Source organism: Salvelinus alpinus, chromosome 28, assembly GCF_045679555.1.
Source record: "Salvelinus alpinus chromosome 28, SLU_Salpinus.1, whole genome shotgun sequence".
NCBI classification, from domain to species: domain Eukaryota; kingdom Metazoa; phylum Chordata; class Actinopteri; order Salmoniformes; family Salmonidae; genus Salvelinus; species Salvelinus alpinus.
Window position 1 is genome coordinate 16,467,760 of NC_092113.1, and position 101,489 is coordinate 16,569,248.

The window sequence follows — 101,489 nt, forward strand, 5'->3', positions numbered from 1 at the left end:
TTTTGCCCGCTTTGAGGACAATACAGTGCCACTGACACGGCCCCCTACCAAAACCTGCGGGCTCTCCTTCACTGCAGCCGAGGTGAGTAAAACATTTAAACGTGTTAACCCTCGCAAGGCTGCAGGCCCAGACGGCATTCCCAGCCGCGTCCTCAGAGCATGCGCAGACCAGCTGGCTGGTGTGTTTACGGACATATTCAATCAATCCTTATCCCAGTCTGCTGTTCCCACATGCTTCAAGAGGGCCACCATTGTTCCTGTTCCCAAGAAAGCTAAGGTAACTGAGCTAAACGACTACCGCCCCGTAGCACTCACTTCCGTCATCATGAAGTGCTTTGAGAGACTAGTCAAGGACCATATCACCTCCACCCTACCGGACACCCTAGACCCACTCCAATTTGCTTACCGACCCAATAGGTCCACAGACGACGCAATCGCAACCACACTGCACACTGCCCTAACCCATCTGGACAAGAGGAATACCCATGTGAGAATGCTGTTCATCGATTACAGCTCAGCATTTAACACCATAGTACCCTCCAAACTCGTCATCAAGCTCGAGACCCTGGGTCTCGACCCCGCCCTGTGCAACTGGGTCCTGGACTTCCTGACGGGCCGCCCCCAGGTGGTGAGGGTAGGTAACAACATCTCCACCCCGCCGATCCTCAACACTGGGGCCCCACAAGGGTGCGTTCTGAGCCCTCTCCTGTACTCCCTGTTCACCCACGACTGCGTGGCCATGCACGCCTCCAACTCAATCATCAAGTTTGCGGATGACACTACAGTGGTAGGCTTGATCACCAACAACGACGAGACGGCCTACAGGGAGGAGGTGAGGGCCCTCGGAGTGTGGTGTCAGGAAAATAACCTCATACTCAACGTCAACAAAACAAAGGAGATGATTGTGGACTTCAGGAAACAGCAGAGGGAGCACCCCCCTATCCACATCGACGGGTCAGTAGTGGAGAAGGTGGAAAGTTTTAAGTTCCTCGGTGTACACATCACGGACAAACTGAATTGGTCCACCCACACAGACAGCGTTGTGAAGAAGGCGCAGCAGCGCCTCTTCAACCTCAGGAGGCTGAAGAAATTTGGCTTGTCACCAAAAGCACTCACAAACTTCTACAGATGCACAATCGAGAGCATCCTGTCGGGCTGTATCACCGCCTGGTACGGCAACTGCTCCGCCCACAACCGTAAGGCTCTCCAGAGGGTAGTGAGGTCTGCAGAACGCATCACCAGGGGCAAACTACCTGCCCTCCAGGACACCTACACCACCCGATGTCACAGGAAGGCCATAAAGATCATCAAGGACAACAACCACCCAAGCCACTGCCTGTTCACCCCGCTATCATCCAGAAGGCGAGGTCAGTACAGGTGCATCAAAGCAGGGACCGAGAGACTGAAAAACAGCTTCTATCTCAAGGCCATCAGACTGTTAAACAGCCACCACTAACATTTAGCGGCCGCTGCCAACATACTGACTCAACTCCAGCCACTTTAAAAATGGGAATTGATGGAAATTATGTAAAAATGTACCACTAGCCACTTTAAGCAATGCCACTTAATACAATGTTTACATACCCTACATTACCCATCTCTTATGTATATATACTGTACTCTATATCATCTACTGCATCTTGCCATCTTTATGCAATACATGTACCACTAGCCACTTTAAACTATGCCACTTTATGTTTACATACCCTACAGTACTCATCTCATACGTATATACCGTACTCTATACCATCTACTGCATCTGCCATGCCGTTCTGTACCACCACTCATTCATATATCTTTATGTACATATTCTTTATCCCTTTACACTTGTGTGTGTGTGTAAGGTAGTAGTGTGGAATTGTTAGGTTAGATTACTGTTGGTTATTACTGCATTGTCGGAACTAGAAGCACAAGCATTTCGCTACACTCGCATTAACATCTGCTAACCATGTGTATGTGACTAATAAAATTTGATTTGATTTGATTTGATTTGTGATAATGTTTTGGGCCTAAAGCCTACTGCACAAACCTCATTGCAACAGAACTGTTTTTAATTGGTTAATTTTGCATAGGCTTACGTTTTTTAAGTCATGTTTTCAAAAGATCTGAGCGGTAGAGCTTGGTTTGCATTTTGACTCAGTGACCTTGACTCAGAAAAGGTTGGTGACCAGAGCCGCCAGATCCCTCACTTAGTCAAGTGTTTCCTTTATTTTGGCAGTTACCTATACATGCACAGTGTAAAACACAAATTACTCAAATTATAACTACTGAATTTCAATTAAAGAGGACATAAAAAACATTATAGTTCATGTGTAGGACTATGGTAAACATTCTTTTTCTTAAAGTCTTGATAGGTTCATCATGCCATCTACCAAAGCCTGTACAGTAGTACAGTGGGATATTTTAGCACAAAGGGGAATTAAAATGGAATAGAATAGAAAAGTAAACTAAACAAATGTATGGATCATCATCACTGTGTAGCCTATATTTTCTTTCTCTCTCTTCTCTGAGACAAAAATAATGAGAGCAAGCAATGTGAACACCCCCTAAAAAAAAAATATTCTCTAACAAAAAGTTACATTTCATAATAGAAAGAAATCGAACATTCTAGATCCACTTCTTGTTCTTGAGCTAGGAGGCAGACAGAGGGGAATAGCAGTTGCGCACGCGCAACGGTTCACCACTTAGTATCGGAGGCAGCGCTTTCGGAGTGTGGACGAGAAACAAACTGCGTTGGCCGAGAAGCACGTTGTTCCAAGGAAGGACTTGTAAGTGAAGTAGGCTTCATCCACGAGAAGTAACAACAAGGAGCTCGAGGTAAGCGTCTAGTTACTTTGTAATGTAAATATGTCTTACACAATGTATCATTTAAATGTTAAACTACAATGACATGTGTTTGGGTGGCAGGCATGATTCTTCTGTGGATATTAAACTTGTCCGCACGCGTGCGGAATGTTGTTTCATGATGGAGTATTGTTAGCTAATGTAACGTTTGCTAGTTACAGCAAGATCATTTGTTTAGGTTAAAGTTGATCAACTCAAGTGAAGCATCGAGTTGCATTGATTATTTTTGTTTGCGGCATGTTGCAACTCTTCTTCAGATATGGAGTTTTCTGTGTGTGTGTTCTCGAGCCGTGGTTAATTGCTTACTCTGCAACTAGACAGTACAGCAGAAGCAGGTCTACAAGGCCCGGCAAAGTAAATAGCTAATTGACAGCGGCTGCGTCCTATGAAATGTCTATCTTCGGATCTGTCATCAGTTTCTACCCAATGAGCTTATTCGACATCGGGGCAGCTGCATTAGCAAAACGCGGACACTAGCTTTTTGTTTTTACATAATTATATGGTTTTCACTGTTTAACATCATATTTACGTTATGAGGTTAACGTTTGTGAAGAAAGCGTTATTTGTAAAGGAAATAATTGTGCGGCAGTTCTGTCGACGTTGCACGCACGTTTCATCCGCGAGCTTGTTGAGTCAGATAATTATATAATCTGATCTGTCGCTGTTTTTGATAGCATGTTTTAATAAATCTGAGTGTTATTTAACGTCATCTTAAATGCGCTGTATAATTGCAATTTTTTTTAATTCTCATCAAATCAGTTTTGTTAGAGCTTCTGAGAATGTAAACAACATTGGAACTCATTGTGCGCCATTTGCGTTACTTTTGTCAGGCTTATTCTGTCTATCACTCAATGCTGCGCATGTCATAAAAATCTACAGAGGCCTATCATGGCCAGTTTTGGAGGGATTTGCTGCTTTATAAATACTAGCAGAATGTTGTTACTTTCTATTCTTCAAAATTGATTTTATTCCAGTCATGTCAATGCTTAAAATGGCTAAGCATCATTCATGCACACATACAAATCAGTGTCAGAATTAGCTATACAGTATTGGTCTCCAACTGAAGGTGTCAGTTACACTGAAAAGAGGAATTACAACAGTCAGTCAGTAGACCCACTGGGTATTATGAAAGTATTGTTTATGCTAAAATTAAACCAAGTAGCTTATCATTATAGATGTTACATTGGATTGTTTAAACTATTTCCCTGCTGACATGAGAGAGGATGATTTAAAAAAAAAAAACATTGTTGATGAAGCGGATCAACTGGCATTCTCCACAATTTATGGCATCTTCCTCTTGCTGAAATAAGGTCTAGTTGGCATCTTTGGGAAAATATATTTGATTTGATGACTTCGAAATGAAAATGATTTTGATTTGGTGCAGCAGTTGAATGGGGTTTTCAGAGTCTGAAATGCAGAGTATGAAGAGTAACAGATAAGTGCTGTTTTAGTTCTCTGCTGACAGTATCATCTGAGCCCAGACAGACATTCCCAGACTCAATTGAGTCAATAAGGCAGCATTTATACAGGCAGCCCAATTTTGACCTTTTTTTCTCCCCCAATAATTTGACTTTTGACCAATAGCATCAGATCTTTTCACATCTGATCGTTTTCAGAGCTGATCTGATTGGTCCAAAGACCAATTAGTGAAAAAATATCAGAATTGGGCTGCCTGACATACGCACCAAATGCATGCTTTAGTTCTACTTATAACCCCAGTAACACCTCGATCACACCGACAGCGTCATTGTGTTTTGATACACCAGAAGTACATTCAGTTCCAATGGAACGCTGCGTTTGTTTTGCAGCATTGCATTGCAGAGGCAGTTGCAGTGCATTCTGTGTGGTGGATACGTTGGATTTATCGAACATATGCGTAGACGGCTTAACAGAAATGGTAGTAAGAGGGGATTGTTGAACTTTTGTTGCACACACATCCAGATGATGCTGTGATGCTGTGTGCCATTTTACGCAATGACACTGTAGGTGTGATCAAGGCATAAGCAGTGTCAAATTACACTTTAGCTAATAGCATGGGAGTACTGTGTTATTTTGGAGGAATAGCTGTGATCAGCACTTTTACCCTATGTGTTGTGCTGTTAAAAATTGGAGAAGAAAGTTGCTGTTGCAGTAGTAGTTAGGAATGTGCATCTTTCCCTTTCAAGATGCGTATCTAGAGACATGGGCTCCGATACAATAATGATACGTTTTAGTTTGAAATGATTCAGTTCGATAAGATTCGATGCACTAGGGCTGGGCAGTATACTGTATCTACAGGTATTGATGCACGGACCGGTTTGGGTTTTTACTTCACCTTCTATAACAGTATTTGAGTGTTTGGTTTGTTAAATGTGATACGGAGTGTGTAACGTTTACTTTGCTACTTTGAATCATTTCTCCCTGCTCGCTTTCCACGCAGACCTAGCCCCGCCCCCTGTCACTCAAGGAGTGCATTTGTTCCTCGACCACGAAACACTTGCGTTCAGTCTGTATGGTCAATGCAGCACATGCAACAATGTTATTATGCTATTTTCCCATAGCTTCTTAATATACATCCACTAGTGTTTTAGAATTATACTATTAGTTTGTTACTTACATTTGCAACAAAATAGTTGGTATTTTTTTACCAAGTTGGGCTTAAATCGTGTTAGCTGCTAATCGCTAGTTAGTTAGCTGGCTGGCTGGCTAGCTAGCTAATAAATGTACTGAGTCAGAGCAAAGGTAACTAGCTAAACAACCGGATAATACCAGTGATGGTGTAAACCTAAATCAGCATGTTTGTGCAACCGCATCTTCTAAATCAAAGAGGAACGTGCAAAGCATGAGTACGTTAGCTTCATGAAGTAGCTAAGGGAACATTCAATGTAGCCAAAGATTATAGGAAACACTTATCAACACTTTGGTTCATACCCTGCCACAATAACTCCTCCCTGGCATTTTCATTTGTTGTCATGTCAAACACAGTGCCCATTATTATACACTGTGCCCACATATTCTAACTATAGAATTAGAATAATCATTCTATTTCCATGATTCCAACAGTTCACCAAGGTGTTTTGCTCTAAATCTCAAGTCAAATCAAAATGGCAACATTTGGTTAAAAACTAGGCCTAGATTGTTTGCCCATATCGTGCAGCCCTACGTGGCAGTGTAAACAATCTCAAATGAGTACAGGAAATGGAGAAATTGAAAATACATAATTATTTTTAGTTTAATTGAACAGTAGCAGTAGCCTGTTTTTTTGTCTCCCCACTTTGGTTCTGAAATCACCATCACCCACTAATGAACTGGTCAATTTGTCAGATTAAGTGTTTTAGCTAGTAATGTATCAATGTTTATTGTTTACAAATTAGCTATGACATGGGCAGTGAATATATATATATATAGCACAATTTTGGATTTCATCCCCATCTCATAATCGAATGTTTGTGACGGGTTGAACGTTTTTACGGAGAGCTTCTCTTCTCCTCTCACTGCGGCCATGTAGTGCGCCTCGCAAAAGTGATTGTTCTTTATGGAATTATCAACTTTACACTATGTATAAAAAAAAAACGTATTTAACTTTAAAGAAAAACTATTGCTGATGGTGAACCTGAACAATCAAAATAACATCTATTTTAATCCCTGTTCAGCAGATGGCCTATATCCAAATCAGAATTGTCTCCAGTAGCATATTTTTATTCCAGTAAAACACAATTTTCAACAGCGCATAGATAACAACCTAGCAAATTACATAGGCTTTATTAGAGTCGCAACCTAAAGTCACCCAAGCCATTTTAGCATTTGAATGCTGAAGGTGCAGCATAGATGTGCAAGATCAGGAACAGGACGCCTACCTTACTTTGGTCAGCATGAGAAAACTGGGCACTGTTTGACTAGGCTACTGATATTGCCTGTGGTTGTTTGGCAAGCATGCAACATCACTTGTAGATCAATGACTGTCAATGCAGTTACATCAGGCCATGCTCCAGGATGACATGCCTGAGGGGGCATTTTAAATCCATGGGGGTGGCGCAACTAGTATTGCTTTAGAGCCTTAACAACATAAGGTATATTGTCCTACTGCTGTTCAAATGTACAAAAACGTACAGTGCATTTGGAAAGTATTCAGATCCCTTCACCTTTTCCACATTTTGTTACGTTACAGCCTTATTCTAAAATAGACAAAAATACATGTTTTTCTCATCAATCTACACACAGAACCCCATAATGTCAAAGCAAAAACAGGTTTTATACATTTTAGCAAATGTATTAAAAAAAATAGTATTCAGGCCCTTTGCTATGAGACTCAAAATTGAGCTCCGGTGCATCCTGTTTCCTTTTATCCATCCTTGAGAAGTCTCTACAACTGGATTGGTGTCCACCTGTGGTAAATTCAATTGAGTGGACATGATTTGGAAAGGCACACACCTGTCTATATAAGGTCAGAGCAAAAACCAAGCCATGAGGTCGACGGAATTGTCCATAGAGCTCCGAGACAGGATTGTGTCGTGGCACAGATCTGGGGAAGGGTACCAAAAAATTTCTGCAGCATTGAAGGTCCCAAAGAACACAGTGGCCTCCATTCTTAAATGGAAGAAGTTTGGAACCACCTAGACTTTTCCTAGAGCTGGCCACCTGGACAAACTGAGCAATTGGGGGAGAAGGACCTTGGTCAGGGATGTGACCAAGAACTCGATGGTCACTGACAGAGCTCCAGAGTTCTTCTGTGGAGATGGGAGAACCTTCCAGAAGGACAACCGTCTCTGCAGCACTCCACCAATCAGGCCTTTATGGTAGAGTGGCCAGACAGAAGATACTCCTCATTAAAAGGCACATGACAGCCTGCTTGGAGTTTGCCAAAAGGCACCTGAAGGACTCTGACCATGAGAAACAAGATTCTCTGATTTGATGATGCAAGATTGACCTCTTTGGCCTGAATGCCAAGCGTCATGTCTGGAGGAAACCTGGCACCATCCCTACGGTGAAGCATGGTGGTGGCAGCATTATGCTGTGGGGATGTTTTTCAGTGGCAGGGACTTCAGAATCGGGTGGAAAGATGAGCGGCGCAAAGTAGAGATCCTTGATGATAAACCTAATCCAGAGCGCTCCGGACCTGAGACTGGAGCGAAGGTTCACCTTACAACAGGACAATGACCCTAAGCACACAACCAAGACAACGCAAGTTTCTGAATGTCATTGAGTTGCCTAGCCAGAGCCCGGACTTGAACCCGTCAAACATCTCTGGAGGGACTTGAAATAGCTGTGTAGCAACGCTTCCCATCCAACCTGACAGAACTTGAGAGGATCTGTGGAGAAGAATGGGAGAAACTCCCCAAATACAGGTGTGCCAAGCGTATAGTTTCATACCCAAGAAGACTGGCAGCGATAACAGCCTACGGTGCTAAAACAAAGTACTGAGTAAAGGGTCTGAATACTTATGTAAATGTAATATTTCAGTTAAAAAAAAAATGTAATCTGCAAAAAGTTCTAAACCAGTTTTTGCATTGTTATTGTGTGTAGATTAATGAGTGGGAGAAAAACATCAATTTCAGAATAAGGCTGTAATGTGAAAAAGTGAAGGTGTCTGAATACTTTCCGAATGCACTGTACACAACTGTAATTTTGCACACGAAAGCACGTGATGGGAAGGTCACGTGACCTACAAGCGCAATGGTCAGAAGACTCTGAAGCTCCTGCTGACAATTCCTCATTCTATATTTTATTCAGGTTATCTAATTCAACTATATATACTTTCTAGTTTAAAATTCGGTGGAAATGTCTGGGGTCAAGAAACAAATGGGTTCGCCTACCAAAGTGGCAACCTCAACGCTACAAGTTACTACTGATGCTAGTATTAGCAACACCATTTCGATGGCTTTAGCTGAACAACAAGACCGGATGGAGGCGGTGGTTCAACGTGCTGATGGTGCAGCAATTCAAGGAGTGAGTGACCAAGTTGCTACCTTGCAAGATAAGTTGGACACCCACATGGGAGTAGTTCGAGCGCTAATAGAAAAGGGGGATCGCATTTAGACTGAGGCAAGGGGTCTAAAAAGGGATGTGAACCTCTGCACTTTGGAACGAGAAGATGCGGTTCAAAATGGCGTCGGTTGAGGATCAACACAGACACAACGTGAGGGTCTCTGTGATTGCTACAAACCGGGAGGGAGGTGATGCAATTGCTTTCCTGCAAGAAATCCTTCCCAAATGGATTCCGTCATTTGGTACTACTCCGATTCAAATGGAACGGGTCCACAGGGTCTACAAACAAAATGCAAAGGACAACCCCCAGACCATGGTCTTCAATGTTTTCAGATACCAAGACCGCAACAATGTTCTGCAAGGAGCCTGTCAAGCAATAAAGAATGCGCCCATCCAAGATGCCTGGAGAACCATACCTTGTTATGCGGACTACAGCATTTGCAGATGTCCAGAGGGAATTGTACTCGTAGGGCATACCCTCTTTTCTGATCTATCCTGCCACCCTGCAACTTAAATTGGTGAGCAGCTCTCCTTCACCTCGGCAAAAGAGGCAGTAGAATTTCGGAGAAGTCTTCCAGGCGACAGGTCTACAGGCTGCCCCACAAAGAGTGCTTTCCTTTACGGAAGTCGAGGAAGGGCCTGGACAGCAGTATGCAGCTGGGCGCTAAAGATGCAGCTAACCGGCTAGCTAACGTTTAGTTGACTACTCAACTCTTATCCATCGTTGTTTTGGACAGGAACTTCTCCTAGTACCGGGACTGAATAAAATCTATTCCAATCAGGTTATCCAAACAAAACAACTAAAAAGTAGAAAAATGAAAAGCGATATAGTCGAGAGAAATTACACTTGAAGCTGTGAAGCCAAACTGGGGGAGAAAAACAGTGGTTTAGGGAAATAGGTACCCATTAAGTGATTAACGTTAATCACCCCAAATGCTAGCAACATCAATCTTTACTAATCACTAATAACTTCAATCTACTAATAACTTCAACATGCCTCCATTTAAATATCGTTGAAACGTTAGGTAGTCCGAAGATTGCTGCAAATCCATGGTTTCAAACAGTGAAAACATTACCATATTTTTTATAATATGGTACTAAATAATAAATTACATCAAATAATGCGTCCAAAATAAAGTCAACATGTTGAACCAGCCTCCAGCTCCGCTAGCCAGCTAATTTTAATCCTGGAGCTAAGGATTAATTGATGCACTCCCATCTTAAACGTTTGAATCGGGGACTGATGCATATTTGCGAATTGTTCGATCACTATTAGTAGTTCTATGTAATTACGAGACACCAGTCAGCAGGTTTACTGAGACTGGAGGACCAGGGAGATGGATGCTCTGCTAGATTGGGGTGCTGGATGGCAGTACATGCAGAACTGATTTCAACCATTAGTCAGACACCTGTTGATTTCTGAATTGGCCCTAGTGACTTGGATGATCAAAAGACGTATTGTACGTTTTCAGTTGATTGATGTCAGCAAATGGTGCTTCAAAGATGGGATGTCTTCATAACTCCAGACTGTTTTTTCCCCCTGTTGAAATTATACAATGTGATGTGTGCTGGTGTGGCAATGAGCTTCCTGTAGTTGTCATGGCCAGTTCATGTGGAGATTTGACATAATGCTAGTCTCGTTTTAATGTTCTTCTGCTGTTCTACAGGTAGGCCTTGAATGTGCCCATGATGACCAAGACTCCTCCCGACAGAAGAGGGATCACCTTTGAGGTGGGAGCACAGCTGGAGGCTCGCGACAACCTGAAGAACTGGTCAGTGTCATTTCCATCTGATTACTGTCTGGTCAGGTTTCTAATGTTCATGCCCTATTGTTCTTGTCTAGCATTATCAGTCTTATTGAACATCCTAACTCTCTACTGCTCAGGTACCAGGCCAGCATAGAGAAGATAGACTATGAGGACGAGAAGGTTCTGATCCACTACCGTCAGTGGAGCCACCGCTATGATGAGTGGTTTGACTGGACCAGCCCCTACCTGAGGCCCCTGGACAGGATCCAGTTGAGGAGAGAGGGTCTGCAGGACAAACGGCCCAGCCCGGTGAGGGAGACTAGTACTCTGACATAATGTTGTTACCCTAGACCAGTGGTTCCCAAATCTTTTTTTTTATAGTCCTGTACCCCTTCAAACATTCAACCTCCAGCTGCGTACCCCTTCTAGCACCGGGGTCAGCGCACTCTCAAATGTTGTTTTTTGCCATCATTGTAAACCTGCCACACACACACTATACAATACATTTATTAAACATAAGAATGAGTGAGTGTGTCACAACCCGGCTCGTGGGAAGTGACAGAGCTCTTATAGGACCAGGACACAAATAATAATAATCAGTTATTTTGCTTTTTTATTTAGCCATCTTACATATAAAACCTTATTTGTTCATCAAAAATTGTGAATAACTCACCACAGGTTAATGAGAAGGGTGTGCTTGAAAGAATGCACATTACTCTGCAATGTTGGGTTGTATTGGAGAGTCTCCGTCTTAAATCATTTTCCACACATATTAGTTTTCATGCTAGTGAGGGCCGAGAATCCACTCTCACATAGGTATGTGGTTGCAAAGGGCATCAGTGTCTTAACAGCGCGATTTGCCAAGGCAGGATACTCTGAGCGCAGCCCTATCCAGAAATCTGGCAGTGGCTTCAGATTTAAATTCAAATTCACAGAATCGCTTGTTGCAATTTCGATGAGGCTCTCTTGTTCAGATATTGGTAAGTGGACTGGAGGTAGGGCATGAAAGGGATAACGAATCCAGTTTGTCGTCCATTTCGGGAAAGCACCTGCGTAATTGCGCACCCAGCTCACTCAGGTGCTTCGCTATATCACATTTGACATAGTCCGTAAGCTTGTTAATTTGCACACACAAAATCATACAATGATGGAAAGACCTATCTGTTGTCCTTGTTAACCCTTTCATGCGTGAGTTCCAAATATCTGTAACGGTCGCCCCAGCGTGAGTTGTTTTATGCACGTGATGTTAGAACGTTCTCTCCAATTCCAGAATGTGATTGTTATGTAACAGTACATTTAATCTGCGCTGCCCTCAAACCAAAGCACGCCGCCTGTTTTATTTGTCAATTTTAAATTATTTTCTAAACAGTTTTTTATTTTATAATAACAGTTTGAAATGAGGTGTGTTCCGCCTCATTCATTCACATAAAAGTAGTCATTTTTACTTTTGCGGACCAATTAATTTTTTTTACATTTCTGACCCGGACAAAATTCCCCAAACACTTCTCAATTGTTTGTGCAGTTCAAGTCTGCAGACATTTACTCATCTGCCGTCCTGCATACACGTGTTCATATTTTCCACCTGTCGCCTGCATCGCAATCAAAGTTGTTTTCGTTACCAATAATAACTTTGGAAATGTGTGCGTTTCTATCAAAGTGCCTTATTACGTTATAATAGTTTCTGCATGTCGTGTTATGTCATTTCTACTGTAGCATCATGTTTTTGTGTATATTCATTATAACCGCGGACACGCGATGTAACGTTACTCATTTCATAACATGTATGGTGATATACCCAATGCTTAGGTATCTAGCTACAGTCTTATTAGCTCTGGAAAACAATGCTAATTGCGTCACGGATGTATTAGCATGTGTTGTATGTTGAAGCTACCCTGGCCTTTTGACTCCCAAGTGGCACAGCGTCTCAGTGCTAGAGGCGTCACTACAGACACCCATCTTCAAATCCAGACTGCGTTTCTATCAAAGTAAGTGCCTAATTACGTTATAATAGTTTCTGTGTCGTGTTATACCGTTTCTACTGTAGCTCACTGTGTATGGAGCATAATATATTTGTGTATATTCCTTATAACCGCGGACACGCTAGGTAACGTTACTCATGTTACTCACCTTTTATGGTGTTATATTCAATCGTGCTTATGTAGCTAGTTACATTATTCTATTAGCTCTGTAAAACAATGCTAAATGCGTCAGAAGTATTGGCATGTTGTATTTTGACGCTACCCTGGAAAAATATCTTATACCACTTGGTCGTTTTCTGAGTTCATTCCACAAAGCTGTTTATCATGTCGGCCTTATCCACTGCCCCCATTTTGAGGTAATAGTCAAGCACGCAGTCTGGTTTGATGTTTCTCTGTCTGGTTTGTTTCTCTCTCCCGTCAGGTGGTTCACCTTCCCTGTGGCCGACATGGTTGCTGTATGGACAGTGGAGAGGACATGGACGTCTCGTTTGTCATGGCACTTTACTGCCAGCTGTTGACATCTCTTGTTTTGTATAACGGGTCATTTAGGATGGCAGTAGCGTTGATGATGAAATGCAGTCATAGCAGCAGAACTAGAAAGCAGTCTTGGGAAAAGAGGGTGGCAAAGAAGGGAGTTGCAAACATAGCATCTCTGCTCCAGTATTCTCTTAGGGAGTTCTTCTTTACTGTCACCAGGAATGTATACATTTCACTAATTGTGGTTGTCCCCCCACTCCTGGTGTAACAGTATAACTTTACGTCCGTCCCCTCGCCCATACCCGGGCGCGAACCAGGGACCCTCTGCACACATCAACACCACGAAGCATCGTTACCCATCGCTCCACAAAAGCCGCGGCCCTTGCTGTGCAAGGGGAACCACTACTTCAAGGTTTCAGAGCAAGTGACGTAACTGATTGAAACGCTATTAGCGCGTACCCGCTAACTAGCTAGCCATTTCACATCCGTTACACTGGCTCTCTCTTATCCTGTAGCTCCAAGGCATAGCGATTGGTCTCTACTATGTCTCCCACTAGCTCCTCTGTCAGAAACAACTTGAAGCACTCTGCCTCAGATGGAAATGGCAAGGGGCGTTGCACTCCAGACTGGGACTCAACACAATCAGCAGGGCCAGGAGGGGTGAAATGGCTGGCAGCCTTCCAGCTACCACAGAACTCCTGTACTTCATCCACTGTCAGTCTGCCACCATCACCACCAGCATCTTCTAATGGAACTGGGACTTTGTCAGTGGACAAGGGGTCCTCAGATTCAGGGTTCTCAATGGCTACAAGGTTGGGGGGCAGCTCCTCACTGTCAGAATCTGATTCCTGACTTTCAGACTCAAAATCTCCAGAATTTCCACATTTGTGAGTTGTCTCCTTTTGAAAGTTATTGCTAATGCTACAGCTTAGCTCACTATCTACATACATAAACAACAACACTGAATGGTTTAGAGTGAGAGGGTACGTGGTTGACTGCCGGCACGCGCCACTTGTCTCAATAAATCACTATCAGAAAATGTTTTGTGTGGCAATTATTTGTGTATTTACTGATTTATTCACATGTTTTCAATTCTATGTGACAAATCATGCATTCCGATTCTTGCACAGATTGTAATGGGCACATATTATGTGTGTAAAATACTTTTTTGAAGGTTGTACTGATTATGATGAGCTAAGCTAATTCCAGCTGTGTAGCCATGTTTGTTGACATACAATGCATTCTGGGTTTCACGTAATCGTCTGTTTGACCAAAGATGTTATAACAAAATGAGGTGAGTAAGAGTTCACTCATTTTTTGAGGACTTCCGGAAATGAAGGGTGGGATGTGAACGACAGTGATTGACACACCCCTTCAACATGCATACTATAAACAGACCAAACTCATCTTGTCTTCTCTTATTATCTTCGGTTTCTGTGAGGAACAAATGCATGGCTGCGCGCTGAAACTAATCGTCGGATTACTTTCGATTTCTATAAAGTGTTTTACCTAATTATTTCGATCAATGGTGAGCTCACCCGTGATGTGATTAATTATACATAATAATTGCTATTAGCTAATTCATATTGTAGTTTGTCAGCCGAGAGTTAGAAAATATTACTGCTTGTGTTGGGTCAATCTTTCCTCAGTTAGCGCTTGGACAAATGTAGCCTACATTTTTCCGGTTAGGATGATTGTGTTATGCTATATATACTTCTGTGAATATCTGAACATTGCATTCCAAAATAAACTGCTCACATTCTGGACAACTTTGTAAGGACTGTGTTTGTGTAAATAGTTTCTGAAAAAAGTGTGGCCAGCTCAAATGCTGATTGTTGCGTCATTCGAAACTGGCCGTTCTAAACGAGCGTTCTAAATGAGTGTTCTAATCACACGGGTGTGATTGTACGCTTCAGGGACCACTGTAGAACGATCACACCCGTGTGATGGTACGTGTGAAAGGGTTAATGCAGACAGAAAACTGCTCCAACTTAATCATAGCCTCAATTTTGTCCCGCACATTGAATATAGTTGCGGAGAGTCCCTGCAATCCTAGATTCAGATCATTCAGGCGAGGAAAAACATCACCCAGATAAGCCAGTTGTCTGAGAAACTCGTCATCATGCAAGCTGTCAGACAAGTGAAAATTATGGTCAGTAAAGAGAACTTTAAGCTCGTTTCTCAATTCAAAATACTTTGCCCCTTGATAACCAGCGTATGTTGTAAAAGTGTTACATGGTAGCTGCCCATATCATTGCATAATGCAGAAAATACACAAGAGTTCAGGGGCCTTGCTTTAACAAAGTTAACCATTTTCACTGTAGTGTCCAAAATGTCTTTCAAACAGTCAGGCATTCCCTTGGCAGCAAGAACCTCTTGGTGGATGCTGCAGTGTACCCAAGTGGCGTCGGGAGTAACTGCTTGCACACGCATTACAACTCAGTACAGATACCAACACATCTTGACCACAAGTCCATTTGACATCACAAAGCTGTCCAGTACTTTAAAAATATCCATTCATGTTGTCCTGGTTTGCAGAAGAGGATGTCTTCCATAATTGACCCCCCCCCCCCATAACGTAACAGACATATACCAGGAGCTGTGTCAGGCCCGCCACATCTGACTAATCCAGCTGTAACGCATATCATTTACTGCCTTGTATGCGAAGCAGTAATTGTTTCAAAACATCTCCCGCCATGTCACTGATGCATTGTGAAACAGTGTTGTTTGAGGAAGGCATTGTCTGTATAGTTTTTTGGGCCTCTTCCTGGTAGCAGGAAGTCCTCCACAATAGTATGGGGCTTGCCTGTCCTAGCCACTCTGTAGCTCACAATATAAGACGCTTCTAGCCCCTTCATATTAATGGTATATGTTGCTTTTATATAAGTCTTACTACTCGAGAGTCGTCTTAAAATCTCGCTCAAACTTCCGTGGCTTATTTTTCAAATTGTCATGTTTTGTTTCTAAGTCTGGTTGAACTTCATGACTTTGAATATCAGATTAGTGTTTAACTTTTCTTTCCCTTCCAGGTGTTTCGGGTGAATGAGAAAGTCTTGGCCTGTTGGGTAGACTGCCGCTACTATCCTGCTAAGGTTCTGGAAGTCAAAAGAGATGGTAGGTCCTACACTTCCACTGGAAAGAATCAATTGTTCAATCAGAAATGCATTGCATTCTAGTTACATTGGGTAAACATTCTTACCATGTTTGTCTTCTCTTCAGCTTCCTACACTGTGAAGTTTTTCGATGGAGTAGTCAAGACTCTTAAGCCAACCAAAGTAAAGCCATATAAGAAAGAGGTGAGAGCTCCATGTGATTGTTAGTTCATGGTGTGAGAGGATGGTTGATGGGGTTACCTTACAGTTTTATGTCTCAATGTGAATAGAATTGGAAGGCCAGGGAGAGGGACATAACTCAAAGTGAGCAGAGCAGTGGGAAAGAGGAGAACGGGAAATCCCTGAGCGATGAATCCAAAAGTGGCTCTTCAGCCCTGGATGGAGAGAGCAACGGAGAGGAAAAGGAGAGAAGAGAAGACGGAGAGGAAAAAACGCTGAATGGCAACTTTGAGACCTGTGGACAGAAAGGGAACCTAAACGGAGAAGAGGGGGAAAAGGTGGCAGGAGGAGGGAAGAGAGAAGAGCCACAAGCCAAAGAAAATGGGCAGGTTGTCCAAACGAAAAAGGAAGATGTGAATGTAGAAGGGGAGCGAGTGATGCGCAGTACCAAACAGCAGGGGGAGAAGAAAGAAGAGTGTGCATCGGGACAGAGTCCCCAGCTGCCCAGGGGGAACCGGTACCGACCCTCTGAAGGTATGTAAGTTACTGTAAGGCTTTGACAGTGAAACAATGGAAAACTCCTTAAACATTTCAGAATCATTAGATTGAAATTGAAAGTGTCGCATGGTTGTGCTCAAGTCCTAATGGGAAAGGAAAGATGATTGCTTGGCTTATAGCTTCGCTTTTGTGAAGAACCAGAAAGTTAAATTGAATCGTTGCTTAGAGCGTATTAGGACAGGTTCAGTATCTTGTTGCTTGATGGTTAAGTGGATGAAGTCAACAATGAGGGGAGAATAATGTCCGTCTCACTGACCTTTCGGTTCTCGTTGTTTACAGAAAGTCAACGTGAACTGAGGAAGAGGAGGGTGTCTCTTGTACAGATGCCACCACCAAAGAGGAGAAGGCCAGACACAAGTAAGGGTCTGCATCTAATCTATGACTTGTTGCGTGTTACTGACATTCAAAGCCCTGTGTGTCCTTTGTTTATAACTCCTGTCCTTTCTGCCCTTCCCTCTCCAGACAGAAACAGCCAGTCTCAGCAAGCAGGATCAGATTCCGTCCCAGCGTCCTCAGCACTAACTCCAGACCAGACAAACACCCAGACATCCACAGACGCTGGTATCGAAGCCCCATCAGATATAGGTAAATAAGATGGAGATGAATATGCTCATAGATAAGACAATCGGCAGGTGTTTAGGAGACTTCTTGAGCTGTCCTAACAACTTCTGACTATTTGAATACGGGTAGGATTGCTGTTCTAGGATATATTTAGCTTTTTAGATAATAATGAGTAACATAACATGGACAGGGGGGACCTGATCCTAGATCAGCACTCAGACTGAGGCGCTTTATGAATACAGGCCCAGCTCTTACATTGAGATGTGAGATGAAACTTATTTCGGGATCTGTCAACTCCGTGCCAAAAAAAGCTACAGTTGATCTATTGTATGTCTCTTTACAGAATCAATACTGAAACGCCAAGTCCATCTGCCTACCACCCACAAGTACAGCAGAGAGCCATGTGAGTACAGCCTCATTAACACGCACATGCACAACTTCCATTAAATTACATGTTGTTCCTTGTATCTCTACCTTAGTGTATCGAGTCATCAAAAACCAGCCGCCCCCAATCCTCTCCATTGAACTGGACCACAACCCCTTCAAGTGCAAGGCCCCTGGCTGTCTGAAGTCCTTCCGGAAGGCCTCTCTCCTGCACTACCACGTCAAGTACTACCATGCAGACAGTGAGCACGCCTCTGAGTGCAGCATGCAAACCCGGGCCTCAGAGAAGCAGGTTGGCTCTCAGGAGACACCCAGGAGGAGACGCACCATGTCAGGGTCTATACGTGAGTAGTAGCACTCCGCCCCAGGGATCAACAAACCTGAGCTCAATCATACTACAGTTACAGTTGAAGTCGGAAGTTTACATACACTTAGGTTGGGGTCCTTGACTCGTTTTTCAACCGCTCCACAAGTCGGTTAGGACATCTACTTTGTGTATGACACAAGTAATTTTTCCAATAATTGTTTACAGACAGATTATTTCACTTATAATTCACTGTATCACAATTCCAGTGGGCCTGAAGTTTACATACACTAAGTTGACTGTGCCTTTTTAAACAGCTTGGGAAATTCCAGAAAATGATGTCATGGCTTTAGAAGCTTCTGATTCTTATTGAATCATTTGAGTCAATTGGAAGTGTAGCTGTGGATGTATTTCAAGGCCTACCTTCAAACTCAGTGCCTCTTTGCTTGACATCATGGAAAAATCAAAATAAATCAGCCAAGACCTCAGAAAAAAAATTGTGGACCTCCACAAGTCTGGTTTATCCTTGGGAGCAATTTCCAAGCGCCTGAAGGTACCATGTTCATTTGTACAAACAATAGTACGCAAGTATAAACACCATGGGACCATGCAGCCGTCATACCGCTCAAGAGGGAAATGCGTTCTGTCTCCTAGAGATGAATGTACTTTGGTGCGAAAAATTCTAATCAATCCCAGAACAACAGCAAAGGACCTTGTAAAGATGCTGGAGGAAACGGGTACAAAGTATCTATATCCACAGTAAAACGAGTCCTATATCGACATCACCTGAAAGGCTGCTCAGCAAGGAAGAAGCCACTGCTCCAAAACCGCCATAAAAAAAGCCAGACTACAGTTTGCAACTGCATATGAGGACAAAGATCGTACTTTTTGGAGAAACTGGTCTGATGAAACAAAAATAGAACTGTTTGGCCATAATGACCATCGTTATGTTTGGAGAAAAAAGGGGGATGCTTGCAAGCCGAAGAACACCATCCCAACCGTGAAGCATGGGGGTGGCAGCATCATGTTGTGGGGGTGCTTTGCTGCAGAAGGGACTGGTGCACTTCACAAAATAGATGGCATCATGATGTGGAAAATTATGTGGATATATTGAAACAACATCTCAAGACATCAGTCAGGAAATGAAAGCTTGGTCGCAAATGGGTCTTCCAAATGGACAATGACCCCAAGCATACTTCCAAAGTTGTGGCTAAATGGCTTAAGGACAACAAAGTCAAGGTATTGGAGTGGCCATCACAAAGCCCTGACCCCAATCCTAGACAATTTGTGGGCAGAACTGAAAAGGCTTGTGCGAGCAAGGAGGCCTACAAACCTGACTCCAGTTACACCAGCTCTGTCAGGAGGAATGGGCCAAAACTCACCCAACTTTATTGTGGGAAGCTTGTGGAAGGCTACCCAAAATGTTTGACCCAAGTTCAACAATTTAAAGGCAACGCTACCAAATACTAATTGAGTGTGTGTAAACTTCTGCCCACTGGGAATGTGATGAAAGAAATGAAAGCTGAAATAAAGCATTCTCTCTGCTATTATTCTGACATTTCACATTCTTATAATAAAGTGGTGATCCTAACTGACTTACGACAGGGAATTTGTACTAGGATTAAATGTCAGGAATTGTGAAACTGAGTTTAAATGTATTTGGCTAAGGTGTATGTAAACTACCGACTTCAACTGTACATTATTAACTGACCCAGTTGCTTGTGTGCTGTATATCCATGCATTAACAATAGATGCCTCACATTTGATCTCCTCTGTGCATTGCTCCACTGTACCACAGACTCTCCCCTTGGTGACAGACAGGCTGCTAATGGGATAAACCGTCATCGTCGGAGATCACTGAGTGAGAAAAGGAAGGAGAACCAGCAAACCAACAGCAGACCCCATGAAGATAAAGAATGGAGCGCCAGTGAAACGGGTGAGGAACATTTTATCTCCAATTTTACCATCGTTCTTGACTGAGAATATCAACTTGGGTGTTGAACTACTTTTTATATCCCTGCTTTGCTTACTCAGTTATTTTGTTTACTTCAGGGGAAAAGATTAGAGAGAAGACGGAAAGAGACTTCCTCCTCAATAAACAGAAGAAAAGGAAGAAGACGGGGAGGTCCAAGTCAGGTAAAATGTTGTTGACAGAATGAGTGTGTCTGGAGTTTGCCTTTATCAGTTGACAGTACTTCTTTAGTGAAATCTGATTTGCCTAAATCTATCTGCCTTTAGAAAGCTGGCCACATTCTAACAAAAAATATATTTGGTATGTAATGCTCAGTTAATGTTCCAGATTATTCAGTATTCCACATGAGCTTTGAATGTACTGACCCAGTCTCAAACCTGCATATGCTTTCCCCCTGACAGAGAATACGAATGGTGAGGAGAACATAGGCATCTCCTTATTTAACTCTACTCAGTCCAATCCGAATCTGGTATCCAAATTCTCCCTCTTGCACAAACACAAGTTATCTTACGACTCAAGCCCAGAACACATCACAGATCAGGTGCAAGAGGACGGTGGGTACCAAGACCTTACATCTTCTTTATACTCCTCACTCTGTCCTTTTTGCTTTATTCAGGTTAGCTATTATTCACTATCCTCCTTCCTCTCCATTCAGGCTTGAAGTGGTATCATCATGTTTTAGGGCACTGGTGTTGTCCTATAATAATCAGCTAATTTAAAATATTTTAAAATGAGTGTCAAACTACAAATGCTTGGCATATTTGTTTTGGGTCCACTCAAAATCAGACAATTGTGTCAACTAAACATGGTTTTGCTTTCGACCCTCTGAATAGATGAAAGTGATTGGTCCACAGTCAGCGCTGAGTGGAGTGATGAGTACATGGAGGCGGAGCTGGATGTGACCACTCCCATGTCGGAACAGAATGTATCCATGGTGACCAAGGGCTCTGACATAGTGCACTGTGTCTGTGAGGTGGTGGAGGAGAATGATTTCATGATTCAGGTGAAGCTCACCGAGACTCACGTTAGTCACAGAAGAACCGTTAACACAACACTGTTTTGTTGCTTTTTGTTTTTCACGTGTTTTTGCCATTGCATAATCATATGTGAAGTGACAATGTCCTGTCCCTTTCCTAGTGTGATGAATGTCTGTGCTGGCAGCATGGCACCTGCATGGGCCTCTTTGAGCACAATGTGCCTGACACTTATAACTGCTACATTTGCAGAGACCCACCAGGTAATCACACTGTAAACATCTCAATGTAGTATTAGATCTCCAATGGGTTTCCGTTCTTTGACAGTGTACATGAACGTGTATCTTGCCTGTTCTCTCAGCCCAGAGACCGAGCCAGCGTTACTGGTACGACAGGGATTGGCTGAGCAGTGGTCACATGTATGGCCTGTCTTTCCTGGATGAGAACTACTCCCACCAGAACAGGAAGAAGTTAACGGCCACTCACCAGCTCCTGGGTGACGTTCACCATGTCTTTGAGGTGCTCAACGGCCTGCAGCTTAAGATGAGCATCCTCCAGTGAGTACTATGGAAGTTACTGCAAATACTTCCCAAATATGTCATGTTTCACCATTTTGGGTGTGATTGGTTCTTGGATGATCCATCTTCAGTGGCTGTGAATTAGCCCTCACCTCGCTCTATCGTCCTCTACAGGACTCAGACACACTCTGACCTGAAGCTGTGGCGCCAGCCCTGGAAACAGGAGGAGAAGCTTGGTATGAGCTGCAGTATGGCGACCAGCAGGGCCCCTTCACCTGCAGCCAACGACAGAGAGGGCGGCGAAGCGCTAAAGGCAACGTCAGTCTCCGCCCCCTCTGAGAAGGCCAAAAGGGTTCAGATGAGCCCAACATCCTTCCAGGACTCGAACGCTTCCTACATCAGCAGTGAGCACTGCTACCAGAAACCGCGAGCGTACTACCCAGCGGTGGAGCAGAGGCTGGTGGTGGAGACACGGGGAGGCTCTGAGCTGGAGGACAGCCTGAGGAGCACAGAGAACCTGCTCGAACTGGAGCAACGCTATGGTGGCCCACTGGACCCAGACAGAGCCAAACTGTACCCCAGCTCCCTGCTGCAGGACCGGGCCAAGATTCACCCCATTACCCTACAACCAGACAAGGTCTGTACTCTTTCTCTAAAATGATTGTATGTCAGTAGTGAGATACTTATGGTGAAACAAGTGGTGAAGAGATGCTAGCTGTAAGCTAAAGTAACTGGATTTATGACAAACCAGTTTCCATGTGACTTAGATGGCATGTTTTGTTCTTTTTCCAGGGTCTTGATCTGTATAAGAAGCTGTATGTGGGTAGGGAGAGTGAAGTAGAGGTGAAGACTGAAGAGGCTGAGCCCAGCCCAGACATAAAGCCAGAACCAGAAAAAGACAATGTGCTGCATCAGCAGTGGCAGATCAACCTTTTGGATCACATAGAGGCCATGCAGAACCAAGTCACACACAGGATGGACCTCATTGAGAAAGAGCTGGATGGTGAGACTTACGCCACACAGATTCTTCATTATAAAGATACAAAAAAAAAAATCCTGTCGAAGAAAGATACTTTTCTCATGGATGTAAGGTTTATAGAACTCTTATTTCTCGCTCTTTCGGTCTCTCCCCTTTTTCTTTTCTTCTACCTCCTGCTCCTTCTGACGATTTATCTGCAGTGTTGGAGAGTTGGCTTGACTACACAGGGGAACTGGAGCCTCCTGACCCGTTGACCCGGCTGCCTCAGCTCAAACACCGTATCAGGCAGATGCTCACAGATCTGGGCACTGTGCAGCAGATCTCCCTCTGCTCCTCCAAAACATGAGGGCGCCACTGAGCTCAGCACTTCACCACAGACAGCAGGGCGTAAGCAAGCAATGCTACGGTACAAACGGTTGTTAAGTAGGTTGCAGGGACAGAACCTGCTACTACTGAACATTCTAGAATCCACTATCATAAATGCATGGCATCTTGCAACAATGATACAGTATAGATTGGACTACTTTTCTGAAATGCAAGACAAATAAGAACATAACCATGTTCAGCGCTTTTGATTGTAAGTTAACCCTTCCTAATAATGTAGTTCTTGTAAAAGATTATTAATACTTGCTTTGTTTTGCTAAAATAATCTATCTGCTTTTTGATTAAAGTCAATGAATGACTTGGCTAAAAGGTTGAAATGTAGGCCACTATAGGCTTCATTCTACTGTAATTCTATTAAGATTTGTATTACCTTACCAATGTTTGTTCAATGTAAGCAAATAGGATTTGATGTAGATATTTTCAAGTTTCAAATGCATATTTTGGATCAGGGTTGCAATTAAATGCATATTTTTTTTAAATAGCTTAATAATGATGTGTTTTAAGATCATAAAAAAAATAGTATTGAAAAAGAGTGAAAGTTCCTTTTGAAAGGGAGGGAAACTATTTTCAAATAAATATTGTCCTGTCTTTTGAACTAGTCCAGAATGTTCTTGAAGTTAATAAATGTTCCCTTCCTCATAAATATTGATGTAGTACAGTACGAGTTATTCTTTAGAGTACATTGTTTGCAAAAGCCTCAATATTGGCAAACTAGATTTTGTCAATTGTAATATTTCTCTGATTTTTAGATATTTAGTTGTGATGTTTGACTTCTCTAACATACAAAAAAACAATCTTACTGGTTAAGTATCCAGAACTTATTTCATGTTTTTCCATGTGGGCACTGTGCTCTTGTCTTTATATTTATTGTGGTTCAGAATTTAATTCATGATTTTGCATTTTTTATTCTTTGTCACACAGTAAGTAATGTGTATGGCACAAGGTGCATAGAGTATAGGACTGTCACAGTATATTTAGTACTGCAATACGCAGTACATGGCCTGTACACTAGTGACTGATGGGTCAGCTTTTTGTTCACCCGCAATTTCTAAGGACTCAATGCTAATAACCCACCTGTAACCACCCGACTGTGGTAAAGAGAACATCTGAGACCCGCACCCGACCCTAACCTGTATATATAGAAAAATGTGTAGGTCCCTTTTTCTTTTGAACAATTACATTTTTCTTAAATATTTCTTGATTTATTTATTGAACATTTAGAACGACAACTCCATTGTGTCCTCCTCCCAGAGTGCTAAGAACCTTGGCGTGATCCTGGACAACACCCTGTCGTTCTCAACTAACATCAAGGCGGTGACCCGTTCCTGTAGGTTCATGCTCTACAACATTCGCAGAGTACGACCCTGCCTCACGCAGGAAGCGGCGCAGGTCCTAATCCAGGCACTTGTCATCTCCCGTCTGGATTACTGCAACTCGCTGTTGGCTGGGCTCCCTGCCTGTGCCATTAAACCCCTACAACTCATCCAGAACGCCGCAGCCCGTCTGGTGTTCAACTTTCCCAAGTTCTCTCACGTCACCCCGCTCCTCCGCTCTCTCCACTGGCTTCCAGTTGAAGCTCGCATCCGTTACAAGACCATGGTGCTTGCCTACGGAGCTGTGAGGGGAACGGCACCTCCGTACCTTCAGGCTCTGATCAGGCCCTACACCCAAACAAGGGCACTGCGCTCATCCACCTCTGGCCTGCTCGCCTCCCTACCTCTGAGGAAGTACAGTTCCCGCTCAGCCCAGTCAAAACTGTTCGCTGCTCTGGCACCCCAATGGTGGAACAAACTCCCTCACGACGCCAGGTCAGCGGAGTCAATCACCACCTTCCGGAGACACCTGAAACCCCACCTCTTTAAGGAATACCTAGGATAGGATAAAGTAATCCTTCTAACCCCCCCCCCCTTAAAAGAGTTAGATGCACTATTGTAAAGTGGTTGTTCCACTGGATATCATAAGGTGAATGCACCAATTTGTAAGTCGCTCTGGATAAGAGCGTCTGCTAAATGACTTAAATGTAATGTAAATGTAACTATTGAATAGTAGCCTAATGTTTTGTAGATTTTTATTACTTTTTCTCCCCCAAACAGTAGCCTAAATTGGCACCTTGCGCAAACTTACGCACTATTGCTCGATAAAAATAAAATAACCTCTACGTAGCCTATAGATATGAATTATACATTTATGAATTCTTTATCTTTGCATGTGAAATGAGTATTGGACATCTGACTTTATTTTGACCCATTTCAGAATTATTTGTTGTCCCTTACTGTTTTGAATGGTTAATAGTATTTTATTTCAGCTGTACGTTGGCATAGTGTCAGACTTATCAATGTATGTGTTTTTTTTTCTTACTTAGATTGTTTTTCAAGAGTACTGAGATTTAGCTTTACCCAGAGTCCAACACTAGAATTGTGCTATTTTCCCTTGCAAAAAAGATTGCAGTTTTAAACTAAAAGTGCAGTAACTACAGTCAGCTGTGGTATTTTGGACGCAGCATACAGCAGTTGTACTGCACTGGAACTGCAATCTTTTTTTCATAAGGGTTTGTTTAAGAAATAATTATTTCAGATTTCCATGCAAGAAAATAAACCAGCTTTATCTAAATTACCTGTAATCTGTATGTTGTTACTCTTGAAATATGGTGGTGAATGAATCAGACTAATACACTATATACAAAAGTATGAGGACACCCTCCTTCAAATTCGTGGATTTGGCAATTTCAGCCACACCCGTTGGTGTATTAAATCGAACACACAGCCATGCAATCTCCGTAGATAAACATTGGCAGTAGAATGGCCTTGCTGAAGAGCTCAGTGACTTTCAACGTGACACTGTCATAGGATGCCACCTTTCCAACAAGTGAGTATGTCAAATTTCTGCCCTGCTAGAGCTCTTTGGTTCAATTGTAGCCGCACACAAGCCTAAGATCACCATGTGCAATGCCAAGCATCAGCTGAAGTGGTGTAAAGCTCACCGCCATTGGACTCTGGACCAGTGAAAACGGTGTTCTCTGTAATGATGAATCACGTTTCACCATCTGGCTTTGGCGGATGCCAGGAGAACGCTACCTGCCCCAATGCATAGTGCCAACTGTAAAGTTTGGAGGAGGAATAATAGTCTGGGGCTGTTTTTCATGGTTCGGGCCCCTAAGTTTCAGTGAAGGGAAATCTTAATGCTACAGCATACTATGACATTCTAGATGATTCTGTGCTTCCAACTTTGGCAACAGTTTGGCTAAGGCTTTTTCCTGGTTCAGCATGACAATGCCTCTGTGTACGAAGCGAGGTTTATACAGAAATGGTTTGTCGAGTGGAACAACTTGACTGGCCTGCACAGGGCCCTGACCTCAAACCCATCGAACACCTTTTGGGATGAATTGGAATGGCGACTGTGAGCCAGGTCTAATTGCCCAACATCACGAATGCTCTTGTGGCTGAATGGAAGCAAGTCCCCGCAGCAATGTTCCAACATGTAGTGGAAAGCCTTCCCAGAATAGTGGAGGCTGTTATAGCAGCAAAAGGGGATCAACGCCATATTAATGCCCATGATTTTGGAATGAGCTGTTTGACAAGCAGGTGTCTACATACTTTTGGTCATGTATTTTATGCAAATGATCTTACAATGCCCAGAATCAGACTAGGGAAATTAACTAAGTCATAATACAGGTATTCAATTTAAAAACATTGTACAGGACAGATTTAGACTGCTGAGAGAAGTCATAATATAGCTCCTACCACTCGTTCTGGTCATGCTCCAGGGGTGGTGAATGGAAAATCATGGGAGCTGCTGCCCCCCCCCCCCCTTTCCCGCATTGAAAAGGTCCGCCTTGAATGTATGTCAGAGTAGTGTTTTCAGTTGGCACATTGGAATCGAGTGATTCAGAGCACTACGAGACAGCCAGGCAGACCCTGCTATTTCCACGGTTTTATCAAAAGTCAACGGGTGAGTAACATGGCGCAAAAGGTCAATTATTGGATATAAAGAGCGTGTAGCCCCCTAAAAAGTGTTTCCTAATGTTACATTTGTGTGGCAGTAGCTATAACGTTAGCTAGCTGATTTTGTTAGCCAAAGGTTTGGTGAAGTGCGTTCTCAAGCCAGTTAGCTAGCAGCTACAGTATGTGTTAACTAGCTGGTTGTTGCACTGGTTGTTGGTGGCTGGCTAACTATCTAGTTATGAAACCTAACGTTTTTGTCGATCTCATTAATTTACTGTAATTTTCACACATGGTGTTTTAGTTGTCTTGCTACTAACGTTCAGTCGTTAACGGACTATAAATAGCTAGCTAGCGGTAGACCAGCACAGCAGAGGCTGGTTGGAAGAGCATGTTTTTGGAGCTTTTCTAGCTAGCTATTGGACTTGAGATGCTAACTAGGCGACAGTACAACCCTGACATTAGCCATTTCCCTATAACTAGGCCTATCTTGGTTGTGTATTTATCTATAGGGTTATAGGTTAACACTATTTCCTTTCATGACATTCAGAACACCGAGCAAGTCATATGGGGAGGTGGACTGTCACTGTCTGGTTAGTTAGAGCAAGCCCTTTGCAGAAGAACAATGATGCCCTTTAATAAGTAACGTTAACTGCCAAAATAAAGGAAATGCTTGAGTAAATGAGGGATACATAGTATATTGAAAGCAGATGCTTTCACACAGGTGTGGTTGCTGAGGTAATTAAGCAATCAAGATCCCATCATGCTTATGGTCATGTACATAACATTTTATGAAAATGTTTGCACTCACTACTGCAAGTTGCTCTGGATAAGTGTCTGCTAAATGATTTAAATGTATAAATATGCCCGGCTACCATGGCTAGAAGAGATCTTAGTGACTTTGAAAGAAGGGTCTCAAATGACCATAGTGGGTTTATAGTGTGTGTGTCATTAACACATGATGGTTTTTCTCGTGGAAGAATGTTGTCGCATCTCTCCAATAGAGTTCCAAGACACTTGTAAAGTCTATGCCAAGGTGTATTGAAGCTGTTCTGGTGGCCCAATGCCCTATTAAGACACTATGTTTGTGTTTCCTTTATTTTGGTATTTACATGTAGCAATGGCATTTGATCCCCCAGTTAATGTGTCCCTTGGATTGTGTATTCGTGCTGCTAACCAAGAGAAATGGAGATCAAAAAACACAAATGCCAGCAAAGTCAATGCGATTAGTGACAGCTGTTTAGAAGTCCAGATGGCCTCTGCTACTTACCCTACAGTAACTCTACAAACAATTGCCCTTGAGGTGTACAGACACACAGGGACTGTTTCTTGTTTTGTTGTAGTTTTAAAATATACCCTTGTTTGCTTGGGTAATGCTATAGTCTTTGGAACTGTTAATGCTCGCTCGCGCATCTCGCACTGAATGTGGATATAGCGTTCATCTGCCAATCGCTCAGCGCGCTGTTTTAGGGACCACCAGCTGGAGACGTCTGACTGACACATTGTTTTGTGATTCTACATGTACAATCGGCACTCAGTTCGCAAATTACGTTGAGGTGCTAAATGCTATCGGCCAGCAAACGCTATTGGTGTGTCTGGGCCCTTACTTACGCTCTACCCAGAACAGGTGGGAGTTATGTTGGCAATGGCAAGCGATGATGCCCCCTCCCTCCTCAGTGCTACAGAAACGAGCAAAACCTTCTACTGTACTTGCTCTGAATTTTCCAGGTTTCTGATTTTGTGTGTTAGTCGTTGAGGTTCTCTGGTGTAGGAAATCTGAGTGGGGATTTGGACTGGGTCCAAATCCCAGTCCAAATCTCTGCTGCTGCTACCACATATGTCCACTAATCCTTCAGTATGTGTAATGTTTGTTTATTTTATAAACCCGGCCTCTCTTTACTCTGCCCATCCTTTCACCTGCACCCTGGCCATGCAGAAGCTGTTGCATGGTCTCTTTCCATTCCATTGGCTGCCCTTCTTACCACCTCCATCCTTGATTCTATTTATGTTGCTGTCCTTGGGGAGGTCTTTGCCAAGCTCTGCTCCGAGCTGGTGGGGTGGGGGAAGAAGGCAGGACTACTGTATGTAAACAATAGTGAAAATGTTATCCTCTGGTCTAGATTACATAATGTTGTTCATGTGGTTTATTTTTTATATATCTTTTTCTGTTAACTGCTGGGGCTGGTTGATAGCTGTAATTGTAAGAATTGTGATTAAAGGCTGATCTTGTACCCTTCAGAAATGGACCCTACAGAGCACAGCACAGTGTTGCGATGTAGCTTTTCGTCACAAAAACTTTCTTCTTTTTTTTAACCTGGAATATGAGAGCTGACTTATTATTCCTTGAGAAGACTGGGCAAGGGAAAGACCTAGTCAGTTGGACAACTGAATGCCTTCAACTGAAATGTCTCTTCCACATTTTAATCTGGATCAGAGAGGTGCAGGTGGCTGCCTTAATCTACATCCACGTCTTTGGTGCCCGGGGAACAGTGCCTTGCTCAGGGGCAGAACTACAGATTTTTTACTTGTCAGCTAGGGGATTCGATCCATCAACCTTCCGGTTATTGGCCCAACGCTCTAACCACTGGGATACCTTCCGGGGCAGTATTGAGTGAGTTTTGCAACAAAGTCCCGCCCCTGTGTCTACATCACATCTGTTTCAATATCCCTTCTGGTATGAAAACGCAATCAATGTAGGTCGTGCTACTCCTTACTATTCTACTTGCAAGCTTCCTTTTTGTGTGATTTTAGTTTGAGATTTGCTACGAGCAATTATGTCTGTCCAGTTTCAAGGAGCGTCTGTGCAAGCTGATGAGACAATCCGAGCTCCAATACCACCCTTTGATGCGGTTGTATTCAGACAAGCACGCAAAAGACAACCGCTGGATGGAGATATCACAATTTGAACACTGATACTGATATCAAAGAAACATGGAGAAAGATTTGGGACCAGTCTGTTCGCAATCTGAAAAGGGTGAAGGAGACGTGGAGTAGGGCTGCCGCCGGTGTGAGTCCTGCCCATTGTCCGACAACTGGATTGGCTTCGTGTATCTTTGAAACCTCGTCAGACACCCATATGCCAGATACGATATGTACTCTTGTCATGCAGCCGAGTACTTTTGTACTGTGTTTGTGATCTTAAGTTTAGAAGACCTAGTTAGTACATGTTGGCTCTTTTCTGTGTGGGAGAAATTGTGAGTGGGAAATATTTAGTGCCTGTGTTATCAACATGATTAGCAGGGCTAGTTCAAACATCTGAAAACAGACAATGGGGTGTGTGCATGTATTAATTAGTTTGAGATGTTTATGGACTCCGTTCCTTTGATTAATCATTTTAACTCTAAGGGACCCATGGAGATGTATAAGAGTTATTGCGACGTATTCTAATATATTCACCATCTGCTTTGAGGTGGGTGGTGCTTTTTGCAGCTCATCTAAAGGTGGTTAATCGCCCCTTGGTTCATCATCTCCCCGGCCTGGTTCATGTCAATCAACCTCTGACCCAGCTCCAGTGGCTGGAAGAGGAAGACAGCTGAGGATCCTTTGGACACGGACGTTATGCAGAGGGTGGAAGAGTTACAGCAGCAGGAGTTGCAGAACAGCAGCAGTGTCCAGCAAAGGCAGTCTATGACATCATGGTACCATGGCTGGTGTCTATTCCTCCTGATCAATGTCTCACATTTGTCAGGGACAGTGTGTTTTCCTTTTTTGGGATTTCTTCTTGTGAGACATTTGCAGACCTTTTAGATAGTTATTTACAATCTGGTTATTTGTACTAAAACTACTACTGTTCTGAATCAGTCACTCTGTAAATGTGTACTGCTTTCTACATGAGCTAGATGAGGCCAATGTCTTGGGTTTCTGTCCTTATTGTCTGAAGCTGGACACTCATTCTCACCCACAGGAAGGTCTCCATTGAAAGGCCACTACACATGAAAATGTACCACCTTGTGTTATGGAGAAGGGCCTTGGTCAGGGAGGTGACCAAGACCCCAATGGTCACTGACATGGCTCAAGAGTTCCTCTGGAGATGGGAGAACCTTGCAGAAGGACAACCATCTCTGCAGCACTCCACCAATCGGGCCTTGATGGTAGATTGGACAGGCAGAAGCTACTCCTCATTAAAAGGCACATGTTAGCACGCTTGGAGTTTGCCAAAATGCACCTAAAGGACTCAGACCATGAGAAACAAGATTCTCTGGTCTGATTAAACCAAGTTTTAACTCTTTGGCCCGAATGCCACGCGTCACGTCTGGAGGAAACCTGGCACCATCCCTACGGTGAAGCGTTGTGGTTGCGGCATCATGCTGTGGGGATGTCTTTCAGCGGCAGGGACTGGAGCGAAGGTTCACCTTCCAACAGGACAACGACCCTAAGAACAGAGCCAAGATAACTCATTAGTGGCTTTGGGACAAGTCTCTGAATGTCCTTGAGTGGCCCAGCCAGAGCCTGGACTTGAACCAGATCGAACATCTCTGGAGAGACCTGAAAATAGCTGTGCAGCAACACTCCCCATCCAGCCTGACAGAGCTTGAGAGGTTCTGCAGAGAAGAATGGGAGAAACTCCCCAAATACAGGTGTGCCAAGCTTGTAGCATCATACAGAAGAAGATTCTGCTGTAATCGCTGCCGAAGGTGCTTCAACAAAGTACTGAGTCAAAGGTCTGAATACTTATGTAATTTTTCAGTTTATTTGTAATAACATTTCTAAACCTGTTTATTTTGGTCATTTATAGGGTATTGTGTGTAGATTGAGAGGGGGGGACTGTTTAATCCATTTTAGAATAAGGTTGTAAGTCAAGGCGTCTGAATACTTTCCAAAGACGCTGTATATGTCATAAATTGTAAAGCTGTTGACACAAGATGGAAGTCAGAAAATGTATGGAGGACTGTTAGTGTGCTATTGGCCTGCAAACTATATGAAAACCTTGCCCCTCACACAGTAAAATCAAGCTGGTGTGAATGAGGGGGGAGCCCAGTGCTGGTGTTTAACGGAGATATGTTTCCTCCATCTCCTCTTGAAGTGTTCAGTGGACGAACCTTCCATTTTCTCTGTCGAGTAGTAAGAACAGTTCAAGCTCTTGCTGTTGCAATTCATATAGACATGTTTCCTAGGCTAAAAAAGTAGTGTTGAAGCATAGAACACCAGACTAGAGAGACATCTAGCTAGCTAGCATTTGTAAACAAAAAGGCATAACCACCGGATCTGGAAGTTTGAATGTCGTCACTAGCTGCAGAGTGCCTTCTTGCTTGGTAAGCTAGTCTGGTTCCCCAAGCACCCTAATGGATATACACTAGACAAGGCGGACTTCCTCTGGGTGGAACGCAACGACGATGTGGACAAAAGTGCCCATGTGAGTCGTTCAACTGAGGAAAGCTTGTAGCAAACTTAAGCCTACAGTAATGGCAGCATCAACCTCAATATTACACTTTGACCTGGTGGAATTGTTTGACACACAGTGGAGGTTGACAATCGGTGTGTCATTCCCCTGTGTTGTCCTGAGCTCCAGCTGTTGGGCCTTGGGAAAGGACGCTGCTTGTGGGGAGGTAGCCCAGCCTGTCACATCAGTAGCCTGATATTCCCGCTCTATTGGGCCGACTGAGAATCTCCTCTTCCCCTTTAGGCTAACTCCCCAGTGTCAGAGATTGTCATACAATCAGACGTATCAAATTGCCCCCCAGCAGCCTGCTAAGGATCTAAAGCCACAGGAAGCGGATCTACCAGTAAAGGCACTGCAGACAGGTGCCAGGTATGGAGCTGTGCTGTGGCACTTACCAATTAGACTACCCAAACAAGACTGTTTTGCTCAGTGTTTGTCTTGCAGAATAAAGGAAACACTGGCTGCTTCCTGACAGTAACTGAAAAGCTCAAAATAAATTCACATGTAATCTACACTGAGCACAGTAATTTGATTTCTATAGTTAGATTTTTTTCCCTCGCCAAATGGCAAACTTGTCAGAGTTTTGCACTGGAGAAAAAGGTCCTTGGGCTGTGTATCAATCAGTAAGCCCAGTTAATCAGAGAGAGGGGTGGGGAATACAAAGCAACGCAAAGGAAGGAGCTAACATTTACACATTACCCAGCGGCTCATAATGAATATTCTGTTTTGCTTGGCGTTTTACATAGCCTTGTACATCCCCTGTGGCCTGTCCTGGCTGCTTGGTGTCAGTGCCCTAGCTAGTCTACCTCTCCTTACCTTAATGCCAGGAATTAACTATTATCCTAACAAATCCAGTGTCTCTATTTTGCCAACCTTTTCACTCTTTTGAAGTAGATATCCAAGTTTCTTCAAAATCCACTAACACTTTCCACAGCTCATAGTGTGGAGGGTTTGATTGAACAGACATAACTGGAACCCTGATCCGCACCTTTGTGTCTTGAATACCAACCTTAGATATTAATGGAGATGAGTCGCTTTGCAGTGCTCAGCCTGCCACCCGTATGCTACTTGCATCCTGGCTGGCCTGGCACTCATACAGATACTACTTGTAGAGATGCCTCCTCTCATTCTTAAAATTTGTATTTTTTATTTAACTAAGCAAGTCAGTTAAGAACAAATTCTTATTTACAATGATGGCCAAACCTGGACGACGCTGGGCCAATTGTGCGCCGCCCTATGGGACTCCCAATCACGGCCGGTTGAGATACAGCCTGGATTCGAACCAGGGTGTCTGTAGTGACGCCGCTAGCACCGAGATGCATTGCCTTAGACCACTGCGCCACTCGGGAGCTGACTATTATTTTCCCCGGTGGCAGTAGCACACACAGGTGCCTGGCAGCTCTCCACAGGTGGATCCTCTCCTGTGCCCTGCTCTGAGAACATGACCCGGGCTGTCACCAGGGAGCCGGAGGCAAAGTGAAACCTGAGCTCGACCTTGAGCTTCACTCTCGTGGCTGCTGCTTGGCCAGCACATCTGACCCAGGTGAAGGGGAGAGGGGCACCAGTTGAAGGGGCTGCACTGGAATAAAGAAGCCCTGCTGTTGAGTGTGACTTGTGTGTTAAAGGGATGGAGCTGGTGAGCTTGCTGGAGTGAAGCCATACTCTGACCTGCACTTCTGCAGAGGGGCTGTTAAATATTGTATGGAATACTGATAGTGTGGCTTCAAGTTATAAAAAAAAAATTAAAAAAAGACTATCCAAAATCCAGCCCTTCTACTGAATTTTATTTTGATCTTGCTGTATCTGTGGAATGACAGCTATTCTTTTGAAATGAACTCCATGACAAAGTGGTTGAATGTTAGTCTCTTCCCCTTGTGCGATGCTAATGGTAACCACCCACACACACAGCTGAGACTTGTTTAAGTTAGCCTGGAGAGCCTCTGTCTTCGTCATCTCCCCCCTGGCCTCCATACATCTTTAATAAAGTAACGTGGCAGTGGCCATCAGCCCATACACTGGGTCCATTTACTTAAGCAGCCATGGTTGACAGACGGAACACCTCAACACTAACGGCAGTCGCCGAGCTATTTCACACACTGGTTTGTTTGTAGTCTGTGTATATGCCCAATGTTTCTCTTCAAGCCAAGAAGGACCTGTCACATGTATTTTCGGACAAAATCAGATGTCTGTGAAATCAGTTTTGACAGTCTGTAAGGTCTCATTATTATCTAGGCTAAAATGTGGCCAAAGCAGGTTTTGACATGAAGTGAGAAGCATTCGACTGTTAAACATGGTGTGAATGAATGACTCAGTGGTGTCATAATTCTCATGGAGGTATATAGTCACTTTAGTCAGTGAAATACAGGGCACGGGTAAAAGAGTAGGCAGGTCAGACTAATAAGCTTTTCAAAAGTGACACAATTAAAAAATATATATTCATTTTGAAACACTTATGTTCCCTTGAGTGTTACCTATGCACTTTTGGGGTTTGTTGCAATACATTTTTGTAAAGTGTAAAATATATATTTACCTCCTAAAATAACATTCATGGTTGTGCCTAATGACTTTTTCGGAGCATTATTTAAAGAAAATAATAGTAAAAAAAAAAGTGTAATGAAAACAAACACACGAGTATGTGGACACCCCTTCAAATTAGTGGATTTGGCTGTTTCAGTCACTGAAGAGCTCAGTGACTTTCAATGTAGCACTGTCATAGGATGCCACCTTTCCAACAAGTCAGTTCATCAAATTCCTGCCCTGCTGGAGCTGCCTGGGTCAACTAAGTGCTGGTATTGTGAAGTGGAAACATCAAGGTGCAACAATGGCTCACCCGTGAAGTGGTAGGCCACACAAGCTCACAGAACATTGAGTGCTGAAGCGCATAAGTGTCTGTCCTCGGTTGCAACACTCGCTACCGAGTTCCAAACTGCCTCTGGAAGCAACGTCGGCACAAGAACTGTTTTGTCGGGAGCTTCCGTGGCCGAGCAGACGCACAAGCCTAAGATCACCATTCGCAATGCTAAGTGTTGGCTGGAGTGGTGTAAAGCGCGTCGCCATTGGACTCTGGAGCAGAGGAAACGCTTTCTGTTGAGTGATGAATCACACTTCACCATCTGGCAGTCCAACGAACAATCTGGGTTTAACTGCCCCAATGCAAAATGTCAACTGCGAAGTTTGGTGGAGGAGGAATAATGGTATGGGACTGTTTATCATGGTTCGTGCAAGGCCCCTTAGTTCCAGTGAAGGGAAATCTTAATGCTACAGGATATGTTGACATTCTAGACAATTCTGTGCTTCCAACTTTGTGGCAACAGTTTGGGGAAGGCCTTTTCCTGTTTCAGCATGACCATGCCCCTGTGCACAAAGTGAGGTCCATACAGAAATGATTTATCGAGATCTGTGTGGAAGAACTTGACCTCACCAATGATCTTGTGCCTGAATGAAAGCAAGTCCCCACAGCAATATTCCAACATCTAGTGGAAAGCCTTACCAGAATAGTGTAGGCTGTTATAGCAGCAAAGGCGGGACCAACTCCATATTAATGCCTGTGATTTTGGATGGGATGTTCAACGAGCAGGTGTCCACATACTTTTAGTAGTGTATGTACAATGAGTGTACAAAACATTAAGAACATCTTCCTAATATTGAGTTCCACCCCCCCCCCCTTTTGCCCTCAGATGCTGGCACATGTTGATGCCAATGATTCCCACACTTGCCAAGTTGGCTGGATGTCTTTTAGGTGGTGGACCATTTATTGATGCACACAGGAAACTGTTGTGAAAAACCCAGTAGTGTTGCAGTTCTTGACACAAACCGGTGCGCCTGCCACTAACTACCATACCCCTTTCAAAGGCAGTTAAATCTTTTGTCTTGCGCATTCACCCTCTGAAGGGCGCACCGCACACACACAATCCATGTCTCAAGGCTTAAAAATCATTGTTTAACCTGTCTCCTCCCCTTCATCTACACTGGTTTTAGCAAGTGACATAAGGGATCATAGCTTTCACCTGGTCAGTCTGTCATGGAAAGAGCAGGTGTTCATAATGTTTTGTACACTGTGTACATGGTCTCAAATTTCCAGGTCCAGTATAATTTAAAAAATACTTTTTCACTGGACGACCCCTTGTCAACTAAAACCTCTGTTACGGAAATAAAAATCATTAAATACATTTTGTAAAATTACATTTCTCTTAGTCTGAGTTTCTCTCTTCATTTGAGGCAATACAATAATGCCATTTTTAAAAACACTGGTTGTACTGAATGATCATGGCTGGTTGCGACTAATGCCTATTCTGTTACATGGGTAAGATGGTGTAATTTCTTTAGGGACACCCCCTCGCTCTTCTTTCATACTCAAACACACACTGTATAGAGGGGTAGGGTGGTGATGTTTAACAATGATCCCTTAATACCTAATAAAATAAGGAAAAGTACAGTACTGTAGAGCACACTATAGTAGAGTACTCTGCTGTATTGTACTGCACTATTTTCTACTTTTCTGTACTGTGCTCTCCAAACATGTAAAACAAACAGAAGTCTACGATTGGTTCAGATTTCGTCCGGATCAATAATTTTGGTCTTGTTTGCGGGGCAAATTACAATAATTGCCAGGGGTAGAATAATACCCCAAAATTCAAAGGAAGATGCTGCATTTTTCTTCCTTTTATGTACCTATTCAGGATACATCAGCATGAAGAGGATGACATTCATAATTATGCATTTATGTGTGTTACAGATTAGGGACCCATGCCATCATCTCGTTACCTGGTGTTAATCCACTTCATTTACTGTTGGTCTGTCAAAGGTTAAATAAAATACTGTAGTTCAATTTTCAAAATAGATGTCTTCAAACTCAAGGTATCATAGCTGACACCCCATTCTTTCTGCAGACATCTTTTGAATTTTGATTCAGAGTAAATATTTAAGCGTTTTCAGAACTTGATCACATAAACTGATGGAGAATTTACCATCATTTTACCAACCTTTTGCATCTGCACTGTTCTTCGAGTAAATTATGTCTTGTCTAATTTTCAGTGTAAATGTTTTTGCATATAGTTGTATGGCTTTAACTTTGCAATCAATGGTGTTTGTTTGGCATACATTTGAAAGTGTTTCAGGGAGTCCGACATCGTGGCGTATAAGGATGATTTCCCTCTGGTGACGTGATGCCTGTTGCACCAGATGATAATAACGAGTCATTTTTCCGGACAAAAGTAGTTGAAGTATTTAAAACCTTTCTGCATAAAATGTCTTACCCATATAACAGTATAGTGGAATAGACTCTGACAATATCATGCCAGAATGTTTTATTATTTAAGATTTTTTATTAACATTTAGACCAGTGGTCACAACTTTTCTGAATCAAGATCACTTTCGAGTCAAAATGCAAGCTGAGATCTACCACTCCGATGTTTTAATTTTTTAAACATGACTTAAACGTAAGCCTATGCAACATTAACCAATTAAAAACAGATCTGTAGCAATGAGGTTTGTGCAGTAGGCTTTTGGTCCAATACATTATCGCTGCATATTGGCTATGCTTGAATTGCCCTATCAATGTTGTTCTTCAGAGCATCTTTAGTAATTGTAGGTATATGATCACACTGGTAATAGATAATTTGTGAGGTGCAGCTGAGTGAGCATAATAATTTGTCAGTCATTCTGACTGATGGTCAGTATGAGGGAGGGAGCAGCAGTCAGGCTGCTTCTCAAACGACTCACTCCGAATGACTTTCTCTAACTTTAGAGCACCAAAGTGACAGGGTTTTTTCACATTTCACCATGAACGTTTTTAGGACTCAAAAGAGAAAGGGTAGTGACACAACATTTTGTATTTATTTGTTGTTGATTTTGGGAAAATATTTTTGGGGGACACATTGACACGTCACGTTATTGACTCAGGCCTGTCTGTTTGTTCTCTTAATAGACAAGTTGAGTCTCTTGCCCTTAGTCTTTCTGAACTGTCTAATGATTGCTTGAACCGAACCAGACACGAGAGCACAGCTAAGTCTCCACACTGATGCCAGCCAGCAGCCCCATCATCAATCACTGACAAGATTTCCTCTGCATGAGGCTAGTAACACATGGGTTAGTAAAGTGTTATCTGACCTATACAATCAGCAACAGGGGCATCATACATATGAGGTGACATTATGTGAAAGATTCCCTATGCATTTGTAATTTCTTAGCAAACTGCCATCAGCGATGCCCCATTTCCCTATTGTCTTACGCCAGACAGTGCAACGTTTCCGCCACCTGACATAAGGCAATGCCATTTCCCTCTTCAGCTGTTGAATGAGAGTGAATTCCAGTTGGTTTGAATTGAAGCAATTCAATTAACTCAGGAGGTGCCCAAGCTTAGAACAGGGAATATGTACATATTATCTCCAAAAGGAGGTAAGGATTTGGAGGTGGTGCTTTCATGTGTCGGCAGTCACACAGTGAAGGCTAGATGGACTGCCAGCTAGACTAGCTATAGGCAGCACGTCTTTATTCCCTTCTGTTGGCAAAATGTGCCAATGGCTATCCCAAAAGCGCAATGGAACAGTCGGACTGGTCTGACAAATGCCCAGCCTGCTGGAAATGTATTCTGAACTGTCTCACTGTGCCACCCTACACTGCCGTTGTCGTGGATTAGTGACTCTCTTAATTTTTTATCGACGCATGTCCTATTTAATTGATAGGCTATACAATGTTCAGAACTGTGTGTGGTGTTTTTTTAGTGAGTGTGTGGGCAGCAGGGGCTGGTTGCACCAGTTAGTCATCCAACCTTTTATTAGGTCATGAATAGTCAAAATCATGTTTTCGGTGAAATATGTTGATTATTTGGATGAAACCAGATCAATGTATGATGACGGAAGTATGAAAAATGACTAGCTTCTACATTTGATAAAGTTTGATCATAAAGTTGCATGTCCCGTCCCCATGTCAAACACTCATTATTAAAGGGATAGGGTGATGTCACCTTTAATAATTTGAATACACCAATGATAACATGGTATTCTCTTACCTAATTTAAATAAGTAACTCCTGTTACTCCTGTGTTTGCAGAGGGGTGTGGTTTACATAGCTAGTTTGCTACTCTACTGGTGCCAACATTTGGATGTAGGGTGTCAGCAAGTATAATTAAAAGTTTACACTTCATCTATTCAAAGATACTTATGTTTCCCTTTTTGTTTTGTGTCTGGTGTTATCTAAACTCAGCAAAAAAAGAAACGTGTAAATATTTGTATGAACATAACAAGATTAAACAACTGAGACATAAACTGAACAAGTTCCACAGACATGTGACAAACAGAAATGTAATAATGTGTCCCTGAACAAAGAGGGTGGGTCAAAATCAAAAGTAACAGTCAGTATCTGGTGTGGCCACCAGCTGCATTAACTACTGCAGTGCATCTCCTCATGGACTGCACCAGATTTGCCAGTTCTTGCAGTGAGATGTTACCCCCACTATTCCACTAAGCCACCTGCAAGTTCCCGGACATTTCTGGGGGGAATGGACCTAGCCCTCACCCTCCGATCCAACAGGTCCCAGGCGTGTTCAATGGAATTGAGATCCGGGCTCTTCGCTGGCCATGGCAGAACGCTGACATTCCTGTCTTATAGGAAATCACGCACAAAACGAGCAGTATGGCTGGTGGTATTGTCATGCTGGAGGGTCATGTCAGGATGAGCTTGCAGGAAGGGTACCACATGAGGGAGGAGGATGTCTTCCCTGTAACGCACAGCGTTGAGATTGCCTGCAATGACAACAAGCTCAGTCCGATGATGCTGTGACACACCGCCCCAGACCATGACGGACCCTCCACCTCCAATCGATCCCGCTCAAGAGTACAGGCCTCTGTGAAATGCTCATTCAACGATAAATGCAAATCCGACCATCACCCCTGGTGAGACAAAACCGCGACTCGTCAGTGAAGAGCACTTTTTGCCAGTCTTGTCTGGTCCAGCGACGGTGGGTTTGTGCACATAGGTGACGTTGTTGCCGGTGATGTCTGGTGAGGACCTGCCTTACAACAGGCCTACAAGCCCTCAGTCCAGCCTCTCTTAGCCTATTGCGGACAGTCTGAGCACTGATTGAGGGATTGTGCGTTCCTGGTGTAATTCGGGCAGTTGATGTACCGATCCTGGGCAGGTGTTACACGTGGTCTGCCACTGCGAGGACGATCAGCTGTATGTCCTGTCTCCCTGTAGTGCTGTCTCACAGTACGGACATTGCAATTTATTGCCCTGGCCACATCTGCAGTCCTCATGCCTCGATGTTGCAGCTGTAGAACCTTTTGAGGATCTGAGGACCCATGCCAAATATTTTTTGTTTCCCGAGGGGGAATTGGCTTTGTCGTGCCCTCCACGACTGTCTTGGTGTGTTTGGACCATTCTAGTTTGTTGTTGATGTGGACACCAAGGAACTTGAAGCTCTCAACCTGCTCCACTACAGCCCCCGTCGATGAGAATGGGGGCGTGCTCGGTCCTCCTTTTCCTGTAGTCCACAATCATCTCCTTAGTCTTGGTTACTTTGAGGGATAGGTTGTTATTCTGGCACCACCCGGCCAAGTCTCTGACCTCTTCCCTATAGTCTGTCTCGTCGGTGATCAGGTCTACCACTGTTGTGTCGTCTGCAAACTTAATGATGGTGTTGGAGTCGTGCCTGGCCATGCAGTCGTGGGTGAACAGGGAGTACAGGAGGGGACTGAGCACGCAACCCTGGGGAGCATCAGCGTGGCAGATGTGTTGCTACCTATCCTCACCACCTGGGAGCGGCCTGTCAGGAAGTCCAGGATCCAGTTGCAGAGGGAGGTGTTTAGTCCCAGGATCCTTAGCTTAGTGATGAGCTTTGAGGGTACTTTGGTGTTGAACGCTGAGCTGTAGTCAATGAATAGCATTCTCACATAGGTGTTCCTTTTTGTCCAGGTGTGAAAGGGCAGTGTGGAGTGCAATAGAGATTGCATCATCTGTGGATCTGTTTGGGCGGTATGCAAATTGGACTGGGTCTTTGGGATAATGGTGTTGATGTGAGCCATTACCAACCTTTCAAAGCACTTCATGGCTACGGACATGAGTGCTACGGGTCTGTAGTCATTTAGGAAGGTTGCCTTCGTGTTCTTGGGCACAGGGACTATGGTGGTCTGCTTGAAACATGTTGGTATTACAGACTCAATCAGGGACATGTTGAAAATGTCAGTGAAGACACCTGCCAGTTGGTCAGCACATGCCCGTAGCACACATCCTGGTAATCCGTAGCCTTGTGAATGTTGACCTGTTTAAAGGTCTTACTCACGTTGGCTATGGAGAGCGTAATCACACAGTCGTCCAGAAAAGCTGATGCTCTCATGCATGCCTCAGTGTTGCTTGCCTCGAAGTGAGCACAAATGATTTAGCTCGTCTGGTAGGCTTGTGTCACTGAGCAGCTCGTGGCTGTGCTTCCCTTTAGTCTGTAATAGTTTGCAAGCCCTGCCACATAAGGCGAGCGTCGGAACCGGTGTAGTATGATTCAATCTTAGCCCTGTATTGACGCTTTGCCTGTTTGATGGTTCGTTGAAAACGGCAGCTCTACCCTTTTAGCTCATTGCGATTGTTGCATGTAATCCATGGCTTCTGGTTGGTATGTACGTACAGTCACTGTAGGGACGGTGTCCTCGATGCACTTATTGATAAAGCCAGTGACTGATGTGGTGTACTCCTCAATGCCATCGGAAGAGTCCCGGAACATGTTCCAGTCTGTGATAGCAAAACAGTCCTGTAGTTTAGCATGTGCTTCATCTGACCACTTTTTTCATAGACCGAGTCACTGGTGCTTCCTGCTTTAATTTTTGCTTGTAAGCAAGAATCGGGAGGATAGAGTTGTGGTCGGATTTACCAAATGGAGGGCGAGGGAGAGCTTTGTACGCGTCTCTGTGTGTGGAGTACAGGTGATCTAGATTTTTTTTTTCGCTCTGGTTGCACATTTAACATGTTGATAGAAATTTGGTAGAACTGATTTCAGTTTCCCTGCATTAAAGTCTCCGGCCACTAGGAGCGCCGCCTCTGGGTGAATGGTTTCCTGTTTGCTTATTTCCTTATACAGCTGACTGAGTGTTGTCTTAGTGCCAGCATCTGTCTGTGGTGGTAAATAAACAGCCATGAAATGTATAGCTGAAAACTCTCTAGGCAAGTAGTGTGGCCTGCAATTTATCACAATATACTCTACTTCAGGCGAGCAAAATCTAGAGACTTCCTTAGATTTCGTGCACCAGCTGTTGTTTACAAATATGCACAGACCGCCCCCCTCGTCTTACCGCAGTGTGCTGTTCTATCTTGCCGGTGCAGCGTATATCCCGCTAGCTGAATATCCATGTCGTCATTCAGCCACGATTCCGTGAAACATAGGATATTACAGTTTTGTCCCGTTGGTAGGATATTCGTGATCGTACCTTGTCTAATTTATTGTCCAATGATTGCACGTTGGCGAGTAGTATTGACGGTAACGGCAGCTTTCCCACTCACCTTCTCCGGGTCCTGACAAGGCATCCAGCTCTTTGTCCTCTGTACCTGCGCCACTTCCTCTTGCAAATAACGGGGATGTCAGCCCTGTGGGGTGTTTGGAGAATGTCTTGTGCGTCCTCCTTGTTGTAGAAAAAATCTTAGTCTAATCCGAGGTGAGTGATCGCTGTCCTGATATCCAGAAGCTATTTTTTGCCGTAAGATACGGTTGCAGAAACATTATGTACAAAATAAGTTACGAATAAAGTGAAAAAAAACATAATGGCACAATTGGTTGGGCGCCCGTAAAACTGCTGCCATTTCTTCCGGCGCCATTTTAAGTGATGCTAATATACAGGACTGTTTCACTAGCACAAACTGGAATATGTTCTCGGGATTCATCCAATGGCATTGAGGGGTTTACCACATCAGTCACCAGCTTCATTAATTAGTGCATCGACAACGTCATCCCCACAGTGACCGTACGTACATATCCTAGCCAGAAGCTATGGATTACAGGCAACATCTGCACAGAGCTAAAGGCTAGTACTGACACTTTCAAGGAGCGGAACACTTATCCGGGCGCTTATAAAAAAAAATCTGGTACACCTTCTGACGAACTATAAAACAAGCAAAGCATCAACATAGATAAAAACTACACAGGCGTTGATGCTCGCCGAATGTGGCAGGGCTTGATAACGATCACGGATTACAAAGCCGCGAGTTGTCCAGTGACGCCAGCCTACCCGACAAGCTAAATGCCTTCTATGCTCGCTTTGAGGCACGCAACACTGAACCATGCATGAGAGCACCAGCAGTTCGACTGTGTGATCACGCTCTCTGTAGCCGATGTGAGTAAGACCCAAAACACATTCGCAAGGCCACGTACTCGGAGCATGCGCTGGCAAGTGTTTTCACTGACATTTTCAACCTCTCCCTGACCCAGTCTGTAATACCTAAATGTTTCAAGCAGACCACCATAGTACCTGTGCCCAAAAACAAGGTAACCTGTCTAAATGACTATCGACCCGTAGCACTCACATCTGTAGCCATAAATGTTTTGAAAGACTGTTTATGGCTCACATCAACACCATCATCCCAGACACCCTGGACCCACTCCAATTCGCATACCACCCCAACAAAGCCACAGATGACGCCATCACTATTGCACTCAACACTGTCCTTTCACACCTGGACACAAGTAACACCTAAGTGAGAATGCTGTAAACTAACTACAGCTCAGCGTTCAACACCACAATGCCTGCCAAGTTCATCACTAAGCTATGGACCCTAGGATTAAACCCCTCCCTCTGCAACTGGATGCTGGACTTCCTGTTGGGCTGCCTCCAGATGGTGAGGGTAGGCAACACCACATCCGCCACACTGACCCTCATCACGGGGGCCCCTCAGGGGTGTGTGGTCAGTCCCCTCCTATTCCCCCATGACTGCGTGGCTGCGCACGACTCCAACACCATCATTAAGTTTGCCGACGACACAACAGTGGTAGGCCTGATCAATGGCAGTGTGGTGACAGGACAACAACCTCTCACTCAACATCAGCAAGCCAAAGGAGCTGATCGAGGACTACAGGAAACTGAGGGCCGAGCTTCAAGTTCCTAGGTGTCCACGTCTCTAAAGACCCATCATGGTCCAAACACATCAACAGTCGTGAAGAGGGCACGACAACTCCTTTTCCCCCTCAGGAGGCTGAAAAGATTTGGCCCTCACATCCTCAAAGTTATACAGTTGCACCATTGAGAGAATCTTGGCTGGTTGCATCACCACTTGGTATGGCAACTGCTTGGCATCCAACCGCAAGTCGCTACATAGGGTAGTGCGTATGGCCGAGTACATCACGGAGGCTGAGCACCCTGCTATTCAGGACTTCCATACCAGGTGGTGTCAGAGAAAAGCCCTATAAATTGTCAGACTCCAGCCACCCAAGTCATAGACGGATCCCTCTGCTACTGCATGGCAAGCGGTACCGGAGCGCCTAGTCTGGGACCAAAAGGCTCATGAACAGCTTCTACCCCCAAACCATAAGACTGCGGGACAGTTAATCAAATGGCTACCTGGGCTATTTGCATTGACCCCCTTTTTGCACTGACATGCTTGCATTGGCTCTATGCACACTCACTGTACACACACTGACACTCCAACACACACACGCATGCATATTGAAGCCACACTTAGATGCACTTTCAAACTCTTCACATACGCTGCTTCTACTTTTTATTTATCCTCATTGTCTAGTCATGTATAACCTCAACTACCTGGTACCCCTGCACATGGACTTGGTACCGGTAAACCTTGTATATAGCCTCCTTATTGTGTTTCTATTTGCAACACAAAAATAACCTTTTAACTGTCGCTAATGGGGATCCTAATATAAAGTTCATTGAGAGGTCAATATTGCTGCCATTTCAGACCAGATTAGAACAGATTATCAACCAGTAAAGCCTGCTGTGATGGAGTTGTTTTTGTTGTTTATTTTGCACTGGGTCATTAGCCAGGATTTCCCTTGCATGGTGGTGGAACCCTTCAGGGCAAGCTCAGTGGAGGTGAGGGTTAGGGGACCCGGTCCAGTGACCGACAGAGCTCAGACTTAAACCTATACTGTCCCCTGCGCCCGTTTGGTACCATTTCTAATTTTAAGCACAGATGCAGACTGACAGTGGGCCAGGAGAAGTTCAAATGGGCTCTGACTGCACACTGGGTCCAGTGAAGGGAGATAATTGACCACTAGCAGTGCCAGTGGTCCTGCCCCTCCACCCCACGACTCTGACTCTTTCCCTCCCTTTGGGCTGTCTCCCGCCCAGGCCTGCAGGGCAGTGTGCTGAGTGGGGAAATTAAACGTTTTGGTCCACCAGCCACTGTGGCAGGTAGATGGGGGAAAAAATATACCAGTCACTAGTGAAAAGTTAAACAGTTCTACATCTGAACAACAAAATGCTGAGTGATACGGCTTATTTATTATTATTAGTTCAGGGCTCTAACGCTGACATTTTTTTCAAGGAGTACGCAAGTTGATGTTTACAATTATTTCAGTGTTTTAATTATAATAAATGACAAAGTTTAATGAATTAAAGGTTTTTGGACTGTTCCATGCTCAGTTAAGCACAATTTACCCACAAATATTTGAGTCATTAGCTGTCCCTTTTCAAGTGGTGGGCCATTATCGTGGTAACTGCACTCAGTGTCTCAGTGATGTCTGTTCTACTAGCGGACTTTTGCAGCAAACTCAAACTAATATTGAAAAACAACCTAGCGTGTGACTAGCCAAGAAACACTTGGACAAAGTCACAGTTTAGTAATCTATCAGCTCAATTCAACCAACTTCTACATTTGGGCTTTGGATCGAAAATAAATAATGTTCCCGAAAATTGTGACCACCCGCCAATGTGGCTGGTGAAATAGAAATTCTTACCCGCCAATGTGGCTGGTGAAATAGAATTTCTTACCAGCCAATGCCAAAATCTAACCGTATTTGGTGGGTGGCGGGTGTTAATAACCCACCCTGGCAGTGTGACCGAGCCATCAGCCCTGTGATTAGGCTGGCATATTACTCCAGCAGTGCCTGGCTGTACAGTTCCCCGAGCCACAACCACCTGCTGCACTTTAATTGCCCTCTGTCTATATATTGTCTTTGCTTCTTTCTCCTCTCTAGTTTTTCCCCGTTCCGTCTTAACATTTCGGTTCCTCTTAATTTCCCTTTTCCATGAATAGAGAGGTCCTTTAGAACCTAAATTGTGTGGTTGGGGAATGGGGATAACCAACAGTCTCTTCTCGTGCCTGATGATTGGTCACCATGGCAACTGCCCGCAAGGTTTCATTCGGGTAGATGTTGAAATCTGTCTGAGAAATTGGGTTATCAGTCACCATGATCTATCCCCCAGTAGGAATAACCAGATTTCTCTATCTCTGTATGTCGGTCATGACAGAAAGTGATTGATTGGTGATCCTTAGCTAATGTCTTTAGTCTTATGAATTGTGCTGGGCTGAACGGGAGGGTGAAGGAGAGACATATACAGTAGGCAGAAGACTGGCTGGGGCATAGATTGGCGACTGTCCGGGAAAGGCCTATTACAGCAGCACTGATTGTCTGCACTGGAGTCAACTCTGTCCCCAACAGTCCTGGCACTGACCCTCTACTGTCTGCTTCTCTCAAACTCTCATTATCAACTAAGCTGACAGACTGTTTTAGTCTCTTGTTATTTTTCCTTTATGAAAATAAGGCTATATTAGATTACAATTGATGACATGTGAGCAGCATAACCTGTGTTGAAAGACAGCATGGACAGGACATTAGTGTATGTGACTCATGGTTTGTGATTGACATGTTGGGAAATGTAATTTGTTTGATTTTTCCATGAGAAAGGTAATCTCAGTTGTGTGTGTGTGTATGCCCTGATTAGAGGGAGGTCTGTGTGAGAGGTCTGTTTTATTCCACCATCACTGACTGACTCATCCAGGGCTCACAGCTTCAGACAAAGTGTCTCTGTTGCTGTGACTCCAGAGCAATGAAATGTGTATGCCATCACTCGTGTGTGTGTGTGTGTGTGTGAGAGCTGGACGATATGGACAAGAATCCATATCGCAATAAGTTACCTGAATTGATGCGATAATGATAAATATACAGAACAAAAATATAAATGCAACAATATTTGTTTTTTTTACTGAGTTACAGTTCATATAAGGAAATCAGTCAATTGAATTAGGCCCTAATCTATGAATTTCATATGCCTGGGAATACAGATATGCATCTGTTGGTCACAGATACATTACAAAAAAGGTAGGGGTGTGGATTAGAGGTCGACCGATTATGATTTTTCAACGCCGATACCGATTTATTGGAGTACCAAAAAAAGCCGATACCAATTACTCGGCTGATTTTAAAAATATATATATATTTATTTGTAATAATGACATTTACAACAATACTGAATGAACACTTATTTTAACTTAATATAATACATCAATAAAATCAATTTAGCCTCAAATAAATAATGAAACATGTTCAATTTGGTTTAAATAATGCAAAACAAAGTGTTGGAGAAGAAAGTAAAAGTGCAATATGTGCCATGTAAAAAAGCTAATGTTTAAGTTCCTTACTCAGAACATGAGAACACATGAAAGCTGGTGGTTCCTTTTAACATGAGTCTTCAATATTACCAGGTAAGAAGTTTTAGGTTGTAGTTATTATAGGAATTATAGGACTATTTCTCTCTATACCATTTGTATTTCATATACCTTTGACTATTGGATGTTCTTATAGGCACTTTAGTATTGCCAGTGTAACAGTATAGCTTCCGTCCTTCTCCTCGCCCCTACCTGGGCTTGAACCAGGACCACATCGACAGCAGCCACCCTCGAAGCATCGTTACCCATGCAGAGCAAGGGGAATAACTACTCCAAGTCTCAGAGCAAGTGACGTCACCTATTGAAACGCTATTAGCGCGCACCCCGCTAACTAGCTAGCCATTTCACATCGGTTACACCAGCCTAATCTCGGGAGTTGATAGGCTTGAAGTCATAAACAGCTCAATGCTTGAAGCATTGTGAAGAGCTGCTGGCAAAACGCACGAAAGTGCTGTTTGAATGAATGCGTACGATCCTGCTGCTGCCTACCATCGCTCAGTCAGACTGCTATATCAAATCATAGACTTAATTATAACATAATAATACACAGAAATACGAGCCTTTGGTCATTAATATGGTTGAATCCGGAAACTATCATTTCGAAAACAAAACGTTTATTCTTTCAGCGAAATACGGAACTGTTCCGTATTTTATCTAACGGATGACATCCCTAAGTCTAAATATTGCTGTTACATTGTACAACCTTCAATGTTGTGTCATAATTATGTCTATGTTAGGAATAAATGGACTTCACACAGTTCGCAATGAGCCAGGTGGCCCAAACTGCTGAATATACCCTGACTGCTTGCACGGAACGCAAGAGAAGTGACACAATTTCCCTAATTATAAGAAATTCATGTTAGTAGGCATTATTAACTAAATATGCAGGTTTAAAAAATATATACTTGTGTATTGATTTTAAAGAAAGGCATTGATATTTAAATCAAATGTTATTTGTCACATACACATGGTTAGCAGATGTTAATGCGAGTATAGCGAAATGCTTGTGCTTCTAGTTCCGACAATGCAGTAATAACCAACGAGTAACCTAACAATTTCACAACTACCTTATATACACAAGTGTAAAGGGATGAAGAATATGTACATAAAGATATATGAATGAGTGATGGTACAGAACGGCATAGGCAAGATGCAGTAGATGGTATCGAGTACAGTATATACATATGAGATGAGTAATGTAGGGTATGTAGACATATAAAAGTGGCATTGTTTAAAGTGGCTAGTGATACATTTATTACATAAAGATGGCAAGATGCAGTAGATGGTATAGAGTACAGTATATCAAATTTATTTATTTAGCCCTTTTTACATTAGCTGATATCTCAAAGTGCTGTACAGAAACCCCGCCTAAAACCCAAACAGCAAGCAATGCAGGTGTAGAAGCACGGGATGAGTAATGTAGGCTATGTAAACATTATATTAAGTGGCATTGTTTAAAGTGGCTAGTGATACATTTTTTACATCAATTTTTCCATTATTAAAGTGGCTGGCGATGAGTCAGTATGTTGGCAGCAGCCACTCAATGTTAGTGGTGGCTGTTTAACAGTCTGATGGCCTTGAGATAGAAGCTGCTTTTCAGTCGCTCTGTCCCTGCTTTGATGCACATGTACTGACCTCGCCTTTTGGATGATAACGGGGTGAACAGGCAGTGGCTCGGGTGGTTGTTGTCCTTGATGATCTTTATGGCCTTCCTGTGACATCGGGTGGTGTAGGTGTCCTGGAGGGCAGGTAGTTTGTCCCGTCGATGTGGATAGGGGGGTGCTCCCTCTGCTGTTTCCTGAAGTCTACGATCATCTCCTTTGTTTTGTTGACGTTGAGCGTGAGGTTATTTTCCTGACACCACACTCCGAGGGCCCTCACCTCCTCCCTGTAGGCCGTCTCGTCGTTGTTGGTAATCAAGCCTATCACTGTAGTGTCGTGAGTGCTACGGGGCGGAAGTCGTTTAGCTCAGTTACCTTAGCTTTCTTGGGAACAGGAACAATGGTGGCCTTCTTGAACCATGTGGGAACAGCAGACTGGGATAAGGATTGATTGAATATGTCCGTAAACACACCAGCCAGCTGGTCTGCGTATATGCTCTGAGTACGCAGCTGGGGATGCCGTCTGGGCCTGCAGCCTTGCGAGGGTTAACACGTTAAAATGTTTTACTCACGTCGGCTGCAGTGAAGGAGAGTCCGCAGGTTTTGGTAGCGGGCCGTGTCAGTGGCACTGTATTGTCCTCAAAGCGAGCAAAGAAGTTGTTTAGTCTGTCTGGGAGCAAGACATCCTGGTCCGCGATGGGGCTGGTTTTATTTTTGTAATCCGTGATTGACTGCAGACCCTGCCACATACCTCTTGTGTCTGAGCCGTTGAATTGCGACTCTACTTTGTCTCTATACTGACGCTTAGCTTGTTTGATTGCCTTGTGGAGGGAATAGCTTCACTGTTTGTATTCGGTCATGTTTCCGGTCACCTTGCCCTGGTTAAAAGCAGTGGTTCGCGCTTTCAGTTTCGCCTGCCATCAATCCACGGTTTCTGGTCTGGGAATGTTTTAATAGTTGCTGTGGGTACGACATCGCCGATGCACTTGCTAATAAAATCGCTCACCGAATCAGCGTATTCGTCAATGTTGTTGTTTGAAGCAATGCGGAACATATCCCAATCCACGTGATCGAAGCAATCTTGAAGCGTGGAATCAGATTGGTTGGACCAGCGTTGAACAGACCTGAGCGCGGGAGCTTCTTGTTTTAGTCTGTCTATAGGCAGGGAGCAACAAAATGGAGTCGTGGTCAGCTTTTCCAAAAGGAGGGCGAGGGAGGGCCTTATATGCATCGCGGAAATTAGAATAACAATGATCCAGGGTTTTACCAGCCCTAGTTGCACAATCGATATGCTGATAGAATTTAGGGAGTCTTGTTTTCAGATTAGCCTTGTTAAAATCCCCAGCTACAATGAATGCAGCCTCATGATATGTGGTTTCCAGTTTACATAGAGTCAAATAAAGTTTGTTCAGGGCCATCGATGTGTCTGCTTGGGGGGGGGGAATATATGCGGCTGTGATTATAATCGAAGAGAATTCTCTTGGTAGATAATGCGGTCGACATTTGATTGTGAGGAATTCTAAGTCAGGTGAACAGAAGGACTTGAGTTCCTGTATGTTGTTATGATCACACCATGTCTCGTTAATTATAAGGCATACCCCCCCCCCCCTCCTCTTACCAGAAAGATGCTTGTTTCTGTCGGCGCGATGCGTGAAGAAACCAGGTGGCTGTACCGACTCTGATGTTTCCGTGAAGCAAAGAACATTACAGTCTCTTATGTCTCTCTGGAATGCTACCCTTACTCGGATTTCATCAACCTTGTTGTCAAGAGACTGGACATTGGCGAGTAGTATACTCGGGAGCGGTGCGCGATGTGCCCGTCTCCGGAGCCTAACCAGAAGACCGCTTCGTCTGCCCCTTTTACGGCGTCGTTGTTTTGGTTCCCCGGCTGGGATCCGATCCATTGTCCTTGGAGGTGGGCAAAACAGAGGATCCGCTTCGGGAAAGTCGTATTCCTGGTCGTAATGATGGTGAGTTGACGTTGCTCTTATATCCAGTAGTTCCTCTCGACTGCATGTAATAAAACCTAAGATTATATGGGGTACCAATGTAAGAAATAACACGTAGAAAAAACAAAATACTGCATAGTTTCCTAGGAACGCGAAGCGAGGTGATGGTTAGGTTTGGTGCAACGACAGTGCTAAATCATCACCCGTTTGGCGAAGTAGGATGTGATTCGATAAGAAATTAACAGGCACCGCATCGATTATATGCAACGCAGGACACGGTAGATAAACTAGTAATATCATCAACCATGTGTAGTTAACTAGTGATTATGTAAAGATTGATTGTTTTTTTATAAGTTTAATGCTAGCTAGCAACTTACCTTGGCTTCTTGCTGCCCTCGCGTAACAGGTAGTCAGCCTGCCATGCGGGCTCCTCGTGGAGTGCAATGTAAGGCAGGTGGTTAGAGCGTTGGACTAGTAACCGGAAGGTTGCAAAAACGAATCCCCGAGCTGACAAGGTAAAAATCTGTCGTTCTGCACCTGAACAAGGCAGTTAACCCACCGTTCCTAGGCCGTCATTGAAAATAAGAATGCGTTCTTAACTGACTTGCCTAGTAAAATAAAATAAAAATAATAAATATAATAAACACAGAAATACGAGCCTTTGGTCATTAATATGGTCAAATCCAGAAACTATCATTTTGAAAACAAATGTTTATTCTTTCAGTGAAATACGGAACCGTTACGTATTTTATCGAATGGGTGGCAACCCTAAGTCTAAATATTGCTGTTTCATTGCACGGCCAAATCGGTGTCCAAAAATACAGATTTTCCGATTTGTTATGAAAACTTGAAATCAGCCCTAATTAATCGGCCATTCCGATTAATCGGTCGACCTCTAGTGTGGATTAGAAAACCAGTCAGTATCTGGTGTGACCATTTGCCTCATGCAGCACGACATGTCTCCTTCACATGGAGTTGATCAGGCTGTTGATTGTGGCCTGTGGAATGTTGTCCCATTCCTCTTCAATGGCTGTGCAAAGTTGCTGGATGTCGGAGGGAGGTGGAACACGCTGTTGTTCGCGACGATCCAGAGCATCCCAAAAATGCTCAATTAGGGAAATGACTGAGTATGCAAGCCATGGAAGAACTGACCATCTTCATGGTATCTCTGTGCATTCAAATGGCCGTCGATAAAATGCATACCATAACCCCACCCCCACCATCGGGCACTCTGTTCACAACGTTGACATTGGCCCACCGCTCGCCCAAAGGGGTCCTAAAATTCTAAACCAAATACCTCTAGTGTAGGCAGGCTGATTGGCTGTGAGTAGACCATTGTATGATTTATTTTTTTGTCAACCACCCCTTCCATCCCTCTTCAGTAGCACAAATTATACAGAGTAAGCTAATTTATGGTGCTAGCATACTATATTTTAGAAAATTGATATTTCAGAAATGTAGTTTGGTTGAAATGGCACTACCCCAAGTGGGCACCCGTGGAAAATAATTGGTGTTCGGTTTCGTATCTCAGCTTCTGTTTGAACGTGCCTATTGCATTTGTTGGTAGGAGCAAAATACTTGCATTTTTTTATTTATTTATCCGTTATTTTACCAGGTAAGTTGACTGAGAACATGTTCTCATTTACAGCAACGACCTGGGAAATAGTTACAGGGGAGAGGAGGAGGATGAATGAGCCAATTGTAAACTGTGGATTATTAGGTGACCGTGATGGTTTGAGGGCCGGTTTGGGAATTTAGCCAGGACACCGGGGTTAACACCACTACTCTTACGATAAGTGCCATGGGATCTTTAATGACCTCAGAGAGTCAGGACACCCGTTTTAAATCCCATCCGAAAGACATTTACATTACATTTACATTTAAGTCATTTAGCAGACGCTCTTATCCAGAGCGACTTACAAATTGGTGCATTCACCTTATGATATCCAGTGGAACAACCACTTTACAATAGTGCATCTAACTCTTTTAAGGGGGAGGGGTTAGGAGGATTACTTTATCCTATCCTAGGTATTCCTTAAAGAGGTGGGGTTTCAGGTGTCTCCGGAAGGTGGTGATTGACTCCGCTGACCTGGCGTCGTGAGGGAGTTTGTTCCACCATTGGGGTGCCAGAGCAGCGAACAGTTTTGACTGGGCTGAGCGGGAACTGTACTTCCTCAGAGGTAGGGAGGCGAGCAGGCCAGAGGTGGATGAGCGCAGTGCCCTTGTTTGGGTGTAGGGCCTGATCAGAGCCTGAAGGTACGGAGGTGCCGTTCCCCTCACAGCTCCGTAGGCAAGCACCATGGTCTTGTAGCGGATGCGAGCTTCAACTGGAAGCCAGTGGAGAGAGCGGAGGAGCGGGGTGACGTGAGAGAACTTGGGAAGGTTGAACACCAGACGGGCTGCGGCGTTCTGGATGAGTTGTAGGGGTTTAATGGCACAGGCAGGGAGCCCAGCCAACAGCGAGTTGCAGTAATCCAGACGGGAGATGACAAGTGCCTGGATTAGGACCTGCGCCGCTTCCTGTGTGAGGCAGGGTCGTACTCTGCGAATGTTGTAGAGCATGAACCTACAGGAACGGGTCACCGCCTTGATGTGAGTTGAGAACGACAGGGTGTTGTCCAGGATCACGCCAAGGTTCTTAGCGCTCTGGGAGGAGGACACAATGGAGTTGTCAACCGTGATGGCGAGATCATGGAACGGGCAGTCCTTCCCCGGGAGGAAGAGCAGCTCCGTCTTGCCGAGGTTCAGCTTGAGGTGGTGATCCGTCATCCACACTGATATGTCTGCCAGACATGCAGAGATGCGATTCGCCACCTGGTTATCAGAGGGGGGAAAGGAGAAGATTAATTGTGTGTCGTCTGCATAGCAATGATAGGAGAGGCCATGTGAGGATATGACAGAGCCAAGTGACTTGGTGTATAGCGAGAATAGGAGAGGGCCTAGAACAGAGCCCTGGGGGACACCAGTGGTGAGAGCACGTGGTGCGGAGACAGATTCTCGCCACGCCACCTGGTAGGAGCGACCTGTCAGGTAGGACGCAATCCAAGCGTGGGCCGCGCCGGAGATGCCCAGCTCGGAGAGGGTGGAGAGGAGGATCTGATGGTTCACAGTATCAAAGGCAGCCGATAGGTCTAGAAGGATGAGAGCAGAGGAGAGAGAGTTAGCTTTAGCAGTGCGGAGCGCCTCCGTGACACAGAGAAGAGCAGTCTCAGTTGAATGACTAGTCTTGAAACCTGACTGATTTGGATCAAGAAGGTCATTCTGAGAGAGATAGCAGGAGAGCTGGCCAAGGACGGCACGTTCAAGAGTTTTGGAGAGAAAAGAAAGAAGGGATACTGGTCTGTAGTTGTTGACATCGGAGGGATCGAGTGTAGGTTTTTTCAGAAGTGGTGCAACTCTCGCTCTCTTGAAGACGGAAGGGACGTAGCCAGCGGTCAAGGATGAGTTGATGAGCGAGGTGAGGTAAGGGAGAAGGTCTCCGGAAATGGTCTGGAGAAGAGAGGAGGGGATAGGGTCAAGCGGGCAGGTTGTTGGGCGGCATGCCGTCACAAGACGCGAGATTTCATCTGGAGAGAGAGGGGAGAAAGAGGTCAAAGCACAGGGTAGGGCAGTGTGAGCAGAACCAGCGGTGTCGTTTGACTTAGCAAACGAGGATCGGATGTCGTCGACCTTCTTTTCAAAATGGTTGACGAAGTCATCCGCAGAGAGGGAGGAGGGGGGGGGAGGGGGAGGAGGATTCAGGAGGGAGGAGAAGGTGGCAAAGAGCTTCCTAGGGTTAGAGGCAGATGCTTGGAATTTAGAGTGGTAGAAAGTGGCTTTAGCAGCAGAGACAGAAGAGGAGAATGTAGAGAGGAGGGAGTGAAAGGATGCCAGGTCCGCAGGGAGGCGAGTTTTCCCTCCATTTCCGCTCGGCTGCCCGGAGCCCTGTTCTGTGAGCTCGCAGTGAGTCGTCGAGCCACGGAGCAGGAGGGGAGGACCGAGCCGGCCTGGAGGATAGGGGACATAGAGAGTCAAAGGATGCAGAAAGGGAGGAGAGGAGGGTTGAGGAGGCAGAATCAGGAGATAGGTTGGAGAAGGTTTGAGCAGAGGGAAGAGATGATAGGATGGAAGAGGAGAGAGTAGCGGGGGAGAGAGAGCGAAGGTTGGGACGGCGCGATACCATCCGAGTAGGGGCAGTGTGGGAAGTGTTAGATGAGAGCGAGAGGGAAAAGGATACAAGGTAGTGGTCGGAGACTTGGAGGGGAGTTGCAGTGAGATTAGTGGAAGAACAGCATCTAGTAAAGATGAGGTCAAGCGTATTGCCTGCCTTGTGAGTAGGGGGGGAAGGTGAGAGGGTGAGGTCAAAAGAGGAGAGGAGTGGAAAGAAGGAGGCAGAGAGGAATGAGTCAAAGGTAGACGTGGGGAGGTTAAAGTCACCCAGAACTGTGAGAGGTGAGCCATCCTCAGGAAAGGAACTTATCAGGGCGTCAAGCTCATTGATGAACTCTCCAAGGGAACCTGGAGGGCGATAAATGATAAGGATGTTAAGCTTGAAAGGGCTGGTAACTGTGACAGCATGGAATTCAAAGGAGGCGATAGACAGATGGGTCAGGGGAGAAAGAGAGAATGTCCACTTGGGAGAGATGAGGATCCCAGTGCCACCGCCCCGCTGACCAGAAGCTCTCGGGGTGTGCGAGAACACGTGGGCAGACGAGGCGAGAGCAGTAGGAGTAGCAGTGTTGTCAGTGGTAATCCATGTTTCCGTCAGTGCCAAGAAGTCGAGGGACTGGAGGGACGCATAGGCTGAGATGAACTCTGCCTTGTTGGCCGCAGATCGGCAGTTCCAGAGGCTGCCGGAGACCTGGAACTCCACGTGGGTCGTGCGCGCTGGAACCACCAGGTTAGAATGGCGGCGGCCACGCAGGGCAGTGTCCCCAATCACTGCCCTGGGGCATTGGGATATTTTTTAGACAAGAGGAAAGAGTGCTTCCTACTGGCCCTCCAACACCACTTCCAGCAGCATCTGGTCTCCCATCCAGGGACTGACCAGGACCAACTCTTCTTAGCTTCAGAAGCAAGCCAGCAGTGGTATGCTGACTTGGATACTCCACATTCTTTTAGCCTCTTTCTGACAAGAACTTCTACAGGCTTTCATACCAAATGTGAGGTGAAAGCCTGGTGGAGTCTACAGTAACCTTAATCTTCTGGGTCAGGGCATCCATCCTCAGCCCCACTACAGATTTCCTCCTGGCTGCTTCCAACTTTAGCTTTGCCACATTGAAGGAAATGTGGGATCCCGCCTCAAATCCTTGAAAGCATGTGGAATATTGCCTCATCTCCTCCAATATCCAGTATACTTGGCTGGTCTGGTTTTGGTTGAGATTTGTTATATTTTGCTTTGCCCTCCGTCCACTTATAGTTTGCTGTTGACTCAGTACTATGGAAAGAGATTTGAGTGGTCGGCTCTGTTGACTTCTCTGCCCTCTGGTAAGAGCAGCAAGGCTGAAGAGCTCATCAAAGTTCCCATCTAAGCTGCATTCTATTTTCAGCCTACACTTTCAAATCAGTTGGTTTTCTGTCTGGAAAAATGCATTCCAGATTATGTGTGAGAGCGCTTGTGAGGGACTGTGTGACAGAAGCATGCTGGCAGTTATTATCAGGGCAAGTGTTCATCTTGCTCTGGCTCTACACAATGAGCACTCATCTACCCCACATATAATTGTTCCCCACAATGAAATCGGGGAGGGGACTGTGGATCTGTCTCCGTTCGTATGTTAGTCACACGATATCTACGACAGCACTGGGACGATTTTGACAACTTGGGTGAATGATGCGTCTTGCCATAGAGATCTGGCGTATATAAAATTACACTGATTGGCCCAAGGCGGGAGCTAAAGTAATTAACTGAAATTTGTTAGTAATATTGTATAGATGCTTTTATCCAGTGTAACTTAGTCATGCGTGCATACATTTAACATATGGGTGGTCCAGAGAATCGAACCCACTACCCTGGCATTACAAGCGCCATGCTCTACCAACTGAGTTACAAAGGACCAGTTAATCACATGCTGCATCATTCGTGGGGGACAACATGTTCACTGTTGCCTTGTTAGATTTGGAACTGGAACAGACTTGGCAATGTTCACTAAAAAGACAGAGCAGCACAGAGAGAGAGGTGTGTTCACAAAACCACTGGACATTCATCACAGTAAGGAGGACATCCACTGCTTGTGATCCTGTTTCACCAGATTGTTGTCCCATTCTCTTCTGGCTCATTTCACCTGCTCTAGCATTCAGACATTGGTCACACAGTGATGACACGCTGTCATATACTCCCCTACTGCGACAGGACAAGGACAGGGAGATGACGTTGGCTGTCTCTGAGCACAGCGTTGTCTGCAATTGGCATGTCAATCAGTGTAATTTATTTTCCCTTTCTTAGTGCACCCTCAGTGTGCAATAATATTAGAGATTCTGGTGCACTGTGAGTGTTCAAATGTCTGCCAGTGAATTGCTAAAAACTGCCCTAGTGTTCCATTTTAGGGTTTTACATAAGTAGGCTGTACTACGTCAATTGAATCTCATTCACATTGGAAATGGATGTCATAAAATAGAGCTGTAGGAGTTATAGTGACAATATACTGTGGGGAGTTTGATGGGTCTCCTTTAATACTTATGGTCCCATCAATGCTCCCTTTCCATGTTATTACTTCATTTATGTTCTCCCTAGTGCTCTCCATCACTCTTTAACAGGGTTCGTCCTGCTCTCTCATTCACTAAATCCTATTTTTTCAGTTTTCCTCTCATTCTGTGGGTACTAGAACTGCAGAAAGCTTCAGTCAACACCACTGGGTCGTTCCACCATCAAAAAGCACAAGACAGAGTATTTTGCCACCCACTATATCAAATTGTTTCTGTAGTTAGACTGGTAAGATTGTCATTCCTGACACATTTTTTGTTTAAATAACATTTTATCGCTGAGAAATTAAGCTAATTGATTGCACCCAAATTGGCGATTTTTAATTCATAGGATTCAGATCATATTCAATAAATACTGTACCCAAGATCTGATTTTGACAAAATGTTTTGCTACAAATGAGTAAGCCATGAGAACCCCATCCAAAACGGGTAAAAAGCCACCCACGGACACCCCATGCCAATCCCAGCCCAACCAGTATACAGTATCAGTTCTCTGTTTAATAAGTAGTATAAAGCTGTGGCTTGGAGTATTGCTTCTGTATTCCCTGTGAATCTGGTGACTGTTTTCCCCCCCTGTTCAGAGAAATTAGTAATTGAAGTCGCTTGCATTATTTACCTTAAAGTAGTGTGAAAGTACCATGGTTTGACCACTAAATACTGCTGTTCCTGCTATACCGCCACACTCTTTTATCCATTTTGTTGGTCTTTGGTGTTTATTAAATAGATCACAACATTTCCTTTAACTTTGGGTAGAAACCAATAGATTTGGATAATTATTAGTAAAAAAAACTATTCATGCCAGTCCGCCATGAAAGCAATTCAGTTTATAAAATGTAATTTGAACAAAATGTTTCAGGAATGCCAATCTTACCTGTTTCTAACTACATAAACTATTTCAATCTCAGATTGTAGGAGTCTTGGCTTGCTGAAATGACATCACTGGAGTCGTTCCATATGTCATCCCTTTTCCTATATTGTCAGTGAACAATGTTTTTAAAGGGCTCCGTTTTCAAATGTTGGCTGTGTGCCTCACTGTGTCCATAGCAACAGTGCCGCTGGTTTCTCCTTTTTTGGAGTTTGCTGTCCTCCTCCTCAGACTTCTTTTGATGATGGAAGGATAGTGGATATCATTCATCGAGTTGAAGTCAGGGAAATAAGTTGGTGGTAGTAGTAGCTTACAACTGCTTCCTGTGAAGAAGACTGACACTCCTCTCTGTCTCCCCCAGGTGTGATTGACAGCTGTCAGACCTAAGTTACGATGGATGAGCTCCAGGATGTGCAGCTGACTGAGATCAAGCCCCTGCTCACAAATAAGGTGAGTGGACAGAAAGATCACACACAAATGTACATTTTAGTCATTTAGCAGATGCTCTTATCCAGAGCGACTTACACTAGTGAGTGCATACATTTTCATACCGGTCCCCCATGGGTATCGAACCCATAACCCTGGCATGGCAAGTGCCATGCTCTACCAAGTGAGAGAGACCCGCACACACACACTTTCCTTAACACTAAAACCCATATACCCCTTTCATTATGTAAGTATCCGCTAGAGAAAGTTGTCAGCTGTCTTCATTAGCATACGCATCAGATTCATCTACTGTGATCAACCTAAATAAATAAGAAAACGGAGGGAGAGAGAGAGAAAAATGGACACTTATCATTGATACATTTTAGAACTATTCTCACAGTAATCATATACTTTGCACATGAACCGCCACCCGTTTGGAGTAAGAAATCATGAATGTATTTATGTGTGAATACCGTTCGGCCTTTATCTCTGTCGGAACCAGCCATCCTTAGGAAGCTTGATGGACTTTCAGCGGCATGCTTGTAAGGCTTTGATTGTCCGAAAGGGTCCGGACCCGTCTCTTCTACTGTTGTTCACTCTGGAAGATGCTCCTGTCAAGAGCTTGGCTAGCCAGCCGTGTCAATGGTTCCCACTGGGTGATGAGAGTAGCGTAAAAGGTGATTTGAGAAGAGTAGTACAGCAGGATGATTTGAAGAGTAGTAGGATAGTCCCACTTAGTCGCTTTTCTAGATATTTGACAGCTAATCAGCCGTACCAGTGATTGTCCGAGAGAGGCGTTTTCTTCACCTTGTGTCGATAGTCAGATTTTGAACCACTTTACACTCGCAGCTGCAGCCTGGCGATGTTCTGGTCTAATCTGGGAGGTGAGTTGACTTTCTTCACCTCGTGTTGAGGATCAAAGTTCCAACCATTTAAAAAAACGTAGGCTACCGCCTCACATTTTTCTGGTCTAATATTCATTTCTGTTCCAACCCTTTTATGCACACTCTGGCTGTTCCATCAGACTGACATGCTCTCTGACCTCACTCGGGGCATAGCTACTTACTGTGCACAGTTTATAGAAGACAAATGCTCTTATGGCTCCTAAAATCACATTCCTCAAAAATTATTTCATAATGTTTCATATTTCATATACAACGTTAAGGATGGAAAGGGGACATACTTTCCAAGGTACAGTATTTCCTTTAAAAACTTTTTAATGACATCACAAAATAAAAACCAATATGACATTTGTTTTCTGTAGATCATCTCTGACCATTCCCCATGTTCTTATGTTAGAAATATTGTTCCAGTATTCGCTTTAGAAACTGTTAGAGTTTCGGGGAAAGACTGTCTGTTAAAATATAATATAATTTCATGAAATCACAAGTCCAATACAGCAAATGAAAGATAAACATCTTATGAATCCAGCCAACATGTCCGATTTTTAAAATGTTTTACAGCGAAAACACAACATAATATTTGTTAGCTCACCACAATATCCAAAAACACACCGCCATTTTTTCACAGAAAAGATAGCTTTCACAAAACCCACATAGAGATTAAATTAATCACTAACCTTTGAACAACTTCATCAGATGACAGTCATATGACATGTTATACAATACATCTATGTTTTGTTCGATTATGTGCATATTTATAGCCACAAATCGTGGTTTTACATTGGCGCCATGTTCAGAAATGGCTCGAAAATAGCGAAAGTAATTACAGATAGCAACGTGAAATACAGAAATACTCATAAACTTTGATGAAAGATACATGTTTAACATATAATTAAAGATACACTGGTTCTTAATGCAACCGCTGTGTTAGATTGAAAAAATAACTTTAGTAAAAAGCACAGCATGCAATAATCTGAGACAGCGCTCAGCCATTCTCCGCCATGTTGGAGTCAACAGAAATATGAAATTACATCATAAATATTCCCTTACCTTTGATGATCTTTCATCAGAATGCAGTGCCAGGAATCCTAGTTCCACAATAAATAGTTTTTTTGTTTTATAAGGTCCATTACTTCTGTTGAATTAGCAACTTTGGCTAGCATGTGTAGTTCACGTGTCCATCTACGCTAATGAACGAAAACTTCAAAAAGTGATATTACAAATCGAATGAACTGGTCAAACTCAGTTGAGAATCAATCTTCAGGATGTTTTTCTCATATATCTCCAATAACGTCCCAAACGGAGCATTTCTTCATGTCTATCTAACGCATTGCAGACAAGGACATCACATGCGTAGTGTGCGTGGCCATGAACTGGCAATATGCCTGACCAGTCACTCCATTGGCTCTCATCCGGTCCCACATCAAGCTATATGCTTCATTCCACGTTCTACTGCCTGTTGACATCTAGTGGAAGGCGGATGAAGTGCATACAGATCCATAAATATAAGGCAATTGAATAGGCGATGCCTTTCACAGCGACCCATTTCAGAATTTTCACTTCCTGTTTGGAAGTTTGCCTGCCATATGAGTTCTGTTTTACTCACAGATATAATTCAAACAGTTTTAGAAACTTCCAAGTGTTTCCTATCCAATAATAATATGCATATCATATGATCTAGGACAGAGTACGAGGCCGTTTAATTTGGGCACAAATTCATCCCAAAGTGAAAATGTCGCCCCCTATCCCTAAAGTTATTAACAAAGACATTCCTTTGATTAATACTAGAGTGGAAAAGAGTCCTCTTTAATTTATGACAGGCTGTGAACTGTCAACCCCCACCAGCTCCCTCCTCCCATCTTCTGTGGGTGAGAGAGGTTTGGTTACGGTGAACCATTGTCAAGCTGATCTGACCCATTGGCTTCTCACAGGACAGTCATGGCAGAGGAGGACACATTAACGCCTGGGTACCAACGCCTTACGGGGCATTTGTCTTGGCCCCTTAAGGTAGTAATAGGTGTGGGGGGGGGAAACTGGTAAATAACCTCAATACTTTTCTGCTTGTGATTTTAAACAATTCTGACAACTTAAGCAATGTAAAATACAAATATTTAGGTAAAGTAAGGGAAGGAGCAGAGTGGCCTTTGGTGGTTCTAGTGTTTAACTACCACTTTCACACTCTACTCCCACAAGTTCACCTTTCACTAGCCTCGCCTGATCATTTAGCCATTGCAAGAACTACATCTAAACAGAGGGTCCATGCACAGCTCTGTCAATCTCTACATCTACATGTTATCAGTCTGCTGACATAGCCCAGACTGCTGCTGCTGCGCTGGTAACCCTTGGAAACCAGGCTGGAGGAGATGATATGAGAGGCTGAGCCAAAGTGTAATGATATTATATTTACATTTGCTCAAGGGCACTTCGACCGAGTTTTCATCGAGTCGGCTCGGGGATTCGAACCAGCAACCTTTTTGGTTAATGGCCCAACGCTCTTAACCGCTAGGCTACCTGCCGCACTATAAGTAATGGTAGATTAGATGAGACTGTATTGGTAGTTAGCAGGTACTTGGAGCTGATAAAAGATTTACATTGTCAGGAAGAGGGCTTGCATAGTGGGGCTATATTTGATCTCACAGTGAATCAACCATAAGTTTTAAAACAGCATCTCACTTTGCTCACTACACTATGGTGGGTGGCTGAGGCACTTGAACCACTCTGCAAGCTTAAACCCCTTGACCCTGCCTTGTTAGATATGGCTTGACTAACTGTAGTGGGGAATGTGCCCGTGAGTGAGAGCGTGTTTGTTCTGACTGTGTAAGGGTCCTATCTGCAGTAATGATCCTGTTTTAGCTCTGCGACATCTGCTCAGTGTCTCCACTCTCCTCTCCAGCAGTACATCACTTCTAATGATGAGGGTGGGTGGAGGGCTCAGTATGAGGACAGTAATGACACAAACAACACAGCGTGAAACACACACACACACAGAGAGGCAGAACCTGGCATCAGCCACTAGAGGTAATCTACTCCACACAGTGATCTGAGATGGCTCGTGTTGCCCTCTGCCTCCTAGTGATGGCTGTGGCTCTACAGGATCTTCAGAAGGCCTTGGAGCAGAATGGAATACTGAGGGATAATGAATGAGGAGAGAAGAGGAGCTTTTTACCCTCATGTGCTTACTCAGCTCTCTTTTTCTCACTCTCTAGATTAGAAGGTTAAGAGATCTGGCACTCGTTTATGACTTAAACTCATCAACAAATGTTCTTCTCTCTGCAGAATGGGCGGAACTTCCAGGACTTTGACTGTCAGGTGAGTCAAACATCTCTTAGATGTATGAATTGTGCCTAGCGTATCATGGAATGGCTGGGCACGTTTGGATCCAGCCCAAATCAGACTGCTCTCTGTGGATCTAGGGCCTATTGGCCAGGAGTGTGTTGTCTACGTTAGGCTGGTCAGTCTGTGAGATTGTTGCAGCTTTGATGCTGTGCTAATTACTCTTGAGTCTTTGGGGAAAGCAACGTTTTGGTTTCTGGGTGGCAATCTGACCAACACCATCATGGTAAGTGATAATGGCTGTGTTTACAAAGGCAGCCCAATTCTGATCTTTTTTCACTAATTGGTGTTTTGCCCAGTCAGATCAGCTCTTTTGCCAAAAATAGGGGAAAATATCAGAATTGGGCTGCCTGTGTAAACAGCTATTGTAATGTGCATCTATCTAGCTGATAGTTAGCTTTGTTTCCTTCTCCTTATGATACATGGTTGACTTATTTCCACGCACACACTCTCTCCTCTCATGCGACCTTGTAAGACACTTCTCTGATTGGTGATTGATTGGCCAAGCAATACTTGTGGCAGATTTGACAGGGGCGCTGTATGTTGTTAGCTCAGCCACCACTTGTGTCCGCTGGGTTGGTGTGCTGTAGATTGCTGTTATTAGACAGTGGATGTATTCACTGAATCCTAACAACCCTGAGGCGTTGCAGTGTAATACAGCTAACCCAGCCGCCTGCAGAGGCCTTGAGAGAAGCCTTGCTGGATCTCATTCCGTTAATGACTCTCCTCTCCCAGTCCTTCAGTGCTATTCGGCTTCCTAAATTAACATCTTGCGCCTTAGCTGGCTTCTGAAGCACCATTTACTTCAATGTCTACCTCATCTTCACGATTTCCGAGACAGACAGACCCAGGCATTAATGGAACAGAAAATAAACCGCCTTGCAAGTTGCCAATCCCATCAAGGGCTGGAGCTAAATATAGCAGCAGGTAGGGAGCTACGTTGAATTTTCAGTGTGCTCAATAGAGCATTCTCTGTTGTCTACTGCTCGTCTCGCCAGCAGAGAGCAAGGACGTCATGGCAACGCCTGCCCTATGGATGAGGGGTGACCGTATTACCACCACACTGGCAGTCACGAGTCATGAAGGCAGTCAAATTCCACATGACCGTTTAGTCACAATACGGCAACTGCAAGGCAGGGCTCTCCAGAGGGTGGTGTGGTCTGCACAATGCGTCACCGGGGGCAAACTACCTGCCCTCCAGGACACCTACAACACCCGATGTCACAGGAAGGCAAAAAAGATAATCAAGGACAATAACTAGCCGAGCCACTATCTGTTCACCCCGCTTCCATCCAGAAAGCAAGGTCAGTACAGGTGCATCAGAGCTGGGACAGAGATTGAAAAACAGCTTCTATCTCAAGGCCATCAGATTGTTCAACAGCCACCACCTGCACAGAGAGGCTGCTGACTACCTACAGACTTGATATCATTGGCTGCTTTAATAAATGGAACAATAGTCACTTTTTAATAATGCCACTTTAAGAATGTTTACATATCTTGCATTACTCATCTCGTATGTATGCACTGTATACTGTATCCTTCACTATCTATTCTTTACTATCTATTGCATCTTTGTCACTGCTCGTCCATATATTTTATACTTCTCATCCCGTTCCTTTATTAGAATGTGTGTATTAGGTCTTGTTGTGGAATTGTTAGATACTGCTGCACTGTCGGATATAGAAGCATAAGCATTTAGCTATACTCGCAATAACATCTGCTAACCATGTGTATGTGACCAATACAATTTGATTTGATTTGACAGTAATTAGGTTTCTCCAAGCTCTGATGCTGATCATTAGTAGCCTACCAAACGTGCTAACTTCCTTGTACTCAGCACTCTTTTGTTCCTCTAATCACTCTGACATCAATGCAAATGTATTCGAAAATGTCATCAAACAGCCCATGAGCTCATGTTGCTCTACATTTCTATAGGCTGCAATTGCTTGAGAAAACCGATTGATGGCCGCTAATAGAAAGACGAGGTTCCCATCAACTTTCTACAGGCTAGACCTACTATATTTATTTTTCAACTTTCCCAATATTAACCTGTCTAGGACTGGGGTTCCGCTCGCCAACAGCCAATGAAATTGCAGGGCGCCAAATTCAATCAACAGTAATCTCATAATTCAATTTTCTCAAACATACAAGTATTAGGCACCATTTTAAAGATAAAATTCTCGTTAATCCAACCACAGTGTCCGATTTCAAAAAAGTTTTTCGGCGAAAGCAGAACATATCATTATGTTAGGTCAGCAACTAGTCACAGAAAGCATACAGCGATTTTCCAAGCAAAGAGAGGAGTCACAAAAAGCAGAAATATTGATAAAATTAATCACTAACCTTTGATATTCTTCATCAGATGACGCTCCCGGGACAACATGTTACACAATACATGTATGTTTTGTTCGATCAAGTTCATATTCATATCCAAAAAACCTCAGTTTACATTTGGCTTTGCCTCCAAAACATCCTGTGAATTTGCACAGAGCCACATCAAATCACAGAAATACTCATAATAAACATTAATATAAGATACAACTGTTATTCACAGATTTAAAGATATACTTCAATTTTTTTTTACGGAAAAAGCAAACCATGCAATAATCTGAGTACGGCGCTCAGACGATATACACAACCCAAGAAGATATCTGCCATGTTGGAGTCAACATAAGTCAGAAATAGCATTATAAATATTCACTTACCTTTGATCTTTCTCAGAATGCATTCCCAGGAATCCCAGTTCCACAATAAATGTTTGATTTGTTCCATAAAGTCCATCATTTATGTCCAAATTCCTCCTTTTGTTAGGGCGTTTGGTAAACAAATCGAAACTCAAGTCCAGCGGAAATGTCGGACGAAAATTCCAAAAAGTTATATTACTGGTCGTAGAAACAAATCAAACGATGTATAGAATCAATCTTTAGGATGTTTTTATCATAAATGTTCAATAATGTCCCAACAGGAGAATTAATTTGTCTGTGGGAAAGCAATGGAACGAGAGGTAACTTTTTCATGACCGCGCATCACGAGCCCATGGCTGCTGGCAGACCTCTGACTCATTCCCCTCTCATTCAGCCCAAACTAAAACCAAACACCAATGTTTTCTCTGGTAGGCACAACCTACCTGGCACCCCTATAAATAACCTCAAGTCAAAACCGTTACATTGCCCACAAACATTCGACCACCCATCAGAGATGATTGCAATACAGTCAGCTTTTTCTGTGACTTGCTTGACCTTCACTTGACCTCTGTTAAACTCTGCATCCAGCAAATTAATAGATAAAGCATGTCTAGTTGGAGGGGTGTATGCTGGGTGAAGAACATTCAGAAATAATTTCCAAATTGCCTGTGAACATCAGAGGTGAACCAGTTGCATACTAAGCTCAAGCAAGACATTCATCAGCATTTCTCTGACTAAGTTCCTCCATTGAGTCAAAAAACTTCTGATTCCAGGAGGACCATGAGCTGTTGCTGTCGATAAGGTGTCTGATTCATCATTTTCACCTCAAATAGAAGTAGAGGGACTTTTGTCAGAGGTTGTTTGTTGTGAGCGCTGAGGGAACTTTATGCACTTGGCCAGATGATTTTGCATCTTTGAGTTCTTCAACAAATGTTTTGGCACAGTATTTGCAAACGTACACAGCTTTTTCTTCTACATTAGCTGCAGTGAAATGTCTCCACACATCAGATAGTACCCATGGCATTTTCCTGTAAAGATTTTTTTTTTAAACTGTAATAAAAAACAATACAATTCCATGTCACCCTCCGATCCAACAGGTCCCAGACGTGCTCAATGGGATTGAGATCTGGGCTCTTCGCTGGCCATGGCAGAACACTGACATTCCTGTCTTGCAGGAAATCACACACAGAACGAGCAGTATGGCTGGTGGCATTGTCATGTCGGGATGAGATGCAGGAAGGGTACCACATGAGGGAGGAGGATGTCTTCCCTGTAACGCACAGCGTTGAGATTGCCTGCAATGACAACAAGCTCAGTCCGATGATGCTGTGACACACCGCCCCAGACCATGACCTCCACCTCCAAATCGATCCCGCTCCAGAGTACAGGCCTCGGTGAAACGCTCATTCCTTCGACGATAAACGTGAATCCGACCATCATCCCTGGTGAGACAAAACCGCGACTTGTCAGTGAAGAGCACTTTTTGCCAGTCTTGTCTGGTCCAGCGACGGTGGGTTTGTGCCCATAGGCAACGTTGTTGCCAGTAATGTCTGGTGAGGACCTGCCTTACAACAGGCCTACAAGCCGATCAGTCCAGCCTCTCTCAGCCTATTGCGGACAGTCTGAGCACTGATTGAGGGATTGTGCGTTCCTGGTGTAACTCGGGCAGTTGTTGTTGCCATCCTGTACCTGTCCCGCAGGTGTGATGTTTGGATGTACCGATCCTGTGCAGGTGTTGTTACACGTGGTCTGCCACTGCGAGGCCGATCAGCTGTCCGTCCTGTCTCCCTGTAGCGCTGTCTTAGGCGTCTCACAGTACGGACATTGCAATTTATTGCCCTGGCCACATCTGCAGTCCTCATGCCTCCTTGCAGCAGGCCTAAGGCACGTTCACGCAGATGAGCAGGGACCCTGGGCATCTTTCTTTTGGTGTTTTTCAGAGTCAGTAGAAAAGCCTCTTTATTGTCCTAAGTTTTCATAACTGTGACCTGAATTGCCTACCGTCTGTAAGCAGTTCCACAGGTGCTGTTCATTAATTGTTTATGGTTCATTGAACAAGCATGGGAAACGGTGTTTTAAACCTTTACAATGAAGATCTGGGAAGTGTTTTGAATTTTTACGAGTTATCTTTGAAAGACAGGGTCCTGAAAAAGATAGATAAGTTTCTTTTTTTGCTGAGTTTATATAATATATTCACCCAACCCAGTATGGTAATCAAAACTTACCAGAAAGCTTGTAGTCCTTTGCTCAGACAGTGTCGTAGTGTGGGCTCAATAGCATCTCATTTGTGTGCAAGATCTTGAGAATCAGCTGTACATGTAATGGAAGAATGCACTGTACATGCAGAGGGTTGCAATTCCATTGATTTGGAGATAGTTTAACCAAAATATGCCACAAGACCTATAATTGCCTTATGTGTATCCCACAAAGAAGGTTCACTGTTATAAGCTAACTTTATTTTGTTGAATTTAAGCAAAATTCCAGGGCTTAACTTCCCATGGAAAATTTCCGGAAACTTTCCGACCCTTTACAACCCTTGGCCAATCCACCCTCTCCTCTTCTCATTTTCCCTCATTACACCTAAGAATATTTCCCTATTTTTATAACCGTACAGAGGGGTTGGAAATAGGTTGCTGTACTCGGTCACTTCATTTGGTCTCCTATCCATCATGGTTAGGAGGGAGAAATGGAAAGTATGAACATGGGTTTAGGATGGAATAAAGGACAATGTTCTCGGTGTGTGTTCTGTTTGCCTTTTTTTTTTTTAACTCTTACCTCTTTTTCTCCCCAATTTTCGTGGTATCCAATTGGTAGTTCCAGTCTTGTCTCATCGCTGCAACTCCCGTATGGACTCGGGAGAGGCGAAGGTTGAGAGCCATGCGTCCTCCGTAAGACGACCCAACCAAGCTGCACTGCTTCTTGACACAATGCCCGCTTAACCCGGAAGCCAGCCACACCAATGTGTCGGAGGAAACACTGTACACCTGGCGATCATGTCAGCGTGCATTGCGCCCGGCCCGCCATAAGAATCACTAGTGTGCGATGGAACAAGGACATCCCTGCCGGTCGAACCCTCCCCTAACCCGGACGACCCTGGGCCAATTGTGCGCCGCCCCATGGGTCTCCCGGAGAGCATTAGGTTCAACTGGGCTGTCGTTAGGTGGGACTGAGTTGTGGTTATGATAATGGAAACAGGCAGTGCATCACCATTCACCATTTTGTCTGTCACAAAACATAAAAAGGCATGGTTGTCATGGCAATCCTCTTAACTCTATTCTTGACACAGTAGAGATGTTATTTTTCCAGTCCAGTGATTGAGTGGAAATAGTGTAATATTAGTGTACCTTAAAGCACCAGTGATTGGCCTCCAGAAGATGGCATCATTAGCACACGTATGAGTCTCTGACTAAACCCCAGGGAGCAAGGGTATAGAACTGCAAAACCATCAGTTGATATAATTAATTATTGCTGACGGAGCTGAATTCAACATTTCTTTGCTTTAACCATGACAAGTGTTCTTTAGTTTGATGGTGTCCTTGACTGGCCATGTGTAAGCAATATTTTGGCTTTGGTTTGTTTTTGTTCGGGGTTAGCCTACTCGTTGATGTTATTGATGTGACTGCTTGACACCATCCTATCCTCCACCCTGGCATGTCATGTGGTCTGTCTGTTTTCAGCATAGGGCATTACAATGGGCACTTTGACTGGCACAAAGCCTGGAAATAAAGTATACAGTGCTGACGACAACCTTCCTTATCATGTCCTCTCAGTGTTTTTCCTATAGGTCGGTCATGCGGTCTCCCCTGGTGTTCTGTGACCTAGATGACCAGCGTACGGGCTAGGTCCTGACTCCTTACGACAGATGTTGGGCGCCCGCCCGCCAAGAGACAGATTTATTGTGAAGGAGTAATTTTTGGAGGGTCAGGGTATTTATATCCCAACACGGCCATCAGTGGTGGTGGGGAGGAGAGTGTGGTAATGGAGAGGAGGGGTGGATGAATGCACAGGTTAGTGTAACCACATTGGTCGATATGGAAAATGTACAACTCACTATCTTATGGTAATAAGTAAGTATGTAGCGCCCTCTTAGGCTGATGCCCTGAACTGCAATTTTCTAAAGAGACATGTTTCTATGCAGACATGAAGTTACTCTCTCTTGTCTCTTTGAGCTGATAGTTCAGTACTGTACACAACAACGAGTTGACAGTTTGTTGGCTGATCATGACAGTTAGCAGTTGTTGTAAACTAGAAGCCAACCTGCTCGCATTGCACAAAACACCTGGTTTTAGTCTCTCCCACACCCTCGATGTGCACAAAGCATGTACCCTGCAGAGAGGGGGCTGTATGTGGCTCAGGGAACCCTCATTTGCAGGGATACCCTCTCCCCCTCACAGTAATGTCACTATAAGGCAGGTGTTTCCTGTCAAGAAGCTTGAAGTACGCTCACAGACAGACATATCAAAGAACTCCACCTTTTAGATCTCCGCTTTAGAAGCTATCAAATGTCAATGGTGCAAGTCTGCTCAGAGCCTGGCCAAGTGATCTACACAGTTGTAGACTGTTCAGGGTCATTTACGCTGTCTTAAAAACTTCCAGGTCAAGTAGGTAGTACGTACAGCTGTCTTTAAGACAAAGTTAGCCATTAACATTCCACTTGGACAAAGTGTTATCTAACATTTGTTGTGTGATTCCAGGACTGCCACTTTACTTAAGATTAAGATTGTTCTAACTCCAGGAACCTGCTCTTATTTGGGGTTTATCTGTCCTCCCCAGCCTCCAAGGCTGTGGTGCATGATTAGCTTACTTCAGGCCAGAGTGGCCATGGCAGCCAAGGATCCCAGGGTTGGGTTTAGGTAGCAAAAATGGCACTGACCCAGTTTGGGATATGGTTTGGGCTGCATTCCCTGACCTGAATCGGCCCTAATCTTGCCCTCCAAATCCATTTGTTACTAATGTTATCAGAGCTATTTCTGACACAGGGCTTTGTGTGTGTGTAGTCCATCTTCAGTTTCTTGTCTCTAGACTAGAGTCTAAAGTTTAGGAGATGGTGAAAGATATCATCCATCAGAGCCTATGGTTAAATCACAGCCTATTAGTGCAAATTGGTTCTGAAATAAACTGCCATCACAATGATAAGTCTACTAGAGATTAAGTAGACTTTATTCTTCCCTTTTAATGAATACGTTATGTTGTAGGCTCTCCTGACATTTATTGCTGAAAAACACCAAATTGAAAATGGGCCATAATGGAACAATGGGCCACAAACACTGATGGTCCTACTGGCTGGCTGGATTACCCTCTGATACAGAACAGTGTGGACAAAGAAACTGAGTGCACATGGCAGACAAGGACCAAGGTCCGGAGAGCTGGCTGGCTGAGAAAGACGACGTCTTAACGTCCCAAATCTGCAGGTAATCCCCCCCATTTCATTCTAACGCTCCCTCCATCTCTGTGCTGGGGCTGCAGGCCTGGGAGGACTGTTCCCCATGAACAGACTGAGGATTAAACCCAGCCCTGCCCAGGCTCCTCAGTTGGCAACCAGGCTTCGAACAAAGCCCCTGCCTTCAAAAATAAAGGGATGGTGTGTACTAGTTTAGGGTCATGAAATATTATATTTGAATAAAAAGAAAACAATGCATAAAAAAAATCCATTAATATATCATTCTTGTGCAATTCATATCTATAGGCTACATTGAAGTTTTTCTTTTATTATGTTTATCTGGCATTAGTGCACAAGCCAAAGCTTTAGGGCCTAACTGTATGCGTACCGACTAAAACCTGGCACAGTGGATGCTATTCTGTTTCTCAACAAGGCTGCAAAAGAAAGTAAGACAGAGTAGGCAATTATAGCCTCATAACTAGACAGTGGGTACTTCGATTTTCAAAACGTTTGTTATGTTTATTTTATTTTGTATTATTATAATGCTGCTGTAAGGTATTAGCCCATACAGGCAGTCAGCTTACAAGATGTACATTTATTTTTTCACATTTTGTTTAGTTTCAGCAAAATGATAGGCGGCTAACTGTTCAATAAACCTTTCAAATGAATAGGCCTAAATGCTCATGAAAAATCAAATTGTTCAAGGGCAAAGTAGCCTAATTGTACAGTGCATTTTCACAAAAACATGAGCAAGTGTCAATTTAGGCTATTGTTTGAATTTTTTTCTTTCAGCAAAACATTATGCTACCTACTGTTCAGTAGGCCTAAATATGTAAGTCCCATGCAGCCATTATTATCTCTATCAATTCATTTCTGGGTTACAATTAAGTACCTGAGTGTGATGCATATTTTATTTTCAATTAAAATGTTCAACAAGCAACAAATGGCTTCTTAGCAAAGAGCAATTTTTCAAGCCATAATTTAGTTAGGACTGTCTGGGAGTGGTCTTCGTGAGGAGGGGAAACTAGCTGTTATTGGCAGAGGTTTGAAACATTCTTATTGGTCTATTAACTAATTTACAGCCTTGCCAAAACTCCATCCCACCAAAACTATTCAAACAGCTCTTACACAAAGGGTATTCTCATCATTTTCACAGTATTAATCCAACCGTGTGAACATACAGCTAAACTAGTGTTCACTGCAGATTTGACAATAAGGCCCAATTCCAGATCAACCACTAACATGGCATTCCAGATCAACCACTAACATGGCATTCCAGATCAACCACTAACATGGCATTCCAGATCAACCACTAACATGGCATTCCAGATCAACCACTAACATGGCATTCCAGATCAACCACTAACATGGCATTCCAGATCAACCACTAACATGGCATTCCAGATCAACCACTAACATGGCATTCCAGATCAACCACTAACATGGCATTCCAGTGGGCCTCCCGGGTGGCGCAGTGGTCTAGAGCACTGCATCGCAGTGCTATGCTGCGCCACCAGAGTCTGGGTTCGCGCCCAGGCTCTGTCGCAGCCGGCCGCGACCGGGAGGTCCGTGGGGCGACGCACAATTGGCTTAGCGTCGTCCGGGTTAGGGAGGGTTTGGCCGGTAGGGATATCCTTGTCTCATCGCGCTCCAGCGACTCCTGTGGCGGGCCGGGCGCAGTGCGCGCTAACCGAGGGGGCGGGTGCACGGTGTTTCCTCCGACACATTGGTGCGGCTGGCTTCCGGGTTGGAGGCGCGCTGTGTTAAGAAGCAGTGCGGCTAGGTTGGGTTGTGCTTCGGAGGACGCATGACTTTCGACCTTCGTCTCTCCCGAGCCCGTACGGGAGTTGTAGCGATGAGACAAGATAGTAATTACTAGCGATTGGATACCACGAAAAATTGGGGAGAAAAGGGGATAAAATTTATAAAAAAAAAAAAAAAAAAAAAAAAACATGGCATTCCAGATCAACCACTAACATGGCATTCCAGATCAACCACTAACATGGCATTCCAGATCAACCACTAACATGGCATTTTTCTAAGAACTGGATGGATTGGAATGGATTAGACATCTACAGTTGAAGTCGGAAGTTTACATAAACTCATTTTTCAACCACTCCAAAAATGTATTTTATAACAAACTAAAGTTTTGGCAAGTTGGATAGGACATCTACTTTGTGCATGACAAAAGTAATTTTCCCAACATTTGTTTACAGACAGATTATTTCACTTATAATTCACTGTATCACAATTCCAGTGGGTCAGAAGTTTACATACACTAAGTTGACTGTGCCTTTAAACAGCTTGGAAAATACCTGAAAATGTCTTGGCTTTAGAAGCTTCTGATAGGCTAATTGACATCATTTGAGCCAGTTGGAGGTGTACCTGTGGATGCATTTCAAGGCCTACCTTCAAACTCAGTGCCTCTTTGCTTGACATCATGGGGAAATTTTTTAAAAATCAGCCAAGACATCAGAAACAAAATTGTAGATCTCCACAAGTCTGGTTCATCCTTGGGAGCAATTTCTAAATGCCTGAAGGTACCACGTTCATCTGTACAAACAATAGTACGCAAGTATAAACACCATGGGACCACGCATCCGTCATACCGCTCAGGAAGGAGACGCGTTCTGTCTCCTAGAGATGAACGTACTTTGGTGAGAAAAGTGCAAATCAATCCTAGAACAACAGCAAAGGACTTTGTGAAGATGCTGGAGGAACCAGGTACAAAAGTATATCCACAGTAAAACGAGTCCTATAGCAATATAACATGAAAGGCCGCTCAGCAAGGAAGAAGTCACTGCTCCAAAACCTCCATTAAAAAAGCCAGACTATGGTTTGCAACTGCACATGTGGACAAAGATCATACTTTTTGGAGAAATGTCCACTGGTCTGATGAAAGAAAAATAGAACTGTTTGGCCATAATGACCATCGTTATGTTTGGAGGAAAAAGGGGAACGCTTGCAAGCTGAAGAACACCATCCCAACCGTGAAGCATGGGGGTGGCAGCATCATGTTGTTGGGGTGCTTTGCTGCAGAAGGGACTGGTGCACTTCACAAAATAGATGGCATCATGAGGGAGGAAAATTATGTGGATATATTGAAGCAACATCTCAATGGGTCTTCCAAATGGACAATGACCCCAAGCATACTTCCAAAGTTGTGGCAAAATGGCTTAAGGACAACAAAGTCAAGGTATTGGAGTGGCTGTCACAAAGCCCTGACCTCAATCTTATAGAACATTTGTGAGCAGAACTGAAAAAGTGTGTGCGAGCAAGGAGGCCTACAAACCTGACTCAGTTACACCAGCTCTGTCAAGAGGAATGGGCCAAAATTCATCCAATTTATTGTGGGAAGCTTGTGGAAGGCTACCCGAAACCTTTGACCCAAGTTAAACAATTTAAAGGCAATGCTACCAAATACTAATTGAGTGTATGTAAACTTCTGACCCACTGGGAATGTGACGAAAGAAATAAAAGCTGAAATAAATTATTCTCTCTACTATTATTCTGACATTTCACTTTCTTAAAATAAAGTGGTGATCCTATCTGACCTAAGACGGGGAGTTTTTACTTTGATTAAATGTCAGGAATTGTGAAACTGAGTTTAAATATACAGTGGGGCAAAAAAGTATTTAGTCAGCCACCAATTGTGCAAGTTCTCCCACTTAAAAAGATGAGAGAGGCCTGTAATTTTCATCATAGGTACACTTCAACTATGACAGACAAAATGAGAAAAAGAAATCCAGAAAATCACATTTGTAGGATTTTTAATGAATTTATTTGCAAATTATGGTGGGAAATAAGTATTTGGTCACCTACAAACAAGCAAGATTTCTGGCTCTTACAGACCTGTAACTTCTTCTTTAAGAGGCTCCTCTGTCCTCCACTCGGTACCTGTATTAATGGCACCTGTTTGAACTTGTTATCAGTATAAAAGACACCTGTCCACAACCTCAAACAGTCACACTCCAAACTCCACTATGGCCAAGACCAAAGAGCTGTCAAAGGACACCAGAAACAAAATTGTAGACCTGCACCAAGCTGGGAAGACTGAATCTGCAATAGGTAAGCAGCTTGGTTTGAAGAAATCAACTGTGGGAGCAATTATTAGGAAATGGAAGACATACAAGACCACTGATAATCTCCCTCAATCTGGGGCTCCACGCAAGATCTCACCCCGTGGGGTCAAAATGATCACAAGAACGGTGAGCAAAAATCCCAGAACCACACGGGGGGACCTAGTGAATGACCTGCAGAGAGCTGGGACCAAAGTAACAAAGCCTACCATCAGTAACACACTACGCCGTCAGGGACTCACATCCTGCAGTGCCAGACATGTCCCCCTGCTTAAGCCAGTACATGTCCAGGCCTGTCTGAAGTTTGCTAGAGAGCATTTGGATGATCCAGAAGAAGATTGGGAGAATGTCATATGGTCAGATGAAACCAAAATATAACTTTTTGGTAAAAACTCAACTCGTCGTGTTTGGAGGACAAAGAATGCTGAGTTGCATCCAAAGAACACCATACCTACTGTGAAGCATGGGGGTGGAAACATCATGCTTTGTGGCTGTTTTTCTGCAAAGGGACCAGGACGACTGATCCGTGTAAAGGAAAGAATGAATGGGGCCATGTATCAAGGGCATTGAAGATGAAACGTGGCTGGGTCTTTCAGCATGACAATGATCCCAAACACACCGCCCGGGCAACGAAGGAGTGGCTTCGTAAGAAGCATTTCAAGGTCCTGGAGTGGCCTAGCCAGTCTCCAGATCTCAACCCCATAGAAAATCTTTGGAGGGAGTTGAAAGTCCGTGTTGCCCAGCAACAGCCCCTAAACATCACTGCTCTAGAGGAGATCTGCATGGAGGAATGGGCCAAAATACCAGCAACAGTGTGTGAAAACCTTGTGAAGAATTACAGAAAACGTTTGACCTCTGTCATTGCCAACAAAGGGTATATAACAAAGTATTAAGAAACTTTTGTTATTGACCAAATACTTATTTTCCACCATAATTTGCAAATAAATTCATTAAAAATCCTACAATATGATTTTCTGGAGAGAAAAAAAATCTTTTTTTGTCTGTCATAGTTGAAGTGTACCTATGATTACAGGCCTCATCTTTTTAAGTGGGAGAACTTGACAATTGGTGGCTAATGGTAATTACCATAGTATGCCTAAACCTCATAGTTTAGGCAGATGTTCAATGTCAGCCAATCCACAGGTATTTTATTGATCCTCTTCTGTGTTCTTCCTCTGACACGCTGTGGTGATGTGTGTCAGGGTTGGTGATCTCCACCCTTTTCCTGACACTCGTTCAGCCCTCCTCACCCCTTCCTTACCCCTCTCCCGCCTCCTACCAGCCCATCTGACCTTCTAAGTCCAATTAGAGGGTTGCTGAGCGTCCAGACGGCCCTGAGAGCTTTGCGCTTACCCAGCGAGGAACGCACCCTCCCTCTTTCTTTCTTTCTCTACACCTCCTCCACGTCTCTCTCTCTCTAGCTCCCATTAACACGTGCCTCTCCCTCGCTCGCTCCTTTAGTTTCCCTCCTCTCCCTCTCTAACGCATTATCCTCCCCTCATTTGGTGGGACCAGCTGCTGCTACCAAACATTTCAGTCGTTCCTTGTGGGCTCCGCGCTCCATTCTGTTGCTGCCCCCCTCCTGCAGCCACCTCTCCGCTCTGCTGCCAGCGTCACCACCACCGCCCCTTTTCAGACAACACAGGGACAGACCGACTGCACTCCTCTCTTCTACTGACAAAATGACAGCCGTTCTGGACCTCAACCAGATTGCCATTGCCTGTTCGACCATTGGTGTAGTGGTGAGTGGGACTTTGTCGGTTTGTGTGTGGGGTTGTGTTTTACTGATATGCCAGTCACCGTGTGGCCTGCCTGTTGATTGTGCGCTAACAAAGCTAAAAGCAAGCTGTCGGGGGTGTGTGTGTGTGTGTGTGTGTGTGATTTTCTCTGCTCTGGCATGTGAAGGTGTGTTAGGTACTGTGGCGATGTGGGCGAGCGTATATGACTGAGGGAACGAACAACCTGCTTCGCAAATTTGGGGCCAGTACCACTGCAAGCATTGTTTACCCCAGCAGGTGGAGTGGATGAATGGTGGTGAGGGTGGGAGTTCAGCACTGGGAGGGGTGCGGTTTAGAGGACAGGAGAAAGGTCTCTCTCCTTTGAGATGAATGCCCTCTGCTTCTCTGCATTCCCTGTAATTACAGGAAACAAATATGGCTCGGTTTGTTTTCCATTCCCACTGAATGTTTTTGGTGTGCAGCATTTCTCTTAGAAAGGAGAAATTAACCACCAGCTGGGACAAGGTTTATTTTTTAAATGGCTGCGCTTCTTGCTTGTGGAGTCACGGCCTGGTGCCACTGTGTGGACTGGACCAGGCTGGTTCCTTCCTCTTCTGGGATCAGTGTCTGTGCTCCTGTCTGTGGCCAGGCCAGACTGGGGAGGCTGGATCTCTAGTCTAAGAGAGAAACAGACTCCTACCATATAATTTGCACGTTATCCATCTCTCCTCCTCCCTGTGTCTCTCTCTTTCGCCACAGGTTACGGGGGGATGTAGCCAAATGTTGGCACAGAGCAGACTGTTGAATGTTAATCAGAACCCTGCCTCGCCTCCTGCTGAGACATCCTTGAACCTTTCTTCCTCATTTAGCCCAAAGTGGCTCTGCAAAACAATACCACTGATATGATGACAATGTTGCTTTTCTTTCTGTATTATGGAACAGTGTTATTTTGTAATATGGAACTAGTTTTGTCTTTTTTTAAGGTTAGGGTTAGGCATAGGGTTAGCAGTGGGGTTAGGGTTAGGTTTAAAATCACATTTTAAGAAGAAATTGTAGAAATGGGTGGCGTTTAGTCATAATTATGACTTTGTGGCTGTGGGCTCTGTGTTGTCGTGGTAACCAATAGTGTTCAGCGTGTGTGTTTTCTTTAAAGTGGAACTGATAGCGTTTTAACTACTTTGCAGATATCAAACAGACAATCATAATATCAGTTAAACATAGCAAATTCCCAGTTTATGCTACAAAACCAACTTTTTATAAGAGATTTTAAAATTAGCTTCTATTTGACTCAACATTCCATGATGAACACTAAGGCATTGTTGGCAGAATAGATGGATGCAATTTAATGCATGAGTAATGTAATTCACCAATACATTTCTTGGTAAATCACAGCTGGCCTGGTACATTGTTTGTTGCCTCCATTTGGGATGCACTGTTTCAATGACTCAATATTTTGGACAAAAACGGACGAATGTAACTAAGGCTGGGAATGTCAATACGATCAAACTAGCAAGGGCAATGATCACAATCTGTCATAATGTGGCTAATAGGCTAGCGTATTTATATAGAAGGCCAAAAACACGGAGCATAACGTTAGTTAGCTAGCTGACTGCTAGGAGGATGTCATGTCAATGGAGGAGTGGGTGACTGAATTTTTCTTCTCATATCGTTTTTCAGTGGCTATACACAGCTAGAGATGCAGGCGTCATTTGGTTAGCTAGCAAGAACTTGAATGACTTATCCAGTTAGCATATCTCTTGTGTTCGCAAATTCACTACTTCGATTTCAGAGTACTCTCGTCTGAGTGTGCCAGAGTGCAGAATAACTGATGAATTTCCAAACAAGCAACACCCAGTGTCAGTAAACGTAGGCAAAAAAAGTAATAATCAGTCACCAACGCGCTAGATAACATGTAAAAAGCCTAACCAGCTCTGCTAGGGTGAGTAAAATGGTCAGAGTGAGTGTTCTCTCATTTGTGTCTGGAAGTAGCTAGCAAGCTAGACAACTTTACCCAGCCAGTTAGCCTGGGTGCTTGGTTGGGACAAGCATGCTTTGGCAAGCAAGATGCAGAAGTACGAGTAGGCTACAATTCCTCATTGTTTATCAGTGCAATTTTGACGGCCAACTAGCTGAAAAAGTTTGAGGTTTTATCTAATGTTCCTTCGTTAGATATTAGCTCATCTTGCTCTGGCTAGCATTAGTTGTTGATCTTGTTGTTGATGTGCATAACTGAGGCAGAGAGCCCCTACCTTTTCATGGTTGTTTGATCAATAGGAATGTAAAGTTCCAAATGTAAGAGGACTCCTGTGGTATTTACAGAAATCCATTCAGGTCTATTTTGTGACCATCGAGAGCATCCTGATTGGTTGCATCACTGCCTGGTATGGCAACTGCCCCCCCCCCCCCCCCCCCCCTTTGTTTTTACACTGCTGCTACTCGCTGTTATCTATGCATAGTCACTTTACTCCTACCTACATGTACAAATGACCTCGACTAACCTGTACCCCTGCACATTGACCCTTGGAAATAGCCTTGTTATTGTTATTTTATAGTGATACTTTTTTATTAAATGTTTTACTTTAGTTTATTTTGGAAATATTTTCTTAACTGCATTGTTGGTTAAGTTAAGGGCTTGAAAGTAAACATTTTACAGTAAGGTCTACACCTGTTGTATTCGGCGCATCTGACGAATAATATTAGATTTTTGGCGAATGCGTTCTAATGATCTAAAGTCATGCTGTTGCAACTGCCTGTAAACACACAGTCCAGTTCAAAGTGAATGATGACAGGCCCTACTGCCTGTAAACACACAGTCCAGTTCAAAGTGAATGATGACAGGCCCTACTGCCTGTAAACACACAGTCCAGTTCAAAGTGAATGATGAGAGGCCCTACTGCCTGTAAACACACAGTCCAGTTCAAAGTGAATGATGAGAGGCCCTACTGCCTGTAAACACACAGTCCAGTTCAAAGTGAATGATGTCAGTCCCAACTGCCTGTAAACACACAGTCCAGTTCAAAGTGAATGATGAGAGGCCCTACTGCCTGTAAACACACAGTCCAGTTCAAAGTGAATGATGGCAGGCCCGTGTGGCAAAATAATTATTTGCATAAAGGCCTACTGTAGCTCTAATGGGCAATGGTGCACCTGTCTGCGTAGACTACTGTCCTGGACGAGATGGATGTTTTATTTCTTGCCGTGTCTATTAATTGTCCAAACACACAGCCGCTTTCCACTCTATATTGCTATAGAATTTTCCCAAAGGCCTAAGTATACGTAATTCCAAAACATTCTAAGAATTTATTAAACATTTTTGACATGTCATATTCTTCCTGGGAGTGTATATGAACAGATCAAAATAAGATTTATTTTATTTAATTTTTTATTTAACCAGGTAGGCTAGTTGAGAACAAGTTCTCATTTGCAACTGCGACCTGGCCAAGATAAAGCAAAGCAGTGTGACACAGACAACAACACAGAGTTACACATGGAGTAAACAATAAACAATCCAATAACACAATAAACAAGTCAATGACACAGTAGAAAAAATAAAGTCTATATACAGTGTGTGCAAAATATACAGTGTGTGCGAATAATTACAATTTAGCAGATTAACACTGGAGTGATAAATGAGCAGATGATGATGTGCAAGTAGAGATACTAGTGTGCAGAAAAGTAAATAAAATAAAAACAGTATGGGGATGAGGTAGGTAGATTGGGTGGACTATTTACAGATGGACTATGTACAGCTGCAGCGATCGGTTAGCTGCTCAGATAGTTGATGTGTAAAGTTGGTGAGGGAAATAAGTCTTCAACTTCAGCAATTTTTGCAATTCGTTCCAGTCACTGGCAGCAGAGAACTGGAAGGAAAAGCGGCCAAATGAGGTGTTGGCTTTGGGGATGATCAGTGAGAAATACCTGCTGGAACGTGTGCTACGGGTGGGTGTTGTTATCGTGACCAGTGAACTGAGATAAGATGGAGCTTTACCTAGCATAGACGTATAGATGACCTGGAGCCAGTGGGTCTGGCGACGAATATGTAGCGAGGGCCAGCCGACTAGAGCATATAGGTCGCAGTGGTGGGTGGTATAAGGTGATTTGGTAACAAAACGGATGGCACTGTGATAGACTGCATCCAGTTTGCTGAGTAGAGTATTGGAAGCTATTTTGTAGATGACATCGCCGAAGTCGAGGATCGGTAGGATAGTCAGTTTTACTAGGGTAAGTTTGGCGGCGTGAGTGAAGGAGGCTTTGTTGCGAAATAGAAAGCCGATTTCTAGATTTGATTTTGGATTGGAGATGTTTAATATGAGTCTGGAAGGAGAGTTTACATTCTAGCCAGACACCTAGGTATTTATAGTTGTCCCACATATTCTAGGTCGGAACCGTCCAGGGTGGTGATGCTAGTCGGGCGGGCGGGTGCGGGCAGCGAACGGTTGAAAAGCATGCATTTGGTTTTACTAGCGTTTAAAGAGCAGTTGGAGGCCACGGAAGGAGTGTTGTATGGCAATGAAGCTCGTTTGGAGGTTAGTTAACACAGTGTCCAAGGAAGGGCCAGAAGTATACCAAATGGTGTCGTCTGCGTAGAGGTGGATCAGGGAATCGCCCGCAGCAAGAGCGACATCATTGATGTATACAGAGAAAAGAGTCGGCCCGAGAATTGAACCCTGTGGTACCCCATAGAGACTGCCAGAGGTCCGGACAACATGCCCTCTGATTTGACACACTGAACTCTGTCTGCAAAGTAGTTGGTGAACCAGGCGAGGCAGTCATTAGAAAAACCTAGGCTATTGATTCTGCCGATAAGAATACGGTGATTGACAGTCGAAAGCCTTGGCCACGTCGATGAATACGGCTGCACAGTACTGTCTTTTATCGATGGCGGTTATGATATCGTTTAGTACCTTGAGCGTGGCTGAGGTGCACCCGTGACCGGCTCGGAAGCCAGATTGCACAGTGGAGAAGGTACGGTGGGATTCGAAATGGTCAGTGATCTGTTTATTAACTTGGCTTTCGAAGACTTTAGATAGGCAGGGCAGGATGGATATAGGTCTGTAACAGTTTGGGTCTAGGGTGTCACCCCCATTGAAGAGGGGGATGACCGCGGCAGCTTTCCAATCTTTAGAGATCTCGGACGATACGAAAGAGAGGTTGAACAGGCTGGTAATAGGGGTTGCAACAATGGCGGAGGATAGTTTTAGAAAGAGAGGGTCCAGATTGTCTAGCCCAGCTAATTTGTACGGGTCCAGGTTTTGCAGCTCTTTCAGAACATCTGCTGTCTGGATTTGGGTGAAGGAGAAGTTGGGGAGGCTTGGGCGAGTAGCTGCGGGGGGGCGGAGCTGTTGGCCGGGGTTGGAGTAGCCAGGAGGAAGGCATGGCCAGCCGTTGAGAAATGCTTATTGAAATGTTTGATTATCATGGATTTATCAGTGGTGACCGTGTTACCTAGTCTCAGTGCAGTGGGCAGCTGGGAGGAGGTGCTCTTGTTCTCCATGGACTTTACAGTGTCCCAAAACTTTTTGGAGTTAGAGCTACAGGATGTGAATTTCTGCTTGAAAAAGCTAGCCTTTGCTTTCCTGACTGACTGCGTGTATTGGTTCCTGACTTCCTTGAACAGTTGCATATCGCGGGGACTATTCGATGCTATTGCAGTCCGCCACAGGATGTTTTTGTGCTGGTCAAGGGCAGTCAGGTCTGGAGTGAACCAAGGGCTATATCTGTTCTTAGTTCTGCATTTTTTGAACGGGGCATGCTTATCTAAGATGGTGAGGAAATTACTTTTAAAGAATGATCAGGCATCCTCGACTGACGGGATGAGGTCAATATCCTTCCAGGGTACCCGGGCCAGGTCGATTAGAAAGGCCTGCTCGCTGAAGTGTTTAAGGGAGCGTTTGACAGTGATGAGGGGTGGTCGTTTAACCGCGGACCCATAGCGGATACAGGCAATGAGGCAGTGATCGCTGAGATCCTGATTGAAAACAGCGGAGGTGTATTTGGAGGGCAAGTTGGTCAGGATAATGTCTATTAGGGTGCCCATGTTTAAATAAGATTTCATGTTGCTAAAATGCTGTCAGTTCCACTTTAACTAGGAAGTTACTCCTGTTGTCATGTAGAGGGGGTAAATTGCCCCCTTTCCCCATCACCTGGCCCATCCACTGTTGACAACCACTGCAGTGCCTCCCTCTTCTTTAGTCACAACAAGCCAAATATCAGCAGTGCACAGCACCCTTGACTTTGTTCCAGGAACACACAAAAACAAACAAGGAGGCATATAGGCCTATGTCTGTTTTCAGAATTTGTTGGACTGCTACTGGTTTCAATGCATTGAGTGCTTTGTTTTTTGTCTTGTTTTTTTTCTGTCAGGCTTTCATTTCATCTGGTAGTTAAAAGCCCTAGGCTACACAACACATTTTTGTTTGTGGGTTAGACTACAGTTGTGGCAACAGAAGTGGCAACCTCTACTGGAGCCTCTTTGGTCAGTGACTAGGCTGTGTGCTCTGAAGGCACCTCACATGAAGCCTCCATCGCACACACAAACAACCTTTCACACAGCCTGCCCTTTCAACCGTCTCTTCTATTTTTACTCCTCCGCACCTAGATACTGTAGTGTCAGTCTTCCAGGTGTCAGCTGGAGGAGAACAACCACACACCATGAATTATGATTTGAGTGACGTTATTGTCCTCATCTGTGTGTCTTCCTTCTCCAATGTACTGATTATCATAGAGTGTGTATATGTTGATGCTTTTTTTAGACATGGGGTGTGTATGCAGCCAGCAGGCTGCTGAACAGCCTGGTTTAGCCTAATCTCCCCTACGTCTGTGTGGCAGCCATCCAGTGAGATCTGACGCAGTATGGCCCTCAAAACCACCCTCTGTGGTTTTCAACTGCACCAATGGACGGAAACTGAACACTGAAGCAGGCACACATATTTAGCAGTCCTATATTTGGGTCTCTGCTTTTGTATTACAGTATTCGATTATGAAATAGACATCACACCATTATTGCTACCAGACAAAAACATGCATCACACACAAAGTTAATGAAACCACAACACCAGTTTGACTTAACAGTAAGCCTACTAGTAGGGATGTCAAACGTTCAGCCTGCTGCATGAGCCTATGTCTAGAGTGCCTGGTTAAATTGAGCTTAGGACCATTGTTAAGTCTCTCCGTGGTTAAAGTAGGAAGAAATAGATGTAATTGTTGTTAAAATGTGAATGTGCTACATTTACTATCATATATTGATTTCCTCGACAGACACATGTAGTCAACCCAATTTCATTGAGGTTTGTCTGTTAGAAGAGCACAAACGGTACATGTCGCCGCAGTTATTGTTCTATTGATTTCAATACAATATCGATGTGAGTGATTCATTTGCAGGCGCTATTGATTACAGTAGAAGAAGCTAATCAATTCCAGTCTTGATGATCGCTTGGTAGATATTGGTGAATGTGTGTGGGGAGTAACTTATGTATAGGTCTTCAAAATATCACAACTTATTTCAGCATATTAATTATTCATCTTAAACTGTTTTTTTGACACTCGGCCATAAACCAAAAAGCCATGACGACAGGAAGCAGCAACAGTATAATTTTCAATGTATGTTTTTAGGAATATAAATGGTATATAAAAAAATAAAATCTACATGATTCTACTTTATCAGTAAAAACTACTGAATGAGCCCAAAAATGTGCTATGATTTATTGATTTCGATGATATTAGTGAAAATATATTTGTCCTGGCCGATTCATTTATCGTGTTATGCTGATGGTGTGTGTGTGTGTCTGGAGGAAGTTGTGACCCGTTAAATGACATTCATGTGGAATTAGAGGCAGGCCTAAGGGCTGTGGACGGACTGCTATTTCCATCCTTAGATAATTAGATTAACCAGACATCAGCGGACGCTACCTTGTGGCAGGCAGTGCGTCTGTGAGACAGGACATGGAGCGGGCCCTGCTTCCTTATCCACAAAACATCTGCGTGTGTGTGTGACAGTGGTGTGAGACTGAACAGTGTGGACACGCATGCAGTGTGGTGCAGAGCCACTTACACACTGTCATTGTTACCACAGCTCTATGGGTTATGATCCAGCCTCCATTATCAGTCTGGATCATCATGTACAGTGCATTCAGAAAGTATTCATACCCTTCGACTTATTGCACATTTTGTTGTTGCAGCCTGAATTCAAAATCGATTACATAGTCTCACCCATCTACACACAATAGCCCATAATGCCAAAGTGAATACATGTTTTTACAAATGTTTGCAAATTTATGAAGAATGAAATACAGAAACATCTAATTTACATAAGTATTCACACCCCTGAGTCAATACTTTGTAGAAGCACCTTTGGCAGCGATTACAGCTGTGAGTCTTTCTGGGTAAGTCTCTAAGAGCTTTGCACACATGGATTGTACAGTATTTGTATATTCTTTTAAAAATTCTTCAAGCTCTGTAGAGTTGGTTGTAAATCATTGATAGACAGCCATTTTCAAGTCTTGCCATAGATTTTCAAGACGATTTTTAAGTCACAAATGTAACTAGATCACTCAGGAATATTCAATGTCATCTTGGTAAGCAACTCCGGTGTATATTTGACCTTTTAGGTTATTGTCCTGCTGAAATGTGAATTTGTCTCCCAGTGTCTGTTGGAAATCAGACTGAACCAGGATTTTGCCTGTGCTTCGCTCTATTCCGTTTCTTTTTATCCTAAAAAAACTCACTAGTCCTTGTCGATGACAAGCATACCCATAATATGATGCAGCTAATACCATGTTTGAAAATATGTAGTGGTACTCAGTGGTGTGTTGTGTTGGATTTGCCCTGAACATAAAGCTTTGTATTCAGGACATATAGTTGATTTCTTGGCCAAATGTTTTGCCGTTTTACTTTAGTGCCTTATTGCGAACAGGATGTGTGTTCTGGAATATTTGTATTCTATACAGGCTTCCTCCTTTTCACTTTGTCATTTAGGTTAATATTGTGGAGTAACTACAATGTTGTTGAGTCATCCTCAGTTTTCTCCTGTCACAGCCATTAAACTCTAACTGTTTTAAAGTAAGCAGTGGCCTCATGGTGAAATCCCCTTAGTGGTTTCCTTCCTCTCCACCAACTGAGTTAGGAAGGACTCCTGTATTGATACAACATCCAAAGTTAAATTAATAACTTCACCAGGATCAAAGGAATAATTCATGTTTTTTTTTGCGAGGCTTTGGAAAACATCCCTGGTCTTTGTGGTTGAATCTTTGTTTAAAATTCACTGCTCGACTGAGGGACATTACAGATGATTGTATTATGGAGTATTGTGTGTAGGCTAGTGACACAAAATCTCAATTTAATCCATTTTAAATTCAGGCTGTAACACAACAAAATGTGGAAAATGTCAAGGGGTGTGAATACTTTCTGAAAGCTCTGTAGGCTACCTGCTGACTGTTCCACTGAAGAGGACCCTGTTTTAATGAGTTCTACTGTATGAAACGCACATCCTTTGAGAGAATGATTGATTTTCTGTCTACTACTGGCACTTAGCCTCACTGAGGAAGTGTCCTACTCAGTGTATGAATTATGAATTTTGTTTTTCCTGAAATCTGCACCTCCTATCGTGCTATGACTGTCACTAAAAGGCTGGCTCCTCTAAGCTCCACAGACACCCCAGACCATGCTGTCTTGTGTGTTCCAGGAGCATGACATCGAGACCCCCCATGGTGTCCTGCATGTGACGATGAGGGGCACCCCCAAGGGCAACAGACCGGTCATCCTCACCTACCATGACATTGGACTCAACCGTGAGTACAGCATCACACACACACACAGACAGACACAGACACAGGCTCTTATTAGCCAAGCTAAGCTTTGAAATCTCTCCAAACACACCTAAATACACTAAACAAAAATATAAACGCAACATGTAAAGTGTTGGTCCCATGTTTCATGAGCTGAAATAAAAGATCCCAGAAATGTTCAAATGCACAAAAAGCTTATTTCTCTCATTTTGTACACAAATTTGTGTACATCCCTGTTGGCGAGCATTTCTCCTTTGCCAAGATAATCCATTGTTGTTTACATGTTATCTAATCCAATCCGTTGTGTGGGCGAGCGTTTTGCTGATGTCAACATTGTCAACAGAGTGCCCAATGGTGGCGATAGGGTTATGGTATGGGCAGGGATAAACTATGGACAACAAACACAATTGCATTTTATCAAAGGCCATTTGAAAGCACAAAAATACAATGACGAGAACTTGAGGTCTGTTGTGAGGCCCAATTATATTATTATTATTATCATTTTATTTTTTTAAGGTATCTGAACAACAGATGCATATCTGTATTCCCAGTCATGTGAAATCCATAGATTAGGGCCCAATGAATTTATTTCAATTTGACTGATTTCCTTGTAACTTAGTCAAATCAATGAAATTGTTGCATGTTGCGTTTTTTATATTCTTGTTCAGTATATAATATCATGTTCTCATTAGAACAGTTGGAGATGATGTAAGAAGCTGGATGGTTGAATGTAGACCTCTCTTTGACTGTGGGGATATGAGCCACTAGATCAGACTGGATCGCACCAACACTTGGATGCCTCAATGGAAAACAACACTAAGAGTGTTTTAGCATCAGTGGATTTTTGTTGTTGATTACGTTCAGTGTTGCAGTTTCTGTTAGATATTAAGTAGTATGTGCCTCAATGAGGTGTCTTTTAAACAGTGCCGTGTCTCTTCCCCCCCTGCAGATAAGTCCTGTTTCAACACCCTGTTCAATTTTGAGGACATGCAGGAGATCACATCCCACTTTGCTGTGGTCCATGTGGACGCCCCAGGACAGCAGGAGGGTGCTCCCCCATTCCCCACGGGGTGAGAGACCGGTTCACTCCTCAGTCGTCGTCCTCAACATCATCTCAAATATGACAAAGTATCACCACAATCATGACTCATATGTTATTATTATTGGTATTTTATGTCTGTCCCAGCTACCAGTACCCTACCATGGATGAGCTCTCTGAGATGCTGCCCTCTGTCATGACTCAACTGAAGTAAGTTCTCCTGCAGTGTTTCCATAACTACCTCTTGCACTGTCTTTAGGAAAGCTTCAAAATTACTTTATTATTGAGTCTTCTTCGAGGCCTATATTGTTCTCTTCCCTTTCCCCAGGGTGAATAGTGTGATTGGGATTGGAGTTGGAGCTGGAGCCTACATCCTGTCCAGATTGGCTGTAAGTCACCATTCGTCTTAGTCCCCCACATACCACATGAACTCCTGCTCACCCCACAGTAGATGGTGGTTTCTAAACCCCTATCCATAAATCCACACCATTAAACCTCATTCCCCATCTTCCTCCATCTCCACCAGCTAATCTCAGAACATGTTGACCAGCAGAGTCATCACGCTCCCTGCTCTTATTACCAGCTTCATTTAATCTCTCTATTAAAAGATAGAAGATTTGAATGGATCAGTTTCTCACGAGTGCATGACTGGACTGATGGAGTCAGCATGCGAGTCTCATGTGGCATTGACCGGATATACAGTGCCTTCAGAAAGTATTCCTACCGCTTGACTTATTCCACATGTTTTTGTTACATTTCAGCTTTTCATTTTTTACTCATTTGTAGTAAAAATTCTAAAAACATACTTCCACTTTGACATTATGGGCTATTGTGTGAAGGCCGGTGACACAAAATCTGAATTTAATACATTTTAAATGCCGGCTGTAACACAAAGTGTGCAAAAAGTCAAGGGGTCTGAATACTTTCTGAAGGCACTGTACATTACTGTACAAATGTTAGTTTGATGCTTAACATCGACCCTATTTCCCACCATGCACTGCACACCCCAGTGTGCCTTGGCGGAGATAATGCATTCTGAAGGTAGGTGTTAGTGAGAGGAATACATTAAGAGCAGAGATTACTTGAAGAGGGGTGTTAATTATAGTTAATTTAAGCCCTGCCAACATCGGGCTCAATGTGGAGGAGAGAAGGAGAGAAGGAAAGAGAGAAACAGGAGTTGGAGAAAAGATAACACTTAATTTATGTGTTCATACATACTCTCAAGTGGGTTAACACCTAGTTTGTTTTATCCATCGTCCTCACTATCTGTGGAAGTGTGAATTGGAGGCTGGGTAATTGGGTGGGGGATGATGTGGCTCTAAGTTGTTGCTAAGAGCTGTGAAAGATGTCAAGTGCTGGGGTATAACATGAATATTTAGGTGTGTGTGTTGCCTTTGCTGCTTGCCCTGGCTATAAAGTAGGAGGGCCTGGGTTCCTATCCAACCCAGCACAGTGTGGTCAGTGTACTGTCCAAGTAACCCCCTCTTCTCTCTCTCTCTCTCCCCAGCTTAATGAGCCTACCCTGGTTGAAGGTCTGGTTCTCATCAAAGTAACCCCCTCTTCTCTCTCTCTCTCTCCCCAGCTTAATGAGCCTACCCTGGTTGAAGGTCTGGTTCTCATCAAAGTAACCCCCTCTTCTCTCTCTCTCTCTCTCCCCAGCTTAATGAGCCTACCCTGGTTGAAGGTCTGGTTCTCATCAAAGTAACCCCCTCTTCTCTCTCTCTCTCTCTCTCTCTCTCTCTCCCCAGCTTAATGAGCCTGCCCTGGTTGAAGGTCTGGTTCTCATCAAAGTAACTCCCTCTTCTCTCTCTCTCTCTCTCTCTCTCCCCAGCTTAATGAGCCTGCCCTGGTTGAAGGTCTGGTTCTCATCAAAGTAACCCCCTCTTCTCTCTCTCTCTCTCTCTCCCCAGCTTAATGAGCCTACCCTGGTTGAAGGTCTAGTTCTCATCAAAGTAACCCCCTCTTCTCTCTCTGTCTCTCTGTCTCTGTCTCTCTGTCTCTCTGTCTCTGTCTCTCCCCAGCTTAATGAGCCTACCCTGGTTGAAGGTCTGGTTCTCATCAAAGTAACCCCCTCTTCTCTCTCTCTCTCTCTCTCTCTCTCCCCCCAGCTTAATGAGCCTGCCCTGGTCGAAGGTCTGGTTCTCATCAATGTGGACCCCTGTGCAAAGGGCTGGATGGACTGGGCCGCCTCCAAGGTGAGAACGTGTTCGCACACTTCAATGCTAACTCTGTGCATTGTTTTCTCATCGTAGAGCCATAATAGATTGGCACCTTGGAACGTATTATTTATTCTTGTTTCAGATGTCCGGCTGGACCAGTAACCTGGTTGACATAGTGATGGCCCACCACTTCAGTGACGTGAGTCTGGGGGCAGTTTGGAATGGTGGGAGACTAGGACCGGGGCAGAGCCTACTGGAGTAATACTGTGGGGGGTTGACAGTGATGTAACTATCTGTGCCATCTCCTCAGGATGAGCTGTCTGACAACCAGGAGATCACCCAGACATATCGCCTGCACATTGCTCAGGATATTAACCAGGACAACCTGGCCCTCTTCTGCAACTCCTACAACAGGTACTGTACATATAACCCCAAGATGAACTGCCCGTGTGGTTGGGTTGAATTGATTGATTGATGTATTTGTTTGACAGCCGTCGGGACTTGGAGATCGAGAGGCCCATCACTGGTCTGACTGAGGACACAGTGAACACGCTCAAGTAGGTTTATAACTGTTTATAACTGTATCTCTGTATCAGGGTTTCTGTTAGGAAAATGTGGCGCTGGACAATGTGACCAGGAATATTTTAATTTACCGCCCATTCGAGAAATTTACCGGACCCATATGCATTGGGTGCGTAACCTATTAGGGCGTCCACCTATAGTACTCAGAATGACAGAAATCACATTTAAATTATGGTCATTCATCTTAACAGAACATGCTGTTAAGATGAATGACTGTTATGACTGTTATGAGGCAGCCAATAAAATATATTTTTCAAACATTTTCCAAAATGCAATTCATAGGAAAACACCATTCTAAACAGCCGTTCCATATGTGACCGAGATGCAAATTAGAAATAGGGGGGAATCTAGAGATGCAGCAACTAGGATGGGTTGTTAATATGACTGGGATTGTGCCTTTGGCTTCTGGACAACAACAAAAAGTTGAAATATGAAAACCAATAGAACAGGAGAAAAATGCTGGTTTCAATGGAATATGAAGTTAAGTTTCAAGTTTAAATGTCACGTGCACAAGTACAGTGAATTTAGTTTCTTGCAAGCTCCAAACCCAACAATGCAGTAATCCAATATCAATGTAGTACTAACAATAACATAAGGTAGAACAAAAACACACAAGAAATAGAACAGGAGAAGTAAGAAGCTATATACAGGTTCTGTTTTAATACCATATTTACAATGTGCTGGAGTGATAAGAGGTAGATGTATAGACTTGAGGAGGTCTTTATAAAATAATTGCCTCTGTTTCAATGGTGGGATTTTGCCTAGGCTACTTTGAAGCAAGGTAAGACATGTTTTATAATAAGAAGGAAAACTTTCAGGTTTCAAACAATTAAGTATTAGTTTTCACAATGTATACTGACCCCAGCTCACATTGCAAAGTGGTTAAGTGACTCGCTGCACTTGAATGGCTAATGGGAGGCGCGCTTCAATTACCAGTTGAGAAATAAAAATGGTAGTCTAGCTCTTTTAAATCGTGGACAGGGTTTTAACACGCCATTGCATTTAGAATTGTTGCGCAATGACGGGGCTTATATTAAAGCATGTTTCACTCCAGCAGCAACGATCTAAGGAGGTGACATTGAGGGGATATTCCGCTCACAATAGGCTCTGTCTTAAATAAGATGCATGACGACTAACGACACTACACACTCGCCAATTTAGTGCCACTCAATTATGCAAATTACGCCTAAGCATGATTGTCAAATGTTTTCACATCGACTGGTATTTCATCAATGAATAAAAATCATTATTAATTCTTCATTATCTCCCGGTCGATTTGGCCAGCAACAATTCTATTTATCGGCTTTTCATTTTTTTATTGGCCAAATGCTGGCAATTACCAGCTAACTTGCCTTAATATTCTGACATTGCTTTTTATTTTATTTTTATATAAGCTTGAAATGGGCATGGTCTAATTGATTAAACAGACAAGGTCAAGGCTCTGTTAATGAACCAGAAAATGTATAGTTATTTCTGGTTTCTTATTAAAGTTAGCTGGCTAACTCATTGATCTTGTATTATACCCCTCTGCTTTCACTCTGAGTGTTGACTCTGTTTGTCCCTCCTGTCTCTCCATCCAGATGCACTTCTCTGCTGGTGGTTGGTGACACGTCCCCGGCTGTTGATGCAGTGGTGGGTGTCCACTGTCTCTATGGCAACACAGTAACGAATGAGTCAGGGGATCTAATTCTAATGGCCTTTCTAAAGATGAGGGGCTAGACTCTAAACTCTGAACTTCTATTGTCTCATCTCTCTCTCTCCCTTGTATACAGGTCGAATGCAACTCCAGGTTAAATCCAACCAAAACAACCCTTCTTAAGGTGTGTCCAGTTACTCGTTTCTTTGTTGCAATAGGAGTGGTAATGCTATGTGGTCCCTGCTGTTCTGCTCTTTAGTAATGCACAAGCTCTGGATGGTGTGTAGATGAGTTTCAGCATTCTTGGAAGTGTTCTGGCTAACGGCACGGTCCTCTCTGTGAGTTTGTTCACTCTGGGCGTGTTCCTGATTCTCTCTTTACTTCCCTATAGATGCAAGACTGTGGCGGCCTTCCTCAGGTCATCCAGGTGAGTCATGAACAAGTTTTGTGTTTAGCTTAAACTACTAAATCTCAATAGCCAAGACAACTGTATTTTAGTCAATGCCACTCCAACATTGCTCGTCCTAATATTTATATATTTCTTAATTCCATTATTTTACTTTTAGATTTGTGTGTATTGTTAGATATTACTGCACTGTTGGAGCTAGGAACACAAGCATTTCGCTACAACCGCAATAACATCTGCTAAATATGTGTATGTGACCAATAAAATGTGATTTGAACTCTTACTTAATTCAGTTTTCTTTTTAAATGGCTCAGTTTTCTGTTTGTGTCTTACAGCCGGGTAAACTCGCGGAGGCCTTCAAATATTTTGTCCAGGGAATGGGCTACAGTGAGTACTGCTCCTCTATCATGTCTCCTCACAGTACTTCAGACGTCATGTTGGATTTGTGTATCTTCATGGTCTAGTTGTGTCAATCTGTTGACATGTTGTAAGACATCTGTTGTATGGCCTGTTTACTGGAAGTCCCTCTGTCTCAGAATGAGTCATCAGTCCAACTGAACGATAGTCCATTGAACACTACTCTTTCAGGCAGCAGCCCTCTCCACGCGGACCTCACACACACACACACACAGTTCTGACCTAAACTAAGACTCACGCCTAATGTAGAATTCCTGTAGCACTTCAAGAATAAAGAGGAACCACAGTAGCTAGCTACATAATAACATTTAGTGGATGTCCAAGGCTGAGGTTACTGAGAGCCAGTTGTTGTATAAGCATGCAAACCATTATTGGTAACTGACCAGGGAACTAACCTCAAGCTAACCTTGTTTCCTGTCTGTTTGCAGTGACTTTTAACAACGGGTGTAAGTAGTTGTTTGATGCTGAGTAAATAAATGACATGTAGTAAGCATGATGGTCTGCATGGTTTCCTCTCAACACTCCTCGGTGTGCTGGATCTCTGAACACACTTGGTGTGTGGGATGATCTGCGAACACACCTGAGAATGGTTCCCCCAGGTCTTAAGATACAGTGCCCTTTGTCAGGGAGGGTGTTTACAGGCCCACATTTAAGGCCGTGGTTCATTTAGGCCACGTGTCAAACACGAGGCCTGCGGGCCGAATCCGGCCGGCGACACATTTCTATCCGGCCCGCACAATGATTTGGGTTGTTAATTCGTTTTGGCCCGTTTCCTTACCTCCCGCGCTGCACTACAGGTCACAGCAAGCACCGGCAGAGCCAGCCAGCGCACTGTACCATATTATCACTAATGGCACTGACCTAATCTTCTACCAGACTGAACGTTTAAAGGGTCATTGCTGTAGCCTACAGAAAAGGTCATCTTGATTGTCAAAAAGTAAGTTAAAAGATTTACACGCGGGTATAAATGACTACTAAAGGACAATAGGACACACAAGCTAGTATAAATGAGTATAAAAACAGTTGAGTCATCTACTTTATGAAATTATAACCTGATGCACCTACATCGGTGATTTCAATGTCAATTATGCTGCTTTCGTGTGTCCCGTTTACAGCGCACAGCGGAGGGAAAGTGTACAGACACTTGTCACAGTCCTAGCTAGGCTACTAAAATGTTGCAGTCTGACTTTTTTTTAAAGCTTGACAATGAATAACCCAAAAACTAAACCTGCAACAACACACCATGCAGAGGACAAACATGTACCGGTAGGCTATGTTTTTATTTGGAGTTATTAAATACTTTTTGATTAGGGTTACAACATATTATGCACATCTGCAAGCATAGTAGGATAGGCTGGACAAATATAATCTCTTTTTGTTTCAATATGTTAAAATGGTATATACAGCATATGGCCCTTTATAAGCGGAAATTATAAAGGGCAATATTTTTTCTAGTAAAACAATGGCCATTTTGGGTTGTAGTTGTAGGCCAATGCATATTTTTGGGGTAAAAACAAACATAACAGGCTATGACTGGCCCTTGAATTCGTTGTGCTTTTTTAATATGGCCCGTGTGCTGATTTGAGTTTGACACCCCTGATTTCGGCCTACTGGGAGCAGATCTGGCTTGTTGAATGATAATCATATTGTATAGACCACTTTCATAGTGAATTGTATTGACATATTGGGCACTGTATCTTATAACTTTGCCAAATTCCATTGGCTTTCTTTGATCACTGAGATGATTGAGTCGTTTTTTAGCATTTCAAAATGTTTATATTTTGTTCATATAAACATTGCACAGTAAGGTTTGAGTTGCTAGCTCAGAGTGGAAAATGGAAGGTGATACATAATGAAAGCTGCTTGATTAGAGTCTTACAATAGAACATTTGTTGCTCCCTTCTTCCAAATCCTCCCCTCTGAAAGTTACCCTTGGTGTTTTGTCTGCAACATGTGACTACAGAGAGGCGCTCCAAGCGGTCCCAGCTCCCCAGGCTGGCCCGCGACTAGGTGGTGCTTTATTACACGCTCCCTCACTCCTCCACCTCTTGGAAATGTTTGCTTTCCTGCTTGAAGAGACTGGGTCCTTACTATATCAACTCACTTAGTCTGGCTACCAAATCCAAGTAATTAAAATGAAATTGGTTACAGTATAGGCTTGAAAAACTATTTTCACTCAATGCCTGATGGCTCTCCCTTCTCTTGTCCTTGTGAACCCTCTCTCTGAGGTTTAAATAGGTTGGTTTCCTCCCTGTCTTAACTTTCCCCTCACACACCACTTTATGCTCAGGCTTTTCACCCACACCAGAAAAACAATGGCAAGTTCCAGAAAGTACCTCCCCTTTCTGATAATGCCTAAACATTGAAACAACAGTAGAGGGACAAAGCAATGAGTACATTGCGAGCCTTGCCAAACAGATTTTAGCATACTGTTGGTTTGTTAGTCTGTAGCATTCAGACTACTATACCTTGTGTCAGTTGGCTCGTCCCAGAAGGTCAGTGTTGTGTAGAAAGAAGCGCAGTAGGCTACCAAGAGAGTGGTTTGAGTGTGAATAGATGGAGCCTCTGTTTGAATGGAGTTTGAAAGGTCACTTTAGCTCTGTACACTGTAGTTCCATGAGGGAATTATTGCAGTGGGGGCACATTCTACTAACTGAACTGGACCAGACCATGTTGGCTAGTTGTCATGGAGCACACCTTGGTACAAAGTCCTCTTTCAGGAATCTCAGGGCCACAGGTGGCATTCTCTTTAGTGTAAGAGAACAGCGAGAAGGCCTTGGAAGAGTCACATCCTAGCTATGTTGACAACTGTTCGGTATTAGCTGAATGTAAAATTAGAATGATATGTTCCTGGTGCTGCTTCAAATCTCTCCTAGGTGAAGCTGGAGGACACAATTAGTTTCTTTTCTGATCTTCATTCGTGAAGACTGAGCATTAATCTGACAGTCTCGCCTTCATTTCTTCCCTCCTTTCCTTTTGCCCCTCCGTCAATGCAAACAGTCCCTCATGTACTGCTCAGCCACCTGGGCAGTGAATCAGGTACCAGGACCATAGGTAGCAGCCTTGGCTGCGCCGGCCTGCCATCTACACCTACAGTGCTCTGCCCTCCCCACCCTGTTTGCCCATCGCTGGTTGCCAGCTCACATTTTAGCCATCCTGTCAAGTCTTTCTGATTTGGCGCCATAAGATTTGAAGCATGACAGGTGGTCATTATTTTGTAAGATTCCTTTTGTCTCTCTAAATGTGTGGTTTGAGAGACTGTATGTCTGTTTATCAGGTAAAATGGTTGTCATCTGTCTGTTTGTTGCTTTGTTCTTTTTCTCTTCTGCACAGATGGCCCTCAAATCTCTTGTGCATGCTGCATTCTCATATTGGCCTTTCCTATTTATTCATTTTTTCTCCGACAGTAAAAATGAATTGGAACTCGACCTGATCAGGCAATCTATTTTCTTTGTGGGAGAATAATGAACACCGGGTAGGGATTCAGCTCAGACATTTCAGGCCCCAACCACTTGAATTAGATGCATATATTCATACAGTACTTTCTGAAATATGGTGTGAAATCCAGTATTCCTGCTTAGCCGATATCATTCCACTTGATCCTAACTAAATGGCAGCGTAGCTAGCATGAGGTAAACAGTATATTGTGATCAAGTTATTGAGTCTTTAGGTTATTAGACTTCATTATTCTCCCTGGGCTGCAGACCACCCCATCTTGAATTGGGAATGTTGACGCATTTATGATTGTGGTATGATCACCAGCATCCTACCCCGAGCCACATTCCCTAAAGCAAGCTACCCCCCCCCCCAATACATTGCTACACCATATAAACAGCAAATATCCTCATACCTGACTTCCTACTGTAATTGCTCTCCTCTTTCTCTCTTGTCTGTAGTGCCCACGGCCAGTATGACTCGGCTGGTGCGTTCTCGCACCCACTCTGCCTCCAGCATGGGCTCTGTGGAGGGCACCCGCAGCCGCACCCACACACAGCTAGAGGGTGCCACTGCCGCCGGCCCGGCTGTTGAACAGGCCAGGCCACAGACCATGGAGGTGTCCTGCTAAAGCACCATGCCCAGAAAACATCCTCCTCCCTACCTCCCTCTCTCACTTTGTTTTCTCCCTTTCCCATGCTAAGTCAGAGAGGATTGGAATCCAGAGGGGGCGTCTGAAACGTGTTCGGAAAGATCATTTATGAAGCAGTCCGGTCCTCTGCTGTGTTCACTCTCACTGTTTCCTGTTGTTGTCTATCTATCATGCCTTTCTGTGCATGACTGCGGTGGCACGGCAACCTGGAAGTCAGTAAGCAGCCAGGCGATGCTGCTTTTCTGGTTACCTATTTTACGTTTTGCTGTCTACCGCCTCTCCCTGTTTTTCTTGTGTTTTTTTTTTATCCTTAAGATATATATGAGCTATATTTGTATTTATAACTACTATTTGGGTTAGTGTGTCAGTTTAAAGAGGAGCGTTGGAAAAGCATCAGGCATTTTCTCTTGCAAAGTACTCTTTAAGGAGTTAGGTTACCTGTTTTTCTCTTTCTCCCTCAGAGGTCTTCCTCACCTTGTGTGCAGATCAGACCAAATCACAACATCCCTCTCTACCGCCTCCTTAATGGTCCATTCCTAAATCAGTCTCATGCAGACTCACTTGCACACCTTTCCGACTTCACACAAAATCTCTTTATTTCAGTGCTTTTTGTAATTGTTATTATGTTGTGATTTGTGAAATACCTTTGATTTCCTGTATTGCAAAATTATGTGATAAACCCACTCTTGTTCTGTACCTTTATACCAAGAATATCTGACAGCATGACCCTCTTGTAGATGAAACGTAATGAAGGTGTCTGTAAAATTGCTTTTGTCTAGATGTATCTAGAAATAGTTACCTTGTGGTGTTATTGTTGATTTTTCTCTTTCATGCAATTTATTTGAAATGGCAGGCCCTGTGTTTTGATACCCCCATTGTTACTGACAGGCAGAGAAAAGAACCACCATTTCCTGTAGTTTATTAACGTTCAGAGGAATCACTTGATAATGTTCTAAGTCAGAGTACCTAAACTAGCCCACAGCTCAGTGAGTTAGGTGTATAACTGTGTGCCAGTTGAGGTACAGAACATGACTGCCTCATCCCTTGTATAAAACTTTCTAACTGGAAGCAGTCATGTTTTCCATTCTAATTAAATAATTACGGGGTGAAAACAGCAACTGGTCAGATGCCTGAGGGACTGGATAGTGTAATAAACTGTTATTATTAATATTATTGGTCATTTTCTTTGTGGTTTTTCTGCGTTTCTCTCTGATTGTACTACAGCTTGGGTGAGCTTGTGGTGATAATGCATTGTGCTCTGTCCCCATAGTATGGGTGTGTGCTGTAAGTCATACTGTCTGCTGACTATATACATTTGTACTGATAATAAAATAAAGCTAGAAGTTGTACATTACATTTGACTGGACTTCCGTCACTGGCCTGTGTATTTTCTCACTTGGTAAACTAGCCTAATAGCATGCGATTTGAAACGTAATCTAGCTAGCCTTATTGTGCTAGAAGTAGTCGTCACACTGATCAGACCATTGCTTAAAGCTAGAATCCTTAGTTGCTAGAAAAATGAATGATGGATATACCCATTGATTCTTGAAGAATATAACTCGTGATCTTAGTTCAACTGTCGAAATCCATCAGAACCCAAAATACAGTTGAAGTCAGAAGTTTACATACACCTTAGCCAAATACATACGTTTTTCACAATGCCTGACATTTAGTCCTAGTAAGAATTCCCTGTCGTAGGTCAGTTAGGATCACCACTTTATTTTAAGAATGTGAAATGTCAGAATAATAGTAAAGAGATTTATTTCATCACATTCTCAGTGGGTCAGAAGTTTACATACACTCAATTAGTATTTGGTAGCATTGCCTTTAAATTGTTTAACTTGGGTCAACTGTTTCAGGTAGCCCTCCACAAGCTTCCCACAATAAGTTGGGTGAATTTTGGCCCATTCCTCCTGACAGAGCTGGTGTAACTGAGTCAGGTTTGGAGGCCTCCTTTCTCGCACAAGCTTTTTCAGTTCTGCCCACACATTTTCTATGGGATTGAGGTCAGGGCTTTGTGATGGCCACTCCAATACCTTGACTTTGTTGTCCTTAAACCATTTTGCCACAACTTTGGAAGTATGCTTGGGGTTATTGTTCATTTGGAAGACCCATTTGCGACCAAGTGTTAACTTCCTGACGTCTTGAAATGTTGCTTCAATATATCCACATACTTTTCCTCCCTCATGATGCCATCTATTTTGTGAAGTGCACCAGTCCCTTCTGCAGCAAAGCACCCCCACAACATGATGCTGCCACCCCCATGCTTCACGGTTGGGATGTTGTTCCTTGGCTTGCAAGCCTCCCCCTTTTTCCTCCAAACATAACGATAGTCATTATGGCCAAACAGTTCTATTTTTGTTTCATCAGACCAGAGGACATTTCTCCAAAAAGTACGATCTTTGTCCCCATGTGCAGTTGCAAACCGCAGTCTGGCTTTTTTATGGCAGTTTTGGAGCAGTGGCTTCTTCCTTGCTGAGCGGCCTTTCAGGTTATGTCGATATAGGACTCGTTTTACTGTGGATATAGATACTTTTGTACCTGTTTCCTCCAGCATCTTCACAAGGTCCTTTGCTGTTGTTCTAAGATTGATTTGCACTTTCCGCACCAAAGTACATTCATCTCTAGGAGACAGAACGCATCTCCTTCCTGAGAAGTATGACGGCTGCATGGTCCCATGGTGTTTATATTTGCGTACTATTGTTTGTACAGATGAAAGTGGTACCTTCAGGCATTTGGAAATTGCTCCCAAGGATGAACCAGACTTGTGGAGGTCTACAATTTTTTTTTCTGAGGTCTTGGCTGAGGTCAAGCAAAGAGGCACTGAGTTTGAAGGTAGGCCTTGAAATAATCCACAGGTACACCTCCAATTGACTCAAATGATGTCAATTAGCCTATCAGAAGCTTATAAAGCCATGACATCGTTTTCTGGAATTTTCCAAGCTGTTTAAAGGCACAGTCAACTTAGTGTATGTAAACTTCTGACCCACTGGAATTGTGATACAGTGAATTATAAGTGAAATAATCTGTCTGTAAACAATTGTTGGAAAAATGACTTGTGTCATGCACAAAGTAGATGTCCTAACCGACTTGCCAAAACTATAGTTTGTTAACACATTTGTGGAGTGGTTGAAAAACGAGTTTTAATGACTCCAAACTAAGTGTATGTAAACTTCTGACTTCAATTGTATAAGCTTATTTTACTCCAATGTTTGTAAACAATGTAAATCTAAACAAACACTATATATCTTCAAAACATGGTTAAAACTATAATGTTGATATCATGGATGGTCAGTCATATCTATAGCTTTGAATTTGATTTGAGTGGTTCCATCGTTCCAGGCCCATCCCTCAGCTTTTTATTTTATTTTACCAAAACAGGCAGGTGCCTGCTTTGTTATTGTTTCAATTAAGTACTAGCTTTAAAGAGAGTCTACATTTTTGATTCTATAGCAGTCATCACTATGGCAATTAACATGGCTACACCAGTTGGGAATGTTATGAAGAGAAAACGGATTGCTCAGCTCTTCGACCCACCCAACACCCAACCTGAATGACAAAGAATATGAAGCTCAAAAATTGCTGTGACGTCACTTCACGCGTCTGTGTTTTATACCACGGCTCATGCAGATGCTGCAGCAAAACAGTACATTTGCACAGACCAGGTGAATCTCATCACAATTGCTGATGACTCATTGATCAAGTCACTGATGTAAAATGTCTCAGAGTCTGTGTCAATTACTACTGCCACACGTACGGCTCACTGCTGCTACTCCCTATTTATTATCTATGCATAGTCACTTTACAAATTAACTTGACTAACCTGTACCCCCGCATATTGATTCGGTACCGGTACCCCCTGTATATAGCCTTGTTATTATGTCATTTTTTTTTGTTACTTTTTGATTTGCTTTTTTTACTTTAGTTTAT

General features: G+C 43.6%; 2 protein-coding genes and 1 long non-coding RNA gene across 13 annotated transcripts; all 3 read left to right on the forward strand.

Annotated features, from left to right (window-relative positions):
* Window positions 1–2,634: 2,634 nt before the first annotated feature.
* Window positions 2,635–23,561, forward strand: phf20b (PHD finger protein 20, b). Of its 4 annotated transcripts, none has more exons than XM_071371902.1 (19): window positions 2,635–2,817; window positions 10,476–10,580; window positions 10,694–10,865; window positions 16,042–16,126; window positions 16,232–16,308; window positions 16,395–16,818; window positions 17,122–17,205; window positions 17,305–17,427; window positions 17,747–17,806; window positions 17,883–18,131; window positions 19,890–20,027; window positions 20,144–20,227; window positions 20,465–20,617; window positions 20,897–21,066; window positions 21,201–21,300; window positions 21,399–21,594; window positions 21,730–22,192; window positions 22,348–22,558; window positions 22,735–23,561. In XM_071371902.1, the coding sequence occupies exons 2-19, from the start codon at window positions 10,495–10,497 to the stop codon at window positions 22,878–22,880; spliced, it is 3,021 nt and encodes a 1,006-aa protein (XP_071228003.1). In that variant the 5' UTR covers window positions 2,635–2,817; window positions 10,476–10,494; the 3' UTR covers window positions 22,881–23,561. The 4 variants fall into 4 exon arrangements, with proteins under 4 accessions (XP_071228003.1, XP_071228005.1, XP_071228004.1 ...); XM_071371904.1 differs by having other exon boundaries at window positions 20,465–20,476; XM_071371903.1 differs by having other exon boundaries at window positions 17,122–17,199.
* Window positions 12,059–14,051, forward strand: LOC139557293 (uncharacterized). Its single transcript, XR_011671361.1, has 2 exons — window positions 12,059–12,541; window positions 12,957–14,051. It is a non-coding gene; the product is annotated as an uncharacterized lncRNA (long non-coding RNA).
* Window positions 23,562–26,737: 3,176 nt separating the features above from the next.
* Window positions 26,738–98,913, forward strand: LOC139557309 (protein NDRG3-like). Of its 8 annotated transcripts, XM_071371933.1 has the most exons (18): window positions 26,738–26,866; window positions 59,291–59,379; window positions 63,534–63,566; window positions 87,131–87,236; window positions 88,183–88,303; window positions 88,420–88,482; window positions 88,601–88,661; window positions 90,381–90,467; window positions 90,574–90,630; window positions 90,742–90,845; window positions 90,923–90,988; window positions 92,594–92,645; window positions 92,786–92,833; window positions 93,041–93,076; window positions 93,391–93,442; window positions 93,901–93,918; window positions 96,473–96,511; window positions 97,369–98,913. In XM_071371933.1, the coding sequence occupies exons 2-18, from the start codon at window positions 59,323–59,325 to the stop codon at window positions 97,536–97,538; spliced, it is 1,170 nt and encodes a 389-aa protein (XP_071228034.1). In that variant the 5' UTR covers window positions 26,738–26,866; window positions 59,291–59,322; the 3' UTR covers window positions 97,539–98,913. The 8 variants fall into 8 exon arrangements, with proteins under 8 accessions (XP_071228034.1, XP_071228037.1, XP_071228036.1 ...); XM_071371936.1 differs by lacking the exon at window positions 96,473–96,511; XM_071371935.1 differs by lacking the exon at window positions 93,901–93,918.
* The last annotated feature ends 2,576 nt before the right edge of the window (window positions 98,914–101,489 follow it).

Coding starts and splice junctions, on each gene's coding strand:
- phf20b (XM_071371902.1), top strand. CDS start 10,495: ATGATGACCAAGACTCCTCCCGACAGAAGAGGGATCACCTTTGAGGTG. Junction 16,819..17,121: donor CCGGTACCGACCCTCTGAAG/GTATGTAAGTTA, acceptor CGTTGTTTACAG/AAAGTCAACGTGAACTGAGG. Junction 20,228..20,464: donor GACGGGGAGGTCCAAGTCAG/GTAAAATGTTGT, acceptor TCCCCCTGACAG/AGAATACGAATGGTGAGGAG.
- LOC139557309 (XM_071371933.1), top strand. CDS start 59,323: ATGGATGAGCTCCAGGATGTGCAGCTGACTGAGATCAAGCCCCTGCTC. Junction 87,237..88,182: donor CCATGACATTGGACTCAACC/GTGAGTACAGCA, acceptor CCCCCCCTGCAG/ATAAGTCCTGTTTCAACACC. Junction 93,077..93,390: donor GCCTTCCTCAGGTCATCCAG/GTGAGTCATGAA, acceptor TGTGTCTTACAG/CCGGGTAAACTCGCGGAGGC.